This window comes from Pseudonaja textilis, chromosome 1, assembly GCF_049901715.1.
Source record: "Pseudonaja textilis isolate UNSWEBS1 chromosome 1, rPseTex1.2, whole genome shotgun sequence".
In the NCBI taxonomy this organism is placed as follows: Eukaryota; Metazoa; Chordata; class Lepidosauria; order Squamata; family Elapidae; genus Pseudonaja; species Pseudonaja textilis.
Genome location: NC_141990.1, coordinates 69491680 through 69635858, shown reverse-complemented (window position 1 = coordinate 69635858; position 144179 = coordinate 69491680). Strand labels below are relative to the sequence as shown.

The window sequence follows — 144179 nt, the reverse complement described above, 5'->3', positions numbered from 1 at the left end:
ATCTTAAAACTGCATGAGTTAGCGGAAGCAGCTACAAGCTGAGTCACTGACAAAGGTTAATGAAGAAAAGGGCTGCAATAGCAAACACCCATTAGCAGAACAAAGGAGCTGTTGACAGTTAATAGTGCATAGCTAATTCTGATTTAAAAGATGGACCATGCCTTGAAGGGCTTCATCTCAAGAGGGATTCAGGAAGAGCTCCCCCCACCCTCCTTTTCCTGCAAAATAAACTTATATAGAAAGAAAAAATCTTGATTTTAAGAAGAGACTTATATCAATGCAGGGTGAATAGGCTACATACAGGCAGTCCTCAACGTACAACCACAACTGAGTCCAAAATTTATGTTGCTAAGTGAGAAATTTGTGAGTGAGTTTTGCCCCAATTAAGACTTTTCTTGCCACATTTGTTAAAAGCGAATCACTGCAGTTCTTAAATTAGTAACACGGTTCTTAATGAATCTGGATTCCCCATTGACTTTGCTTGTCAAGCATCGAAATGTAAATCCCATGACCATGGGGATGCTACAACGGTCACAAGTATGAAAAATGGTCATGTCAGTTTTTTCCGTGCCTTTGTAACTTTGAACAGTCACTATATGAATCGAGGACTAACTGTATTTGCAGAACACATTGTTTGGTTCACTCCACCCCAACCTTCTTTTATTTGATGAATAGTGATACTTTAGCAATTCTGGATGGGTAGCTTACATCTTAGAACTAGATCAAACTTAAAGCTCCTCCCATTTCCCTCCCCCGCCCTTCATAATCTTTCAGTCAGATATCCAGGTGGATGAACATGAAATACAATATAAATACAATATTATAGTAAAGATAAGACAGTGTAATGATATGTTATAATTGACTATAATGAAATGAATGATATTATGAACTAGGTTTTGTAAAAGTTGAAATTTGCTCCAAAAGGATGATGTGAATTTACAATTAAAGTCCAATAAGGAGTTAATAATAATATAATATAATATAATATGCATAGTTGATTTATACAATATAAATTTTAATAATGTATCTAGATGGGAAAGACTGTTAATATTGTACACAAGAAGATATGTACCAACCGACACACTGAACAATGGAAAGATGGTTTTATGTTTTGTGTTTATGTTTGTATTTGCTTATGTTTGTTGTTAAAAAAATTAAAAATTAAAAAAAGAACATGTGAGAATAGGATAGTTAAACTCAAGCTATGCATGAATCTGTCAACAAATCTAGATTGCAGAGACTGAAGAAAAGGGAATATATATGTGTACTGTATGTTACAAAAGGTTTCTGGCTACCTGCATGCACAACTCAGTTTGTAATTGACAATTGTGTGATTGCTTGAATGGAGGAAAAAGACATCTGGATCAATTGGTCCACAGACATCTTCATCATATCTTCTTTCACTTACCTCAGGGAAAGTGGGCAATCAAGTTTGATGTTGTGGTGACTGGAATGTTTGTGTGAGGCTGATATCAATGGCCCAATGGTTACATCACTGAGAAGAATTGTGTCAGAAGATATATGCCCATTTCATAATGGAGAGTTGGTTATGTCCCCTGCCTTTGCATAGACATTTTACCCACAATCCCATTTTATGCCTTTCTGAGAATACTCAGATCATGCCACAGCTTTATGATAGCGTTGGCTTTTTTTTAGTATTTTCAATTAACTGGTTTTTGTTTACTTATTACATTTATATATCCTGCCTTTTTTCCAGGGACTCAAAACAATTTACATGGGGATCTCCCTTTATTTTATCTCCACAAGCACAGATCGTCCTTGACTTACAACAGTTCATTTAGTGACTGTTTGAAATTACAACAGCATTGAAAAAAGTTACTTACAATATTTTTTCATACTGTTGGAAGAAATACCCTCCTGGGTTCAGTTTCAAGTGGGGAAAAAGACGCTGGAAACATGGAGGCTGTTTGGAAACATGGAGGCAGTTTGGTTTAATGGTGGACAGGGCTACAAGGCTTGGAGCTCCAAAGTGAAAAGGACAATCACATCCTTCATCAAGATGTGGGGTGAAGGAAAAGAAGAAGGCCAAGATGCTGAGAGACCCTTGGTTTTATGCCCTCTGTTTGATTTGAATTTGAGCTTATATTCTGATTGGTTGTCAGACTCCCATGGGGTCATGCAGGGGTAACTCTGTAGGCTGTCCTGAGTCCCAGGCTTGGTTGAGCCTTGCTGGATGATGTAACGAAAGAGCTTTGGGCAATTCCTATTATAGCTCTACCTGGATAGATCTTTGTTATGTAAAATCGACTGGTCTAGGCCAGAATAATGGTCCATTAGCAAAGGTGGGGTGGTGGCACTAAATTTCTGCCTCTCTGAGTTTCTACTTTTCTTTTTAGGGGAAATATTCTGCCTTTTTGGTATATCCTAAAATATTTCATTTTCCTAGGAGAGGGGTGGGTTTAAACTTCCAACAATACTTCCAACATTGCAGCAGCCCCATTATCACATGATTAAAATTCAGATTCTTGGCAATTGACTCATATTTATGACTGCTGCAGTGACCCGGGTCCTCTTGTGACAGGTGAAGTCAATGGGGAAGCCAGAGTCACTTAACCCTGGTACTAATTTAACAATCACAGTATTTCATTTAACAACTGTGGCAAGAAAGGTGGGGCACAATTCAATTCAAGGTTTCATTTAGCAACAGAAATTTCAGGATCAATTGTTCAACACCTTAAATTAGTGATTCTCAACATTCCTGCAGACTTTCTTGCAAGCCAACTTACTATCGCCTTTATCATGCTCACAATTATCCACATATGTGTACCAGTATATGTTTGAGTATATGTACATGGTAGTGACCTATACTCTGGAGGCAATAAATGTTTAAAACAATTGTTTCCGGTGAAATGGAACTGTCCCTTGAGTGGTTTATATTGGAAGATGAGCGAGAACAAACTATGAATGGCCTTTAAATGAAGGAAAAATAACTTGTAATTTATGCAAATAAATCAACAAGTGCTATTAACAGAAGTACTAAGAGAAGAATCATAATAGTTGGGCATGCAGTTCTTAAGTAAAATATTTATATAAGACTGCCTCTGATTCACTGGCACAAAAAGTGTCAAAATTCATGAATTTCATGAAGAAAATAGCAAGTATAAAATGTCAGCTGAGAAAAAAGCATGATTCATGCTGAGGGCCAGCTTAGGCAACTCCGCTGTAGAAATTCAGTGACAATTACATATGAATGCTTCCCTTTTTCAATGAAACCTACTTTGCCTTGAAAAGTGTGATTACAGCCAAAGAAATTTGTTTCACAGAAATACCTTACAGCTCAGATTTCTGGTAGTAGCTTTGAGTCATTTAAGTAGTTGCTGTGAAGTCATCTTATTGTTTCTGAGAATTCTGATATAACACAATAACTGCTGCTGTACCATCAATGCTCAAGGCCTCATAGCTATTTCCTTTTCCTTGTGTCACTATTGACCTGCATTCTACCTTTGCCAAGGTGCCATGTTGATCCCTGCTTTATTACATGTGGGCCAATTGTAATTATGTCCATTGACTACTTCCAGGTCCTACTGGCCATGAGGTCACAGCTGGATTCCTTGGTCCAGCTCCAGAAGTTTCCAACTCCAGTTTTGGTGGCATTCCTTATGATTGTTCTCATTATCACCCATAAAATATTCGTAATTAATTATGTGATTCAAAATTTCATGATTCTGGAACTTCGTTGCAGCCTGTAGCTGTTGGGTGACAACTTATGTTCATCTTGTTACCATGTCTGTATGGGAAGGAATCACCTACAATTCAATACTGGCAAGAAAGAGTTGTTTGGGGGTTTGGTATTCTTCTGGAGTCCAGTGAATTGTCATCTTTAATTCTTGAAAGGGCAGTACTTCCCTGGTGCCAATTTTGGGGTCTTCTTAAATTCTTGGTTTCTGCCCACAGAACAGGTGGAAGCAGTAGGTGTGGGGAGTGTGTTTTTGCACATGCTAATTTTGTGAGCCAGTTGCATCTCTTCTGGACCAGGAGTCTTACTCACAATTACTCATGCTTAGTAATCTCTCGGCAGTGTTACTGCAAGTTGCTATACATGGGGCTTGAAAACCACCCAGAAATTATAACTGGTCCAACTTTCAGGAGTTATGTAGTTTGGGGATGCATTGCCTTCCACTTTTTTTCCAGGTACAATTTGAACAGCTGATTTTCACCTTTAAAGTTCTGAATGGCACTGGCATCCTCAGTCATGAATTTCACCCAGCATAGTTCTCTTTCAGCCCTGGAGTTCATTGACTTGCTCTCTATTGATTGTGCTTTTGGTGCTGCTTCTTTCTTCATACTTAGGCTATAGGCATATCAGCTCACTTTTTTCAGTTAGCTAGACAAGAAGGCCACAAAGTATCAATAGGTGTGCATGTAGGCAAAGACTTAAGCAAGATAACCCATACTATTGGAAATCTCTAATGAAGCGAAGGTAAAGCAGGAGCTGTATTCAACCCAATGGTGGTATTCTACTGGTTTGGCCCGGTTCAGGTGAACCATTAGTAAACAATGTTACTGTTTGAGTGAACTGGTAGTAAAAAAAAAAAAACAGCTACCGGTTTGGCTGAACCAGTATTTCTTTTTTTCCCCTCCCAACGATCAGCTGTTCTGATGATCAGCTGTACTGGGATCCCCCTCGCTGTCTTACTGCTTCGCCCAGGAGGCTTCCCTGAGGCCCAAGAGGCAAAAAAAAGGAGCATGGGGGAGGGGTGCTGCAAAAAATAAGCCATGCCCACCCAGTCACATGGCCACCCACCCACCTAGCCACGCCCACAGAACTGGTAGTAAAAATATTTGCATCCCAGCCCTGATTCAACCACTACCATACGGGCATATTTTATTTCAAAATTACATTAACATGGATCTCATGAATCAGAGACAGAGTTGTGACATCCTGCATTCGTCCATGGCTGCCTGATGGTGGTTCATATCTCCCTGTAGAAACTCAAAACCACTTTCTGTTAGTTTTGCCAATAAGGAGAAGGTGGAAGTACAAGATACTTTCATGTCTCATAGGAATTGTTCCCATAGGAGAGAGATGGAAAGGGTACAGATGCTGGATTGGCATTAGAGGCAGAGTCTTAAATCATCAGAAGAACTCTGGAAAGGACAACTAAGATGGAGGTAGTGGCTGGCAACTAAGATGGATTCTAGTCAGCTCTGGCTGTTGACAATTTATGGTTTTAATAAAGGTCAATGTGACATAGCAAATCCAAATTGGATTGGGCAGTATTTATACTGCTAAAGGCTTGTTTGTTGGAAGTGGCCCAAGACCATGAAGTAGAGGAAGATAGGTCAGGGAAGATGGCTGAAGATGAAGAACAGGCAGCACTGTCTACCCAATGCAGATGGGCCTTATAGTATTAAACATAACAAATGTTTTACCAACTAGAGAAAAGCCAGCATCAATTATCGAGAGAATATCTGTAAGGCATTCCAGATGCCAACATTTAACTCTTACATATCTAAGTAAAAAAAAAAAAGTTGATGTTACATAAAATTCAGTAATACAAAAGAAAAATAAGTCATTCCACATTTTACAATCTCAAATGCTTATTTTCAATTGGGTAAAAGAAAGGATGTGTGATGGAATGCAATATTCTGTATATAAATTATAATTTGCAAAGCTTGGGTGGAAGATTGAAACTAGTTTTGTTTTGTTTTTTTGTTTTAAATAAATGATGAACAATCCTGAAATACGGGTATCGCTGAGTTTCTGTAAAATCCTGAGGATTCCCGGAAAGCCCAATGGCGATGCCAGATGAAAATGGAGATGGTATACAGTATCTAAAATGCAAGCCTGTTATGGCTCTCAGTCTGAAACCAAAAGGTGTTTCAGTGGGTTATTTCAAAAGACCACTAGGTCCATGTCAAGGAATAACCATATTGAAAGATTATGACAAAGAGGAGGGGCAGAGGATGAAGCAAAAGGAAGTTCTCTTAATGCTTCTGCTGCTACCGTACATCTCCTCTACCAGATGAAGTGAGTAGGAGCATCAACAGAAATCCCTCCTGCTTTACTCCACGCCCATCCTCTCACCTATGATCAGCAAGTTGGGCTACCTTTCACTAGAGGTTTAGCATTTTTTTTCCAGAAGTGTGCTAGACCAGGAGTCTCCAACCTTGGCCACTTTAAGACCTGTGGACTCATCAGGCTGAGGAATTCTGGGAGTTGAAGTCCACAGGTCTTAAAGTAGCCAAGGTTGGAGACCCCTGTCCTAGACTCTTATTCAGAAACAGCTGAATCGACATACCTCAAGTATGGAACACCGCATCAATTTATTCAGGCAACTTGATAGATGGCACAACACACCATTCTAAGCACTTCTTCAGCCTTATCACATCCATATTAGGAAGACTGCTAGAGGGGTTCAGTTTATCAGTTTATTTATTGTGAATTAAAACTGGAAGGGCAGTATCATTTCCTGTCTTGTTACTGAGGCAAAATAGGATTCAGCAGCCAGAGCAACACATTTTAAGTCATTTATTATTCTGCAGGCATTTTAATGGAGTGGTCTGTCAATGCCCTATAACAGTATTTTCAATCTTGGCAACTTTAAGATGTGTGGACTTTAACTCCCAGAATTCCCCACCTAGCCATGCTGGCTAGGGAATTCTGGGAGTTGAAGTCCCCACATCTTAAAACTGCCAAGGTTTAGAAACACTGCCCTATAATTCTCCTGACTCTCAATTGGAATAGGTGTCTGTCCATTCACCCTTTTTGTTTAGCCACCTGACTCACAAAATACTTTTTTGAGTCCTTTTAGAATGAAGAACAAGGTATGATATATTTGAAAGAGTGAATGGGTAAGTGAATGAGAGAGTGAGTGAATCAATTACTTAATCTGTAAAAGTTAAAAATCAAGATAACCTGTTTTATTTTTTAATTTTATTTATTAATTTTTGTCGAGCATGTATATTAGATAACAGATATAAGCATAATCACGATTATTAATACATGAAATGGATACAAGTAAAAGGGAACATTAGGACAGGGACGGTAGGCATGTTGGTACACTTACTGCAGGCCCCTTAAAGACCTATTAGGAATGGGGTGAGGTCAACAGTAGACAGTCTAAGGTTAAAGTTTTGGGGGAAGATAAAGTTTTAAAAGGTTGAGAAACACTACCCTATAATTCTCCTAACTCCCAATTGGTATTGGAACAGGTGTCTGTTTTGTTCAACCAAATGTTAGAACTGAAAAAGTTTCATTTTAAGTTGTAGAAGTATATTAAATTAAGAACCGTTTGACATTATAAAAGATTCTTACATTACTAAACTTAAACTTCCAATTTATATATCTTGTTGGAAAATGAACTAAAGTATAAATTAAGACATTTCTAATTGAAAACTTACTTCAGTTATACACTTATTGTATCGGTTTTGTCAAGGCATTGTATCCTCCCAGCCCAAATTATAATGTAAGTACGAGCATAATCATGCCAGCCAATTATTTAGTATTTTTTCAAGATTGTTGAGAGAATTTTTGGTAAAGTTTTGTAGGCTCAGGAAGTACTATATGAAGAATAAGTATTTTATACTAAGGATGGTTGTAAATAAAATATGTCTTCACTGACCACTTTGTTAACTTTATATGTTTTGCATACTGTAGGAATCTGCAAAAGAGTAGAAGATGATGCTGACAAAATTTTACTTGTATTACAATGACTGTGAATTTGTATTGTTGTCCATTACTCATAATCATCCCCACTTCCTGTAATCTCTGCTGCTTGGCTGGAAGCTTCTTATTAGAAGTTAGTCTGGACTACAGGAGGCTATGGCTGTCTGCATGTTTGGTTCCCCAACCTGATTCCATTCAATAATGGCAGAGGAATCGTGATTGTAGACCTGTTGCCTCTGTAGGCATTAGATTAGTGAAGGCAATTTCTGATTTCTGTTTACTAATGTTTCTTTTCAGGTGATTTTGTTGTTCTTTGAACAAAATGACATTTTTTTTAAAAAAAGGAAGAAATATTTCTTATTGTTCCAAAAGTTTGTATTCACCCCTAATATTAGCATTAAAGACATTAGCATTTTTTCTGAGGAAAAAAAAAACTATTCACCAGTGTTCATTCCAAGAGTCAATAAGATTGATAAAAAAAAAGTGTGAACCCATTCCAATCTCTTTGGATTGGCTTGTTCAGTGTGTTTCATTGCTACATAACCACAAAATTCAGAATAGTGTTTGTTTTGAGAAGCATTTCCAGATTCAGGCTCAGTTTCAACCTGACTTCCAAGAGGTTTCTGCCTTGCTTTGGGATGAAGCCAGATCATGCATTCAGATGAAGGGGAGTTGGCAAAGCCTACAGAAGGACAGTCCAGGAAGGTGCCCAAGAAGCACACTGGGAATTAAGAGAATCCCATGCTCTATTTCCAGACTGGCTCTTTTTCTTAATAGAGTTTATTTTTCTTCAGAAACGAGTATATGCGTTCTTCGTAGCTCAGCACTTCCAGGTGTTTAAACAAGGCATGACTATACTACGCATAACGAAGATACAGATTGTAATCAAAAATGAATAGGCAGTCAAAGGCTCTGCTGTTTATGCCTCTGGAAACCCCACTCTTCAAATATGCTCAGAGAGAAAGAATGAGTCTGGAAAAGAAGCCTGCAGAGTGTTATATTGCACGCTGAAAATTCAATCTGGATTTATTTGATTTGGATCAGTGTAAAATCGTCACAACAAAGAGAGGGTGAAAAATAATTTCACATCTTCATTGACAAGTATGAAACGGGTGGGGGGAGACTTTAAAATTTCAATCCAGCTAAAACATGCGGAGAAGCTTAAAGTAACCAAAAGTTTTGCAAAAGAGAGAAAAAAGTATCAGTTGCTTAAAGGTTAATGAAATATTGTATGGCAAAGAAAAGAAATTACTTTGAGGTAAATTGCTGTTTAGGATAATTAGAATATTAATAAGAATTTTTGCAACATTTAACTGTACCTTTAAGGCAATGCAGGTATTTTGTTCAGGGAAGGAGAGCAAACAGTTGGCTCTTGAGTACCAAGTAATAAATTAAAATGTCTTATAAATCAAGAGTTTTACAAAAGCATGAATGGCTGATTGCATGATGTGATTAAAATCATCAAGGGAAAAGCATTCCACTCAACAATATGTCAAAGCAACACACCTGTATCTTTGAAAGCAACTTTCAAGCCATACTTTCCAGAACTTTAAAGGCAGTGGAGTTTGTATTTGGGGGCTTATATATAACTGGGGTGGGGGTAAGCAAATCAAACATCATATAGGAAGGCTAAAGTCAGGCTCTGTTGTACTGGGGTTGGTGTTGGATTGACAATTAAGAGTTGTATATGGTGACGCTGAAAATCAATGAAATGGCACTTGAAAAGAGATGCTTAAAATTCTCCCCAGTTGCATAATTGAAGTCCCACTGCCCCATATTTCTGCAAAGGAAGTTACTGTATTAATATGAAAAGAACCTTAAGGACACTTCCATCCCATGCTCTTTAGTTTCCAATCTTGCCTAAATGAAGTTGAAATCAACCTGTTACCAGCTTTAGTTTGCTGAGCTTGAAATGCAAACAACATTATGAACCCATCAGTATACACCTCCAGCTGAACAATTGGATCTGATCAGCATTCTGTTCCCTGAGTTACCATAGATCCCGGAACAACTTCTCATTCTCCATTTCCTACGAAATATAAATCAATGAATTTCTAACACTTCTTATGCACCCTCCAACATCTATAATTGGCCCATTATATATATAAAAGTGAAAGATGCAGCATCACAAAATCTCCAGAACCATAATGCCTACAAACTTGAAATTTGGCATTTAAGTTCCTCTTGGCTTCTAGGTCCTTGCTAAGAAATGATTTTTTCGAAAAGACCATCAGATCCTTTGTATTTCATAATACAGTAATTAACACACTCTGATGCTAAGGAGTTCTACTGTCCCTCCCCACCTGAAATGGACTCTGTTCCAACTGCCAGTTGCCTCAAATTCCATTACCTCACATTCCGTTACCTTAGCAACTCCACAGCCATTTGCACCACTCAGGTGACCCGAGTTGCCTCAACGACTCTCTAAAAGGATGCAAACTACACTTCCAAACAGGAAGCTACTTTGGCATCAAAGGTTGTAGTATTTCTATTACCCACCATCCAGTCAGAGCTGAAGAAGCTCCTTGGACGAGAAGCAAAACATCTTCAAAGAAAAACCAGAAAATCCAGTTGTCTCCTGAAAAAAAGCACTTTTGGGACAACAGTTGGAGGATTGTATTTTATAACACTTTTGCTAAATAGGTAGGTAGGTAGGTAGGTAGGTAGGTAGATGATGGATAGATGGAAAGGAGGAAAGAAGGAAGGGAAAGGAGGAAAGGAAAGGAGGAAAGGAAAGGAGGAAAGGAGGAAGGGAAAGGAGGAAAGGGAAGGAGGAAGGGAAGGAAAGAAGGAAGGAAAGGAGGAAGGAAGGAAAGGAGGAAAGGAAAGGAGGAAGGGAAGGGAAAGGAAAGGAGGAAAGAAGTAAAGGAAAGGAAGGGAAAGGAAAGGAGGAAAGAAGGAAAGGAAAGGAAGGGAAAGGAGGAAGGGAAGGGAAGGGAGAAAAGGAGAGGAGGAAGGGAAGGGAAGGGAAAGGAAAGGAAAGGAGGAAAGAAGGAAAGGAAGGGAGGAAGGGAAGAGGAAAGAAAGAAAGCCCAGACTCTTGCATAGCCCATCATATAGTTTCATCGCGAAGCATGGGTATCCAGCTAGTTTTATATATTTGTGTCTAATCACTTGCAAGAAGTTCCAGATGGTTGAATTGAGCAAACTGATAAAAGCAGTGCAGGTAGTCCTCGATTTGCAACCATTCGTTTAGTGATCCTTTGAAATTACAGCAGCACTGAAAGGCTGATGACTATTTTTCAAACTTATGACCATTGAAGCATCCCCATGATCATGGGGTCAAAATTTAGATGCTTGGCAACTGTATTTATTACGGTTGTATGTATTTATGATGGTTGCAGTGTCCTAGCATCATGGGGTCACATTTTGCAAGATTGTGACAAGCAAAGTCAATCGGGAAGTCAGATTCACTTAACAACCGTTTTACTAACTTAACAACTGCAGTGATTCATTTAACAACTGTGGCAAGAAAAGTCATAAAATGGGACAAAACTCACTTAACATCTTTCTTGGTTAGCAACAGAAATGTTAGTCTCAGTTGTGGTCTCAGTTGGGGATTACTTGTATTATAAAGTACTGTCAACTGCAAGCTCTGCCCTTTTGGACATAGAAAGAGGACAGGGATTGCAACAGCAGAACACTGCTTTCATTTTGCTAATAAGTCCTTGACAGACAGACTAACACAGTCGGAAGGGACTTTGTAGGTCATCTAGCCCAACCCCCACATCCACCCAAGCAGGAGACCCTACACCAGGGGTGTCAAACTCAGCTTCATTGAGGGCCGTATCAGGGTTATGTTTGACCTCGGGGGCTGGGGTGGGAGTAGCCATGGTGGGTGTGGCCAACTCGACATCACTTGTGTCAGGGCACCTATGGTGGCCAATTGCTAAGGTAAGGCTTCCATCAGATTCTCCCCCCTCTTCCTTTCCTTCCTTCCTTCCTTCCTTCCTTCCTTCCTTCCTTCCTTCCTTCCTTCCTTTCCTCCCTCCCTCCCTCCCTCCCTCTGTCCCTCCCACTTCATTCTCCTTTCTTCTTCCTTCTCCTCTTACCTTCTTTTTCCTTCCTTGCTCTCTTCCTATCTTCCCTTCTTTTTCTTTGTCCTTCCTCTTTCCCTTTTCCTTTCCTGTCCCTTCTTGGATGCTCAAATGCAAAAGGGGAAACATTTCTCCTTTTTTTTTTTTTTTGCTAACCCTCTGCCAGCGAAAATGGAGCAGGGGTGGGTGGGGGCTGCATGGGCCCGATTTTCACTGGCAGAGGCACTTCTTGAAAGCTTCCAGTGATGAAGATGCCACAACTTCTGAAGGCTGTTCCATTGGTTGATTGCTCTCACTGTCCGAATATTTCTCCTTATTTCCAGGTTAAATCTCTCCTTGTTCAGTTTCCATCCATTATTTCTTGTCCGACCTTCAGGTGCTTTGGAAAATAGCTTGACCCCTTCCTCTCTGTGGCATCCCCTCAAATATTGGAAGACTGCTATCATGTCTCCTCTGGTCCTTCTCTTCACTAGACTAGCCATGCCCAGGTCCTGCAACTGTTCATTGTATTAGATTGATTTCCTCTGTAGTTGCTGCTGGTGGTGGCTATGAAGCGAATCTTCCTGGCTTGCAGTGACACTATCCCTCTTTTACTCTGAAAAGCCCCTTGCAGACTACACTGCAGAAAAGATAGCATGTTAATAGTTTTACAACCAGGTATTTCCCCCAAAATATCTAATAATGATGCTATTATGTGGGATAAAATGAAAAGGGGGCATTGATTAGAATATTTGTAGACAAGCCACAGGAACAAGATTGGAAACTCTTGTGGGGAAACAATGGAGTAATGCTTGATAGAACCCAGAAGACACAAGGAAGATAAAGCAAGGATGCTTACCAACAGGAAATTATCTGACCACAAGTTCTACAATGAGCCATAGATGAGCCAAATTATTACAGGCTCTTGGCTTTTTCTAAACTGCATCAGGGCCTTGCTATAGGGGTACCTTAAATTTGCCTCGAGTGCAGTAAACAAATCATCCTGCAGAATGGGAGAATCAACTTCATGCAAGATCTTTTTTTCCTCAATTAATAGATAATACTTGCTTTGCTAATTGCTTGTCCCAACACTTGTACAAAGTCTGTGAAATGTGGGAATCAGAGGTGGTATTCAGCAGGTTCTGACCAGTTCTGGAGGACCGGTAGCGGAAATTTTGAGTAGTTCAGAATAGCACATCTGACTGGCCCCACTCCCAACTATTCTCTGATCGGCTGGGTCTTCTTTTGTTACCCTGCACAGGAGAATGGAGCTGGAAGGCAGGTTAGTGGGGTGGGGAGGGAATGAGATTTTGCAGTATTCTTCCCCTGGAGTGGGATGGGAATAGAGATTTTACAGCATCCTCCCCCTGAAGGACCACCAAGCCACGCCACGCCCACTAAGCCATGCCCACAGAACTGGTAGTAAAAAAATTTGAATCCCACCACTGGTGGGAAGATTTTTGTATACCCACTCCCAGGGCCACTTCTCCAGTCCTTAGAGTGGCCAGGTGTGTTCTAGTTTGGAAAACAAAAGAAAAGCAAAATGCTTTAAATTTTTATCATGGTCTGCTGATCATATGTCTATAAAATTGGATATTCAGAGAACTGCTTTTCCTGTTTAAATACCATAGGCTCCAGTTTATTTGCCTTGCACTGTGTGCTTTCCCATGTACTGTATACCTGTCTTCCCTTGGTAGTCTCATATTTGATATTAAAACCAAATTTTACAACTACATAATACAGATCTAGCATTTCTGTTATTCAGTAACCCAGAATGATAGATAAGTCTCCCCAAACTTGGATCCTTCCATATGTGTTGAGTAATTACTCCCAGAAAGTTTGTAATGCGACACATATGAGACACTATATTGTATGGAGAAAATGGAGTGATATACACATATTATATTCCCAGCTTTACTGCTCCATGGAACCTCTTGCCACCTGAAACTTCTCAGAAGCCTAAAATACAAAATAGAAATGAAGAGATGGGATCTTTATCTGCAGCAGAAAATATAATAATCATGAATACACCCTACTATAACCTGTGTTTTAGGGAAGAATAAATTTACCCCTTTAGCAAAATGCAGTTATTTTTATTTTGAGGATGCTCATTCAATTCTTCCAAACTTCTTATCCTTGTATGACCCGAAAAACCATAATTAGAGTTTCACATCCAGCTAGACTAAAGTTAATTGTAAATAGGAGTCACTGTTCAGATTCTCACCCTACCACACAACAAACTGTTGGCATCTCAACCACCTCTTACACATTAACGATCATTTTGATGTGAGATCATGTACAATAATCCCACATTTATTTTTCTGATCTTTTTGTTATTTTAAAAAGTGTTCTTATTTGTCTAAAATAACAATTCTGTCACTTTTGTAGCGACAGAATGAGCCAGCCATATGTTAATATAACTGTTGCCGCATAGTATACAATATATCAAAATTTAATCATACCTATGAAAGATAAACAAGATGGAATGTGATTAATTGCGAACAATAAAGAGAAATTTGCATAGATAAGCATCACCTACATGCAAGAGAATATAACATCACCATGGAGTTAATGAAGTCTGAGAACACCTGCTGTGTTTGATTGAGAACTGTGACTATCCTCCCTCCGCTGTAATTCCCCCCCCTTGAAATTTACATATTGATTTCATTTTATTGAGCCATTTGTTAAACATTCTGAGGTAGAGAGGAGTCTATGTTGGTTGTCTCAATGCAAATGTGAATAGGAATCAGATATCTGTGATTTGGCCTTGTTACTCTTGTTTCAGCTTTTCCTCACCTGATGCCAACTTAGCTTGGCCAAAGATTATGGGCATCAAAGACCAACTCATCTGAATTGTGTAGAGCTGAAGGCATTTACCTTTCTTTGTTCTGATTCTTGGAGGAACCAGTAATCTTCTAACATGTGTAATCATGACCACCTTTTTTTTTCTTTTTGCAGCAAGAAAGCATGGTAGCATTTTAAGCCATGAGTTATAGATTTCTTATAATAGATTTGAGGTCTGGTTAAGATTATTCCCAAAACTTTGCAGCAATGAGTATTAAGTCTAAAAGAAAAATAGCCAACAGCCTTTATGACTGTGGATTGCTTTTGGTTTGATTCCAAAAAGATCCCGTGAAGTTTGTGATGGATCCCAAAATGTCATGGCAACTGCAAAAGGCTGCTGCAAGGGAAATGGTGTGGCTTCTTTAAAGAGATGATAGGTGCTGCATTCACACTCTCATGTTTTTTTAATTAATTATCTTGTCGAAATTATCTCCAAGGCCATAAGAGCCATGATTCTTTTTCAATGATTCAAGAAGAAGTACATATATGAATGGAGAGAACTCATCTTCATTTTCTCCAGCACAGAAACAGAGGGAAAGAAACAGAGGGAAAGAATGAATTCCAATGCATGGGGGGCTGGGGGCTGGCACAATTTGTGCTGAAATTGGAAGTGAAGAACAGGCAGAGAGTTGAATTCTAGATACCACATATCTTGATTATAAAGAGGAATAGAATTTGCTGGATTCTTAATCCTGAAAATCTGTAGTTAAAATTGCTGTAATGAAAGAAGAAGTTATCAGTTTCTAGTTATAAATTTTTCTATGGATATAATATCCTTCATAAGAGCTTTATTCCTAAAACCTCTCACTACTTGGATACCACTTGTATGAAAGAAACAATAACACAGTTTTAATGCTAACCAAGTATAAATCCTTAATTTGTTACTAACATGAAAGTCATCTAAAATATATATCATCCATAAAACATGATACTATACTATGGTCAGTATAGACATCTGTCTATACTGAATTTGGCATTTTTGTCCACCTACCGAGTCTTTATTATTGTGGTTGGTAACACAGTCAGCCAGATGTTTTAACTGGATTTCACATTTTTATCCGCCTTTTTGAGTCCTTCCCAGGTTTATTATTATTAATCTACTCACAACAATATGAAATTACAGCTGTCAATTCTTTAGCCGGTATTGACCTTCATCCACATCAAGTACTTGCCAAGAACCTAGGACAGGAGCGCCAAACTCAATTTTATTCAGGGCTCCCTCAGGCCCCATCATTTGACCTTGGGGGCTGGGTGGGCATGGCTAGGGTGGAAATGGCCTGCTCAACATCACTCATGTCAGGTGGCGCCTATGGAATCCCAAGCGAAAACAGAGCTTGGGAGGCTGCGACAGCTTCCTGCAACCCTCTGCCAGTGAAAATGGAGCTTGGGAGGGCTGCACACTTTATAGATGAAGAGCAGGGCCTTGAATCACACCTGGAAGTAAATTGGCAACCAGATGGATGAAAAAAGTAAAAGTGTTTGAAATAAATATATTTTATTCTGTATGTTCCTCATCTTGTAATAACTGAGCCACAAAAATTGTACTAGAAAAGACACTTCTGTTTGTTTAATACAGAAACCCAATCTAATGAGATACCTAATAGGTTACCTGCCACATCCAGATATAATATTGTAGTGTTTAATTTGTTCTTCGTATACATGTTTGATTTACCAATGGGTGAATTTGCATGCGTGAAAGAGTTTTCCAGAATCTCTCTTGTACGAAACGCTTCCTTCTAAAGCTCCTTTAAGATGAGTTGAGCTCCTAGAAACTACCCAGACATGTCCAAGATATTTTTTTTACTACATTATTCATTGCCTGCTGAGCTGTTTTTTGAACATCATGGTCTAGCCTACAACCCTAGAATTCCCTGGGCAATCTCTCATCCAAATATTAACTTAGACCCAGACAAAGTCATTGGTGCGCACCATCTGCTGAGGGGCTTCTGCTTACAATGTTGCAAGGTTAAATAGCTGATTAAGAAACACTGGCACAGAATTATGTGCATATTTAGCAACCCTTAGCACACTGGGTATGCCATACTTAAAGCTATAGAAAAAGTTGTATATTAGGAGTGCCAACACATTGAATAAATCATTTACAAATGAAGTCCCAACAGCATGAATGTGATTTGAACGCCATGTCTCTGAGAAGTAGGTGTCATGCACATTTAATAAATTATTATTATTAATATTCTTCTGTCTCCAAAAGGGCAATCTTAATGTAGTTTAAATGGTTATCTATATTTAGGTTTCACGATTTCCTCACAGTTTTATTTCCCACTTAGATGATTTTTTCCCTACATAACTTGTGTATCTATTTTATAAAAGGAAAGGTGCCAGAGAGAGAGGCTAAGAAGACAAGATTAGTTTTTAAAAGAAACCACAGCAATCATTGATATCATTATTGAACAATGATTGTTTACAGTGATTTTGATTGAAAATAATTTTGTGAGTATTTATTAAGGAAGATGAATGTGGGCTTTTATCTAAAAGACCATTAGTGGCTAATATAAGAAATGTATTGGATGTCTATGGAAATTCTCAGTCATCCAGATCATGGTTGTCTCAAAGGTGCTTTTTCAAAGGCAACTGGGCTTTCTTTGTTTTTCCTTGAAGATGCTCATCCAAGAAGCTTCATCAGTTCTGCGGGTCAGAACTAATCCTTTCATCCTTCCAACCATTTCACCATCCAGTCAGAAGGAAAAACAAAGAAAGTTCAGTTGCCTTTTGAAAAAGCTCCTTTGAGAAATGTATTGGGCATTTTCAAATACTTGGAGCAACATAATGGAAAAAAAAACATTGTTTTTTTTTAGATGCCTTTAACAATTTGAACTGGGCCTTCTTGTTTAAAGCTTTGAAAGATACGAATTTTGGAAAGAATTTTATTAAATGAATAAGATTGATTTACAGTTCACAGAAAGCACAAATAGTTATTAATGGAAATCTAACAAAATCCTGTGAGAAACAAAAAGGGACAAGTTAGGGGTGCCTATTGCCCTCTCTCTTTTTTATTTTCATTCTTCAAATATTGACTACAAACCTAAGACAAGATCAGAGAATTGTGGAAGTAAAGATTTTAAAAGAAACATGTAAGTTAAGGGCATCTACTGGTGACTGGGTATTGATTCTGCAGGATCCACTAAAGGGAATAGAAGTAGTAATGGGAAAACTAAAAGAATTTGGTATAGCAGTAGGTTTTAAGTTTAATCAGAAAATAAATAAGTTAATAAAATGTGAAAATAAAGGATTAAACATAATTAAGAAAATGAGATATAAACTTGAGAAAAAAGTAAGATATTTGGGTATCCTTATGACAAATATGAACTGTATGTTATTTCAAAATATGTTAAGATATTGAATGACGCTTAAAAAATGGGACAAGATGGGAAAAATTACAATAGTCATTTTTGGGGAGAATTTCTGTGATTAAAAAAATGCATGGTTTGCAAGAACGATGTTTCTAACACTTTTGGTTTTCACAACTGATACACCACTTAAATAGTGGCAAAACATGTACGGTAAATGAAAAAGAAAGCTTCAAGTTAAATATAAGGTGTTACAAGATGCAAAGGAGAGAGAAAGACTGGGTTTGTCTTATTTGAAATAGTATTTTGCAGCTTGCTGTTTAGTTTGGATGAAAGAATGGGTATTCCTAACTTTATTGTGCTCTACATAAGTTAGGATGAGAATTCTTACTATTCACAAGAAGGGTGCAATGCTGGATATTCTAGGAGTTGGCAACTCATCATATCAGGAGGATGCCAGGTAGAGAAGGCTGCAGTTACTGAGTATGGGAATGATCATAGGTCAGTAGTTGTTCAGAGTTTTCAGAAGAGTCTCTTCCAGTCCTATCTGGAGATGCCAGAGATATGGCCTCAATTTTTTTGCATGCGAAACATGCAATGGACAATAGGCTTTCACATAAATGGAAATGGGCACTGAAAATCCTTCTTAACTAGGACGTATTTGAGTTGCCTATTATAAAAAGTAGGATATCTCAAAGTGAATGCATGACCTGTAAGCTATGGGACATAGTCCAACAACTGTGAGGATTGATTAACAGCACTCATGTTAATTTATTTCTGAATGAATCAGTTTTTCTAAAGCTGTGTTTCCCAACCATTTGTCTTCCAGCTAAACTGGGACTACAATGTCCTATAATTTGTCCATTCTGGCTAGCAATTTTAGGAGCTGTGGGTTCAGTTGTAGGCTGAATCCTGGTAGCAACACCTTTTTCTGGGTGTGGATGTGCTAGAAAAATCTCTGTTCAGATATATCCTGAAAGATATTGAATACTTATTTGTCATATGCTTCCTCAACCCAAGGCATCTCCAATATGCACAAATGCAGGAGCATCACTTTTGAAATCCTCCATACAATTCCAAGAAATAGTTTAAATTCAGCAGATGACATGGTCAAGGCCACCCAGTCAGGTTTGTAACCTAGAAAGAATTCATCTTTATCTCTGCCCATGAATTTCTCGCCATCTGTTAATAGTTTGCATTCAGGGAGAAAGAGACAGAGAGAGAGGTCCCAAGAACAATTTTAATATCATGTCTGTAATCTTGTGGGCTGTGTGAGCCAACCCAAAATTTTCGCTTGATTGATTGCCCAATAGATAAGTTTCTTCCTTCTATTATTACAGCAGACAGCAAAATATGGGTGGTATTTTTCTTAACCTTCTTTGGTCATAATTGCTCCTCAGAGCTGTATCTGCTTAGAGCAGTGTTATTATTTATATCTATTGGTCTATACTCAGCCCATGCTTTCCAAGTGACAGTTTCATCTTATGTACACATTAACTGATACAGTGAGAGCATATAAAATCCCGAATTATTTTGGCTTTCACACTCCTCCCTCCATTTCTATTTGGGCAGGAGCCAATAGAGCAATCTTCTATGTTTGCAGATTTTAATTCAACTTTCCTCAGGCTCCCTGCCTCGAAGATATAAAAATGAAATATGGATTCCTTGGATTAGTGTCAATGTAGGTTAATCATTCATTATTCAACTTACCACTATATTTTTTATCTGAAAGCAGTCATCTGTACAAATACTTGTCTGTTCCAAACATCACTGAAATAAACTTATCAACACAGGTGTCAGGAATAGATTTATGGTGTAATTATGAGAAAATTAACAATGTAATACTCAAGTTTGAAAATAGGGATGGCAAAACAATTCTAAAATAGTTGGTTTTAATTGCTTGAAGGTTTTTTTTTTACCTTGTTCCTTTGTCAAGAAAGGGTCTAATACAAATGTAGCAAATAGTACATTTCCATTGTTCCAAATCAATTATAGATTTATCTTACCAGTAGTATGAGACAAATTCAGACTATATGAATTAATTTTCAATTCCTGAATTGTCTTTCCAACAGCCACTAATCTAGCATAAACATTTTCTGAGCAGTCCAGTTATATGAGTTAAAATGTTCTACCTGTATTAACTTCATTATAAGATCAAAGGAGGCTAATTTGAAACAACTTTCCATTGATTTTTAAGAACAGAACGCTCACATTTATTATTCCAAAGGTCATGTAAATAATTAATATCAGTTTGATCTGACTCCCTCAACTTCTTACAAAAATGGATTGCTGTCAGCCCTGTTGGTTCCCCAAAAACCTCTGAGAAATTTAGAAAAGCAGTGGTATCAGGATTAAACAATAGGTACTTCTTAAGTTGAATAATATTCCAAGAGCTATCAACCAAACCCATTTTTTTATTTTATTGAGTTTTCAAAAATTACTTCATTAAACTAAATTGGGAAGTAATATACTTTGAAAGACACAATTACAGTAATGGATTTATTAGCTTTTTAAAAGCTAGTTGAGGTTAAATCATATTATGAAGTTTTCATGGATAAAGGGCTCAAACTTATATCTGTAGCTCAGGATTTTCTATGTGTATAATTCAACTTTAAGTGCAGTTATTATATCTGATCTCCATCAGATATAGTTTGAAGATGACATCAGATAGGGATTGAATTTTGAAATTCCATATTCCAACTAGTAAGTAGAGTTTCTTTATTTCTCTCTATAGGGGGTTTATATTACTACATCAATCAAAACTGACTCACAATGTTTTACATGGTGATCTTATTAATGCAAATAAAGTTAGGGACTCTATAACGGGGCTGTCAAATTCTCAGCCTGTGGGCCGGATGTATCATGCGCTGGCCACACCCACACCCATTTTAGTGAAGGGGGTAAAAGTCCCAATATGTCATGTGATGCCGGGAGTTTGACACCCCTGCTCATTAAGTTAAAATATACATCTAATAATACACCTGGAAAATTAAATTTCCAGGTGCAGAGAAGAGCAACAAAGATGATTAGGGGACTGGAGGCTAAAATATATAAAGAACGGTTGCTGGAACTGGGTATGTCTAGTCTAATGAAAAGAAGGAGTAGGGGAGACATGATAGCAGTGCTCCAATATCTCAAGGGCTGCCACAAAGAAGAGGGAGTCAAGCTATTTTCCAAAGCACCTGAGAGAGAAGCAACTTAGAACTAAGGAGAAATTTCCTGACAGTTAGAACAATTAATTAGTGGAACAACTTGCCTCCAGAAGTTGTAAATGCTCCAACAGTGGAAGTTTTGAAGAAGAGATTGGATAACCATTTGGCTGAAGTAATGTAGGGTTTCCTGCCTAAGCAGGGAGTTGGACTAGAAGACCTCCAGGGTCCCTTCCAACTCTGTTCTTCTCTCCTCTCCTCTCCTCTTCTCTCCTCTCCTCTCCTCTCCTCTTCTCAATTCTTCTTCCCAACAACTCACTAGAGTTTACACAGGGAAAAACTTAAAGGATGCTTTACCCAAGTTATTTCATTATTTAATATCATGTAAGCCAACTTGAAATAATGTAAAGTAATGTTAAAATATTAAGCAGCTTTGGAGTTAGCTTAATTACATTTAACTTATCTCAAATTCTCAAGGGAATCCTGTTATATCAGTTGAGATCTTTCATTTCTGCTAAAGTAGATGCAAATGTGCTAGTTGAACAAGCTTCCGAGGGATTTTTAAATCAAGATTTAAAAAAGATTCAGAATCCAATTTAAATCCAAAACTTTCAGTTATCAGTCACATCAAATCTGAATTACTCCAAGCATTAAAATAAAGAAATAGAATACCAAACTCAGATATTAGGAAAATGTGATCAGGAAAGAAACTTTCAGGTTTCTGCATATAATATATCAGCTGTAAATAGCAAAGAATTATATTCTGCTTCCCCAAATATCTTATGGTTCAAGCAGGACATTTTGGGGGCAGATTTAAGAAGAAATAACAGAAATAACAGATAATCAGAGTTGGAAGGGACCTTGTAGGTCATCTAGTCCAACCCCTCACCCCAGCAGGAGACCCTATATCATTTCTGACAAATGGCAGTCCAATCTCTTCTTGAAAGTCTCAACTGATGGCGCTCCCACAACTTCCGAGGGCAAGCTGTTCCATTGGTTGACTGTTCTCACTGTCAGAAAGTTTCTCCTTATTTCCAGGTTAAACCTCTCCTTGTTCAGTTGAAAAAACAGGGCATTCTGTTTTGGGACACATAACAGATTTAAGCAGAAAGAAAGCATACCAATAGTAACCACATGTAGTTTTGGAAAGAATAAAACATGTATAATACTTTGGAAATAAAGTAAAATATATCTTAGACTGGGTTTCTTTGTGTATCCCAGTGCTAGGATACAGAATTTTTTTTCTTTGTCCCCCTAACAGTTATCTCAATCAATTGTATTAATAAAGACAGATTATTCATTCCTAAACTGAGAAACGCCCATCTGCATCATGAGACCAAATCGGTGCTTCTCAGTCTCAATCAATCAGATTTCATCTCAGACATGGTGACTGGGCTTGGCTCCTCAATTAGCTACAACCTCTGATATATCTTCCAAACCGGTGCCAAGGAAAGAAATTCTTCTGAAATTTTTCTATTTGGCTGAAGTGATCTTTTGTTTTCAAAATGATTTGATAAGTTTCTATAAAGGGACTACATGCTACATGTTGGCTGCAAACTATAAGATGACCATTGGGTATATATACGATATACTGTCTTTCAATGCCCATTTATTTTTTCCAGAAGGCTGCAGCTTTGATCCCAAGGGATAGCTTCAAGAGGGAACTCTTCCCATTGACTTTCAAATTGGGAAATATGGCAGTCAGAGAAGGCTTAGAGTGATGATATACATCAGTGATCCCCAACCTTTCCACCTTGGTAGCCCGGCCTTGCATGTGGGGACAGAGGCAGGGTATGAGTGGCAGGCATGTTCACGCAGCTCCATTTGTGTGAGTGGTAAGCGTACGCACCCTCTACTCACACAAATGGAACCAGGTGTAAGCCCTCTCTGCTCAAGCGAGTGGAGCTTCACACGCAAGCACAAGCACCATCTTCTTATGCACCCTCCCTAATGCAAGTGGAGCTTCACACACATGCTTGCCTGCCGCTTGCACAAGTGGAGTTTCACAGGAACATATTTGCCCATTGCTCACATGGCCCGGTTTCAAACAGACCACAGCCCGGGAGAGCCCGGTGGTAGTGGGTCACAGCCTGGGGGTGGGAACCTGATGGTAGTGGGTCATGACCTGGGGCTTGGGGACCCCTTGTTATGTTTGGTCGGTAGGTCCCATAGAGAGGCGAGGCACGAGTAATGAACAACAGCTCTTTATTTATCGAACAGATTCTGAAACAGCAACCCTAGCCGCGGCAGAGCTCTTTTTATAGAGCCGGCCACGGCTAGGCAGCCAATGACAGCTTTTTGAGCTTGCCGCGCTTGGTTTTACCCAATCGCGGCAAGCCCTTTACGAACCAATCACGAGTGCTTATTTCGTCCAATCATGGCCCGACTCTTCCGGACCAATAGGAATGCAGGTCTTCAAGCCTGCTGGTATGGAACACCCCTAATATACACAATTGCAATTGTAACCTAACAGTTACAGCATCCTATACTGTACTGTCTACAATAACAAAGTGAGTTCAAAGAAGATTCAAAAGAAATTCTCAAGTACCTGACAACAGATGCTCCTGTGGTAGGGGAAGAAAGCTCATAAAACTGCAAGAGAGATTTTAGCACATTATTAGTTTATTCTGAACTAGGCAAAAGAAGTAGATCTGTTATCTACTCCTACGGGTGATTGAGCTTTTTCTTCTTCTTCTGATTGATTTTCAGAGACTGCCTGGACAAGTTCCTGAAGTTTTCTTGGCAAGGTTTTTCATAAGTGGTTGCCATTGCCTCCTTTCTAGGGCTGAGAGAACATGACTGGCCCAAGGTCACACTGGCTTTGTGCCTAAGGTAGGAGTAGAACTCACAATCTCCCCATTTCTAGCCTGATCCCGTAACCACTACACCAGTTCTCAAATAAGCTATAGCCATGTTGGCGAACCTATGCCACGCGTGCTGGAAGTGGCACACAGAGCCATTTCCCCCAGCACGTGAGAGGTCGCCTGGAAGAGCCCCACTGTACATGTGTGTGCGCCACCGCCCGACAGCTGATTGTCGGGTATCCAGTGCACATGCGCAGGGGATGGAGGGGTGTGGGCGGGAGATGCATGCGCAGGGATGTGCTGCACATGAGGGAATTGTGTGTGCATGCGCAGACGTGCTGCATGTGAGGGGAAAAGGTGTGAGAATGTGCAGACGTGCTGCATGTGAGGGAAAAGGTGAGAATGCGTAGATGTGCTGCGCATGAGGAGGGAGTCGTGTGCGCATGCACAAAGACATACAGCGCACGAGGGATGAATCACACATGCATGTGCAGATATGCAGTGCGCGAGAGGGAATCATGCGTGCATGCGCAGATGCACAGTGTGCAGGGGGTCACGTGCACATGCGCAGGGGTCGTGGGGGGGCCCAACATGCTGGCACACAAGCGCATGCAAGTAAGCGTGTGTGCAATTATCAGCGCGGGAGCTGAAAAAGGTTAGCCACCACTGAGGTATACCATACAATTATATAGTAACCTCAGGATACTATTTCTATTGGTTAAGACTACCAGTTCTGGTCCAGAAAACTGTGAAATAGGGTAGATGAAACTTTGGAAAGGCATTCCTATGCAAATCCCCACTCTACAACCACACATGCAGTTAAGCAAATAATTGAACCATATGTACAAATCTCCAATGCAAATAATATCTACACAGAGTTCTTTGTTAGAAGAAAGCTTAGAATTGTGGTCATATTTTATCTCATATATATAATTTTAGTAAGAAGAAAAATAGAGATTGCTTGGATTGCTATTGCCTTTCATTTTTCATTGTTTTAAAACATGTCAGTGATGCTAGTGTCAGCGTTCCAACCAAACTCTCCATTTCAAATCAGCACTCAGAAACAAAATCCTTCCAAGTAAGAATTTTTTAGAGAGGTCATATTGGCACACCAGGGAAAACCCAAATCTGAATTCCTGCGTTTCCCCCTGCTGTATTAAACCCACATCCAGCCCCCTTTCTGATAACCCACAAGTCACCCTCTCCAATCCACCTCCATTCTGAACTCCCGCCAAGTCCACTCACTCCCTTCCATACTCCAGCGACTTGATCTTGAGCTCTGATGAAAGAATGTTGTTGTGGCCACCCTCCCTTCTCACTTACTCCCATTCCCACGGGGACCCATCATCCCTTGTGGCAGCCCCAAGTCTGATTCAAGATAGATCCGGGGCCGACAGCTAGTTCCTCTTTTTTCCACATTTAACTAAACTTAAAAGATGGACATCAATCAATTGATCTATCACCAATTATTGCATTATAATAATATAATAATACAAATATAAATAAATTATAATTAGCTATATATATGAACATACATAATATGCAGTATGCATATTATTTTTTAATCAGTTGAATAATTAACATTTTCTGGAAATATTACACATTATTAGATCATTAAACATTTCTCAATTTTAAAAAAAATGATGAAAAACACAATTTGGTATTAAAAAATATCTATATACTGTATATAAAAGTCACTATTCCAGCATTGAATAGGCATTGAAAACCAAATTGAATATAAACTATAAAAATATTATCTAAAATTAAACATGATTAAAGTCTATTTTAATATTTCAAGCTGAGACTTTGAAATGGAAAAGATGGTACATTTAGCTTCAGTTTTTTAATAGGGCTGAGCTGTTTTTTTAAATGTTATTTTGATTTTGTTGCTTTGTTTCATCCATCTTTCACAGTCCTGGGAGAGAAAAGTGGAGTGTAAATGCAAAAGGTAAAATAGGGAATAACCCCACTGTGAGGTCCCACTGCTTTACCACTGAATATCACTGGCCCTGTTCAAGAATATTGTGGGAAGCAAGAAAACCATGTTTTGGAGACACGTGCACTTTAATTATAGATGTACAAAAATTAATTATATGTAAAAAATTAGATGAAAATATTGATTTTGGATTTTCCTCTGTGTGTGTGGTGTATGTGTGCATGCGCTCATTCTCTCTCTCTCTCTCTCCCTCTCTCTCTCTCTCTCTCCCCCACCCCCACCCCCTCACACGTGTGTGTGTGTGTGTGTGTGTGTAAGCTTAAACTGGACATGGAATAAAGTTGAGGCCCCATGTTGTTCTTTGCCTCAGCAGAATATCTCAGGCAGATTTTGACAAAAATTAAGCGCTTTACAAATTCCCATGCATAGTTGTCAAGTCTCCAATCCTTTAGCAACATTCATATTCAGTTATGCCAAATACTTTATTAAATCTGAAATTACCAAGAGAGAACAAGGTTCTAATTCATTCTTATGTTCAAAATTGTCAGTTAAGCCCCACAAGCATATATCCTTCAAAAGGATGACTCAAGAAAAACTATAATGGCATGAATCTTTAATGAAATGTTCACACCCCACCTCACCCCAAAAATGATAGTATAGTCTACTACATACATACAGAATAAATAAATAAAAAGCTAAACATGTGTGAAACATGACAAAATGCAAATCACAACAGAAGATTTTATTTCAAAACTGTAGTTGATTCTATAGATTCTGATTTAATATTGTCATGTTGCTTGGAAATGATGGAAACTAAAGTCCAGCACATCTGGAAAAAGCTGCTAGTCTTTAAAAAAAACACCTGTTTTTTCCTTCTTATTGCTTTAGATTATTTTAACCATATCATCATGCAATTATACCATTTAAAGTCCTTTCATTGATTCTTCATTTATCTACAGATTTTCCTGAGATAAATTTATTATAAGTTTAAAGAGACAGATGCAAGTTGACAGCTTCAGCTGTAGAAAACCATAACATGTGCAAATTAGTTTTAGAACAACACTTAAAATGTACTTATGTGAAATTAGATTAAGCAAACGTAGTTCGGTTTAATTAATGATGCCCCATATAATCATCAATGCATTAAAGACGGGACAGAAATTTAAAATGAGAACTTCCAGACTGTAAAAAGATACCCTGCTTGAAATTAAGTATGAAAAAAAATCCCATACATTTTCAGATTTAATGAAAATGGAATTGATAGGAAATTGAGGAATAAATCTGACTAGACCGCTCCCCTCAGAAGTTTTCTGCAATTTATATGTTAAAATTTGCTACTTAGTAGTTTAGTAGCCCTGAAACAGGGCTTGCATCAGCCTCTGATGTCCTTGGAAAATTTCGAAGATCTTGAAACCTCAGTAAGCTGACCTTGGTTGCTCCTCTTGACACCAACAACACTTTTTGGAAGAAAAAAAAAATTCCAACATAGGATTTCAATGAGTATTTCTAGGCAGCACGATCTAATTGGCATTTTAATGTGTCACCATGCTGTAAAGCAGAGGTCGCCAACCTTTTGGACCTCAGGGACCACCAAACCCTTAATTTTAAATCCCGTGGACCACTAATATGAATTTTGACTGACAGTGGCTTTCTGACATTGGTGGGAAAGTCGGTCCCATATTCCAGAGCTATAGTAGTCACAAGACTGACCCTTTGGTCATCCTGGAGCAGCTCCTCCAGCCCATGGCAGGCCAGTGTACTCAGACGGAGGAGCAGCTGCTCTGGGATGACCAAAGAGCCAGTCTTGTGACTACTATAGCTCTGGAATATGGGACCGACTTTGCCACCAACGTCAGCAAGCCACCCCGCCATTGGTCCTACCTTCCAGTTCCAGCTCACATGGCTCTAATCAAAGTAAAGTCTGCGCTCGGCTGAAGGGTGGGGGCCAGTGGATGGGCGGGCCATGTGGGCAGTGCAGCCTTGTGTTCCCACGCAGCCTGGATTAATTGCTTTGGTGGGTGTGCTTTGGTGGGGACATTTCTCTGCGGACCACCAAAATTTTCTCACGGACCACCAGTGGTCCCCGGCCCACCGGTTGGTGTCCACTGCTGTAAAGCACTAGGTAAGGGATCCTATATAGTCAGAGAACATTTTTTTGAGTTTTGGCTGCTGCCTGCAAACTCAGGGAATATTAGAAAAATGGATCAAGAGCTGAAAAGGGAGCTGAAAGTTGGCTTTATTCTCCCCAGTACTATATTCCCTACATACATCAAGGCATCATCTCATCATTCAGAAGTGGAATGGACATGTGTCGCTTGTATATTTTAGTGAGAACAATAGTGGATTGAACTGGAATTATATCTGTTAAGTGGAAAAATAATGATTTTTTTAAAAAAAGTATTGCAGTTGAGAATTTATTTATTTAATATTTCCTATTTCTGAACTACCCATCTCCCTTAAAGAATTTAAATTACAGTACTCCCAGAATAAAAGTTTCATCTTGAAAAGAAGACGTCTGTTTAGGTTTTTGCTGGCAGAAGGCTGCAGGACATTGAGCTGGCCACACCCACCCTGGCCACGCCCACACCCATTGACATCCCCCCTCCCGAGGTCAAACAGAATCCTGATGCAGCCCTTAATGAAATCGACTTTGACACCCCTGGTTTAGCTCACCTAAACAAATAATAATAAAGGACTATTTTGGAGGAAAGGTTGCATTTTTCCATATATCTGTGAACATAACATTACAGTAGGCATATATTGCATCTTCGCTTCTTTCAAACTTTCCCCAAGCTGTAATTTAGAAGTTGATAACCACATATTCTGAATTTTGAATCAATAATGCATGTTTGTTCATATGAGGCTTATGGTTTCTTTCAGCTCTTAGTCCTGGATGTGAAATGTTCCAGTGATAAACCCCATAGATTCAGCAATGCAGTGTTTTTTTTCCTTGCTTAAATGACATGTCAACGGTAAAGATTTAAACAAGAGGAAAATGTATTTCCCAAGTCTGATATGGAACATCATCAATTATGCAAAATGAGTGAATATTTAAAGAGTTTCTGAACTGTCTTTATTTATGGATCTTAAGCTGCCTTCTTTATACTTTATTGATATGTGCACTGTTAGGAAACATTTTATTAACTCCATGAGTAGTTGGAAAACAGAAATTGAGAGAATAAGGTTAGAAGACTAGTGCAGAAAAATGAACTAGTTTTTAAGATGCCAGTATATATCATGATTATTATAGACATAGATTAACTTCCCCAACTCTTTTCTTCCAAATGTCCTGTACTACAATTTCCATCATTCCTAATCATCAGGAATAGTACTAGAACATTGTAAATCAAGACATCTGTGGAACATCTAAATATCATAAGGCACAGGCAGTGCTGCAGCTTATTATTTATTTATTATTTCAACTATGATGATAATATGACAGAAGAGAAGTAAACATATATACGAAGTCCATGTAATTATAAGTAAAACTTCTATGGGGGTACACCAGTGGGCTCATAACTGGATGTCCAGTTCAGCAATCCAAGCAATCCCCTTTGGTGTTACTTCATGCAGATCTTCTAGGGATCCAAAGAATACATGTTGTGGGCAGTCTAGCACAATATGTTTAATAGTTTGCATATCAGCATCACAATTGCAACAAGGGGAATCTTTCCATCTCCACTGATACAGGGCAGAGGCATTTCTTCCAGTATCAACACCCAATTCTGTTCAATTTCACCGCACAAAGCAAGGCAGGATAAAACCAGGTGATTTGGTAGAGGGATCACCAATGGTCAGGTTGCAAAAAGGTACCTTGCTTAGACCAGGGATCTCCAACCTTGGCAACTTGAAGCCTGGTGGACTTTAACTCCCAGAATTCCCCTGGCTAGGGAATTCTGGGAGTTGAAATCCACCAGGCTTCAAGTTGCCAAGGTTGGAGATCCCTGCCTTAGATCATTCCTCTCTCCAGACATTCTTGGGGTTAAGCTGGATAGATGTTAAATGAATAGCTGTTTTCTAAGCTGACCTACAGGATTTTAATCTTGTGATGGGATATGCATGGTAAATAGGGAGGGCCTTGTTTTTCAGCATCCTCGAGCATAGCCAATTGAGAGCTTGTTGTCTTCTAATGTGCTGGTAACCAGTGCACAGGAGTGGGGTGCAATGTGCCAGAGATGATGCTCATTGTCTGGCAGAGTTGGACATCAACCATATGGGTGTGGGCGCTGTTAAGCCATACACTGGCACAATATTCAGCTGTGGAATAAATCAAAGCCAAGGCTATTGTTTGCAGGGTGTTAGCCTCAGTACCCCAGGATTGTTCCAGCCAGTCTGTTCATTAATTGTTGCGGCTTTTCAATTTTGCAGCCATTTTTTTCCAGGTGTTGCTGGAAGATCAGTGATGTTACTTTTGGGTTTGGCGCACTCGGAAGAAGAGGCGGAGGCAATATAAAGCTTTAACAGGCTTTATTGCTAACATGTAACTCAGCTGCAGCTAGCCGCAGCAGCAGCTGAGAGAGAGAGAGAGAGAGCTGATTCCGTTTGACAGTTCCTTTTATACAGAGCTGTCAAACGGTCCAGCCAATCAGGGACTTCTCTGGCTCCCGCTTAAACAGCAGACCGGAGTGAGGACTTGCTGGTCGCAACTCTTCTTCCCCCTGGCTCTGTGCAAGCATAATTGCTCAGATGGGCAGGGCAACGCCTCACTCGTTCTGAGTGCCTTAGTTCTGCTGGCGGCTGCAATGTGGAAGGACCTGCTGCTGCGCTGCGTTCTCCCCTAGGGGTGGTGTCGGCTGTCTTCTCCAGGCATTCTCAGCTGGCTGTGGAAGGTCTTCTTATGTCACTGAAACCTCTCCGAACATCGGCAAGGGGATGAGGTGAATTGGGGCCTGTTATCAGAAACCAGGGTGTCAGGGTACCCATGGGAAGTGAAAATTTTGTCTAAAGCTCTGCTTACAGCATCTGAAGTGGTTGATTGGAGGAGAATCAGTTCTACCCACTTTGAAAACACATCTACCACACTTAGGAAGTTTTTCCCTTGCATGGGACCTGCTAGGTCCATGTGTACTCTAGACCATGGTATTTTGGTATCTTCCCACTCCCCAGAAGAGGCATCTGGTGGGGCAGGCCTGGACATCTGGCAGATGGAGCAATTCTGAACTTTATTGGTGACTGCCTCATCCAGGCCTGGCCACCACACATAGCTCCTGGCCAGAGCCTTCATTCTGTTGATCCCTGGGTGACCCTTCAATAATGCACAGTCTTAATAGTTTGGGAATAATTACTCGGGGACCCCACAGTAAACACCCTTTTAGTGTGCTCAGTTTGGTCTGGCGTGCTTTGAAGGGGCAGAAATCCACTGTGGTGGTTTCCTGGGCCACCCCCTTCGCACCCAGTCCATGACTTTAGACAGTTGTACATCTCTGGCGATGGTGTAGGCGATGTCATCGGCTGTAAGAGGCAAACGCAGATCTTCCAGCAGGAACACAGAGGCTGAAGGGGCAGGATCAGCAACCAGAAGGGGTAAAGGGCACCTGCTTAGGGCATCAGCATGAGCTACATCTCTGCTAGGCCTGTAAGTCAACTTATAGCTGTAAGCGGCTAGGAAGATTGTCCATCAGGTCATTCTTGGGGAGAGGATTTGTGGGCTGGGCTTGTCCCCTGCCAGGATGCCTAGCAAAGGTTGGTGGTCCATGATGAGCTCAAACTGGTGTCCATAGAGGTATTCATGGAATCTTTTGACTGAAGCCACCGCAGTCAATGCCTCTTTATCTATTTGGCTGTAGTTGCGTTCAGCCTTGGAGAGAGTCCTAGAAAAATAAGGTATAGGGGCTTCCTGGCCATTTGGCAATGTATGATCTAGGACTGCCCCAATTCCATAAGGGGAAGCATCACAAACTAGGATAAGGGAGAGAGCATTGCTAAACTGAATGAGGACCTTGGTTGAAGCGAGGAGGGATTTTACTGCAGAGAAGGATGCCTGTTCCTTGGATCCCCAATGCCACTGCATTTTAGAGTCTAATAGTTTGTGCAATGGTTCTGCTACAGTGGCCTTGTGGGGCAGGAAAGAGCTGTAGAAGTTAAGAAGTCATAAAAAGGCTTGTAACTCAGTCTTGTTCTGAGGGACTGGGGCCCATGGATGGCCCGTACTTTGGATTCTACAGGGTGAGTTCCCTTGTGGTCAATATGATATCCAAGGAAATCTATCTGTGAAACTGCGAAGATGCATTTTTTCCTGTTCAATTTTAGCCCAGCCTATTTAAACACTGGAGAACTTTTTGTAATCTATCCCAATGTTCTTGGGGATTGTCAGCAGCAATGAGGATGTCATCGAAATATGGGATGACCCCCTTGATATTGTATAGCAAACGTTCCATAATGGATTGGAATATGCCAGGGGCAACGCTGACACCGAATTGTAAATGCTTACATTTGAAAGCACCCCTATGCATAATGATTGTTTGGGTCTCTGCTGTCTCATTTTCCACTGGGAATTGCTGGTATGCTTGAGTCATATCCAGCTTGGTAAAAATGGAGCTTTTTCCCAGGGAATGGAGCAGGTGCTATATGATAGGGACAGGATAAGCGTTTGGTTGGAGACCCTTATTTATCGTGGACTTGTAGTCAGAACAAATTCTTATGGAACCATCTTTTTTTAAAGGTACTACAATGGGAGTTTCCCATTTAGCAAGGTCAATTGGCTCTAAGACCCCTTGAGAAATCAATTTGTCAAACTGGGCATCCACTTTAGCACATAATGCCAATGGCACTCTGCGAGGTTTGAGGCATATAGGAGCAACATTAGAGTCCAAGTTAAGGGAAATAGGAGTGCCATTGTAGCATCCCAGTTTGTCATTGAAAACTTCTGAATAGTCAGCAGAAAGTTGCTGCAAGTTGTGAGCGGTAACTGCATTTACTCCAGTTACTTGGAGGCTCAGGGAATGGAACCAGTCCAATCCCAGTAAGCTAGGTAAGTTCCCAGTTACGATAACTAGTGGAAGGTGACCCTGAAAATTGTTGTATTGAATATGGAACTTGCCTGTTCTGAGGACTGGAATGGATTGTCCTTGGTAGTCTCTCTGGGTCAGATTGCAGGAGCTGATTCTTGTGGAAATCTGGTAGCAGATTCTGTAGCATCTTCCACGAGTTGAGGGATAGAGATGATCCAGTGTCAACCTCTATCTGACGAGGGCTGCCTTCTAAGAGAAGATCAACATTAATTTTATTAACATTGAAAGAATAAGTTAGTGACTGAGCTCTTGGGAATGCTTTGTTGATGGCATAGCATTCCTCTTTGGATTTGAGGTTTTTTGGTTGATTGAGATGTTGAGATGGTAGGATTGCATTTCTAGGTGCCTGGCAGATTCTAGCTCTGTGGCCTTTCTTCTGGCACTTTAAGCAGACAGCATTTCGGAAACTGCAAGTAGCTCTCAGATGGCTTCCTCCACAGTTGAGGCAAATCAGCTGTGGTGTAAGTTGTTTCCTGTTGGCAGGAAAACTTTTTCTCTGCATCAGCTGGGGTGCTCAGAGGCAATTGACTGCTTCTTCCTCTTCAAAGTCATCATCTTCACCGTAGGTGTCTTCGTAGTGCACCGCAATGCTGGGTTTTACCCCAGGAAGACTGCTTGGTTTTTGTATTTCGGCTGCGGATAAGTTGGATAGTTCAGCAGCTTGAGCTTCTTCAATGGTTTGCTTCAAGGTGAGGTCACCCTTAGCCAGCAGCCATCGTTGAAGTCAAAGGTCTCTCACTCCGCAGACGAGCTGGTCCAGCAGCATATCATCTAGGTGATCTCGGAAACCGCATTGTAGGGCGGCTGAACGAAGAGCCGCCATGTATTAACTTATGGACTCGCCTTCTGCTTGGCTTCTTCTTCTGAATGCATGGCGGCGGGCGATATGTGATGGCTTTGCAGCATAGTGGTTACCAAGTATCTCTTGTAGTTCGTCAGCATCCCATCCTCGTCACCAGTTTTGAGTTTGGTACACTTAGAAGAAGAGGCGGAGGCAATATAAAGCTTTAACAGGCTTTATTGTTAACATGTAACTCAGCTGCGGCTAGCCACGGCTCGCAGCAGCAGCTGAGAGAGAGACAGCTGATTCCATTTGACAGCTCCTTTCACACGGAGCTGTCAAACGGTCCAGCCAATCAGGGACTTCTCCAGTTCCTGCTTAAACAGCGGACTGGAGTGAGGACTTGCTGGTTGCAACAGTTTCCCGCAAGTACTTCAGAGTGTTATTCAGTGTAAAATAGGGTTCTGGAATTTGACTGAAAGTTGGTAATTTGTGCACCTATTGCTGAGGTGGGATGTGTCTACTTCTATTTTTGTTAGGCTTGGTTGGAGGCACCATTTTTTGAAGTAACTTCTGGAGATCTTGAGAAAGGATGACTTCTGCATCGCTAAGTTGGTTCTTTGGACTGTGAGATTGATATCATCAGCATAAATAAATTGCTGAGAAATAGTTTCAGTGCTGCAGTTAGCTGAATATTTTAAAATGAGCTTTCTTATACATATTTATTAAGATTTTCAGATAGAAGTGCACCTTCTGGGACTGTGTTATAACTGGAATTGTTGCCACACTACAACAGCTGCAATCTGATTATTCAACAACACAATTTGTGTATTCTTAGTGAAGAGATTTTATCATAATATCAGAAAGCCTTTCTTTTTCCTTTTTTCTCAATGCTATAAATGCAGTAATAAGTCTTCTCCCACTCATATTTTACATATGGAATAAAAAATTAATCGCTCTCATATCTTTTCAAACTTTTGCCCGCTTATGCCTCATACAATTTCAATGACTGAAAGGAAATGATATTCTTTGAAATAAAAGTTTAGCTTTCCTTCTTCTTCCTTTTGCTTTTCACCAATAACCTTATTTAAAATGATCAGCCAGAGGAAACTTGGAATATAGTTTCCTTTCCAGAATACTCTTAAAGCTTGTGAAACAAAATTGGAATCTGACATTATATTCTAAGAATGCTCATGTACTGATACAGGATTACACCTAATCACCAACTGCATATTGCAATTCTCCATTTAAGGGGAAAAAACATTTTTATAGACTTTCTGCATCATGCACATTACACATAACCCTCTCTTAATTAGAAGCATTGGATTATATAACTTACCTCATTTCATTTAGGACAGCATTGAGTAGGCATAACAGGCATTATATAGGCAGTTTTACATACTTCTATTTTGCTTTGCTAATCACAGGAGAAAGGAAGTAAAGCAAGCACAAGTCTTTAGCTAGTGGAAATTAATTTATCTATGGACTTCTCTTGACATCTCATTTTTCAGACTCTAGTCAGTTGGGATATGACTTAAGAACAGGCTTCAACTTTGTTAGAAAGTTAAGGGAGAAGGACATAACATTATTCCTAAAAACTTTCTGTCCTCGCTCGTGAATTTCCATTTTCCTATTTGCTTTCTCCACTGTTGATTTCCTGATGTAGGTTGGCAGAATACATCTGAAAAAGAGCGGCAAAAGTAGTAACATGAGTGCTTTGACAAAGAAAGAAAGCCAGTCAGAATGGGATCTCACCACTGCAACTCAGCTGCCCACATTCTAACTAGTCAAACCTGGTTCTTCTTAAAAAATAAAAACGAATATCCTCCTTAGGGACAGTATTAAACTTATTAGCATCTAACATGTATTTTTCCCCTTACAGATTTGCAAAATAAACAAAAATAAAACCAAAAAAATAAACATATTCAAAATGTTGATTTATTCAAACATTCCTCTCTCATACTCTCCATTTTGTTGAACCAAGCTCCTGGTAACTACATAGACATGACTGTGTTATTTTCTTGGCAACGAGACATTTGTCACTGCTGTTTTTCAGGATGTTTTTGACTTCCCACTCTAACATATAGCCCTGGGATTTCCTAGTTCTCTCTCATAGAAGTATTAACCAACCCAATATTGTTTACCTATTTAAAGAAAACTCAGGATCCGTGACATTTTTACAGGGACAATGGTGGGATGGGGGTTACAAACATACTGACCCCTTTTTTAGGTGTGTCACAACACGCTGCATATGTATGTCACTGCATATGTATGTCAGCATGACCACAGTTCTAATTTTGCTACTTTAACAAAATATCAGAATTCAATAAATACTTCTGATCTGGTTCAGCTAGAATTTGGTTCTTAGTGTGATCTAAAGCCATTGGGGAGCTTTAAAGCTTCCCCAGTGCCTTTACCTCCTTTGTAATTGGGAAATTCAGCCACAGTTCCCATTCTTTCACTTATGGGGAGTTGAACATGCAGTGTGAATAAGGTCACTACCTTCACTGTGAATGCTTTCACTTATTAACTAGTTTGAAGGCAACTTATAGGTATCTTCACTTCCATCAATCTCAACATTCCATTCCATGTATTTATTTACAACAGTTCTATACCACTTAATTCCAGTATAACTCCCAGTGGTTTACATATACAAGCAAGCAGACCAACAACAAATACATCTAAAGCAAAGTAATAATAAAATCCATGGAGCCACTGGACATCCAATATCAATGATGACATTCACAAACTAAAAACGATGTGGAATAATACTGTTTTACCATTATTCTGAAAGACAGCAACATGGGTGTCCACTGAATCTCATGGGGAGGTTATTCAAAGCTGATCCAGTGCCCATGAAACTAGGGCTGAAGAGCTTTAGCAGCTCATGCCAACTAGGAGATGGAGTGCTGTATTTTCCATCAATAGTAGTTTCTGATTAATTTTCAAAGACAGACCCATGTAAAGTGCCTTGAGGTAAAATAACATCTGGTTCATGAAGTCATGAATTACTGAGACCAAAGCCTCCTGCTTCAGCTGTAACACAATTCTGTTCAAATACTTTTTTTTTTAAAGGAGTTGCTGGAGGACCTTCATCTCGTGTTTGGCTCAAAGTAGCACTAGCATATTGATGGTACCTTCTTTCAAACTCATGGATGAGCTTTCCCACCATTTCCACACAGATGTTAAAAAGCAGCTGGGCCCTGTAGCATCCCACAAGGAAGTAACCGCCTGGTTGACCTTTTCTCGATCACAAACACCAACTGGAACTCACTAAGAGAGATGCAGAACTACTAAAAAAAGATATTCCTGACACTAATAAGGGCATTCCCACCACTGATAGTATCAATTGCATCTAACTGGATCCAAAAGCTGCATTCCTTCTTCCCTCCAAGTTCCTATGGAGGTCAAATGCCAATGATACCGATGCAATTTTCATTCCACGTCTTGGACCTCAGCCCTGACTGAAAAGGATCAAGATAAAAAGGTAATTTAGAAATTGCCGGTGCCCACCCCACTCAGCTTTTCGAATTTGAAACTGGGTACATTTGCCTGGTCCTTTGCAAAAATACATTCAGCAATTACTATGAAGAGACAGTTGCAAATCCACAAGCTCTCACTGATCTGTTGCATTTAAGAGCTTCCTCTTGCTAACTGTTATGGTGAAAGAGTAGAATGCTGGCAGTGTTGTAGTCAGGCACTTTGCCCAATAGCTGTACCCATGGTTGCATATTGCTGAGATAGCTGGAGTGATGGAGAAAGAGAGGTACAATTACTACCGAAAGAAACCAAGAGCAGGATGCCAAAAGAGGGCAATTAAATTCTCTTTACTGCCTTCCATTCCCCACAAAGGGGAAATAAAAAGAAATTGCTAACATCCCCCTTTTCCCAATCCGCAAAGCAGTTGCTCAAACAAACAAAACTAGAAGGAAATAGATGCCCCCTATTGAAGATAGTCAAGACTCTTTTCAGCTTTATATTCACACCCTTGACCTTGGTTGTTAGGCAAGGGAGCATCATTGCAGCGAGTTGCAAAATCAAAATAGTCGAGCTCATTTAAAATGGAACCCATAGAATAGAACACAATTTCTGTTCAAATGTGGAGAGGAAAAAAATAAGCAGAGGGGGTTGCATTAGGAGCTCTCACAAGCTGAATAGATTTCTGAATGCCTTTGTTGGCAGATGATGTATCCCATTTTCAAGGAGACTGGCAGAGTCACCCCCAGTGTGAATTTACATCAGGAAACCAAATTACTGGGAACAATGAAATGAAGCTTTTTGCTCTTCTCACCTATGAAGCAGATAAGAATTCCTGCTTTGATGTCCTGCTGATAACACTTAAATTGGCAAGCCTGTTTCTGAAATTCAGTTTTTTCCCCCTATTGTGTCAAGATTTTCAGATCTCACCCTATTCTTGTACTGCCTTCCTTACATCTTATTTGGGAAATCATTTTTTTTTCTTTACTATCTTCTCTTGCTTGGTTATTGGACATCATGTAGCACTTTACCATTAAAAATACTTTTATACTAAGTTTTGTCAGTGTTTTTGCACTAATTCTCCTAATCTGCCACAGTATATAATTGATCATACTTCTCCCCAACATACTGATACCATCTTAGTATCATCCAAAACACAATATTATGTATTGGTTTCCAAGATTTCAAAGCTGCTGCCAACACAGTTTCAAGTGTCTTTTTACAGCTTTAAGAGTGATATGCATTTGAGGTTTATATATAAGCAGAGTCATTTTACTTGTCCCACTCATGTCATCCCTGTGTGTCCCACAGGAATCAAGTATATCCTCCCCAATCAGAAAAACACTTTTGCCTTTGTGCACAGTAAAAATTCGTTTTGATGAGTATGTGTGTATAAGAGAGAGGGGGAAGGACGATATACCTGAGTGCTGTGTGCCTGGTATTAAATTCCATCTTTATATGATGCAAATTAGAATTGACAACACCCTGCTTTGTGGAAGCTGCTTCCATGCCAATATTTCTCACTTTGTTTTCTTATAGTTATCTAGCTGAGATTAATTATTTAATGAGCGTAATTCTTTGGAAAAGAGCCCTTTAATTATTAACAGACAAATGCTATCTTGGGTAAGTGTCGCATGGCACATCCACTTATATACGTATATCTCAGCCATTTTAAAACAAATACATTTGGGTGTCCTTGTTTAAATAGCCAAGAGCAATTTATAAACTTACAAATCCTTGCCCAACAATCGGCAAGTTCTGAATACCATTAAAAAAAAAAATCTTACTCCCCTTCTGTTATGAAACATAGATTTTGATAGGCAGCCAATTTTTTACATAGTGCTGTGGAAACAGGCATGGCTGCCTTGTGTAAGCCAAGCTTCTTGTTACATAAACCTTTCCTAGCAATTAAAATTGATCATCCCTACCTACATTCATTCATCCATACATCCATACTCTCTCACACCCACAAAGTAAGCACTGGATTTCTCCAGTGACTGGAAACGTTTAAAAAATGCAGCAAAAACAATAATAAATGACTGAATCAGTCCTGTTTTCCAGGAATAACCAATAAAAACAAAGAAGGAAAGCAAAATGCTTCATTTGCATGCAACGTTCAGTACAGGACTATAACCTAGATGCTTTTATGCTCAGAAATAAATTGAGAGAGAGAGAGAGAGAGAGAGAGAGAAGGGAGAGGGAGAGAGAGAGATAGTTTCACTTATTTAAAGAGGCGATTTTAAATGTCCTGAGATTGCAGGGCATTTCTAGCACATAAAAACCGATCCCTTTCTCCTGGCCTCTCCCTCTGCTTCTTGCAGTACACTGATAAAAGGAAATAAACATCACAGCAGGAAATATGCGCCAAAATGAAACAAACATGAAAATGGCAAGGAAAAGAAGATTTATATGCTGCAAAAAAAAAAAAAACCTCCAAAATAAAATGTTACATTCACACATGGACCTGTACACACAAAAATACTTTGTTTTATATATAAGCTGCATTCTATTTATACCTATTAATAGGTGTGATTTTTTTTTCTTTTTGTAGAAGAGGGAGGAATGAATATTTATTGCCAAACGAAAAGGTTCTGGCAGTTGGAGTAGAGACTCATTTTTCTCCTCCCACAGAGACCCACTGTGCCTTGCAGGGAGCGGAAAAAAAATCCTCCTAAATAAAACTGTTTGATCAATAGGCTGCTTAAGGTCAGGCAAGCTTGCAGCAATTCCATTGGTGTTGCCAAATCTCCATGGAGGGGAACTTCAGCCTATGCCATGTTTCCCTCCCCTTCTTTCTTTCTTTCTTTCTTTCTTTCTTTCTTTCTTTCTTTCTTTCTTTCTTTCTTTCTTTCTTTCTTTCTTTCTTTCTTTCTTTCTTTCTTTCTTTTTTTCTTTCTTTCTTTCTTTCTTTCTTTCTTTCTTTCTTTTCTTTTTTGCAGTAACATAAAACATAAAATGAATAAACAAAGTATTCATACCAATACTCTGTCTTCCGAAGGAATACTGTTCTTTCAAACCATGGACATATCTTACTCTGCAAAGAAAATCAATCATAGGATCAGGTTTTATTGACAGTCTTTGTCCACTGCAGATGAGATTCGCATTCCTTCCTTCTCGCTGAATGGAGGGCGGGGGAATGGGATGTCCTATTATGAGCATGACTTGCAAATATATATATATATATTCCCTCAGCTGGCTTACGGCTCTGGCCCCTTGACTAATTTGTGTCACCCTGAAGCTGATGAAATCAAAACCTGGAGCTGGCCATGGGTTTTCCATATTGATTAGGCTCTGGAGAAAGAGGGACCACAAATGAATCAGAAGCAGTTAAGCAGAGAGAGGACAAACACTGGCATGTCTCATTTTCTCTTTTAAATCTACAATGCTGTTGTAACGATACACCCTGAAAGAAAATCGATAGGGAAGAAGATCTGCCTCCTCCTGATAATTTCATTTCAAGCAGACATTGGGACCAGACCTTGAACGTAAAGGGGGGAGGGGAAGGAAAGAAGATTACGTAAAGAAAAGGAGCAATTATCTTCTGGACACCGCAGGAATGGACTATGCTTTCTCTTAGGCTATAAACAGAAGATGCTGAAGTAGGGCACTTAGCCCTGTGGAGAAATAAGGAAAAAGTAGAAATTGATATGTAAACGGAAAGGCAGTATTATGCCATTTAGCACTGCCACTCAATTGCAACATACAGAACAGAATATGTGGGTCAAGGGTCATCTCTGCTTATCACAACTTGGGAAGGCTCTGTGCATTGGTCTTGATAGGTACATTTGCAGTCTTTGCAAGTAGGCTATTTCATATGCAGGTGTACAACACATGGGATGATGCAAGCAAGGATGACTAGTCCCTTAAGCCACACATCTGCTCGCACCTTGCTCGACAAAATGTCCTGACCTTTGGCAGGCCACAATGCAACAAAAGGTTACAAATATCAGGGAAAGATATATTCCAGCCACATATACATCTGAGCATTAGATGCAGTCTTCCCCAACCTGATGAATCCCAGGTAGGTTGGGGAGCTACACAACTAGGGAGTAAAGTCTGTGCAATGTGAATAGCTGCATATTAAACCTCTACAAGGAAAATTCTGCTTTTGGCATATGCATCAGAAGGGGCCATTAGTCCTCTAGACTGCTGGATTGCTTTATTTACCTGACTCATGTCAAACATGCTCATCTTTTCTCAGTTGTGGAATTGCAGATCATCCTCTCTTTTTAATTCTGGTATAATATTTTCCCCGACCGCTCTAGTACATTTAACAGGGTCTTGACCTGCAAAAAATAAACACATGAAGATTTTCAGAAAAGAAATACATTTTTTCTAATAATTACTGCATGGAATCAATGGCAGAGGGAAGTTGAAGACTGTAACCCTTGACATTTGGCTCATGTTGCACCCCTCTGTGCAATCCTCCTGCTTCCTGACATCTCTGCAAACAATGAAATAACAATTGATGGCTTTCTACTGAACGTTAGATCAATGCCATGGCCCTGCTGGCTCCGAAATGCAAAGTGATTCATTAATCTCAAGGCTAGTTTGTGAATCTGAAGGAGGGTAAAAAAAAGAGAAAACGAAGAAGGTAAAAAGATCAGCAGAAAGTGTCCTTCTCTTTCTCAAAAATGCAGGCATTCACTGCATGTTTGTTCCTGACTCATACAAAGAGAAGCCAAGAAAAACTGAGGGAAGAAGGATGCTTTCGTAAAGAATGTGCTTGTCTGAGGTTTAAATTTCCTTTCAGCAACAGGAGCCTTACTCTCCTTTCATCCACACCCCCTCTCAAGAATGTACAAGGAATTGGGACCATATCAGCCTGCAAGCACAACTGTGCTTGTATATGTTGGCCATAAAAAAGGGGCCACGATAAAAGTATGGGTATATTCTCACCTGCACAAAGCCCAAGGGCAGGCTGTTAAAACCTGGCAGAACCCGTTCTCCCTCCTGCCTATCTGCCTGCCTGACTACAAACTTTGCTGCCGTACTTGTATGCAAACATCACCTCACAATGCCCAAGGAGGCAAAGCATCCAGGAGCTATTCTATGACACTACTTCAGGGCAGATGTGCACCCAGAGAGTGCTGGGTGTGCCAATGTGTTTACCTCAGCCCAGAAGTTGGCTCTTTAAATCTGGACCAAAGCCGAGATGGTTTCTTTGTCGAGTTTCACCAGAAAGCATGCGGTGAGGTTGGAAGCTTCTGTTCTTCTGGGACTGATTACAGACTGCTGAGGAAAATGAGTTTCCTGTGTGTGTGTGTGTGTGTGTGTGTGTGTGTGTGTGTGTGTGTGTGTGTAGATGATAGATGAATAGATAGAGATAGATAGAGAGAGATAGATAGAGATAGATAGATAGATAGATAGATGATAGATAGATAGATAGATAGATAGATAGAGATAGATAGATAGGTAGATAGATAGGTAGATAGATAGGTAGATAGATAGATAAAGATAGATGATAGATAGATAGATAGATAGATAGATAGATAGATAGATAGATAGATAGATAGATAGATAGATAGATAGAGTGTGTACACAAATACACCAATCCTTCCTTGTGTGGGTGTAGAAATGCCTCATTCCCATTTGATTCCCCCTTTATTTGGCACCTGGGGGCTTTCTCCAAGTTTTCCATTAGCTGAGAGGAAATAAGCTAAAATACTAAAGGGTTTGGAGGAGGAGGAGGAGGAGGAGATGTCAAAGAGTGTAAAGGGAGCCAGAGTCACTCTGCTGGCAAATCAATGCAGCAGGGATGATGTCATTGGAACAGTTGGTGGAGAAAAGAGAAAAACAAGTCTGTGTGTGCTAATCCTGTTTGCTGCCCTAAAGGGAATGGAAAGCAGCCAAGGCAAGGAGTTCTGGGAAACCATATAAGGGTGCCAAACAAGCTTTGCCGCCAACATTAGGAACTGACATCTTTGTTCTTTGTAACTTGGCTGGTGGCCAGAGGCCTCATTTCAGCTCTGCAGCCTGATTACACTGGATGCCTGCCAGCTGAGCGCTCTGAGTTCCTTTTCTTCTTTGGAAGCTTTTTGCCAAACATGCGGCAGTTACCATGGCACTGGGAAGGAAAGTTTAAAATTATACCTAACATGCACACACACACACACACACACACACACACACATATATATGTACATTTGGGAAGGCAGCCAGAGAGTTTGCTTACGCTGGGGTGGTTTTATACAGATGTGCTCTTTTTCCTTGTCAGCTACACAATTTACAGATTTATCCCCCAAAATGCATTCAGGGCATTTGAGCAGAAAAGGGAGGATAGGAGATATGCAAGTATGTGTGCATGTATGAATGTGTGTGCTTGCGCTCGTACACACACACACACACACACACACATCAAAGGGCCGGAACAAACTGCTTCCTTTTCAGCTAAATTAATTTGAAACAATGGGGTCTCTAGTTAAAAGCTAACATCTAGATTTTCTGAAACAGTTAAGAGGTGAAAAGAGTTATTTTTAAAATTGCCATGGAAAGCTGTTTAGGAAAGGGAACAGAGAGATATGAGTGCGAGAAATAATACTATATGCCTGTGAACTTGCATAAGGCAGCAACACTGATTTATGAGGAGGGGCAGGACTCACACATTCATAAGAAATAGTTTTGATTAACTAGGAAAGGGCTGCCAGAACTTGAATGGCCAATTTTATTTCTCACATAATAGGGAGAGGTGTGGTCCATCTCTGCTTCCTTCCTTTCTTTCACCCAGAAAAAAACATACCATAGTTTTAATTTTTGAATAGGAAAAGTTCTTTGCTCAGGGATTTCAAATTGAGCCTGCAGCTATTTTTAACCAGCTATATTTTTCACCCGTTTAGATCATCTGGGAGGCAGTAGAAATCTCGAAAAACCATTTCTCGAAGTGCATATAATCAGCATGTTTCTGCAGTCAAGGTTATTTGGATCATTTTTGCCTCTTGCAAGATCCGATTTCTTGAAATTCAATACCAGCCCAATGGAATCCCTGCCCTCTTTCTGCCTTGCCTTGCAATATGGGTATTAATTGCATAGCATTATGTCTCCATATACCATATATGCACATCTCAGATATAAAGTATGCAAGGAACTGTTGCTGGGGAAGAGAAGGATGTGGCCCATAATAATAATGGACATGAGGATGCATTTCAAAGCAGACATCTAAAATTACCTTGATTTCAATAGGAAAGTTAAGTGTGTATCTTCTTCAGCAACATTGGTGGGAAGCATGAAGGTGCATTGTAAACAGTGTGATAATGATGTAATAAATTCTTCCCATTCCCAACTGCTCGGGCTGGTCCAGAAAGATACCATGGTCAATGGTATTGAAATCCATGGAGAGATCCACCTCCTTCCAAAGCCCTCCAAAGATTATCAGCAAGCACAATCGATGTAGTCTCACTGCTTAGCCTAGCCTGAACCTGGATGGATACAGGTTGGATAATCCACTTCACTCAGGACCCTTTGCAGCTAAGTACCAACTGCCTTCCCTTTGTGGACAGAAATTATCCAATGTCTCCAGTCCCAAAGATGACCTCATGAGCAAGTGGCACAGCACTGCTCCTTCAAAACGCATGGTACCAGAGGTGGTACTCAACAGGTTCTGACCAGTTCTGGAGAACCGGTAGCGGAAATTTTGAGTAGTTCATAGAACCAGCCAATACCGCCTCTGACTGGCCCCACCCCCAGCTATTCTCTGCCTCCAGAGTCCCAGCTGATGGGGTAGGTCTTCTTTTGTTGCCCTGCACAAGAGAACAGAGCTGGAAAGCAGGTTAGTGGGGTGGGGAGCGAATGGGATTTTGCAGTATCCTTCCCCTGCCACGCCCACCAAGCCATGCTACGCCCACCAAGCCACACCCACAGAACTGGTAGTAAAATAATTTGAATCCCACCCCTGCGTAGTACCATCCCTCCCCACAATGAGGCATTTGTATCACCACTCAGCTCCAACTACACAACATCTCCCGAGGGGCCTTGACTAACCAGGAGAAGCATGGGTCAAGCACACAGGTGGCTGAGTTCACAATCATGAATAATTCTATTCACTTCTTCACGATGAGCCAACACAAACCCTACTGTTCTGACCCAAACCCTTTTCCAATAAGACAAACAATAACTAAAGGGAACAGAAACCTTTTAATGAGTCTTACATATACCCAGTCTGCAAACTAATGCAAACTAATTGATGCAAACTTCTGCAAACTAATTAACTTTGATAAGCACAAACCTTTCCAAAACTGTGCAAGACTGCCAAGAATCACAGATAAGAAATATTTCACAAGAGTCTTCAAATACCAAATGTAATGTCCACAAGGCTGAGTTTCAAAATGTCTTTGCTTCCTGCAAAGAGCATTCACTTCATAGCTGCCTTTTAATCTTCTTGAAGGAGGGGCCATTACCTTGCAGCCTTACTCCCGAGTCGCCCATGCTGTTGCAGCTGCTCTTTCCTGTGAGCAATCCTGAGTGCATGTGCACTTGGCACAGACTCCTCGGGAACCTCCTCATCGCTGCTGCCAGCCCCCACAATCTCTGAAGGCAGCAGTCCACTCCCTAATGGTCCTGGCCCCTCATCTGAGTCCTCACTCTCCTCAGCCGTCCGCACCTGCTGCCAGCTAACCACAACACCTTCCCAGATAATAGGACACAGACAGGTCTCTGAAGAACCACACTCTTTTTTTTTTTACAGTATACAAAATTTTATTAAACAACTGAAACATCACATGGACACTGAGACTATACACAAACACTTCTTCGCACAAGCCCAATGGGATCGGGAGAGGGGGAATCAGGCAGGGAGGGGGCTCTGCCAGGCTAGGCGTAGAGATCTTCCTGGTCTGCTGAGTAGACCTCGCGCTCTTGCAGGAGGGCGAAGCTGAGGAAAAATGAGGACAAAATAACTTTTAACACATACATTTGTAAATCAGTTTTACAGTATCTATTTAGAGATCATGCTGGAGTGGTCTGTAGTGATTCCACCCTCCTTAAAAACAAAATTACAAGAAGAAGGAATAAGTTCTTTTGCAGAGCCTCAGCCCCAAATGAATACTTGGTCCAGAATAGAATTGTGGACTAGTTTCCTGCTGAAAGCTTTACCTGGGCCCCATACTATTGTTCTTCCCTAAAGTGCAGAGGCAATTAATAGAAAACATTTATTCTAACTAAGAGCCAGCCATTTTGAAAAAACCCAGAGCACAACAAGGGTGAAAATACCGGGAAGACTTAGATAGATTCCAATTCTCTTTTCTCTAAAACGCAGTCCTGATCCCATTCACCTACAACAAGTCATTTGACTTCATTTCCAAAGTGATAGGTAGCAAACTGTAACAAATTTTGCACATCTTATGGACAGTGCAAGAATGATGGCAATTGCTTCTTCCTTGGTATAGCTAATAACAAGTTAAGCCTAGACATTTAAGGCAATATTGTGAAAACAAGGTAGAAAATCTATGCTATCAACATGCTATGCTAAAACACAAATAGGGATGTGGCCTTCGAGATGAAGCAGCAGAAATGCTCAAGAGGCATCGATCAAATAAGGTGAAGTGGTAATATTGCCAATAATAATATAATTTCAGTGGTTACCAGATTTCAAACAAACTCCCCGCAATGTGAGATTGAAAAGGGGGTCGGCTTCTCCAAAGCACCTGAGAAGCAACGGGTGGAAATTGATTAAAGAGAAATCCAATCTGGAACTAAGGAGAAATTTCCTGACAGTGAGAATAATTAATCATTGGAACAGATTGCATCTCAGAGTTTTGGGCGCTCCATCACACCATCCAAAATAGACCGGATAACTGTTCAGTATGGAATAAGGTCTCCTGCTTTGGGCAGGGGGGGAGGACTGCAACAGTGGTCCCAGACCTTTCTGGCTTGGTAGCCTGGCATGGAAGTGGGAGGAGGGAGGATAGTTCCATGAGAGCGGCAGGCGCACACATGTGCGTGTGGACAGCTCCATTTGCACAAATGTGATAGAGATGCATGCACAAGGACACTCATCTGCCATTCACACGGCCCGGTGTTGAATGGGCCACAGCCCAGTAGTGGGCCACGGCCTGTGGGTTGGGGACCCCTGGACAAGAAGATCTCTGTGATCCCTATGATCCTATAGTTTTATTTTCTACTGGGTATTATGGGGAGGGGGAGGAGAAAGGATGGAAGAGCATTAAAATGGAATTTCAAAATATGTCTATTTTACACTGAAACTCTGCTGAACAGAAAGTAGGCAGATGCATAGAAAAGTGGTAGTTTGGTGCCCTTAGTGTTTATGCAGAAGAAGCAAACATTGGCAGGTGTTATTTGTCATGTCCTAATATTGCAAGAGTAAGAAAACCTGCACCTGCCATAATCCTCTCTTCTCTCTGGCTGTTAAACATAGGAACCTCTTTTTTTTTTTTTTTTGCACTAGGTCACCATCTTAAATATTCTGGCATAATCACTGAAGGACGTCTGAGCTCCATTTCCTCTTGTGGAAAGAAGGAGAGGTTATGCAATAGGTCCTTGCCCGTAGCAGGAAATGAATGCAGTCTTCCAGATTCTTAGGGCCACATCGTTTCCCTCCTAGGCTGCTCCTGGCCGTTTCTGAAGCTGACTTTAAAAATCCAATTCCATGCTTTGGCAACCGGTTGGGACTCGTTTGGACTATGGCCACCAAAGATTTTGACTGCACGTTCCCCTGCTTCTTGCCCTTCCCATCTGTGCAGGGAACATGAGCCCTGTTGGCTGCCCCCTGTGCTTGCTTTTTCCTTTTAGGGAATGTACCATCCACCCTTGGCCCCAGCTTTTTCCCTTTGATTTCCCAGAAGTGTCTTTCCCACCCTCTTCCTACACTGAAAATAATGCAACCCCCTTTTTTCTCCCCCTTCCTTTTATTGTACCATCCTTGCTTTGATGCTGCAATGATTAAAGCAAAGGGAACAGGTTGCTGCTTTGTTCTTTTGTTCCAGAATGGTCTGTGGACACTTTGTAGTGAGGTTCAAGCTTCTTGGAAGCAAAGAGCCTTTTATTAAAGTTTGTACTTGCATTGCAGTTTAAAGATTTAGTTGCAGTGCATGTTTCAACTTTAAGTTGAGGATAAGAGAGACAAGAGAATCTTTGAATTTCTGGGGGTCAGGAGAGGGGGAATAAGAGGAGCAGGCTTCATCCAGCCTGGGCCAAAACTGAAATAAGGCCTATTAGGGGGATGTGAGGAGCAACATGAGCATGGGAAACGGGCATAGAAAGACAGACGGTGAGGAACAGGGATGCTTGTGAAAGGTTGGGGGAGTCAAAAACAGTAAAGATGTATCTGTCCAGGGATATCTGCAGAAAGCGTGGTGGGAAGAAACAAATCAAGATGGCAGCCAAACCATGCAATTGGAGCCCCACCATTTTTGTAGATGCCTTGCAACAGATGTAAAAAAAATGGGGGGGAGGCTTTGGTTGTGGCTACGGTCTGTACTTTTTTTGATCCACCTCTCCATAGACATTCTTGGCAAGAAAAGTTCATTGACTTAATGGGCCATTGTTGGATCAGGCTCAAAAGAGTAAAAATAATAGCTGCTATCCATCAGAAAACAGGAACCCAGCAGCCCAAGAAGAAGTGGCTGCACAAAATAATGACTATCCAGAGGTGAATATGCCATATTGTAGAAGAGAATTGTAGCCAATGCCACTAAATGAAAGAAGCACTTCAGACCCCTGATCTGGAAGATTTTAACCTGACTCCTAAAAATGTCAGAAAACAGTATAGGTGGTCCTCAACTTATGGACACAAGTGGGACTGGGACTTAGTTGCTAAGTGAAGTGATCGTTAAGTGAGTCACATCCCATGATATGACCTTTTTTGCTGCAGTTGTTAAATGAATCATGCAGTTGTTAAGCAAACCTGTTTCCCACCCACCCTCATTGACTTTGCTTGTTGGAAGCCACTTGGGAAGGTCACAAATTGTGATCACATGACCACAGGATGCTGCAACCACCATAAATACATGCTGGTTGCCAAGGGCCCACATTTTTGATCATGTGACCATGGGGATGTTGCAACAATCGTAAATCGTAAGTGGTTGTAAGCCACCTTGTTTCGGCCTTGGTATAACTTTGAATAGTTGTTAAACAATTGATTGTAAGTAGTTTTGAAGTGGAGCAAAATTTCAAAACATAGGTGGTTGCATTTGCAAGGGACTTGGAGTGGGTGGAAGATAACATCCTTTATTTCTACATTTAAGAATGGAGGGTTATCCATATTGCAATGGACTGAGCAGGAAGTGCAGATCTACCCTTGGTTAAAATCAGAGCTTCCAGCTAATTTTTTAATGCTCTGGTCTCTCTGCCTTTGAAAAGAACTTGATGTTCAGCTGCCATCTAATTTAGATTTTCCTTATTTCTACCATCAGGGAAATCAAGGCAGGGGATTTCCCATTCAGGCATACAGAATCATAAGGATACCTGGATTTCTCAAAAGTGGTTTTATCGGGTTTGTCAGGATGTGCCCTGTTCATGATCGACAATGTGTTAATCACTGACTTTTGCATATAATGTTCTGCACTTTTAAGGGACAGGAAAAAGCCAGGCTGTCACTGTGGTTGTATAACAACAAGTCGGGGAAGGGAGGAAGTGACTGTTACCAAGGCATGAAATCCATAGTGAATAATATTCAAATTAGACTCTTAAGTGCTGACATTTCAGTTTTCTTTCCTGTCCCCTTTTTTGCTTCATTTTCTTGATATAGAGTTTCTGAGAACTGGAAAAGGGATATGTTCCTTTTTGACCTTGAGCTGACCAACAAAGGGATTATTTTAATAAAATGCTATTGGGTTTTTTTTTCTTACATCCATAGTGGCTATTTTTTTTCTTTTTTATAACTGTTGTGTTATGTTGTGTTTTGAAAAACAGATTGTTTCACTTTTTGTGATTCAGTTAAAGATGGCAAAAACTATTTTCCTTTTATTTTTGTAATAAAACCTGAGATCATTAATACAAATTTGCATTATTAATTTTCAAGGATAGACACACTTTAAGCCGGGGAGGGAGAATCTTCTATTAACAAAAAGGTAATTTAATAAGATGCTACCTAACTTAAGACCCCATAGCCCCATTACTACTTGATTACCACCAAAAATGTATCTCATTATAAATCTTGTTATACTACAAAATGGATATAAATAGAACTGTGACGCTACATTGGTGGGCCTCATATTTCTCTTGGTGCTTATTAAATGATCCACTAAATTACAATGTCCTTCTTTATAATCATCTTTTCAGGAGCCAAGCATTTCATATGTTATGAAGGGGCTATTACAGCATGGGAAAATTAGCATGGGTAGTTTATTATGGAATAAGCACTTAGCTGCCCATTACTGTTAAAGGAGAGTGTTACAACAGAGAGAAAGTAGGCAATTTCATTATCCTTTCAATAATCTATCATGGGAACTAGAAAGATCAGCCAGGATTTTATATTGTGCTGATGGAAGAGTTGCAAGAAGAGAAAACAATAACAATGGCCAAGAACAGGAAAGTTGAAGAAAGAGACAGAGGGGCTAATTCTGGCTGCACAAGACAAAAGCCTTAAGAACAAATGCATAATAAAGCCAGAATGGGGAAGATAGCCTTAGATAGCAAGTGCTGACTCTGCAAAGAAGCTGGAGATACAGTGAACTGCCTCTAGTTAATTGCTGCAAGAAGACAGCAGGGACTGGTTACAAACAACAGCATGACAAAGTAGCAACAATGGTGCACTGAAGTAGCTGCAAGAAATGCCATTCGCCTGCAAGCAAGAACTGGTGGGACTACAAAAACAGACAAAAAAAATATAGTAACAGAAAATGAAGACGTGAAAATGCTCTGGCAATTTTAGAATTCAAACAGACAAGCACCTACTACCTAACACTCCAGACTTAATGATTGTGAACAAGAAAGACCAAAAAGTGGCAGTACTTGGAGACAATTGAAGAGAAGAGAAGAGAAGAAATTGGAGTAAATAACAATATACAAAGACCTGCAAGTAGAGTAGAGCAACTGTGACGAAATGAAAGATAGTGCTAATAATAATAGGTTCCTTGTGTGCAATCCCAAAATATCTAGAGCACTAAGGGATCTTAAAGTAAGGCCAAGGTTGTATGAATCAAAAATAATCCGTCAACTAACCTCATCACAAGCCATTTAAGAACTTAAACATTAACATCAGACCTTTAAATGTAAACCAAAAGCTTACTGTTAGCTTATGCATATACAGTAATCTATAACTGTAGCTCTCAGACTTCACCAACCTCTGGTTACTAGACTGGTTGTATCTTTCCAGAGTCCCTTCAAGGAAACTTATCTGCCCTTTCAATTAAAAGGATCAGTTCTTGGGAATAGGAAGTATCCTCTTGCCATGGTCAGTTAAGTCACTTCAACTCAAACGAAACAGCTGAAATCATCTGATTTGATTGTACTTCTGTATGTTATCCACTGCCTCAATCTAAGTGGGGGACTCTAACCAGTTATCATCTGCTATAAGACAATTTTCATATTACAACAATCCTTATCTAAATTTAACATTCAACACCATGTAGCTGTTTTTAAAACTGTGAAAAGAAAGAAAGAAAGAAAGAAAGAAAAGAAAGAAAGAAAGAAAGAAAGAAAGAAAGAAAGAAAGAAAGAAAGAAAGAAAGAAAGAAAGAAAGAAAGAAAGAAAGAAAGAAAGAAAGAAAGAAAGAAAGAAAGACTGTTGGCATAATTTTGCAGAGATAAATTAAACTGAATATTTTATTTTGTTCAATTCTTTAAGATTTTAATTTATAAAGAGAAAATCCGAGGCTGAATGAATGTACCTAACTGGTAGTTCATGGTGCTAACTATATTCTCACTGCTTAGGGCAAACTGAAGTCCTTAAAATGTAAACAGCAGCTTCAGAGAAAAGATTTAGCCCTGACAGTTTCAAGCACTAGAAATGTTTTAACTGTAAAACTGCTTAGGCTTTGCCTTTTTCTTAAAATGATTTTTTAAAATTTAGTTTAGACACGCATAATGATCTTTATTCTTAAAAACAAGAAAAAATAAAAAATACAAATACAAAGAAAAGAAATCTGCATCTACCAATCTACTTATCAATAATTATTGCTTTACTAATGAATTCATTACTCTAATATCAACAGTACAAAGTATTATTGCAAGATATCACAAAATGTCTGCCATAGTAATATCTATGTGCAAGCTGTTGCGTCCTTTGATTAATATAAAATACTGCCTTTGTTTTGAGATCATACCTCTGGAATGTTAGTTTGCAACCAGTTATCTTATATTAACTTCAAACATTATGTTAGCTGTTGCTCTGCTATAAAAGGAGATGGCTAATAGTTGCATTCCTAAAAGAACAGACCTCCACTGAGTATCCTAGGGAGACAGATTTGTTACCGTTATATTTTGTTGCTACTCTCATTTGGTCTTGTAAAAGGATGCCTCTTTAAATGTTCTAGAAGGGCAATCTCCATGCAATTTCTATGAATAATGAACCGGCTTGAATAATCTATGAAAACTAAGGGCTGTCAGGACTGAACTTTCCATGCTTTTGAAAGATGATAGAATTCTTTATTGGCCAAGTGTGATTGGACACAAAAGGAATTTGTCTTTGGTGCATATGGTCTCAGTGTACATAAAAGAAAAGATACATTCATCAAGAGTCAAGAATCATCAGATACAATGCTTAATAATAGTCATAGGGTACAATATGCAATCAAATCACACTAGGAAACAGTCAATAAAAATCATAAGGATACAAGCAACAAAATTACAGTCATACAGTCACAAGTGGGAGGGGATAGGCGATAAGGAGTGATGAGAAGATTAACAGTAATAGTAGTGAAGACTGTAATAGTTGAACAGTGTTGAGGGGATTATTTGTTTAGCAGAGTTATGATGTTCAGGGAAAAAACTGTCCTTGTGTCTAGTTGTTCTGGTGTGCAGTGCTCTATAGCATCGTTTTGAGGGTTGGAGTTGAAACAGTTTATGTCCAGGATGTGAGGGGTCTGCAAATATTATCACAGCCCTCTTTTTGACTCATGCAGTAGACAGGTCCTCGATGGAAGGGAGGTTGGTAGTAATTGTTTTTTCTGCAGTCCTAATTACCCTCTGGAGCCTGTGTCTGTCCTATTGGCTTGCAGAACCAAGACAGACAGTTATAGAGATGCAGATGACAGACTCAATAATGATGTAAAACTGCAGACCAAAGCACCTTAAATAAATGGAAGAAAATTCCTACTATCCAATGCTTGGCATCAGTCTCTTGGCCTAGTAAAATTCTTGAACAAATTAAGGATGTGCAAATTGTGGAGTCCCCAGACTGAGCAGAAAAGGGAGGCGGTGGTGGGGTCAGGCTCTGTAGCTGCCAAAAGCCTACAGCTCATTTTGGCAGTCAGAGGAGGCTGGTTATAAATTTCCTGAGGGTTAATGTACAGAATCTTCTAGCTAGCAAACATGTCCATAAAGAACAAAGATGAACGTCTCAGAGCTGCTGACCAGGAATTGCCTGAAAAGAGCTGCCAGCTGCACGTCTGGAAAACCAACACTCTTATCATGGTGGAATCAGCAGTAGCCGAGTATGAAATGTATAGAAAACTTCTGGCTTTGGCCCCAGTTGTTGAGCCAAAAATCTAATCCTCATGAACAAACCTGTCTGCATGTAATATGATGACGCCCGGCAATCTAGTCATCGGTGCCCAGATACCGCCTTCCCTGAGAGAGAATGTATGTGATGCCTGGCTCTTCAGTCTTGCCTGCTTTTGAGACATCCCCCAGGCTGTAAGGCTTCTCATAACTAATTGTATGCTTCCATTTCCCAGCAGGGACGTTCATCCTGTGCTGCTAAATCAGAAGGTTACCTAGCAACAAACAGAACTCTTGAACGTGCCGAGAGGAAAAAGGCATTAAAGGAATTTAAAAAAAAAATTCTGAGAGAGTCACGGGGAAACAAGGTCATCGTTTGCTTTGACAGAAGCGAGATGTTTCAGCTCTTGCTCTATAATTTCCATCGCTCCCAACAAGCACAAACAGCTGGGATGATGTAATCTTAACACATCTAGAGGGCACCAGGATAGGAGAGGCAGTATTTTTCCTTTTTCAGTGTAATATTGGCTGAACCTGGCAATAATATTTCATGATTTTCATCCCTATCCCCACCCTTGCAGCATTTCTGTAGCAAACATGGAATAGCATTCCCAGGAAGAAGAAGAAGAAGAAGAAGAAGAAGAAGAAGAAGAAGAAGAAGAAGAAGAAGAAGAAGAAGAAGAAGAAGAAGAAGAAGAAGAAGAAGAAGAAGAAGAAGAGGAGGAGGAGGAGGAAGAAGGAGGAGGAAGAAGAAGAAGAAGAAGAAGAAGAAGAAGAAGAAGAAGAAGAAGAAGAAGAAGAAGAAGAAGAAGAAGAAGAAGAAGAAGAAGAAGAAGAAGAAGAAGACCTTTATTGTCATTGTACAAGTACAATGAAACTGTGCAACTATTTGCAATACAATAAAACCAAAGCACTTAAAAATGAAGATAAGAAAAATAGAGTACCCACATCTCCATTTGCATTTTGAGAGTACAATATCTACGAATATATGCAAAATATAACAAGTAGTGTTAGTCATGAAGAAGAAAATGGAAAGAGGTGGCAACATCTAATCCCATGTTAAGATAGGCTATTTCTGGAAGATATGTTCAACATCTGCACCCAAAAAAAGCTGGCTGACTGGTCCAAAGAGCAGAGAAGCATGGGATTTACTGAGTGAGGGTCAGTGATTGGGATTCAAATTTTTTTTTACTACCGGTTATGTGGGCATGGCTTGGTGGACGTGGCAGGGGAAGGATACTGTAAAATCTCCAGTCAGAGGAGGTATTTGCCAGTTCTCCGAACTACTCAAAATTTCTGCTAATGGTTCTCCAGAACTGGTCAGAACCTGCTGAATACCACCTCTGGTGAGGGCGATCAATAACAACCAAGCTCTGCTATTGAAAGGCATTGAAAAGGAATGGCAGAGCTGGCAGGGAATTCAATCCTGATATCATGGCCAGCAGCTTCTAGAAATAGCCTGTGAATTGCATGAAGCTGTAATGGAGCAATTCTCTCTTGCATCTTGCCAAGGAATAATAAAAATCAACAACAGCAGCAAAATGCATGTATGGCCTTGCAAAATTCTCTTTTTACTCAAAGCAGAGGAAAACAAAATCCATGCAATAGTGATTGAACTCTCAACACAGAAGTGGCAGGCTGTAGCTCTCTTCCTCTGTTTAAATCAATTTTCTGTGCTTGAGAGAGCACTAGGCCTGTTTTGTAAATACAAGTCTACCTCTGTTTTCAAAAGGGCACTACATCCGTGTTCATAAAGAGGCGCAGCGTATGTGCTTCAGAAAGCACTAGTCATGCATTACCTGTGTCCAGTCTCTCCTGCAGCCCAAGTCAAAATGGCCAGAGAGTCCCTAGCTAGCAGAAGGAGGATGGCATGCATGCCTGTGGCATTTTTTTTTAAAGGAATTTTTATTAAAGCAAGGATTTTATAATCCACATTATGGTTCTTTGCTCAGCTATCAATTCTTACTGCTAACTACAACAGTGGTGATGATATTCTGAGCTTTTCCACAGTAAATTACAAAATGAAAGAAAGGAATGCTTTAAATTGTTTGTACTGTGCTGAAAATTCTTTTCCCCGGGTTTATAAAACATTATTTTTTTTTAAAGAAACTTTTGCTAGTTTGTGGGGGGGATTTTAAATCAATAGGTAATCTAGGACTAGCAGTTTTGCTAGTGCTGGCATTTGTTGTGTACATAAGCTTCAAAATTTCCTTTCCTTTTTGAATTTATTTTATATTTTGTAATGTTTTTCTCAATATTTAGTAGTTTTTCCATGTTTAGATTTTTTTCTTCGGTGAAGCAATATAATAATACATAGTCCTGGGTCTTATTAGACACTTGGATCTCCTGCTGGATTGTTAACTACTTTTTAATGCATATAAGTAATTTAAATTTTAATAATAATAATAATAATAATAATAATAATAATAATAATAATAATAATAATAATAATTTTTAATGCCTGTGGCATTCTTAATGAGCCAGTAGGAGCAGAGCAGTTACTAATTTTAACTGTGTTAGTAATCCACGTTGTCAGTGAAACGTGCCATCGTGTTCCATCATGAAAATCAGATCAGGGGAGGTGGGGAAGGAAAATGCTACTTTATAACTGGAACAGCTAAAGAGGATTTTAAGCAGCCTTAGCTGTGGGTCAGGGAAGAGATGAAGTTCATGCCACATTTGAGCGGATCATGAGGTGAGCCTTCTGAAGCTGGTTTTGAGCTGGCATGCCGCAGCACTTTGGAGCTGGAGGGGGGAAGTGCAGAGCATTTCTACACGGGAGAATGTTTGCTTCACTTCAGGCTCACACCCAGCCCTTTATATCTTCTGGCACCCTGCTGCTACTGCTAATGCTGTCAGCATCCCCTGTCCACTTCAGCAGCCTGGGCAAAGCAAGACGGGGTGAGACTGAGAAAATCCTGTTGCTTTCATTGTTTCTCGGGATACGGACAGAATGAGAAAACCACCAAACTGCTTGATTTTCTCCCCTCGCCCCACCCCCTTTTCATTTCCTCTTATGTGGAATGCAGGTCAAGTGGGTGCCTGTTACTGTTAAAGCCTGAAGCTCAAGACAGGATTTTAATTTTCATTCCTGGTTTTGGGTGTTTCTGAATTGGAGGAAGTGAAAAACAAAACAAAACAAAAGCATGGACTGTTTTCAAACGGCTTTTGAAGGATTGAAGCTTGAAAACAAGGGTGACGTGGAAGCCCCTTAGACTGGAAAGTCATTGCCAACCAAAGTGACAGTGCTAAACTAGACGGACGTGAACATTACAAAGCAAAGATTCCAATGAGAGCTGGGATGCCTTTTAGCAGGAATCTAATAGACTGTTTCTAAACCAGTAACAGCTTCACTTTGCTTAGCGAGGGTTGGAAAAACAAAAGCCATTGAAATCCAGTGTCCCTTTTTTAATGGCTGAAATTCCACAAGACAGGCCAAGTTCGCAAGATCTCTGCCTTTTCACATAAGATCTTATTATGATACTTGGCCCATGTTTAACTTTCTAATTAAAAAAGAAAGCGAAGGAAGCCGTTACTGCAACATCCTGAAAAATTGCAGTTCCTAACCCCCTGGTATCACAGGTTTCCTGTATCTTACATGAGGAACCCCCCCCCCCAACAAAATTGATTCTGCTGCACAAGGAGAGTGGAAAATACAACCCTGATGAAACTTCACCTGGTATTCGCACACCGTCATGGCAATAATGTAGCATCATTTGCAGACAGAAGCTGCTCCATTCAATGAGATATGCGGTCTCAGAGTTGATAGATATCTTCAAATAGTGCTGGATTGAATGTTCATGATTCTGTTGCCATGGGAATATTCATAGCCTAGCCATAGCTCTGAGGCGTGAAAAGGTCCAGAAAAACCACAAATACACACAGAGTGTACTTTGGTGGCATATTGCTTGAGTGGAGCCATAAACAAGTCAATCTTTGGGGAGGAAAATCCCCCAAAGCTGAGATTTATGGCATTAGTTGTGGCTCTGGGTGTTCCTCTCTCTCTCTCTCTCTCTCTCTCTCTCTCTCTCTCTCTCTCTCCCTCCCTCCCTCCCTCTCTCTTTGCAAGCCTGTCTAGCATTACACCCCAAATTCAACAAAATGATAATATGTTGCTAAAGAGGGATTGAATTTTCCAACAGACATTGTCATAGTTATTTCAGGTGACATATTTGCAATTGTTTTTCTCTGAGATCTAATGGATTATTACATAGGTTAGAGATGAAGGTCTCCATTGTGTTCTGTCTTCTATCTGCAGCATATGTAGAAAGGGTTTTATTGTCCCGATCACTGGAAGTTCAGCATGGCAGTCATGCATTGATGATTATAGAATCTTGCCAAGGACATTTTGCAATGAGATGGTTCTCCTATTTTTGTCTGCAACAATTGCGTTGATAAATTTGTTCCATCTTAGGGTTTATTTGTGACTCTACTCAGCCTCATGAATGCCTCCGGGCAAATCTGAAGAAAGCATCAAGCTGATAGGTAAGTATCAATCACAGAGGAGCTTCTTTTGTGAGAAGGAACAATACGGACATCATGTAGCCATGCTTTTGTGATTTGTGCTATCACAATAAGCTATTTATGGAATCCTACTCATGAGCCCTACGCATAACAGCTTAAGGCACCAGCTACCATGAAAATGGTGACATTTCCCTTTCAGCATTTGGGGAATATGTAAAATAAAGCAGTAAAAACATCCTAAAGTAAAGCCCAGTTTCTGAGGACTAAATGGACCCATCCATGTAATTTTCTTGGCACTGACACCAACATGCTTCAATACTGTCATCTTCTGGGATGGTTTCCTAACTTTTCTATTTAATTTACTAAAGTACTTCACTTCTTCACTTCTTCCAAATACTGAGCAGGTTTGAACTTGCCTAGCTTTTCATAATCAGTCAATTTTAGGCAGGAATGCATCCTTCTAATATGCATTAGCTATGAACAGGTAGCTGTCACCATGATAAACGATATCAAAATTGCAATAAATGAGAGCCAGGAGAACAGTATAAATTGTATTAAACAGTATAAATTGTATTAATATTGGACACCTTAATATAAAGTAGTTGCAAAACCTAGATTCTTTTTCAGGCATATATTACTTAGCATTAAAATGAATCACTTTTTCTATTCTTTTACATGTTTATTTATATTTGCATCAAGATTTACATGAGTAAGAATCTTCTATTTTATATTCAGCTCTATTTATATGCTGGGAAACAAAACGAAATCTGTTTGTGATCCTAGTAAGCTTCTCATAGTTGCCTTAGGAGGTGGGCAACATACAAATTTAATAAATAAATAAGCATTGAGAGTTGATTTACCAACAATTATCAATCTAGTGGTTAGAGCTGCAGTGGCCTAGTGGTTAGAATGTGGTACTGCAGGTTACTTCTGCTGACTTCTGGCAGTTCGGCAGTTCAAATCTCACTGACTCAAGGTTGACTCAGCCTTCCCTCCTTCCAAGGTGGGTAAAATGAGGACCCAGATTGTTGGGGGCAATATGCTGACTCTAAACCACTTAGAGAGGGTTGTAAAGCACTGTGAAAGTGTATATAAGTGTAAGTGCTATTGCTATTGCTAGTGTAATCAAGCTATCTTTCTGATAAAAGAAGTTGAAATTACAGAAGAATTACCATTTGTTCCAGTACATGTGTCAAATTTAATTTCTGATATACCCATCTTAGAGGATGTCAGAATTGAAAAGACTGTTCCTGACATGTAGAAAGTTACTACCAGCATGTAACAAGCAAGCAATACGTCTGCATGACTGTAAGGCAGCTTCTTATGAATATCTTACAATGAAATCTGAAATTATGTCAGTGGTGCTTTAGTGGTTTAAAAAGAAAATCCAGGGTTAGAATTCAGCATATTAAATCTTGATAGATTCTAGACTAAAATCCCCACTCAGCCCTGTAGTTGATGGAACTACAATGGATCAATGATTCCCTTTTGCTAACCTCACAAAGATGTGAAGTTTTTTTCTTTTTTGTGAAAATAAATTAGCACGTCTATCAGACTAGGTTTATGTTCCGCACTTGCAAATTAATGATTCCAATTGACTTTTCAAGAGTTATCAGAGTTTGGATTTCACTGATTTTTCTTCACAAGATGATGTCAGAACTCTTTGTGCACAAATGGTGCAGTCTGAGGTTATTTTGGGGCCAAATACATATTCAGGTAATCCTTGGTTAAGAACTGCTCTGACTGTTTAATGATTTTCAAAATTACAACAGGATTGAAAAAGTAGCTTTATGACCAGTCTTCAGACTTACAGCTGTCATGCTGTGGTGGGATTCAAAAAAATTTACTACCGGTTTTGTGGGTGTGGCTTGGTAGGTGTGGCATGGCTTGGTGGGTATGGCTTGGTGGGCAGGTAAAATCTCCATTCCCTCCCCACCCCACTAACCTGCTTTCTGGCTCCAATCTCCTGTGCAGGGCAACAAAAGAAGACCGAGCTGATCAGCTGGGACTCAGGAGGCAGAGAATAGATGGGGGTGGGGCCAGTCAGAGATGGTATTTGCTGGTTCTCTGAACTCAAAATTTCTGCTACCGGTTCTCCAGAACTGGTCAGAACCTGCTGAAGGCCACCTCTGCTGTCACGTGTCCCTGCAATCATGTGGTTGCCATTTCGACACTTTACAATCAGCTTCCCACAAGCCAAGTCAATGGACAAGCCAGTAGTAAGTCCCAACTCATGGTGATGTGATGTCGCATTGAACGATTGCAATGGAACGGATGCCATAAGCCTGGCATTTAAATATGATATTTCACTTAACAGCCATGTTGCTCAGCAATGAAACTGCCTATCCCAATTGCAGGTTTTAAGTGAAGTGACTATTTGTAACTCTGATTATTTGCATGAAAAGTCAGTATGAAAGGGTATGACAAAGAAACAATAGAACAGGGTACTTAATTATTTCTCTGTGTGTGTCAACTTCCTTCTCCAGACTGCCCTAAGGACTTTGTCTCCATTGCTCTCAAATGATTTCATTGAGATAAAAGCCTTGAAAACAGCAGTTAAGAGCACTGAAATAATGAGCAAGGAAAAAGTTCAGTTCTCCTCCCTATTTTTTTTCTCTGTTCCAAATCATATTCTCCTGAGCCAACTTTTCACGTCAAAAAAGAAAAAAAGAAAAGACAACAACAACTCTAAGTGAGCACTTAAAATACCATGACATAAGGAAGATCCTCAAAGGAAAGTTATTAAAGGCTGCGAAAATATCATCGGCCCATTCGCTTGGGGAGGAATGACTTTGTCTCAAGTCTTTGCAGTTTTCCAGGCTAACTTTTCCTCCATGTGACCAAAATAGATTAAAAGGTAACAGTTCTGTTGAGTTGAGTTTGACTCCTAATTATTACATGACAATGGCAAGTTATTATGTTTCATATGGAAGTGATTTGTCATAGTCTTCTTCTTCCAACCTGTCCTGCTTTGGAAATGCCTAGTGGTTCAACCCCATTTAGCTTAGCTTCTGAAACCCAAGAAAGTTGGTATCATGCTGCCAGGCAGTTAAGCCCTAAAATGTAATTAGGACTGCAATTAAAATAACAATTCCATCAATCCCGCATGCATCCAACCAGTAAGTCTGAAGAACATTGTTGAGATGGCTTCACTTACTTTCACATTTAAGCCAATGGAAAACATATTCTGTCCCTAAAAATTTTGACAGGATGAAGCATTGCTCTGAGGAATTGCAGAACGTGAACTTCAGAGCAACTGGCAAATGCAGATTTCCTCCTCCAAGCCACTCAGTGTTGATCCATCAAAGGAAAACATTCTTCAAGTAACATCTGGATCCTGTAATAATACATGCATTTGTTATTAATTCATAAAAGCAGGAAAATATGGCCTATCCCATTTAAAGATACAACCAGAATCTTGGCTGTGTCTCGAATTCAGCCCACATTCAACCAAGAGCAAACTTTTGGCTTGGAGTTCAAATGTACATGACTTTATTTAACTTGGCTTTGATTTAAGGTTCAATAGTTTTACCTAGAGCCATGCTTACTGCTTTTTAATATATTTGTTTGTTTCCAATTGTCATGTACCTTGGAATATAAGAACAAAAGAAGAAGCAAAAATTACTCAATGCAGAGTAAACAGATCAAAGTGACTTTGCTAGTAAAATCCTCTTCACAGGTTTTGATGTGCAGGTATTCATAGGCTAAATTGTTTCCATTCAAATAAAAATGTGAAAATGTGATGCTTAATCGTTCATTCAGATTTCAGCCCAATTCTATGGAGAGATAACTTCTGCTGAATTGGAGGACCTTTACTCCTAATCTGGGAGCACAGTCATGCATAAGCAACCCTCTTACTGCCTGTTTCTAAGCTTGTTTACTCTCTAGACCAGGGGTGTTAAACTCGATTTCACTGTTCAACAATTTACAGCAAGTCTGCACTGCTGCTGCTGCTACTACTACCATTAATCTTCTCATCACTCCTTATCCCCCATCCCCTCCCACTTGTGACTGTATGACTGTAACTTTGTTGCTTGTATCCTTACGATTTATATTGACTGTTTCCTAGTATGATTTGATTGCTTATTGTACCCTATGACTATCATTAAGTGTCGTACCTTCTGATTCTCGACTCTTGACTAATGCATCTTTTCTTTTATGTATATGAGAGCATTTGCACCAAGACAAATTCCTTGTGTGTCCAATCACACTTGGCCAATAAAGAATTCTATTCTATTCTCTTGAGGGCTGCGTTGTGTTTGACCTGGGGGGTGGGGCATAGCTACAGTAGGCGTGGCCAGCTCAACATCACTCGTGACAGGGGCACCTGTGGTGGCCAAGTGCTAAGGGAGGACTTCCCTCAGACTCTCCCTCATTCTCATTATAATCTCCTTCCTTTTTTCCTTCCTTCCTTCCTTTTCTTCTTTTTCCTTCCTTATTATTTCCTTTCTTCTTCCTTCCCTTCTTTCCTTCCCTGCTCTCTTCCAATCTTTCCTTCTTTTTCTTTGTCTTTCCTCTTTCCCTTTCTCCTTTCCTGTCCCTTCTTGCATGTTCAATTTCTCCCTTTGTTTTGTTTTTAGCTTGTTTTGCTAGCCCTCTGCCAGCAAAAATGGAGCTTGGGAGGGCTATGCACGCCCCCACCCCCGAGCTCCATTTTTGCTGGCAGAGGGCTGCATGAGGCCACCATGGCCAAAATGAAGACCTGGAAGGCCACACTGGCAGAGGCAAAGTGGACCAGTCCTTTGCTGTTTCCAGGGTGTCCCCTTGGGGGATGTAAGCACCCTGCAGGCTGGATCTGGCCTGCAGTCCTTGAGTTTGACATCCCTGCTCTAGACAATGTCCTACAAAAATCAGTAAGATTTATAATGAGAAAAGGTGTATTTAGAACTTCAGTTTTTTGTGTTAAATGGTTTCTTAGTTGTAGCATCATAATTATTGTCCACGTTACAAGACAAGAATTTACTTTATTGAAAATTGGAAAAGGAGAGCTGTAAAAAACCATTTTTCCAAATCTTTCCAAATAGCTTACAGTCACCATGGTAGACTTTGAAGGCAAGACTTTCTAATGAAATCAACATGTCTTCAACTTTGTCATGCCCCTGTTAGAATCTGACTCTGAGGGAGAGGAAAAACAGCTGACAGGGAGTGGGAGTGTGGCTCCAAAGGTTGTGGAGGAAACTGGGGAAAGCACAGGCCAGCTGGACATTCAGAGGAAGACACAGGCCCATCCCCTCTTCATCCTAGTGCACGCAGTGAGGAGAGGATAAGGGAGAAACATGAATGGTGTGGTCTACGGGGAAGGAAAGGGCCTTGATCCCCTTCAAGGGCTGCAGCTGTGAGGACTGTTTAAAAGGACAAACTGCGCATGGGTCAGTGCTGGAAGCTAAGCATGAAAATATTTCTAGTTTCTTATGTGAGTTCTGGTGTCCTTCCCAGTGTGTGTATTTCGATATCTGTAGACGTTATCCTACCTTGTCTCATTAATTGCTTCAGTGTGGTTTGTGTTGGTTTCTTCTATTTATAATTTATATGTATTTTGAGTTTGAATGGAAGTTCTTCCTTTTCGCAACTGTTTGTGGGGGAATTTTTTCTCCAGTCAATGATCATTGGACCTTTGAAGCCAAGTTGAAGGAATTAAAGGGACGTCACCTGTTTTTGTGACTTTGTTGCTTTTGTATCCCGCCCTGGGTCATCACAAACTTGTTTGCAAGCTTACCACTCATACTGTAGTACAGCAGGAGAAGGCTTTTTAGGGATCCAACCAGCTGGATTGTATTCCACTTCGGGAAGGAGAAAGAGATAGATGAGAGGTACTACCTTAATGGCTTGCTCTAGGACAAGTTAAGGTACATACTTCCTCAGGGGATCTTGGCATTACTGATACTCTCTTCTCACCAGCAAACTGAGAAACTCCTGGAATGCCCACCATCACCAATTGGGCACAGACGTCTTCCTTTTGTTTCGCTTTCTCTCTCTGACCAAGTTAAGGTACAACAATCAATGAATTGAAAAATTCACCCAGATTCCCTCAATAGTGAGATGAACAGCATATAAATTTAATAAATAAAAAATAAATAAAATAAAACCTACTCTCATTCCTGTTATTTTGACACAATGTTAGTGAGCATACATAACATGCTATGAATCATTAGTCAGGAAATAAGCTGTAGTGCAGTTGAAAGCCACAATGCTAACTGTGCATCATAAATTTGAGGAGGTTGTAAATACTTTATAAATAAAGAAACTTATAAATACTATGAAACAACCCCATAGCTAACCCTTTTTTATTTTCTTAGGCCAGTGTTTGGCATAACTGTAAAATGAAATACAACTTCTACTTAATAAAAAATGTATGTGTGTGTGTGTGTGTGTGTACAGTAGATGGATAGAGATGAGATAGAGATGAAGATATCTGGCTTTGTACATACGTAACTCTAATTGGGGACACATGTTTAATTTGACTATGTAAAATTGTATTGCTAGACATTCAATGCATATACAGACATACATATTTTATGGAGGGCAGAAGGTCAGCACAGCTACTTCCACAGCAGAAAAATCTGAAACCCACAACCAGCAGCTAGTGAAATCAACTTATTGTGCATGAGATGCTAAAACAGCTGGTCAGTTTTGATGTGCATTCTAATTGAACTGCACAGTGTTAATAACAAGACCAACAACAGCCAAGGCTAAGGGTTAACTTTCGTGCCAGATGACAGAAGAATATGAATTACAGCAAGATGCTGATTCTTATCTGTTCCTCAAAGTATTCCTCTGATCTTCTTAAGAACAACCTGTCTGATGCAACCTTCTAGTCCTTCTTGCCAAGCCAGCAAAACTACAAGAGCTGGATATGTGTCTATTTTCTTTCCCTTAAGCATGTTCGTTTTCAACCTAATTTTACTGCCCTAAGGATGAAACATGCAAATGTTTTGCCTTTATGTTTGAAAATGGAAATACTGCTGGCCTAGCCCTACTTTTGACATACAGTACTTTTGTGGGGGAGAAATATTCTTCATCAAAAAATGCTGTCATGTCTCAAATTCCATGAATGTGTAATGATGATACCAATTTAGATATAGGGTTCACTCAAACAGTGGAAAAGTGAAGTGCTTAAAAATGGATGGTGGGGAAATGATCCCTAAAATAGTAAATGGAATGTCTGGTCAGGTGATCAACAAATGACTCCTCAAATCCTAAATTCACATCTAGGCTGATAGGATTTAAGTCTAGCCCCCAAAATGGCTTTTGGAGAGAAATATAGGAAGAGCTTAGCTTTAACTTGCTGTAATTTTGATTGCATTTAAAGTTTTGCCTTTGACCACGGCAAGAAGAATTTTTACTCCAAGATATGAGTAATTTTAACAACAGTCATCATAAGTGAGCATTCAAACAGAGTAAGATCTTAGAATTTTAGTTTAGTCTGGAAGAGCCATTTCATTCCAATTCCAAAAGAATTACACAGGTTACCTACTCCATTCTTCACTCTAAGTCAGAGAGGTCTCCAAACTTGGCGACTTTAACACTTGTGAACTTCAATTCTCAGAATTCCCCAGACAGCAAGTCTTAAAGTTGCCACTTTTGGAGACCCTGCTCCAGGTGATATAAACTTCAACTCCTCAGAATTTCCAGCTATAGTAATTTTGGCTTCAGCTGTAATCAAGTTATGGTAACATGATGAATTAAACTACATTTACTGAATCATTCCAAGAACTTCCTGCAAGTAAGCTGTAGTCTGTTTACTGTCTTGAATTCCTACTCTAATTCCTGCCCCTCTTTCAGAGTCCAAAGAGAATGGCCTGGCTTAATTGAAATCTGGCATGGATCCTGGGAATCCGGCACATTACACCACCCAGCATTTTCTTTAGCCATGTGACTGTCATTTATAGCAGCTGAATTTCAACATGACTGGCGGGGGGGCTCCAAGTTGGGGAAGACACTATCTATAAGTCTAATTTAGAGTACTGGTAGTTTAAAAGTCCTGTGCAGCTGAGAGGCAATTCCTTATCTTGAAATAAGGTCATTGTCCAAATCCTTTTGGCAAGGTATGTATCGGAGGTGGTATTCAGCAGGTTCTGACCAGTTCTTGAGAACTGGTAGTGAAAATTTCAAGTAGTTCGGAGAACTGGCAAATACCTCCTCTGACTGGAGATTTTACAGTATCCTTCCCCTGTCACGTCCACCAAGCCACGCCCACAGAACTGGTAGTAAAAAAAGTTGAATCCCATCACTGGTATGTATGTATGTATGTATGTATGTATGTATGGTATGGTATGTCTCTATCTGGAAAAAAATTCTCATGGAATTCCAACTTTGAAATATCCCTCCTCCCAGTTTAATTGGGCCAACAGTCTTTATCAAGACAGAACATGATAGGCTCAGGGATTTAAAATTGCGGAGTTACCCCCTTTTCTGTTACACTTTTTTGACTTTCAGTTTCTGTAGTGCTGCTGTTTCTTTAAATGGAATTGTATTTGTTGTTATAATTATTTCTTTCTTTTTGCAGTGCCATGGAAGAGCACTTTCAAAATCATATAAATAAATTAAATAAAATAAACACCCTCTGTATGAAGAGATAATTATGTATGTTATTACAGATTATATTAGGAGGGATTATATTATGTTAGACCCTTAGCATTTTTGTCTACATACTAGTTAAGCCATCCCTAAGAACAAGAATGATTTAGAGGGGTTTCCTAGACTTAGTGCATCAACAACTTGGCATTTTGGCAAATAAACAATGAAAACATAACCCAGTATCTCAACGTAATATGGCGAAATCGTGAATAAAGATAATATTCAATTAGGAAATTTGTCCTCTCACCCACTTTCCCTATTAAAGTATTTTGAAATTGTTGTTGTATGGCCTTGCTATAGATAACCTGTCAGAAGATTTTTTTAAAAATACGTGAAGTGTATGCATCAGTGGTAGGATTCAATTTTTTTTTTACTACTGGTTCTGTGGGCGTGGCTTGGTGGGCGTGGCAGGGGAAGGATACTGTAAAATCTCCAGTCAGAGGTGGGATTTGCCAGTTCTCCGAACTACTCAAAATTTCCGCTATCGGTTCTCCAGAACTGGTCAGAACCTGCTGAATACCACCTCTGGTTTGCATGTGTGTCTGCACACCAATTTCCTATTTTCTGTTAATCTTGTGTTTTCCAAATTAATATTTCTCTTTGCATTGGCACTCTTGACTCACTTAGAATAGGATCCATCAGGGTGCAGCTTTTTGTTTTTTTTACCCCTAAATCTCATTAAAAAGAGTCAGTCTCTGTAACATTTTCCAGTAGTACTTACTGTTGAGCAATTTCCTTTTGGAATCTTCCCTGTTTAATGAGTTAGTAAAATAACAGAGGCCCAGTGAAAGTCTCACATGTCTCTGTAAATCTGTAAAAATATGGTATGTTTAGAGAATTATATATTGGATCCAGGCCTTCTTTCGCACGACTAATTCCCTCAGGAATGTATTTCAGGATGGAGAAAGTGAATTCCTTAGAACATTTTCATTAATTTAGATGATTTATAATAATGTATAAAAAGCCACACTGGTTCATATAATTCTCTATCCAAAGCAATCTTCTGCCCTGAACTGTGACTGGCCTCAGTTAAGTCCATTAGATTTAATAGAATTCATGTACTTAAACAAAAAAGTTGTAGTATATAATTTAATAATGTGTGCAAGTCTGGACCAATTCCATACTGTCCTCTTAGGGTTACTCTACCAGCCCCCCAAATGCACACATAAAAGCACATCCATTGTTTCAAACTGGATATGTTGCTACCTAATCTAGCGGCAATTCATGGAGACCAAAGATTGGGTTAAAAATCCACAGAGTTTAGCTCTTTTCCTGGATCTCTGCCTCACCCCATTGATCAAATGGCCCCATTCTTTTTGGATGCCAAATGCAATTTTCTTCTGGCTTGGCTGCATTTCAGCTCAGCTCAAATCATGAAACTTCCTTTCTATTATTTGAGATGCTGGAATTTGATACAGCTTGGGAAGAGATCAAATCTACATTAATGAGAGCTTGCATCCATACCAGCCTTTACTTCCCAATGTGGTGCACCAGTAGTAGATTAAGGCTTACTGGTGCCCTAAGCACTGACAAATCTTGGTGCCCCCCCCCCACCCTTTGTACATACTGTACAAATGAAGCCAAGCTTAGGCTACATAAAGGTTTTTGTGGTTCCCCCTTTGGGCCTGATGCTCTAAACATGTGCTTAGTCTGCTCAATGGTTAACATACACCACGTGATGCATCTTCCCTGTCCTCACAGCTTTAGTTATCTCCAAAGTTCCACAGAGCGACCAAGTCTATGTTTAGTTTTTTCATGCAGTAAAAAAATATAAGATGTTTTTATTGGAGCTTTCTTTCTCTCCCATGTGTATTTATCATTCCTATATCCTCCCATGGTAAAAATTCAGATCTGTAAACTCTAATTAGGTGTTGATTACCACTCTTGGGTTATGACTAATTAGTCCAAGGTTATGCCAACACTTCTGGCCTTTTGGTTCTACCCTTGAGTGTCCTTTTCTATTCAACAGATCACTTGAGTGCCCTCTGCTGTTTTGTAGGAACACCTGAGTAAGAGTTTTGAAAGATAAGGTACAGTTGATGTGCTGATGTGCAGGTGTTTAAACAAGTTAAAGGGGGGAAAAACTTTAATTTCAGCTGTCGGGGTTTTTTTTCTTCTTCTTCAAAACACCCTGGGGAATGGAAAGTCAATGGGAAGACACAAATCAGTAGGAAAATAAATGCTATTTTCAGCTTTTTGAAATGGAACATCTAACAAAAAACAGAAACTGTGGCCATAGAATGGTTCTTAATGGAGCCCTTTTGAGACGAGATAACAGTGTTTTCTCTCTTGCTGTTGTGTGCATTTTTCACTCTGTCTTTGTCCAGCTGGGTTTAGTGATTGAGGTCTGGGTGTGCAATTGTGTATTTGTTCCACCAGATACTGAAGGCGGTTTGCTTTAAACAATGCAACATTGTTCTCTCTCTCTCTTTTTTTTTCTCCTTTCTTTCTTTTCAAGATTGGAAGAAGCATTGCAATCCCTGGGAAAAGGGAGGGGGAATGGACTCAACCATATTAGGAAAGTATCAAAAATAAAAGCTGATTTCTATCAGTACATTGCAATAATATAGAATGATTAAAAACACATCTGGTTTTCTTAATCTCATCTGCCAACATGGCTTTAAGAAAAGTCGGTTTATTAATATAAGGCATGATATGTGAGACTACATGAATTTCCTTTATTTCCTTTCATTGTTTCATATCTGACTAGGCAAATATGTTCTCCTGGGACCCAATCCAACAGGAACAAATTTAGAGTGATATCTAGGACACATAAGCCCCAAAGAACAGCCATTGGAATTTCAGTGAATCTTACTCATTTTTCCCAGTATCTTGAGTGGTTAATTACTAGATTTCCAGCTGCCACTATTATCAAAAAAGCAAATAATCTGGCTGCTTCCAGCCAGCCGATTAAGGTGTCATTGTTATCCAGCTGCTAGGACTAGCAGAAAACCAACTGTCTGTATGAGGGGCATAAGAAGTATGTGATTATGTTTGTGTATATGCAGTACATATAAAGGATGCCACATGATAAAAGAAAGCAATTCAACAGCTGGAAAAGTTGTCCTGCTGAACTACCTCTGCTTTGATACAGCTATTAGAAGAAGGGGGAATATAACAACAGGAGAAAAAATGAGTATCTATGCAATGTCCTTCTGTTTTGCTTGCATTCATGTTTTGGAATGCTTTTTGGTTCATTAAGAAAATGACCTCAGTATTTGTCTATCCGTACATGTAGTTAGGTATGTGATATTTGATAAGAAAACTCCAGCATCCCCCTCAACCAGGACTGATCCATTAATCAATCACTGTGGAAGATGCAGATCCAGGTTTGCCTTCTTTTGTGTGGGCTAACTTTCCCCTTTATAGCTATAAATGAGATGCCTGGAAATACTTTGTATCTAGGAGCTCTGTTAATGAGGGAGAAGTCTGTGAAATGAGCAAGTTTGTTGCTGAAATTCTTCTAGACTGTAACCACCAACTTAAATATTCAGAGAGAAGCTAAACATGCTTCTAGAATGAGGGCATAACCACGAATTAAAAATTCCAGAGGGGTGGTGAAGGGAAAGTTTCAAAGAGCTTCCTTTCAAAGGTCACTGGACGATGGTATCACTTTCTAATAGTTCACAAAGTTCACTCGGTGCCTGTCCCACTGCATTTTTACTCTGCCAAAAGATGTTTTGCCTAATCTGGCCTCCACTTTCTAGGGCTTGCAGGTGGTGTTATCTGTGTTGCTTTGCAAAAAAATCTGTGGGCCTGTTTTGTCCTTCAGAGAGGCAGGAGTCTGAAAGAGCAGCGTATAATTACTGAAGGACACCGTTTGGCCTGATGCCCAGACCCTGAGGCCTATTGAATCCTCTCAGAATGATAACTTTCTGGCAAGATGAAAAAAAATATTTCAAGGTAACATTGACAATCCTCACTCCCAAGGTTTCAGCTGTCCAAAAACAATAACTCTAGGGCTCTCCGAAGGGTTTTCAGTGTTCTGATAAGCAGAAGATGCATTTATCTGGGATTTGCACCTAACAAAAAAAATATTTTAGAGCTCTAAACAGGTTCTGAGCAGGTGGAGAGAAGAATCACTTAATATTATTCATCCCTGAGAGAAAGAGTTTGCTACAGGCAAACAAGAAAATAATACGCACCAAGTAATAAGGTTGAAATAAGGGCAGTTTTTTCTTTATTAATCAGAAACTGCCACTGACTTTAAATAACAGCACAGAAGTCTACATGGTAAAGGTTGCATTAAAAAAAACCTGTTGACAAGCAGAATCCTATGAAACAGCCTGATTTAGATCAGAGTTTGTCCTATGATCTGCTAGAAGGTTCTAATTATGTGAGACTATACTGTATATATGCTGTTGAATTAATTCCTACCGCTTTTTTTCAGGTTGCTCAGATTCTTTTTAAAAGTTTCAAAAGATTTTTATTTCTTCGTGACTGAAACAGAAAATAACTTAAATGAGAAACAAAATAAAGAAGTAGATGAAATTTAGCAGAACAGTCCAATAATTCTAGTGATATATCTCTGCAAGTGTGATGAGAAAGGAATGAAATGAAAATTATTTTTGTTAGGATATCAACAGATCTATTACACATATTTGCACCTATGGGCTGGGAGGGGAGAGAATTAGTTCAAACAGCCATTACTGTCATCCCAATATGATGTCCAGTATAGTGTACTGGTTAAGATAAAGGATAGGCAAATTCAAGTCCATCCTCAGCTACAAATGTTCATTGGTCATTCTCTCTCAGCCCAATCAGCCTCATAAAGATCTCTTGATATCCTGACAAGAATAATTTTGTGAGCAGGCAGTGCTATCTTTGCAAACTTGAGATTTGTAAGAAAAGAAACTCAATAAACAAACAAAGAAATAATGGAGGTTGCAGGACCTAAATGTATCTGCCCATCCCACCAGATTGAATAGAGTAGACATCTTCCAGATACGTTTCCTGTAATAATAACTGGAATAATAATGCTAGTACATTGCTAAGTAGCACTGATCTTAACATCTATACCTGGGTATGATGCTTACATGTCTCTATTGTGTCCCATTTTAATAGTTTGCAGTAGTGTTAGAGTTCAATTGCTTTTAAATGACTATCTTTAATTATTAGCTATATTGGAAACTTTTCAAGGTTTAAGAACATAAATATATGTCTAAGCTAACACTCTGCAACTAGTTCTTTAGTTGTGCTATAGTACATTCATCTATATCCTGGAATCTATCAGAGCTTGTTCCTCCTTGCTATCTTCCCCAAGATGAGGCCACAGCTTCTGTAAGATAAGATAAGCAGTGCTTTTGCTTAGCCTCTCTAGCCAGTCCCAAAAATTCTCACTGTAAAGAAATGTCATGCTCTGATTTCCCTCAGGACTGATTTCCCAGAATTCTGTGGTTTTCTTGAACTAAGCCTGCCTTACCAGATGCTGCACTAATTCTGTCTCAGAAGTCCTGTTTTGCATTGGTTCTTTCTGCCTGAACTTTAGATCCTGTCCACATAGGATGTAAATATTGCTGAAATCAGAAGGTAGACTTTCTATTTTAAAATAATGATTAGCAGGAAATGTATATACATTATATAAAAAAGCACATGCAAAACATAAGAAATGGATGGCAATGCCAAACAGTATCCGTTAATGGTATGGAATGTTTCTTGAGGACATCTATGAAAATCAGTAAGTCTTTGGTTTAACTCATACAAACATACTACATAACCAAAGGTATCTGGAAGCAAGGTATACAAATACACAGTGATTCGCTTTGTCATTATTTTTCTTCCATTCAATTGTGTCAAAATCTTGGAGACAGCCTGGACAATAGCCTGCAGTTCTCTTGGCACAGTTTTTCAGAAGTGGTTTGCCTTTGCCTTCTTCCTAAGGGTGAAAGAAAGTGACTGGATCAAGATCACCCAGCTGGCTTTGTGCCCAAGGTAGGACTAGAACTCACAGTCACCCAGTTGCTAGGCTGATGCCTTAACCACTACACTAAAGTGGCTATTATATTATGGGCCTGTGTTTATTTCCATTCATTGAAGATTCAAAGTCCTTAGAGGGCATAATTTCTTTACAATTCTTTAAATTTCTTTAAAATTGTTTTATAACTGACTGAACAACTTTAGCTGTCCCAAAGAATTCTAGGAATTATAGTATGATTACAATGCTAAGAACTATGATGCAGTTCAGAAATACTTAGAACTTCAGGGACCCTTGAGAAGAAAGAATACTATTTACCAATGCAAATCTGCTCTTAGTCACCTCTGTAAGAGACATTACTGTTGATCTGAGATCAATTTATCTTCCAGACCCCATATCAAGCAAAAAGAATAGGAAGAGTAGTTACAAGAGATTTTAAAAAGATCTTGGTAACCAAGTACTTAAGCACTAATGGTTGAAATATAGCCCGAGGATGTTGGGTGTGCTAGCAGCTTTCTGTTTTGTTTGAGGGACATTCAGTATTCCTTATTTTCTCCTCAGACTCTGTGTCATCTAGCACGTAGAAGAGCTTTTCTGTACCATGTGTGGAAACAGGTTTTCCTCATATTCTGTAACATTACCTTGATCCTGATCGGTTTGATCCTATCCTTCTGTTCATTAGAAATGGCCAGTCAGGTTACTGCTGATATATGAGACTCTACCCCAGTAGAGCATGTGTCTGAACTATGTCATTCTCTTTAACAGATCTTTTTGTTAACAGTTTGTGTCACCTCTTTTCTCATTACATTAAGAATTATGAAGGTACCATCTGGGCTGCTGATAAATCTGACAGACCCACTCAGTGTGGCCTTTTCTCCAAATCTCATTATTCTCTTAAGAAACTATCTGGTTTGGCATATAATAGAACTGAATACCATTCGGTTTAAGCTTGATGCTGAATACTGTAGTATGAAAGTCCTTTTGTTAAGAAAAAAAGTATTATTTGACATGTTAAAATTATCTGGGAATTCACTGGGAAGGCATTAGCTTGACTGACTCATTGAAATCCATGGACCCTAAATATATTCAATGTTGTTTGAAGCACAACTTTATTTACTGAACTGTGTGCGTATGCATGCATATATATACACACATAGCTAGGAGAGGGGGTGTGAGGGACCGAGAGAGAGAATATAAAATCAAGAAAATAATTAAACCATTCAGCAAACATCATTTATTATATATCCCTAAATAAGTATTATTAATAACTGAGGTTTATATTCCAACATGTGACTCTATGTCGCATCGGATCACCTCAATAGTTTTGCATGTGCTTAAGCAATATAGCAACTTGTTAATTGGGTTGGGTTGGGTTCGGTTGGTTGGTTGGTTGGTTTTCTATGCACACTGGTGTCAGATTGGTAACTGTCCATAGGCAGAATTGCAGTACAAATTAAAACACAAGTGGGCACTCACATTCACTTGGATATTTTTGATACATCTCAAGGATCAGCAGGTATAATCAGAAACAGTGACAATGCATTTGACAATGGGCCTTTCAGAGGAGCCAACCGTCAGCCATTATTCTGTGATACCAACTGCAGTCACAGTCTTGGATTGTCTGTCTGAATATTTGTCTCAAGTTAGAATACTTAATATGAAAGCAGCCCTTCCCAATTTGAGACTTTCTTTGGCCATGCTCAGTGTGGATGATGGGATTTGTAATCCAATATATCTAGAAGACTATTGAAAGTTGATTTAAAACATCTGGACATAAACCTAAACATGCTTTTTCTTCATTAAGAAAGGATAGCTTTTAGAGTTACACACAGCAATTTTTCCAGTGAAGGTCATTATTATGAAAAGTGACTATGTCAATGAGAAATCATGCTCTGGACTTGACCAAAATATATCAAACAGTGGCCTCCAGACTGATGCCTTTACCTATTTTGAACAGTTAGTGACAATTTTTATACTTTGCTGGCAAGGTATTTTCTCTTTCTTTACAATTTCTTCTTCTAATTCTACTTCTAATAAATAATTATAAAATTTTGTTATATTTTTTTTGCCTGATCCTAATAAAATTTTATCTAATTGCTGGAGTTTATTGTTAATTCCAAATTCTTTCTTGTCCTGTTTATATCTACTTTGAATTTGAAGATATGCCCACTGATCAATTTTTAGTCCCCGCTCTTGAAGTTCTTGCCACGATTTCAAATTTCCTTGTGTATCCAATAGATCCTTATATTTAATCATTTTAGTGATATCCAGATTATTTTGGTGAATCATCACCTCCATTGTTGAAATCCAAATTGGTATTTTTAAATAGTGTTTTTTCCGTATTTTCTTCCAATTAGTTAATACTGAGTCTCTGATTAGGTATCTGTGAAAATATTTCTGGCTAGTTTTCTCTACATCCCATAAAAAAGCATGCCACCCCCTTTGCAAGTCATGGCCTTCTAAGAATAATATTCTCTTATTGGTGAAATTTATCCATTCCTTCAACCATACTAAAGAGGCTGCACTAAAATGCAACTCCCAATTTGGAACTGCCAGCCCTCCCCTGCTCTTCATATCCTACATTGCCTTTAAATTTATTCTAGGTTTTTTCCCTTGCCAGATAAATGTTACAGTTATTTTATTAAGTTCTTCAAAAAAAATATTGTGTACTTTGATTGGGATCGTCTGAAATATATATAGGAATTTTGGAAGAATATTCATTTTAATAGCAGCAATCCTGCCTAATAATGAAAGTTGCAGCTTGCCCCATGTTTCTAAATCCTACTTTACCTGTTGCATCAATTTATCATAATTATTTTCCTTAAGTGTCTTACAATGTGCTGTCAACCATATTCCTAAGTATTTAACTTTCTTTAGCACTTGTATTCCTATAATTTCTTCTAGTTCTATTTTCTGTTTTTCTGTTAAATTTTTAGTCATTAATTTTGTTTTCTTCCTATTACTTTTAAGTCCTGCCACTGCTCCAAATTGTTCTAATTCATTCATCAATTTTTGTCCTCTTTCTATTGGTTCCTCAATGAAAAAAATCATATCATCCGCAAACGCTTGCAACTTATATTCTTCTTTCTTAACCTTTAATCCTTTTATGTCTGGGTTCTGTCTAATTCGCATTAGTAATGCTTATAATGATAATATGAAGAGCAGGGGTGAAAGTGGGCAGCCCTGTCTGACTCCTTTTTCTATTTTTATTGGGCGGGTATATTCCCCGTTTATTATAATATTAGCCTGTTGTGTATCATAAATGGTTGTTATAATATTTTCAAATTTGGTGCCTAAATTCATATTATAAATCTTTTGGATTAAAAATTGCCAATTTAAATTATCTAAAGCCTTCTCTGCATCTAAATATATAAGTGCAATTTGTTTTTCGGGGTGGGCTTCGTAAAATTCTAAGACATCTAGTACTATTCTTAAGTTGTTCCTGATTTGTCTGGTCGGGAGAAATCCATTTTGATCTTCATATATATGCTCATTTAACATTCTTTTTAGTCTACTTGCTATAATAGAAGTGAATATTTTGTAATCAGTATTTAACAGTGAAATCAGCCTATAATTATGTATATATCGGGGATCCGAATCCTCCTTCGGGATCAGCGAAATCAATGCCCCCCTCCATGACTCCGGCATCCTGGCTGCCAATAAGACATCATTAAAAACTTCCACCATAAGTGGTCCTATTTGTTCTGCTATTGCATTATACAGCTCCCCTGGAATCCCATCTGGTCCCGGGGATTTATTGTTTTTCTGGTTCTCTATTGCTGATTTCAATTCAAACCAAGTAATGTCTTTGTTTAATAATTTTTCCATTTCTTCCCCAATTGCTTTATCCTTCACTTCATCTAAATAGTTTCTTATTCTATCTTCGTTAACTTCTTCCTTTTTATATAACTCTTCAGAATACTTATGGGCAATTTCTTTTTTCTGTTCTATCTCCTGTTGTATATCCCCCTTTCCATCTATTAGCTGGTATATCAATCTCGTTTCTTTCCTTTTTTAAGTCTATATGATAGCCATCTCCCTGGCTTATTAGCATGTTCAAAATAAGTTTGTCTAGTTGTATTCAAATTTATAATCATTATCTCTTGTTCAATTAAATTCAGTTTATGTTTAGTTATTATTATATAATTTTGCAATTTTGAATCCTTTGGGGTACTCTGTAATTGAGTTTCTAATTCCTTAATTTTTTGTTGTAATTTGTTTTGCTGGGCATATTTTTCCTTATTCCTCTTGGCGTTATAAGAGATTGCTGCCTTCATTGTATCCCAAATGTTTTGTTTCATAGTTGTTCCATCATCATTTTCCTTTAAGAAATAATTTAATTCCTCCTTGAGTTTGTTGGTGTATTCTTTTTCTCTTATTAACTGACTATTTAACGTCCATCTTTTCTTGGGTTTTTCCCTACCCTTCCATATTGTCTGAATTGGATTGTGATCTGCCCATTCATTAGGTAAAATTCCAATCCCTTTTATCTCATTTGCTATTTCCCCATTCATCCATGCCATATCAATTCGTGTCCATATTTGATGAGGATTTGAATAGAATGTACATTGTTTTTTCTTGGGATGTGATCTTCTCCATATATCAATCAAATTTAACTCCTTCATCATTTCCATACATATCTTGGGAAGCTCTCATTTCCCCCCTTTGTTCTTCCCCCCATTACTGTGGTCTTTTTGATAATCAGCAATAGAATTAAAGTCTCCTATGATACAAATATTTCTTTTTTCCAATCCTACTATTTTTCCATAAAGATGCTTAAAAAACTCTTTTTGATCTCCGTTTGGGGCATAGATTGCCACTAAGAGAATTGGGGTGGCATTAATCCAGATCTGCAAAACCAGAGTTCTTCCCTCAGAATCCGACCATATTAAATCTGCTTTCAAATCCTTCAAATCCTCTTTAACATATATAAGTATAAGTACTTATATATAAAAATATTATCACTGCATTATTTTAAATCCAAATTCTAAATCACATATACAATTTTGTAAGGTCTATGCTCAGCCTCTATACATAACTTCATGTAAATATCTATCTATCTATCTATCTATCTATCTATCTATCTATCTATCTATCTATCTATCTATCTATCTCTTTGGTTGTTCGGGTTTTCTCCCGCGTAAGATTCGAAGTATCTAGGCAACGTTTCGATGAAGTCTCATTCATCATCTTCAGGCTTCTGTCTCCGGCTCTGTGATTCTCAGAGTGATGTGAGATTGCAGCTGCTTCTTCCTTTTAACTGCTAGTGGGGTGGGACTTGATTGGGTGGGGGCTTGGCTGTGTTCTGATTGGGTGGGGTGTGTTCTCATTGGTAGGGGTTTGGCTGTGTTCTGATTGGTTGGGGGTTGGCCGTGTTCTGATTGGTTGGAGGCGTGTTCTGTTCAGGTGGGGGCTTGGTTGTGCTCAGGTTAGTCTTAGTTGCTGGGGGATTTGAGTTGGTGAGCTGTGATCTTGCTGTTTGGCTTCGAGTTCGTGGTCATGCTGCATCTTCATAGTGGGTGTCGGTTTGCTTCATGTATGGCTCGGAGGGGTTTGAAGTGGGTAGTGATGCAGCTGCAGTGCAGCTTCTGGTCCATGGTCGTGTCTCATCTTCTGAGTGGGTGTGAGTCTGTTTTCTACATGGAAGTGTGGTGGTGGCATCTTGTGTGGCTCTCATGGGTGTGGGTCTGGTGTCCTTCTTCATGTTAGGTACTCGTCTGTTCATCAGGGCGGGTTTCCAAATGGCTGGAAGGCGGGAAGTGTCATCTTGTTTGTTCATGCTGTGTGGGCGTTTTTCTATCTCTATGGCTTCTCTGATTATTCTGCTGTTGAAGTGTTTGGTTTTGGCGATAGTTCTGGTATTTTTAAAATCAATTTCATGTCCTGTGGCTTTGAGGTGTTGGACCAGGGAAGAGGTCGTTTCTTCTTTTTTGATTGAGTTCTTATGTTCTTCAATGCGTGCACTTATTCTTCTGTTAGTTTGTCCAATGTATGTGGTAGGGCAGGCAGTGCAGGGGATTTCGTATACTCCTTGGTTTTCTAATTCGATTTTGTCTTTGGGGTTTCTTAGGATGGTGGATATTTTTCTGTTTGTGCAGAATGCTGTTTTGATGTTGTGTTTTTGGAGGATCTTGCTGATTTTGTCTGTAGTGCCTTTTATATATGGGAGGAGGGCTTTGCTGTTTTCTTGTTCTCTGTCTTGGATTTTGGTTGGGGTTTCTTTTTGGATTAGGTGGGTAATCTTCTTTCTTTGGAATCCATTGGCTGTAAGTACGTTGGTGAGAGTGTGTAGTTCGGTTTTTTGGTGTTGTTCATCGGCTAAGCATTTTGTTCTGGAGATGAGTGTCTTGGCTACGGAATTGATCTGTGCTGGGTGGTGGTGTGAGAGTGCATGTAGATAGCGGTTTGTATGTGTTTTCTTCTGGTAGATGGTGTGTCCTAGGGAGCCATTGGATCTTTTGTATACCAAGACATCTAGGAAGGGAAGTTGATTGTTGGCTTCTGTTTCCATAGGGTGGAACTAACAGAAGAATAAGTGCATGCATTGAAGAACATAAGAACTCAATCAAAAAAGAAGAAACGACCTCTTCCCTGGTCCAACACCTCAAAGCCACAGGACATGAAATTGATTTTAAAAATACCAGAACCATCGCCAAAACTGAACACTTCAACAGCAGAATAATCAGAGAAGCCATAGAGATAGAAAAACGCCCACACAGCATGAACAAACGAGATGACACTTCCCGCCTTCCAGCCATTTGGAAACCCGCCCTGATGAATAGATGAGTACCTAACATGAAGAAGGACACCAGACCCACACCCATGAGAGCCACACAAGATGCCACCACCACACTTCCATGTAGAAAACAGACTCACACCCACTCAGAAGATGAGACACGACCATGGACCAGAAGCTGCACTGCAGCTGCATCACTACCCACTTCAAACCCCTCCGAGCCATACATGAAGCAAACCGACACCCACTATGAAGATGCAGCACGACCACGAACTCGAAGCCAAACAGCAAGATCACAGCTCACCAACTCAAATCCCCAGCAACTAAGACTAACCTGAGCACAACCAAGCCCCCACCTGAACAGAACACGCTCCAACCAATCAGAACACGACCAACCCCCAACCAATCAGAACACAGCCAAACCCCTACCAATGAGAACACACCCCACCCAATCAGAACACAGCCAAGCCCCCACCCAATCAAGTCCCACCCCACTAGCAGTTAAAAGGAAGAAGCAGCTGCAATCTCACATCACTCTGAGAAGCACAGAGCCGGAGACAGAAGCCTGAAGATGATGAATGAGACTTCATCAAAACGTTGCCTAGATACTTCGAATCTTACGCGGGAGAAAACCCGAACAACCAAAGATCCACATACAAATACCCGCGAGAACCTCAGAAAACATATATATGTGTGTGTGTGTGTGTGTGTGTGTGTGTGTCTGTGTGTGTGTGTGTGTGTGTGTGTGTGTGTGTGTGTGTGTGTGTTTTCTTAAGTTTTCGCGGGTACTTACATGTATGGCATTCAGCTTTGTTCGGGTATTTTCCCACATCATTGTAGTTGTGCTTTTAAAGTTGTAGCGACGTTTCAGCAGAATCTCATCTCCCTGATGACGTGGGAAAATACCCGAACAAAGCTGAATGCTATATATATATATATATATATACACATACACACACAAACACACACATACATACATACACATACATACATATACATATAACATATACATATACATATACATATATATATATAATATCCAAATCCAACTATATTTAAATATTATAAATAAATATGTGTATTTATCTAACCTTATTTTAAATATTCTTAGACACAAACAGTATTACATTTGTTCCCAAGTGGATTAATTGTGATCACACAATAAATTATAATATTAATACATAAATCCTATACTTATTAATTAAATAATACTTAATGTTCTTACTATTTTCCCTATATATCTAATCAAAGTATAACTATCACTATTATTAATAAATCAATTAAATCAATTAATTCAATTATTTAACAATCAGTTACAACAATCAATTTTCCTTTCCCCAGTATGCATATTTATAATCATTATAAAGAGAGAGTAAAGAAGGAGAGATAGTTCATCATAGCGCCAGATGATGAGGAAAAAAGAAGAAGAAAAATTGAGCAAATGTATACATAAAAAAGGGAGTAAAAAGTGGGGGGGAAGGAATTTTGAAGTAAGTTTTTAGCTTTCCATCTCTAAGTTTGAGAGCTTTCACTCCAAATGCACCGGAAGTGGGGAGGTAAAACACGCTAAGTAGTGACTGCAATTACACGGTATCTCCACACATTCGGAAGCTTCCACTTTTAATTTTTGTCTTAGCGTTCCTAAGTTCAATTTTCCTGATTTTCTTCAGATGGAACCACCTTCTCAATTAGATCAGTACGCTCCCTAAAGGGCTGTTAAGTGGTTTATATCAGTTATATTGTTACGGTGGCTTCAGGGTTTCTAAATATCGCCTGTGGCGCCACACTGTCTCTGTTCCATCAGCTCCGATCTTCTTCCCGTCTCCGCTTTAATAAAGTCTTTCAGAATAAGAATCAAAGAGATAGTCCAAATCCTCCACAACTTCCAGCTACTCGTCTCCCAACCTTGTAAACTTCCTTTTTACTTGTTATTGTCCTCTCTCTTCTCTTCTGTCTGCCAAGCCCTTTCACTTGCCTCGCATCTGCCTTTTGGCCACTTTCTTTTAGGGCTCCGGACAGACACTTGTAACAGCCTTATAAAAGTCTATGGCATTCCAATTCTCCTCTCCGCTGCTAATTTTCTCTGCCACACTCTTCCCCAATGATCTCACAAACTGTCACTCACTCGCTTCTTTACATCAGTGGCAGTCCGGACTTTGGAGCTGCCATTGATAGGAGGCTGTTTCTTGCTCGTTGGGCTCTGGAGGGCTCCTCTTCACTGCAGGGGGGTTGCCTTCCCCACACTGCAACCTGAGTCTCCCCCAAGCCAGCACGAATCTCTCCGGGACTCGTGCACCCTCAAAGGATCGCACCAACCACAAAAAGAGATTAACTGAAACCACAGACCGGCTTCTGCACCTCTGTTCGTCCTTGCCTTGCCACCACAGGTATTTTCTAATATATCAACTCCACAAATGATTTTGGGACAGGAATCCATATCACTGATGACACAAGCATAAGCCTAGAAGAGTTCAAAGAAGCTGGAGGCAGATTTGGTGAAAAGATATCCTTTGAGTCCAGAGGTGGGATTCTACCAGTTTGGACCGGTTCAGGTGAACCCCTTGCTCCAAAGATCAGCAGGCAGTGAACCAGTACATTGTGACGAGCATGTGGGCCCTCCTGCCCCCGCCTCTTTCCTGTGCTTTATTCCCTTTTGTGAGAGCACAGCTGATTCGCGTGGCAGAGCAATTTGCAGCACCTCAGCTGTTTTAGTCACAGGGACTGCAAAAGAAGGCAAGTATAACACTTTTTTGAAATGCGGAGCACGCGTTTGGTGTGACCCCATGCTATCAATGGACCGGTTGTTATATCGGTGGAATCCCACCCCTGTTTGAGTCACAAAGATTGGGAAGTGACTGAATGCCTGAACAAAAATAGAATATAGCAAAGAATATCTCTGCTTCAGATTATAAATATATTTTATATCCAATAATGTGACTTTCTGCTCTAATATTTGGCTCTTCTGTGTTTTACTGTTTTCTTTGTTCCATCTTATATTGTTTTGTTTTTATTTAAATTTAAAATCTTTTTAAAAAGAGAGAGAGAGATTGCCTTTAGCTTTGTTAGCATCCTGCTAGCCTGCTTCTGACAGTTTTCCCCTCAAGAAGTAGACGAGACCTAAAATATGGGCCTTTTTTATTTCATTTTGTACAGGTTCAATGTATCCCTTTTGCTTCTCTAGACTCCTGAACTCCCCATCCAAACAGAACATTGGTCATTTCAACTTTTGGAATGCTAACATTAATATTCCATGCAAAGTTTGATGCAGTCCACAAAACCAAGGAAATTACTCAGCCCTGCTTTATACAGCTGCTGAAGCTTGATCAGGGGCCTGGGTTGTCCATCAGCTAGGATTTATCCATTTGCTAAGCCAAGTAGAGCTTTGCACCTAGATTCCCCATCCCCACCCAAACCAAATATTGTCTATATCACATTGGCTTTTCCGTGGGAAAGTGGCGATGTGATACTTATATTATGCTACCTTGGATTATATCACAAAGGGTTACTTCAGAAGGAACTGGCTCTTTGGCACTTTGCTACTTCAGCAAAGGAGCAGTCCAACACGGCTGGAGTGAAAAAAATCGTGGCACAGTGGGCCTCTCTACTCTGTTCCCCCATCTTTTGTTTGAAGTAATTAAATCCCTATGAACAAACTGTTCAGATTTATTTTCTTAACTTTTTATTTGTGCACTCCCACCCCTCCACCCTCTACTTCCCCGCCCCCCTTACGCACACAGGCAAAAAGAAGAAAAACACTATCGCATTGTTCTGTGCCACTTTAGAACTCCAGGGCGCTCTCTGAGTGTGTAATAATATCCCCCATGGATAGTCTAAAAATAGGTGGGTGAACAGAGTGCTTGTCAATGGATGGGGTATAAAGCCTTATTAGGACAGAAGTTTCTCAGCTATTCAGTGAGGAAGTGTAGCCCAAGCAAGCCATCACCAACCTGAACTGCGAGTTTCTATGTAGCTTCCTGCCTCTGTGCCTACAAGAGAACTTCCACATCTTGCAATGAGTTTATCATTCATGTTCATTCAATTCTTGGCAGCTCACTCAATTAAAGCTGTCTGGAGGTGTGCTGATCAGGTGGTTGGGTGATGTGTTCTTGCTTTTTAAATTTGTGGTGTGGAAGCAGTTGCATAACAAAGCAACTCAGTGACGGGCCTAAGTAAATAGCACACAAGGTGTTTGTTTTTTTCCTTCAGAGGAAGTGAGCCTGACATTAATCATAATCTTCTGAGAAGAGTTTCAGAGTTCTGCACTGCTAGCAACATGTGGGTGGGGACTGAACTTTTTTCATCATCGAAGCTCCAAGTTCCTGTTTACTAAGGTGGCTTGCTTTTTATACTCAGAAGTAAGCGAAGCACTAGAATAGCATGAAGGGTGGTTCCCAAAGTCACTTCTCACACTGAAAAAAAGGAAGAAATGCTTCACTTTCACTGCCTGTGCAAATGAATAACTATTCTTTATTTTTTAATTCAGAGCAAGGGGTGAAACATGCCCAAGCACATGGAGAGATACTTTCAGGTTGAGAGAAATAAAACAACTCAGTTCTTCAAATAGTTACCAAGCTTCCTGTCAATGTTCAGAAGAGGCCTCAGGCAATTTTTACATGACAGCTTGCTATCTTTTCTCTTTTCTTTTATTAATATTTGTGCATGCACATGGTAATCAAAAAGCACTATAATGGACTCCTTTCATACAGAATGGAAAGTCTAGAACAGGGGTGTCAAACTCAAGGCCCAGGGGCCAGATCTGGCCCATGGGGTGTTTAGATCTGACCCGCCAAGCTGCCCTGAAAACAGCGAAGGACCCATCCCATGGTGCCTCTGCCAGCGAAAAGGAGCTCAGGAGCCTGTTTTCGCTGACAGATGGTTGCAGGAGGCCATCGCAGCCAAAAACTGAGCTCGGGAGCCCTTTTTCACTAGCAGAATGCTTGGCCACCACAGGCGCCTTCCTGACACAAGTGACATCAACCTGGCCACGCCCACTCTGGCCATGCCTCCAGCCCACCCAAGGTCAAACACAACCCTGATGTGGCCCTCAATGAAATCGAGTTTGACAGCCCTAGCCTAGAATAATGTCATCATTGTAGTGGGAGAGAAAGGGAGTAGATGCAGAGGTGGTATTCAGCAGGTTCTGACCAGTTCTGGAGAGCCGGTAGCGGAAATTTTGAGTAGTTCAGAGAACCGGCAAAGACCACCTCTGACTGGAGATTTTACAGTCTCCTTCCCCTGCCACACCCACCAAGCCACGCCCACAGAACCGGTAGTAAACAAATTTGAATCCCACCCCTGAGTAGATGCCACAGGCACATATCCAATGCAGAGAACCCTCTTCAAACTGCCACAAAATCTATTTTCTGAGACTTGAGAACAATTTAGCAGTAAGTGTGAGATGCTACATTTCTGTATACTTCCCCACCACACACCAAATGTAAAACAATATTTCAGTAATAATTGGAATGAATACAGATAGTCCTCGATTAACAACCACAATTGAGCCCAAAATTTCTGTTGCTAAGACAGTTGTTAAGTGAGCTTTCCCCCATTTTACAAGCTTTCTTGCTACAGTTGTTAAATGAATCACTGCCGTTCTTAAGACAGCAACAGTGTTGCTAAATGAGTCTGGCTTCTCCATTGACTTTGCTGATCAGAAGGTCACCAACAGGTGATCGATCCTATGACCTCCTGGACACTGCAACCATCACAAATACTGGTCAATTGTCAAGTCTCTGAATTCTGATTGCATGACTGTGGGGATGCTCCAGTGGTCGCCAGTGTGAAAAACGGTCATAAGTCACTTTTTTAAGTGGTCTTGTAACTTTGAATGATCAGTAAATGGATGGTTGTAAGTGGAAAACTACCTGTATTAATTTCAGATAGTTTAAAAAAAACCCATTTTTATTCCAATATTTTCCCCCATAGAATATATTCCAATCTGGGTTGGTCACCAGGACCAGAGAGTTTGTCTTCCAATTTTTCAGACTTGTGCTGGAGCCAGAGGCTAGAGAGAAGTTCCCTGAAGATGGGCTCCAGTACAAGTCCAAAAGCTTGGAAGACAAAACTTGTGGTCCCGGTGACCGACCCAGATTGGACACTGCAACATTATCCTGGGACACATATATTCGCCTTTTTTCATGAGAATATATTCTGTTCCTGAATAGAAGGATGGTCTAAATAAATCCTACATAGAGAAGAAAGCAGCTCTGGAGAAGGAAAGCATAAGATCTTAACTTGCAAGTCTGTAGGGAGAATCTCTTTTACTTGCAATCCAATCCTTGTGTGTCCTTGAGACAACTCCTTTTGAAATTGACCAGGCAATCTCCTTTGGTGCCACTAGATTCTCTGCCCCACCTGATTTGTCAGTGTTTTGTTTTGATTTTAAGATTTTAATTTTTTAAAAAAAGAACTGGAAATCCTGTCAAGCAAACCACAGATGGTGATAAGAGGTAGAAGTACAATTTTAAACACCGAGGCAGTAAATAAATCAGGGTGATGACCACATTCTGTTGAAGCTGAGTCACATGTATCGTGTGCCATTCTCCTTACTCCCTGTTGCATGGGTAGGGGACCTAGAGAGATGCTGTATTGTCAAATTATATGCATTCTGAATGCTTTGGGAAAATGTCCAGAAACTAGCGGATGATCTTGTCCAGGCGCTTTTTGACCTAGGGAATGGAAAAACAGGAAAAAAAATTAAAATAACAATATGTGTGCCATTCAAACTGCCTACCTTTCTAACATCATTTTTAGAACTTTCCACTTTGGTCAATCAAAAACTAGATTTCAGAAACAATTTTGAAGGCATTCTGGAAACAATACTCAAGACTTTGGGGAGCTGTGTTTGCTTTAATTTGCAAAAGTCTTTGTGGGGCCTACCTAATCCTACACGCATTATTAGAAAATTGAAATGTGTGATGAGTAGCCTCGTATGATGTTTTGAAGTGTGACCACTTACCCATCAAAAAGACAGAACCATTTTTGGAAGTTGGTGGGGCTGCTAAGTGGCCTATTGGTAAATGGTTGCTGTGTGACTTGTCATGACCATCACAGCATTACTTTATGAAGAGGCAAGCCTCTCTCACGGCAGCCATGTTGTAGCACATTTATTGCACCCTCTCAAAATTCCAAATGTTCCAGTGTTAGCACAAGCTGATCTGGGACCAAAGCATTTTCAGAGGTTAGAGGACATGCTGTGGAATAACCTCACCATTGACTTTTGGAAAATAAATGCTTTGGATAAGTTTTGCCCATCATGGAACATTTTTGCGAATGAACAAGCTTCCCTCGTGGTTGCCATTTTGTAAAAGTATTTACAACATGCACACACCCTGCCGATTCCAAAGTGTATGTTATCTTGGCTTGTGCTCCACAGGATTTTTACAATATTGATATTGTAACTATCCAGTGTAACTATATTCACATTTTGTTATATTTAGAATACACTAAATTATGATTCACAGCAGATCATTAGAACTAAGTTGCAACCGGGTTGTTGGTCCTTAAAAGCAACAAGGTAGCAAAGCAGCTTCTAAAATGAAAACAGAAATCTAAGAGGAGTTAGAAAGGTTTCATTTCAATTTAAAGTGGCCCTAGGGGAGGTGAAGAACACATGTTTAGTTGCTCAAACGAAACTGGATGGAAATTCGCTAGAGCATACTGTAAAATATGATAACCAGAGAGAGAGGTCAAAGGTGGAATACACACACCAGAAACATTTAGAGTACAGCACTCTGTATGTGAAAAACTTTGAAAAGTAGACTCTGATTGATGAAGAATGGGGTCAGAAAAGGAGGCATGGAAGCCTATTTAGTCTGTCTGTCATGATTCAATTGAAGTTCACAAAACCTCATGGCATCCATCATTCTGTGATACAACTTCCCCTGTTTTGTGCGCTGCACCAAGTAATTATTCTGATTAGATTTTTTCTGCTTTCTTATTAGAAAACAAGAGTTGATATGCATATAATGTTTTGTTTTTGAAAGCTGAATAACTGTTTTACTCTGCCTCTCTGCAATAAATAATTGAGTTATTGTATGATGCCATGAAAGCTTGTCCAGACAAGGGGCATTTTTGAGCTAACCAGCATTGAGGGCTGTTTACATAAGTTTATCTTAAATCAGAGTGGAGGAAGAGGAGGGTTACTAAGGCAGCCCAGCTGTTTTTTCTCCAGTGGTTCCCATCACTCAAAGGTCAATTTCCTATTTTTAAAACACCCTCTTTTCATACTGTTAATTTTTTTTTTTAACTCCTTCGACTCCCTGCTGGAATCCAGATTTCTTATCTCTTATCACAATGTTTATGGTAATTTTCCAGAATCATTCTTCTTCTATACATGCTCAGACATTAGAATTTCTTGAAACCAGAGTTAAGCAGACTGAGACCCAGACTTACATCTGCCTCCTAAAAGCAGTGTTTTTCAATCTGGCCAAATGTGTGGACTTCAACTCCCAGAATTCCCCAGCCAGCAAAACTGATTAGGGAATTCTGGGAGTTGAAATCCATATATCTTAAAATAGCCAAGGCTGAGAACCCTAAAGGGCTTTTATAGCCCTCAGAGCCTTTCCAAAATTTGTTACTGAATGGTACGGTAGTTGTTGAACATGATGGAAGGAGAAAATTAATTTGATAGGAAGTCATCATAGGAACTGTATTTAATTCACTTTTAATGTTTTTCACAGAACCAGTAGTAAAAAAAAATTGAATCCCACCACTGGATTGGCCCAAGGTCACCTACCTGGCTTTCATGCCTTTGAGAATTGAATTTCAATGTATGTGTTTCAATAAAAACCAAAAGAAAATGACTTATGAAATATAAAGTTCGATATCGGGCAAGATAAAGAAGGTAACAGATAGATTTCATCAATCACTCTCTTTGATAAGAGGTTCCAGCTTAAATCCAATGTGTCCATTCAAGTCTGAAGGTCTTAATCTGACAGCCTCCCATCAACATGAATGGGAACTATGTGGCAGACCTTTTCTGTATGGCTCCCATGTCCCTCCCCAGTTATACCCAAGTTATATTTAATCCTTTCCCACATTTCATTTTCTAAGGCAGAAAAAAACAGTCTAAATTATTGTATTGGAGGGCAAAATTGATTATGGGTGCTCATCGTGGCTATACTTGATTTGTTCATTGCTGTGCTTTCTTTTAGATTCAGTCTTATTTTGTTGTGGTTTAGTCTTACTGACTGCAGTGATTTACCAATGTTGCAAGTAATACATAAACAAATGTGTTAGGCTGGGACCATAGAAGTGTAGGTGGTACTTTGAATGAAAATTTGAATCACCTGTTTGGTTACCCTAACTAAACAGGGAACAACACAGCGGGAAATGAAGAGCATCAAGGGTGTTGCCTCCCACGTCATCTCGCCTCTGTCCTCCAAGCTGTGATGTATAAGACCAACAGGCACTGGGGAGGAGCATGGGGTGAAGTGGGAAGGAACAACCGATAGTAAGCTAGCTTTGTTGTGGATTTGTGCTGTTGCAAGGGAACAATGATGCCAGTAGCACTCAGATGGGCCCTACAGAGTAGGCAAAAGTATATAGAAGTAAGCAAGATAGCATATACCCCTTTATCATCATCATCATAGTATCTCCACAAGAAAGTACTAAAAATATGGCTACTGGCGGCAGCAGAGGAAAACCTGCAATGTCTGACAGGATAGCAGGGTTCCAATATCTAAGGGGTTGCCACAAAGAAAAAGAGGTCAACTTTTTCTCCAAAGCACCTGAAGGCAGGACAAGAAGCAATGGATGTAAACTAATGGAGAAGAAAAATAACCAACCAACTACGGAAAGATTTCCTGACAATTAGAATAATTAATCAGTGAAATGATTTGCCTCCAGAAGTTGGAGGTTTTTAGGATGAGATTAGACAACCATTTGTCTGAAATGGTGTAGGGATTCCTACTTAAGCAGGGGGTTGGACTAGAAGACCTCCAAGGTCCCTTCCAACTCTGTTATTCTATATTCATTGGTGTTGCCATTATCAACTAACAGTCAGTAGAACTAGCTGAGGAGATGAAGTTCTCTGAGGAGTCTGTTCTTTAATGCAGGTCTAATGCTATATCAAAACATCATTAAACTGCATGTATAAAGAGGAAGAGAAAAACACTAATTGGGCATTATATAGGTAGATGTCACAATGCTTTCTTCTCCTGCACTACAGGACAAAAAGGGGAGCGGAAGACACTGCTGAGTGAATGGAGTTTGCCTCACAGTAGTCTTAAAGTAGACCCTGGGAGGTAGACTGATCCCAGACTCCGACCATATTGTTGAAGGTCCAGGAACATGCTGGTGACAAAAGAAAAAGAATCTGGAGAAAAAGGAAAATGCTAACTTGAAACTGCAACAGCTAAAGGTGACTCTTGTGAGCTGGAGATAATAAACTGAGAAGATGTCATAAAATAACCGTTTCCAAGGCAGGACATGTTCAATTTATGTGAAACTATAGCCTTTCATGATAGAAACAGGAGACCAAAAACAGATCATTTCAAGGCTACTATCTTGTACCTTCCTCCTACTTAACTCACGAGATGGGCACCTCTATAAATGAGATAAAGAACTAAAAATAAAATAAACAAACTGAAGTGCAGTTTATAGAGGTGCCCATCTCACAAGCAAATGACTCTGGGTGGCATACAGGAAAGCAATACATATCTAAAATCATTATCATTAACAAATATATCAAACATATTTATTATTCGACCTTCCTTGAAAGTATTTAGGGTGACTGGATGCCCCACAAAAAGGATTTAATGGTAAAACAATCCACCGGCTACCCTCCTGACTGCACAAGAAGCAATCCTGCCCCAACCACCCCTCTCTTCCCAGAGCTGCCATTCATTTCCTGGGTCATGATCAGGGAGCACATCAAGTGCTGATATTTATGACTGTGGCCTATCCAGAGACTGGCAGTGGGCAGAACAAAGGCAGCTTTCGGCTCTCTGCCTTTCATCACCGTTTGATCAAGGCAGCTATAAAACCTCGTGGTTCTTTGACTCCTTTTGATTATTGGAAGCAAGAGTACACAAGGATGTAACAGATCTGGCTAATCCCAGAAGCAGGTGAGAGAGAGAGAGAGAGAAAGAGAGAGAGCATTGTGCAATCATCGTTGCTGCTCAAGGAAAATAAGGAGGTGCCCTTTGTCCCTTGCTCTGCTGAAGCATGTTTGCTTTCCTGTGGTTAAGCCCATTGTGGGCCAGGAGCGTTAGAATTTCAAAGGCAAGAAGCTGGCCTTCTAAAGTGTAAATGAGATGGCCCGAGACTGAGCTTCTCTCTCTCTGTTTCTCTCTCTCTCTCTCTCTCTCTCTCTCTCTGTCTCTTTCTCCCTCTGGATGTGAAATGTTCACAGGGTTAGCCTCATCTGGTATGCCACACATGCTCTGTGACACTGCCGAGCAGCGGGAATCCTCAGGAGGTGCCTGTCTACTGCAGAGAAAAAGATGGATCAACATTTTATGGAGCTCCCTGGCTCCTGATGACAAATGCCAGGTTATCTTATAGCCTGTACATTTGGAAAAGAAGCTTGTGAAAACAATAAATATCTCTTAGCAGACTCCAAAGTTATTTTGGTAAACACACACACACGCAATAATCCTACAAATCTATTGTGGCACTTTAACTTTCAGTGGCCAGACTAATTCATGTCAGTGCTTTTGCTCTTGAGAAAACTTTTTCCACCCCAATGGCATAGCTACTCAGAAATAAGTGCCAGGGAGTTCAGTCAAGACTTACTGCAGGTAAATGTGCACATAATTGCTGACAACCTTTTTAATCTAACTCAAAACTTTCTGCTCCAACTCAGAAAGCTCAAAACTGCCCAAGGAGCTGCTGATCCAATTCTACAGAGGAATTATTGAGTCTGTCATCTGCACCTCTATAACTTTGGTTTGGTTTGGTTCTGCACCCCAACAGGACAGACACAGACTTTAGAGAGTAATTAGGACTGCAGAAAAAACAATTACTACCAACCTGCCTTCCATCGAAGATCTGTATACTGCACAAGTCAAAAAGAGGGCTGTGAAAATATTTACAGACCCCTCACATCCCGGACATAAACTGTTTCAACTCCTTCCCTCAAAATGTCAGTATAGAGCACTGCACACCAAAACAACTAGACACAAGGACAGTTTTTCCCCCCAAATGCCATCACTCTGCTAAACAAATTCCCTCAACCCTGTCCAACTATTTACAAAGTCTGCATTACTATTACTATTAATCTTCTCATCACTCCTTATCTCCTATCCCCTCCCACTTGTGACTGTATGACTGTAACCTTGTTGCTTGTATCCTAATTATCTTTATTGACTGTTTCCTAGTATGATTTCATTGCTTCTTGTACCCTATGACTATTATTAAGTGTGATTCTTGACTCTTGATGAATGTATCTTTTCTCTTATGAGTACTGACAGCATTTGCACCACGACAAATTCCTTCTGCGTCCAATGACACTTGGCCAATAAAGAATTCTATTCTATTCTGACTGCTTCACTATGACCAACATTTTTTTTTTCATTTTTATATTTTAGAGCCTCTTAGGTCAAATTTGGGGGCTGCATTTTTAAAAACACATTTTTAAAAAAAAGAAAGAAAAGCAAGGTCTGATTCTTTTTAAAGCTTGCATCAATATCGTGTGACAAATTAGTTTAACAAGTGATTGATATAAATACTATGATGCCAGAAAAATAAGACAAACTATCCCCCCGCACCCAATTTCTAGTGAATCACTTGAGTCAATTTTTTTACACTTCAGTGCTTTCTGGACTGCAAGGCTGAGAATAATGATGTCATAATGGCAGTATTACTAAAGGCAAGCTGCTAAGCTGGAGCCATCTGTGCTGTAATTAATGCCACCATGCATTAGATTTCTCCAGACATTTTTTTGAAGTTCTGCAGAACTGTTTCTTCACCACTAGAACTAGACAGCATCCAGCCATTTCTCTGATGGGTGTCAGTGGCCTTGCTTTAGAAGCCATTCTTCACATCTACATACGTACTTGTGGAGATTTGCAACATGTCGTAAGGAATCCTGATTGAGCAGAACATCCCCTATGGGTAGGAGCTGTGTAATTCACAAAACTCCTCCAAAACATTAGTGGATATTGTTCAGAGGAAGAAGGGCGGCAGGGATGTGGGATACTCATTGAACATCTAGAGGGATTTTGCTGTTTATTCACTCACCCCATCTGCAGCTGGGAGGACTCAAAGTGTGACCATGAAACATGGCTGTAGAGGTAGTCCTTTACTTACAATAGTTCATTTAGTGACCATTCAAAATTACAACAGCACTGAAAAAAGTGACTCATGACCATTTTCACATGATTATTGTCGCCTCCTCATGGTCAAACTTCAGGCGCTTGGCTGACTCATATTTATAATGATTGCAGTTGTCCTGGGGATCACGTTTTGTGACCTGCTGACAAGGAAAGTCAATGAGGAATGCAGATTCACATAACAACCCCTTGTTACTAACTTAACAACTGCAGTGATTCATTTGACAACTGCAGTGATTTCATTTGACAAGAAAGGTCATGAAATGGGGCCAAACTCATTTAACAATTGTCTAGCTTAACAACAGAAATTTTGAGCTCAGTTGTGCTCGTAAGTTGAGGACTACCAATATTCCTGGTATCAAGTCATCATTTAGCCAGCTAAATTCACAAAGATATCTATTGGCTAATCTTGGAAGGAAGAAATTGCCCAATCTTGAAGGGTTCTTATTATATGCCTTCTTGCCACACAGGTACTTAGTTCTGTAACTTCAGAATATGGTTTGTTAATCACTGATATTATAGACATCTAAAATGAAAATGTTAGACTCAGTTGTAGCCATAAGTCGAGGAACACCGTACTGTACTAACTGCAGTGGTTCCCAGTTGGACACCAACTGCACTACTGCATTGCACCATCTGCAAAGGATTCCCAGTTTTCAGATGCAATTCCAGGTGCTGGTTATTGTTGTGAGTGGCATGTCAATCCCACCAGATCTGGCAGGATGGTGATGCTCCAGATCTCTTTAGTGTTTTCTGATGGTTCCTGTTCTGTCTCACCTTTCTTCTTTCCCAAAATATGAAAGAGTACAAACTCACACAAACACAGGCAGGCAAGCTGACTCGGACTTCACAGAGTTAATTCTTTGGAACTGATAATGTCCTTGGCATTCCGACATGCTCCGCCTGCCAAGTCCGAATTGATAACAAGTAAAAAGCTACTTACAGAAAATTACAAGGCAGACCACAGAAATCATTCACAAAGAAAACCTGAAGTAAGATTAAACTTTGTCCCGTACAAAGTTCTAGCTGACAACACACCCACTTTTATCCCCTGTGGGGTGTGGCTCAATGACTCAGCTCGCTCTCTGACCCTCCGACGCCTCCTACGTTGCTGCTCACGTTTCTCTCTACGACGCTGCTTAGGATCAAGCCAACATTCTTCCTCTTGACTCCCTGTCAGGGGCTGCTCCGATATGCCTTCCTCCTGATTAATCTCAGGCTGTTCTTCTCGGTTGTGTGATGAAACCAGAGGCATTATTAGGGAGGAAGGCATTGCCAGAGAGGAAGGTCCTGGGGAGGAAGGCATCCCCAGTTCCTCCCCCTCATCTTCTGAATCCTCTTCCTCTAACAGCACAGGCTCGGGAATCAGAGCCACAACAGGTTCCTAGGAAACTTGGCTTCTCTATCACAACATCTGCCTTATGGAACAAACAACCCGCCCCCTGAGATTTAGATATTTCCAATTCTACAAGGATGGTTGTAGACTCTGGCAAGATCCACCCAACATTCACAAACACACTCACACTCAGGCACACTTTCCCTTGCTCTCGCCCCCACACAATCTTTCGTGTCAAGCCATTTAATCAAATCCTCTCAATCAAATGTCAAATGTCTCTTCTGAAAGCAGAGTGTGTACAAAGACAAAGAGAGTGGTTCCTCTCAATGGACATCGCCTCATATTCTGATTCAGAAAGTCAAAAGCAGAGGGAAAGAAAGGCTAGCAGTCCTAATTATATAAGAGGGATTGTCCCGTATCATCCTTAGTTTGTAGAATTTGTTGGACATCATGATTTCATCTTTCTTTTGTCATTCCCATTTCAACTGATGACAGATGAAAAAAGCAGAGGAATGAGGAAGAAAGGTAGAAGCAAAAGAATAAATTTGTTTTGTAATGGTTTTGGCTTCAGGCCTGGCCACCTGGAATTATCTCTCTAAAGCATTACTTATTTCTCTTTAGTTGGATTCCACACCACCCCTTTCCCCCACTGTGCAAAAGCTATTCATTACAATGAATGAATAGCAGGTTTAAATATTCTCATACTGGTAGGTTGTCCAGGAAGTATAATATAATACAGAGATCTGATCTAGTGAGGCTTTTAGCTGATAGAAATGCTAAATACTAATAAAGGAAAGTATTTACTAGGTAATACAAACTTTGGAGCAGTTTATCAATATTCATGCAGTTCAGTTGTGATACTTTAATGGAAAAGAGTTAAAGAGAATATATTGCAACCTGAATAATAAATGTGTGTGTGTGTGTATGTAAACAAAACAAATTTATATTTTGAAGTTAGTTATTAACACTGCAATCCTATTCAGAAGTAGTCAAAATAAGTTCAAAGGTCCTTGTGCCAAAATAAGTATAAAAATGAAAGCTAATAAAAAAAGAAAAGCAAAAACATAGAAGCCATACTTTATAACCCTATGGGAGATGTAATAATTTTGTAATGAAAGCTAGCTTGGAGTGCCTGATAGATTACTTCCAAACTAGCAACACTTCCCTTGTACATGTTTGGACTGGCCTTGGGTGTGATTAAGGCCTACTTTTGGTAAACAGTGTTTCTCCAAAGTGAATCATAAGTGTTGCAAAACAGTCATTTTACTTTTGTTTAGGGAATTTTTTTTTGTAAGCACATGAGTCTTACAGTGTGGGTCAGGATGAGCCACCCCTAGGGTATAAAAACGACTGTGTGGGTGGGCTGTCAACATTTTAGCCAAGTCTTTGCTGAGATGAGCTGTAGCTTGAGCAATACAGCTTGAAAGTCTTTGTTGAGGTTTGATCTTTTGCAGGAATGTTGTGTTAATTTTATGTTTGATGTTATGAAGTATGGCATTCTTTCAGAAAAGGAGAACACTTGAATTCCATAATTTGGTGAATTCTTCTTCCATTCCCCACCCCCACCCCACTTTTAGGCTAATTCCACACCCCGTAAAATAAAAGCTTGTGTATATCCAAATGCATTGAAATAACACATCTTGCATACAGACCATGTTCACACAACATGCGTAAGTGGATTAAGGGGGTGTTAGTGTATCATTCAAATGCCCTAGTCATAACTGACTTTGAAAGGATTACAGTACTTTTAACCTCAAGCAGACGAAGATTGTTCACTGACAAAAATATCCCAACACAGACAAGTCTCTTCCCACTGGTGCTGGCATAAAAATGTACGTTAAGACTGACCCTGCAGAAATGGCTCCTCTAGGGAGGTCACTCCGATTATTTTTATTTTAGCTCTTCCCCACTCTGTGGCTAAAGAAGGAGATGTAAGGTTGCTGAAAGCAGTGAGGAGGTTCAGTTCTGACTCCAATCAGACTCCATTAGTTTCTTTCCCTTTCTTTTTCAGGCAATACCCAGGGAAGGGCAAACCAATTGTCCATGTGCCAAACTCTCTTTCTTCCCATGAAGGGCTTCCCAATCCATGCCCTATTTGGATCCATTACTGGAGAAACATCTTCAGGGTGAGATCATAGTTTGGTAATTGAGTGTATGCTTTGCATACAAAAGGCTCTGAGATTAATCCTTGGCATCTCCAGATAGGCCTACAAAATATCCCTGTCTGAAAACCTGGAGAAGCCCTGAGGTGAGGTGGGTAATCTGATTTTGTGGAGCCGAAGTCCTAAACTACACAGGCTTAAACTGTTAATAGTCTGTTAACATGGTTTATTGTTTATAAGACTGGCCCTATAGTATATAAAAATAACATAAAATAATAAACCAATTTATATAAAAATAGACTGAGGTGATCCAGAGTATGACTTTCATGAACCTGTAGCTGGTCTTCCTGTCTTTTCGGATCCAGTGGAGCATTTTCACTGGTAAGATTAAGGAAGGAATTGACCTTCCGGAGGCTCTCTTCCTCTGCTTCCATGGTTCCCGGTCTGTTTCAGAATCAACCCCAGCTTCCAGCCTTCTCTTTTAATGCTGTGGGAAAAACAGTCATATCCTGTATGCTGCACATTTTGTTGTTGTTCTTTTTAGTCCTACCACACCATAAGATAAAGAAGTTATACTTGCAGAAGTTCCTATATAGGTTTCCACCCACTCAAATGACAAAGCATCATTTTCTGGAAAATCTTGGTACTATACTAAGAGCTCCAAAGGAGAGGATTTGGAAAATATATATTGCTGGGCAAACTGGCAGAAGGGCACAGAAATTCAAAATATTAATGAACAATATCACCAAGACAGTACAGTTTTATAAAACTATTAGAATCAGCAACCTAGCATACAAACAAACATTCACAGAAAAGAAATAAAAATGAAGAATTCCTGGAAAGATTGAAAGAGTTCACTAGGCACTAATAGGATGTCAAACTCGGTATAAAGTAAACTCTGATGGATGAGTCCATGACTCTATTATAGCTTGATGTGTTGATGTGTTGGGTTGCTGTTGAGCAGATTACAACATTCCAACACTGTGGGGAAAGAGCTGTGTTAGTTTATACCAGTCAAAAATCAGAATGACTCATTTAAAACAATAAACAATAAGTAACAAACACTATTAAGAATCTTAATTCATTGCCTTTAAAGTATGTAGATAGTTGTTAACTTACAACCATTTGTTTACCAAATGTCCGAAGATATGACTGCTGAAAAAAGTGACTTGCAATCTGTCCTCCACTTATGACCATTGCAATGTCCTTGCAGTCATGTGATCAAAATTTGGGTGCTTGGCAACTGGCCTGTATTTATGACAGTTGCAGCACAAGTGTGATCATCATTTGTGACCTTCTCATGAAGCTTCCAAAAAGCAAAGTCAAGGGAAGAAGCCCTATTCACTTAATGGCTGCATGATTTGTTTATTCATTGTGCGAGTTGTTTAACAAGTGTGTGAATTACTTAACAATCGCAGCAAAAAAAAAAATTGGGCACAGCTCATTTAATTACTACATTGCTTAGTAATAGTAGTTCTGGGCCCAGATGTGTTTGAAAGTCAAGGAGTATCTATGTAACAAAAGCATATAAAAGCCAATGTAATCATACATAAGTGTTATGTCCTGAGGACTCAAGGAGTTCTCACTCAGGTCCACTCACTTTGTGTGGGCGTTATTCCCCCATTCCCATTGGTCAGTTCTCCCCAGCAGCCAGCTATAAAAGCAGGCTGCGGGGTCCAACTGGCTGCTGATTGCTGCGAGCCAGTTCCAGGCTTGGCAAGCACGGTCAGCCCTTTATTTGTAAAATAAAGTACTGTTGCACTTATGCTCTGGTTCAGCCTCTCATTGCTCAAACTTAACACTGGCGACGAGGGTGGGATGGCTACCAGAAGCACCTTGCAACCGCTGAGTCACTAGCCACCGATCTACAGCCCAGAGAGAGCGATCGGCTGGCAACAAGGGAAACGCTGATCCGCAGCCAGAGAGAGCGGTCAGCTAGCGAAACGAGCGATCAAAAAGAGCAAACGCAGATCCGCAGCCAGAGAAAGCGGTCTGAGTCAAATAGTTAGAAGCGTCTGTAGCCGCTTGTTAGCCTCGCTACGGGGAAAGTGAAGCGCTGCGAGCCGCAGCCGCTCTGCATTTGGCGTGAAATTCAAACGGGTGTCATTTGAATTTCGAGCCAGTAGGAATCACAGCACAGCGCTGTAGAGAGTCACTAACGCCCACTTTTTTGGCGCGAATCAAGACACCTCCAACGGCTAGCAGCCAACGTGGTAACCCAGAGAGAGAGAAAGAGAGGTAGCAAAAACCTCTCCAGAGCTGATATCACTAGTAACTCACGAGCGTTCGTAGTCCCAGAGAGATTTCTCCCGCAGGTAGCCCAGCCGTTCCAGCACCATGAGTTCCAATCCAGTATTCCCGGCGTTTAAACCAGACGAAGAGAAGTGGGAATCGTATAAGAACCGTTTCAATCATTACATCGATGTGGTCGGCCTGTTGGATGCGGGAGAGCATCGGAAAAAATCCTATTTCCTAATTTACTGTGGAGCCACCGTTTACGATACCGCTGCAGCACTCGTGGCGCCGAGAGAATTAAAAACGCGTTCCGTGGTCCGAGTTGCTTGAGATCCTCACAAACCACTACGCTCCCAGGCCTTCACAAATCGCCAGGAGGTTCACGTTCCGAATGAGGAAGCAATCAAGTAAGGAGACCATCAACCAATATATGGCCGCCCTCAGAACAGCATCCCTGCACTGCGGGTTTGGAACATACCTGGAGGACATGCTCCTCGATCAGTTGGTTTGTGGGGTCAAGGATCTCAACCTACAGAGGCGACTGCTAGCTAAAAAGACCTCAACCTCGCGCAAGCGTAGAGGAGGCCCTAGCAGCCGAGCTAGCAACGAACTCAGCCACCGAAATTCAGGGCCCAAGCACCAAGCTAGCAGCGTTCCCAGTCCATTCCGAAGAGGTGGAAGCGGAGGAAGGCCACAACGATGAGAACGATGTCCATCGCCTCACCAATGACAGACGGTCGCAGGTAGGGGCCAAACAAGAATACACGGTCCACCCAAGCACATCACCCTGTGCCTAGCCTGTGGGGATCACATCAAAGGGCCACCTGCAAGTTTAAAGGAGCCGTTTGCAACAACTGCCATAAGAGAGGGCACATTGCGAGAGTCTGCCAAGCCCCCAAAGCGCTGCACAAAGACCCCGTCCTCGCACTCGGGACCACAGAGGCAAGTATTAAACTGTCGCACGCACCGCCTTGCCAGGCGTACTTGCCACTCTGTTAGTAAAATTTCTCTCTCCGTTTCCCTAGAAGGTAAACCGTGCCACATGGAGGTTGACACAGGGTCAGCGCTCTCAATAATCTCGTGGAACACCCTCAAGAGACTCCACCCCAGCCTATCTACTACCCGGCTTCAGAGATGCCAGTTCGGTCTGAAGGACTACCAGGGAAGGCCATTCCCGTGATCGGCAGAGGCAAGTTCTTTGTCAGTTTTAGAGCTTTTAAGGCCACCTACCTCTAGTGGTAGTTAACGGCAATCTACCCACCTTATTGGGGCTCGATTGGTTTCCCCACCTCGGCCTAGGGTTAACAGGAGTCCATGCTGTCTCAGCCTCAGACACTGACTCCTTATTCGCTGACTACGCAGATGTGTTCAGCGAGGAGCTGGGGTGTTATAATGGAACCCCCATCTCGTTCACCGTTGACCCCCAGGCAGTCCCAATCAGATTAAAACCACGTAGAGTTCCATTTGCTATTCGACCAAAACTAGACGCTGAATTGGATAAACTACTAAAACAAGGGGTCATTGAGCCAACAGATTTCGCCAAGTGGGAGACGCCCATTGTCACACCCCTCAAAAAAGATGGTAGCCTGAGAATTTGCTCGGACTACAAGACAACAATCAATAAATATTTACAAGTTAGCGCCTACCCCGTGCCCGTCATTCAGCACTTATTGCACACATTCGAACCGGGCAGTATTTTTGCTAAATTGGACATGTCTCAAGCATATCAACAGTTCCCTGTTGATAACCAAACAGCGAACTTCAGACCATCGTCACTCACAGGGGTGCCTTCCGATGCAAGCGTCTCCAATTTGGCGTAAGTGTTGCCCGGGTATTTTTCAATCCCTCATGGAGCGGATTTTACAGGGCCTCCCTGGTGTAGTACCCTACTTGACGACATCTTGGTCTCGGCCAGGGACAGACCCCAACTCTTCCAGAGAGTGCGAGCAGTGTTAGAGAGGTTCAGACAGCATGGCCTCAAGTTAAAAAAAGAAAAATGCGCCATTGCCACTAGACAGGTGGACTTTCTGGGTTATAAAATTGACGCCTCTGGCATTCACCCCTGGAGTCCAAGGTCAGGGCGATCCACAAGCTCCCACACCGACCTCCAAAACGGAGCTACAAGCTTTCTTGGGGCTCCTAAACTTTATGCATCCTTTTTGCCCCATAAAGCCTCAGTAGCCGAACCCTACACAGATTACTAGACAAAAAGTCACCGTGGCACTGGGGCACAAAGAAGACCAGGCGTTTAACGCCGTCAAATCACTACTTACGCCAGAGGCAGTGCTCATCCAATTCGACTCAACCTCCCTTTAGTACTGGCAGCAGACGCATCCCCTTTTGGAATTGGGGCGGTCCTTAGTCACCGACTCGCCAATGGCGCCGAGGCCCCCATCGCCTTTTTCTCCAGGACGCTCTCGGCCACGGAGCGAAATTACAGCCAAATAGACAAGGAAGCCCTAGCAGCTGTTGCAGCCGTGAAAAAGTTTCACGAATTCCTTTTTGGCCACTTCTTGAACTGGTCACCGACCATAAGCCCCTCCTGGGCCTACTGGCCGGCGACAAACAGACACCTCAAGTCCTCTCCCTCGGATGACAAGGTGGACGCTTTTCCTAGCGGCCTACTCATACAAACTTATCCACCGCCCGGGCAAAACTCTATCCCACGCTGACGCACTCAGTCGCTGCCCTTACCCGCTCCGGCTGAAGACCCAGCTCCTGTCAATGCCATTTTTGAAATCACCCAGTTGGACCTGCCCATCACCGCCCTTGACATCGCCGCCAAAACCAAGGCAGACCAAACGCTCGCCCAGGTGCTCGACTGGGTGAGGAGGGGTGGCCGGGAGGCAATGTTGATAACAAATTCGCACCCTTTAAGACTCGCATGCAGGAGCTGTCCAGTTTGCAGGGTTGTCTACTGTGGGGCACTCAGTGGTCATCCCGACCTCGCTGCGTGCCGAGTCCTGGAAGCGTGCACGAGGGACACCCCGGCATTGTGAGAATGAAGGCGTTGGCACGCAGCTACGTGTGGTGGCCGGGTCTAGACGAGGACATTGTCAATTGGGTAAGTTCCTGCAGCATTTGCCAGGAATCCCGTCCTGCTCCCCCCATCGCCACCCCTACCAGATGGGAGAGCGCCAGCGCCCTTGGTCTAGAATCCATATCGATCTGGCCGGCCCGTGCATGGAAAGATGTTCCTAGTGGTCGTGGACGCTTATTCCAAGTGGATAGACGTGGCGCAGCTATCCACGACCACCACACTAGCAATCACCAACGTGTTAACGCGCCTGTTCGTTACCCATGGACTACCCGACTCCTTGGTCTCCGATAATGGCCCACAGTTCGCATCAGTAGAATTCAGCCGTTTTGCAGCCAACCTAGGCATTCGCCACATTTTCACAGCCCCATTTCACCCTGCGAGTAATGGGTTGGCTGAAAGGGCCGTCAGGACCACCAAAGAGGCCCTCGCTAGGTTTGGCAGAGATGACTGGCACCACAAACTCTCACGGTTCCTGATGAGCCAGCACTCAACCCCCTGTGCAGTCACCAATAAGTCCCCAGCGGAACTTCTGATGGGCCGGCGCCTGAGGACTGTATTAGATAGACTGCACCCACAATACTGCCTGACTCTCCCCTACCTTCCACTTCGGGGTTAGACATTTTATGTTACAGGAGCCGATATTCGCAAGGAATTTCGCTGGGGACCCACTTTGGATTCGGGCGAGGTCATCGCCGTCACCGGGCCGAGATCATATAGAGTCAGGCTGGAGGATGGTCGCGTCTGGAGGAGACACATAGACCAACTCAGAAGGCGCCTCAGCAACCTCGCAAACAAGAATCCAGAGTCTCCAGTCGAGGGGAACCGTCCCATCCGCCACCCAGCCACACCGCACCCAGTGACCAGTCTGCGCCAGCGGTCGCCCGGTCAGCCCAAACTCGGACAACAGCGCCCAGAGAGTTGATCAACCGGATCCAACCCACGAGAGTTTGACTCCAGAAACCAACCCGGTGGTTTCCGAGGATGCCCAGTCCAGAGAGAGTGTTGGCGACACTATGCCAGCTCAACCGTCACAGACTGATACCGAACAGTCAGACAATGTTCCCGAGTTGCGCCGCTCCGGCGCCAACACAAACCCCCATCTACCTCAAGGACTATGCGTGTTCGCATCTGGGGGAAGGGGTGTTATGTCCTGAGGACTCAAGGAGTTCTCACTCAGGTCCACTCACTTTGTGTGGGCGTTATTCCCCCATTCCCATTGGTCAGTTCTCCCCAGCAGCCAGCTATAAAAGCAGGCTGCGGGGTCCAACTGGCTGCTGATTGCTGCGAGCCAGTTCCAGGCTTGGCAAGCACGGTCAGCCCTTTATTTGTAAAATAAAGTACTGTTGCACTCATGCTCTGGTTCAGCCTCTCATTGCTCAAACTTAACAATAAGGAATGCCAATGTAATCTGTGTGCTGAAAATCCCAGTCTAATGCCAACCATGCCTGGGATGAGCGCAGGGACAACCATAGAGTTTAGATGGCAGCCACAAGCATCTGAACTCTTTTACACAGCCATCACTGTAACTTTTTTGACCCTAGAGGGAAGGTCTTCTCATGGCAGAATGCCATTTCCTTCTCATCTGTAATTCCTGCCAGCTTCTCCAACAGCCTTCCCAGCAGTCATTCTCAGAAAAGTCACCACAGGAAGAGTTTCCCCATAGAAGGGCATGTAGGAAAGCTGGTAATTATTAATCAATCTGCCAGAGAGGAGCAGGCAAACCTGAAGTGTCATTTTCTCTCCCACAAAACATGGATGTTTTGGCAACAGAACTTCTGTTAGGGGATTTTGAAAGAAAAGCCACTATATTTAAACAATTGCAAAATACTGCTTTGTAAATATACCCTTTGGTCTTAGGCAGAAGAATCAAAGAAACAATACCTTTTTTTCATGGAGTGAAATCTCTTGCTCCCACAGCAAAACAGTGCTACCTTTATTATTTTTATAAATAAGACAGTGAACATACCTAATATTCCTTCATCCTCCTATTTCCCTCAAAACAAGAACCCTATGAGGTGGTGTTGGGCTGAAAGTGACTGGCCCAAAGTCACCCAGCCAGCTTTCATGGCTAAGCTAGCACTAGAACTCACAGGCTCCTGGTTTCTAGCCTGGTGCCTTAACCACTACACTAAACTGGCTCTAAAACAATTATAGATCAGAAATAATGTTTGGAAAGCACCTGCTGCTGTTTTTAACTCTCTAGTAATCAAGCAATCCCACTCTTTCCTAGGTAAATAATATATGAAGCTGCTCACAGGTATAATCTTTGGAAATATGGTCACAATAGAATGGATATTATAAAAGTGACCTTCTTCAACAGAAGTTATTTGCACATGAAATCCAGATTATTGGCTCACATAGATCATTGTTCCTTCCAATCAATGACTCAAAGCTTGATGTAGTTATAAAAGGCACTCACATTGTACATGTGTTTATGCAGGATACATTAATAGCAATAGCACTTAGACTTATATGCCACTTCACAGTGCTTTACAGCCCTCTCTAAGCAGTTTACAGAGTCAGTTTATTGCCCCAACAATCTGGGTCCTCATTTTACTGACCTTGGAAGGATAGAAGGCTGAATCAACCTGGAATTGAGTAGGATTGAACTGCTGACAGTTGGCAGAGTTAGCTTGCAATACTGCATTCTAACCACTGCATCACCAAGACTCTGTGGTGTAACATTGTCTGTGTAACATTCTCTGATGACCAAGACATATGTGGGGTTGTGGCTCTCTGTGTTTGTGTGTTTTACTACCATCTTTTTATTTTGGGAGACCTTTTGAAAATGTATGTGATATCATAGGTTTTAATTATGAACATGATCCAGTCTATTGTTCCATCTTCTCTGATTGCATAAAACCCTAATTTGTATCATCAGAAAAATCTGCCAGTCTTAGTTCAGTTCTGGAGACTCTTGATGTTATATATTTCAGTATAAATCAACTGGATTCTGCATCATACTTTTCTACCATCTTCTTGTAACTCCACAGTAATCAACGTTAACATCATAGATATTATTGCCACCCCTTCCGAAAAATTTCCAGATGTCTCCCATCTTGTTGATGTTCAAGGAGTTATTAAAGATTTGGCTCTTCTTCCAGGGTTTTGGGCAGGGTGAAGCTTGCATCTCTGTTGGATGGACATTTTTTTTAGATATCAATCTTTGAATTGCTTATGAAGTATTATTTCCTTTTTGTTTTTGTTTTTGTTTCTCTATTTTTTGGCACTTTTTCCTAAACTGTAAGTTATTGGGTTACTGGGAATCAGGTGACTTCAAAACCACACAAATAAATGAGATATTTGCTGTTTATTTCATGTATTATGTTTTACCTTCTTTTTCATAGGCCGGTCTACTAATTATAGTGCAATCTGTATCATGTTCATGTTACTCTAGGGTTACTGAGGCTTACTCACTAGTAAGTTTATTTTCAGAGTGGTTTTTTGATTAAGTTCTTCTGTGAGGTAATTCTGCTACATTTTTCTCACTTAATGTTAATGTTTTTATCTTTTTAGAACCTTATTATTTTGGAAAAATATGAGAACATATTGGGGATTAGAATATTGGTTAAAACAGGCTGAACTATGTTTCACTCAAACATTCTATTTCTCATTATTATAGGTAATGCTTTGTAATGCAGATAATAATTGGAACTGAGTTCTATAGAAGCAAATCTTCTTTCAGTGTAAGCTCAACTCTTGGTGATTTCAAGGATGCATCCATGTAGTTTTCATGTCAGTAATATGAAGGTGTTTTTGTCATTGCTTTGATGACTTTCAGGAGAAGGAGGCAACTTTGGGTTTTCCAGATATCTTTTTAATACAACTAATTTTTAATGAAGAAATTTTAATGAGGTCTTTCCAGATATCTTTACTTATAACCCAACATGATTATGGAATATAAAAGTAGTTTAGTGAGATTAAATAGTACCAAAGTACCTTCTTTTTCTGAGATGTACTAAGTTGTACGTTTATATGATTTACCATGATGCTTTGTTATACCTTACATTACAAGAAAAATTGGAAATTGTAGATATTTCTCATACCTGGAGATAGCTAAGTGATTCCAAATAGTTCAGTTGTGGTCATATCATGTAGCTTTTATTTGGAGATAGAAATATATATATATATATATATATATATATATATATATATATATATATATATATATATATATATATATATATATATATATATATATATAAAGGTTGAATAAGCATGCACAAATGACAGGCTAAAAATAGGTGGTTCGACTATACTGTCAGTGCTTGCCTATATGCAGATATTCTGATTCTGGAAATCCCCTTTATCTCCAGTCATCAGTCTGAAAATGTGAAGAGACAAAGGAACTTGTGAAGACAAGGGAACTTCCACAGCCCAACGTTCTGTCTTTTTAAAAAAATATTGTTATTAAACATATTTCATCATTTTATATCACTTTTACAATCTTTGCAGTGCTCCAGCATCAATAATACTCATATATATATATCAATTACATTCCTTTCTCTTTCTTTAACTATATACATTTCGGTTAAATTTAATATATCTCTATAATTAAACTTTACTTCTATTTTCTAACTATTTATACCATGTGTCCCAGACCAAATAATATTCCCTTTCCCCTCTTTCTTTTAATTCTAATGTTAGCCTGTCCATCTCCGCACAATCTTACACCGTTTTTATCACCATTCCCTCAGAGGGCAGGCTCTCCTGTTTCCAGCATTGCACATATGCAATTCTGACTGTGATCGTTATGTGCAATATAATATATTGAATTTTCTTACTGTAGTTTCCCCTTATTATGCCTAGTAGAAATTTTATATGACGTTTGTCTTGCTTTGCACTGGAATGAAAGCCTCTATGATGATTCCATGACATGTCCCAGGCTCTGAGTGCTAAGTGAGAAAACATCCCACTTTTTCAAACATTTTATAATTTCAAGTTTGTTGTGACAATGTATGTACTGAAATTCAGCTTTCCAGATGGCCTACAAGTAGCGTAACATTTGGAAGGGTATTTTTGGTGACTGCTATATCTAATGAACATAATTTCCAAACTTCATAGTCAGAAACTGCTGAATCATTCATGTTAAGTGGCATAATTTGAAGTAGAAAGACAAAAATGTCATTATTTGGATTTTTGTTAATTGTAGTCATTGGGGTTGTTTTATATGTGTTGAGTTCTGGATTTAGTTTACTAACATAAACTTCACTGGTCTATGACCTGAACACAGATTTAATTTGATTTCATTTGAAACTTCACAATTTCTTCATCACCTTAATGAGTAGTCAAAATTAAGAACAGTAGAAAATGAAGATATACAACAGATTCACACCTTTCGAGAGTCAGACCTTTGTGGCCAAGCTAGGCTGCTGCTGACTCTGTAAAATAAATTTTATATGTATTTTCTGTTTCTGTTTAACATAATCCCATGAGGATCAGAAACCGTATATATGTCATGATCACTGACATATACATGCCAATTTAGTTTACTGCTAAGTCCAGCCTATATTTCCTCCAAAATTTCTTTCACATGTTACATTTACCGGAGTATCTTCCCAAACTCCCCAAAAGAAAGAATCTAGAAAGAGTGCAGAGAAGAGCAACAAAGAGGATTAGGAGTCTGGAGGCTAAAACGTATAAAGAACAGTTTCTGGAATTGGGTATGCCTAGTTTAATGAAAATAAAGACTAAGAGTGACATGATAACAGTGTTCCAATATCTCAGGGGTAGCCACAAAGAAGAGGGAGTCAAGCTATTTTCCAAAGCATCTGAAGGCAGGACAAAAAGCAATGGATGGAAACTAATCAAGGAAAAAAGCAACCTAGAATTAAGGAGAAATTTCCTGACAGTTAGAGCAATCTGGTGGCGAACCTATGGCACATGTGCCAGAACTGGCACACAGAGCCATTACTGCCGGCACGCGAACACTCGCCCAGAAAAGGTCTACTGCGCATGCGCCCATGCCACCCTCCTGACAGCTGATTGTCGGGTATCTGGTGCACATATGCGGTGGCACGGTGGTGCACAGGAGACACTCGCGCATGCGCACAAGCACTTGGTGAGCGTGGGGGGGGGGTCACACAGATATATGCAATAGCACACAGCGTGGGTTGCACGAGTCACATGAGTTGTGTGCACATGCGCAGAAGCACACAGTGTGGGTCACACGAGTTACGCATGCATGCGCAGGAGGCATCGGGGGCCGTGTGCTTTGCCTTCTGGGTGATGGCACATTAGCACGAGCAGGCAAGCGTGCGCACAATTATCGGTATGGGAGCCCAAAAAGATTAGCCACCACTGAATTAGTGGAACAACTTGCCTCCAGAAGTTGTGAATTCTCTAATACTGGAAGTTTTTAAGAGGAGATGAGACAACCATTTGTCTGAAATGTTATTAGGTTTCCTGCTTGATCAGGGGAATTGGACTAGAAAACTTCCAAGGTCCTTTCCAACTCTGGTATTCTATATTTTTTATAACTAGAGTGGTTATTGGAGTATTATTAGAAAAGAGAGAGCGATCACCCAGATGTATAAAACATGTACATGTGCCCACACATATACACACTTAGTAATAATTCTTGTAACTTAAATGAATGCATGACATCTTATCCATCCCGGAAAAAACCATGTATATCAGTGATCTGTGGGCTATAAACCAATTGTTTATCAACTTGATCTGTTAACCTAGCTCTCTTCAGACATGACTTCATCAAAGAACAGATTGTTCTCTACAGTATAAAGGATAAATACTATTTAATATGTAATGTGTGGGCCCAACTGTATATTTATAATGAATGTATGTTATTTAACCATACTTTTCAACAACAAAAAAATCACAGTATCTACAGCTGTAGTCAGATGTTAAAAAACAAATGCTCCCTTAGACTAAGGCTCAACTCACAGATACATCCAGGAGCATCTTCTTCCTTGCCCTATTCTTCTTTTTCTTTGTAATTGTGGGCAACCATACAAAAATGGCATTGTTATTCTTGCCTTTCTCGGACACTGTTTTCTTCTGAGACAGTTTTTCATCTTCCCAGCCAAATCTACAGACCCATTTTTCTAGGGGGTCTCTCATTTAAGGGCAAACAAGGACTGACCCTGCTTAGATTCTGAGGCCAGCTAAGGCCAACTAGATGCTGTACTTTAAAAATAGAATTAAACCCACAATGCAAAAAAGTGATAAAAAGCCCCTCCAAGGCATTGCACACATGCCATTGACTGTTGCAATGAGGAGACCTTCACATGTACAACTGAATATGCCATGGCTTCCTGTCAAGGCCATGGCTTCCTGTCAAGTCCATATCCTATTCATGAAGGTTCCTGTAATAAATGGGGGAGGGGTGTTGATGTGTTAATTGTCATCATTTTTGTAACAGGTTTTTCCATTGCATAATACTTGGATAGCATTTGTCTTACAAAACAGCTATTTGTAGGTGGGTGCATTCTCTTGGTTCTATGGAACACACTATGATCATCCATGCATTAAAATTGGGAACACCTGTTCCTGCTAGTGACAACTCTGGATTGATCTCCCTGTAATGCTTGAAGTGGCCCTAATTAGACTAAGTTCTCAAGCAGACATTCCCTGTTACCGTACCACCATCTGAGATATGTTTTAAAGGAAGCAGACTGAGTAAGGGACCTTATGTATCACACACAGGAATTTTCCATAATAAACAGCTCTTCTAACTACTGCTGTGTGGACTACGAAAGAATGACAACAGAGCTGTACTCTTCCAGACTTCGACCTCTCCAATTACTAATAAATTTTAGCAATGCAATCATTCTCTTGTCCCCATCTTTTTTTCTGTTCAGCAGCTTCAGTTCAAAAATGTGAACATAAAATTTGTTTTGTTTGCCTTTTCAGCTGTAAAATCCATCTTGGTTCTCTTTGTTCAAAGCTGTAGTTTCGTTTCCAATCTCAATTACAGACTTCCATATAAGAAAGGTAATGCATTTTCAAAAGAAATGGTTGGCTACTATGTTTTGACAGTTTGGCTTCAGTTAAAGTATAATTAAATGTTTCAGAGAACAAAGGTTTGGAAATTCAATCACGCCACTTGTACTTGGGAAAGAGGCTGTTTTGTTTTTACTTTGAGAAGAAGAATTAATTTGTCCTTCACTTTCCATTCTAAAAGCAAACAGTTGGATTGAGCATTCCACGATTATAAGCAGTGAGTAGCTAACACTGGGGAGAAAAGAAAAATAACATCTGAAACAGAGTAAGCTTTGATCCTGGCTATGTCTGATCGACAGGTTTTTTTTAAAAAAAGAAGAAGAAGAAAGGAGGGGGGACCTCTCTGGTTAGTGACTTGAATTCTGTGCATGCCCCCTCCCACCCCACAACAGCAGGAAGTGTGGGCATGTGTTGCATATAAAAAACCCAGAGGCCAAAAGTTTTCAAGTATGTTCAAATGGCACTCCCCTCCTTCCACCCACCACCCAACCCACATACCACATCCCATTCTAATTATGGCCTATAACACATCTGTGAGTCCTGAATTACGTGCCTAAGAACTATTTGTCTGGTTTGCAGCAAAAATATCTTTTGTTTTTCCTAGTAACTTAGGATTTCCTTGAATACAAAGAAGTGTGCTGCTTAAAAATATACAGAGGGAGCAAACCCAGTGCAGTCAAAGGAAAAGGCAAGAGACTGTTGTCAAGGTGTTAATGGAAGACAGGGTAGAAGTTGCCACCTCTAGGGGAGGGAGGTCACGATACTGGAAACTTTCTCTTTTAGAGACAATTATTGGCCAACAGTTGCTTAGAAAGGAGAAGAGCTTTTTGTTGACACGGGAAAGGAGGGCTCTGAAACTCCAGAGTTTACAACTCAGAAAAAGAAAGTGGGGTGGGGAGTGAAACAAGCCAGATATCTGCAACAAAGGATTTTATAAATACTCCAAACCTTGTTTGGCTATAATCTACAGCAGGAATGTTCCATTGTAGCCACCGCGTCTGAACTTTATGCCAAGCAAAAGAACGGGAGTGGAAATCTCTCCTTGTAAACTAAAAGTACAACACTATACAAGAGTAATGAAGAACAAAATGGAAGTCTTGGCCCAGATCACCTTCCCTGCAATCTTAGACTAGTCATAGCAAGTACATAGCTGTGTTAGCAGAACAACGTATCTGACTTCTAATGCTGCCCCATTAATATAAACATGTTATCCCTTCCCTTTATTAAAAAAAGAAATTCCAATTACTGTGTTTTTCTTGTTTTGCTTTCCATCCTCCTTTTTTCATATAATTGTTCTGCTTTATTTGGTTCTTGTTTTTGTTTTGAAGCTCCTTAGAGACAAGCCGTCAGTTGCTTCAACTTTAAACTTTAATGAGCAAGCAAAATGGTAAAGGACAATCTCAAACCTTTTGCTTTTGACATAAAAGTGGGTCTGTGTTGCAAGGAAAAAAAATTCCAATGAAACCAAAATAGCTACCAACATAAGAACATTTATTTGGAATTCACGTGAGTGCTGAATATCCATCTTACAAATATAAAAGTTTCGGGGGGTGGAAACATGTTGTGTACCATATCCTGCAACACCAACTTCTCAACGGGAGGTTGACTTATTGTCCCAGTAGTCGAGAAGATAAATTGTAGCATGTATTAATATTAAACAGAATTATGATTCCACTTTGTGACAACTTCTCTTATTCTTCATGCATCTACATATCAAGAGTTATGTCTGTGATACTGTAACAATCTCTACATCTGGTCTTTCAGCAGACTTCAAAAGGAAGCATTTGATATGCAATTACACTACAGCATGGTAGATATTATTGGAGAGAAACTCAGACACGCTGGCTCTCAGCTGATGTGAAATTGTGCTTTGTATTTCTATTGACATTGCCTTGCTACCTTGGCTCAATAAGCCATTTTATTCTAGAAGAGGCAGCATAGTCAGATTTTTTTAAATACTGCCAGTAATAAAAAGAATACTTAGGCTGGACATTGCATAACAACCCATACATTTATTCCATTGATTAAATGAAAGAGGAGTTAATTAAATGGTAAATATGGTCCTGTCCACTTCTAATATGGAGAAATATTCAAACCAGACCGTAGTTGTCTTCACAACAGCCAACCTTTAAATACAGCAGACATCACATGAGACCATCACTATATTCTCCAGCTGAATAAAAGGAATACACAAAGAAACAAAGAGCATTTAACCAGTGCCGTCCCTTCCCTCATGGTCTGTTTCATAAACTCATAGTCAGAAGGTATTTCAGAGGTCAGGCACAGTTTGAAAATCTCCAGTGAAGAAGAATGTGCCTCTTCATAAGGCAACTTTTTCCACTGGTCAACAGCTCTTGGCATCAGGAAATACTTCGTAGTGTCTGGCCCAAAATCTACTTCCTTCTACTTTCAGCCCATTTGTTCTGGTTCTGCCCTTTTGAGCAACAAAGAACAATATTTCCTGCTACAAATGAAGCTATGTTCTGTAGACATCATGTCTTTAGACTGTAGATCCCGTGTAACTGCATTATAGATTTGTGTTCACTTTTTGCATTTCAACCCAATCACAGGTTACAAGAGCCCCATCTCTTTCACACACCAAAATGGGTGGATAAACAGCAGGAAAGGAGACAGGAACTATCAAGCCATTATTCCAAAGAGCTAGGGTATAGGTAGATTAGAAATTTGTTGGGAGAGAAGCGACCTGGAATAAACAACTAACAATGTGAACAACTAACCAGTGGGACAGCTTGCCTTCAGAAATTGTGGGTTTTTCATCACTGGAGGTTTTCAAGACAAGACTGGACAGCCACTTGTCTGAAATGGGATAGGGTCTCCTGCTTGAGCAGGGGGTTGGACTAGAGGACCTCCAAGGTCCCTTCCAGCTCTATTCTGATTGATTGGAGATTAGGAACTTCTAGCCTTCCACAGCCTTTTCTGCCCACAACTGCTGGGCTGATCTCTAGGGAGAAGACAGATAATTTAGGAGACAGGAAGTTCCATCACTTCTACTAGAAAACTAAATTCAGGTTGTTACCTGCGAAAAACCAGAAATAAATCCTCTGAAATATTGAGATAGATAATTTTATGGGGTGACATAACATACGTGACATCATGGGATCACTGTGGAGCTGTTCTGGACACCAGCACTCCCATATGAAAGCACTATATGTACAGATATACAGGTAGTCCTCAACTTACAACAGTTCACTTAAGTGACCATTTGAAGGTACAATGGCACTGGAAAAAAAGTGACAAGATCATTTTTCACACTTATACCTGCTGCATCATCCCCCTAGTCATTTGCTTGGGTACTGATTCATATTTATGACACTTGCAATGTCCCACGATCATGTGATCAGCTTTTGTGACCTTCTGATAAGCAAAGTCAATGGGGAATCCAGATTCACATAACAACCCCTTGTTACTTACTTAACAACTGCAGTGATTCACTTAACAACGGTGCCAAGAAAGGTTGTAAAATGGGGCAAAACTCACTTAACACTTATCTCGCTTAACAACAGAAATTTTGGGCTCAGTTGTGGTTATAAGTTGAGGACTACCAGTATTCCTGGTATCAAGTCATCATTTAGCCAGCTAAATTCACAAAGATATCTATTGGCTAATCTTGGAAGGAAGAAATTGCCCAATCTTGAAGCGTTCCTATTATATGCCTTCTTGCCACACAGGTACTTAGCTCTGTAACTTCAGAATATGGTTTGTTAATCACTGATATTATAGACATCTAAAAAGAAAATACTTCTAGGAACGGGATAAGTTATTAATCTGGTAACATAAAGATACTATATTTTATAAAGATAACACAAACAAAAATCTAAGATGCAAGTTAGCAATTCTGGACTATCCACATTTCAACATTTTGGGGTACGAGCTCATTTCCTGTTGGTGTCCAAGCAAATCTAAGAGAATAACTAAACAACTTGCTTTTTTTAATGTATGCTCGAAAGAATTTACCAGCTGCAGCTTTAAATCTTCTCCTTTGCTATCCTGGGCATATAATAAAATCTGAATTCTGATGGTCATATGCTGCAATTTTGAAATGTTGGAGCCATTTTTCAAGAGAGATTGCTGAGTACTGACAGGTCCTTTGTGGATTTTTCCAGGGGTTACTGCCATTGGCATCGACCTCACAAGCTGGCAAATAGTTATTGTCTTTGAGCCTAGCCAAATGATTCAGAAAGTTTCTACCGGTAGCAGACTTAAAGATATTTAAAGAGAAATAGAATCATACATTATCACAGATAGATGGAGCAAATGCAAACAAGCCATGACTATAATTTTTAAAAAAGGTGACGATGAATCTTTGTTGACAAAATGCAATTATTTTATTAACTTCAGGCTCTGCGTTTTGAAAGAAAAAAGAGGATAAGTTAAAATAAGGTCCCATGCAAAAGCAAAACCACAAAGGGCCTCCTTCCCAATAAAATACAGTATCTTTTCATAGTTTTCTTACATTACAGCAAGAATCTAGGTTAGAAGACCACGTTCTCATCTAAAAGCTACCTGTAGAAATTCACAAAAAGGTCAAGTCTTGAATCTCTTCCAAATGCCAGAAAAAGATACCTTCTTTTTTCAGGTGGTTTTGGGATCTTTAAAGTTTTAACTGGGAGTCAGTTTCAATGCAGCATTTATACTTTATTATAAGCTTTTGCAACACAACTTGCATTGAGTGAAGAAATAACAAAGACCGTGTTCATCAGGAAATTGCTCAGCGAGAATCATTAAGAGGGTGAACATTTTCTCATGGATTAAATCAAGAGTAAGGATAACTGTTATCATACCACCTATTTTAATCAGGTCACCAATGAAAGACACTGTCATATTATATCATTGTTTTGTGAATGGCACCGTTCAACAAGTATTGCTTCTGCATCTCTTGCATTTTGTTTCTCTCTGCTGTGTTTCTAAAGCTTTACAGCACAACCAGGAGTGAATAAGTGTGCACATTTGCAGGCACACAGACACACAAACAGAAAATCCATCCATTATAATATTATAACATCTTCCAAAAGCTTTCCCCAAAATCAATTGTTAAGGTTTTGAGATATGACAAGATTTCATTATTTATCCTCAATGAACCATTGCTGATCAGCTTAAATATTGACAAGATACATAGTTCTAGATTTGAAGCATCATGGTGAAAAGTTAGCATGCTGTACAAGGAAAAGTCTGTCTCCGATTAATTCTGCATCTTTTGCTGTCAAATGACAGCTCTGGTATTGGTGTTGTGCAATGCATGCAGTTCATTACTGAAGTTCATTATCTCCTTTAGGCTTACAGTGTCTTGGAGGCTACCTTAATAAGGAGATTAAGAGAATGAGCTATGCATCGCGGGCAGAATATTGTAGATAGAAGGGATTCTACTGAGAACAAAACATGGCCATTTTTGGCAAATTGGCTGTACTGTATATATGCATTATATTACAGCCCAAATAGTAGAGTAGTATTGATTAGAAGACACTTCATAAGCAAATATGATTTATGTGGAAAAAGCACAGAGAAATGTATTGGAGATTAACGTTGAAGGGAAGCAGAAAAATCCAAACTCAAAGAGATGGTGTTACCAAAGGTTTCTCTGAGGTTTAATTATTTGCAAACTAGTATACCACAAAGAAAAACACTGCTTCCTGGAATGACCCATTTACTTTTGTGCCTGTTCCTTTCTTGCTTAGTGGACCATAATTTGTTTTTGCCAAACAGAGTCAATGTCACTACTGTAAATCCAGGTTTTTCTCCCCATGTTTCTTGGAAAGCACCACTCAGTCCCATGTCAAGAAAAACAAACAGAGAGGGTTTACTTGGGTTCTATTTAAGGCAAATCACCAGTGGCAGTTCCAATAACAACCCCAAAACCAATAGTGATACTTGTTGCAAGACTGAGACTACTGTGCAGAAAGGCTCACACAGTTGTTTCACCCAGTGCAGCTTTTTTCCCCTTATTTTTTTGCCCCTCCATCCAGAAGCTTTAGCTGTAGAAATATGGGAAAAATCACTCTTAAATGTTAGTTCAGTTGGCATGTAGACATGCTACAGATGATTAACTCCCTAGGCTAATTAAGGCACCATACTGTGAGCCTTGCCATACAACTCTTGGGTGACACAAACTACAGCAGCCAAAAGGAATCTAGTCCAGGGGTCGCCAAACTTTTGGACCTGAGGGACCACCAAACTCATAATTTTAAATTCCACTAACCAGAGATCCTGGGAAAATCCCCCCAAAAGTCTGCAGGAAAATTCCCCACCCTATTTTCCTACCGATTGACCATTCTTTATTTGGGATCGCAGGATACTGTCTCCAGCTCCATTCTCGGGGGGAGGTGGGGAGAGACTTTTGGCTTCATGCAAGGAAAGCAGCAGAAGCAGCAGAAGTCTTTCTTTCTCTGACTCAAACTCCACCAGAAATGAGTCTTAGTGAGACTTGTCACACCAGTGCAGCCTCTTGGAGCAGGATGCCTTCCAGGGTCCCAAAGATTCATTTCTGGTGGAGTTTTGGGGAGAGAAAGAAAGACATTTGCTGCTTTCCTTGCATGCAGCCAAAAGCAGAAGAAGAAAGAAGTGGAAAGAAGCAGCCTGGTAGCCAGGCGAGTTCCCTCCCTCCACCCTTTCCCCCATCCCCTCACTAGCTCATGTTGTTTGCAATGCAAGCCTTGCATTCCCATGGGCCATGTGGGCGGTGCAGTCTTGTGTTCCCACACAGCCTGGATTAATTGCTTTGGGGAGGGGTTGCTTGGGGATGACATTTCTCTGTGGACCACTAAAATTTTCTCACAGACCACCAGTGGTCCCCGGCCCACTGGTTGGCAACCAGTGATCTAGTCCACTGATGCCCTAGGGTTGCAAATTGTATTAGAAGAGTCAGCCACTCAGTAGAAAAATAAAAGGTCAGAATGTGGGTTTCTCCCAAAGCAAAGAGGAAAACCCCATTTTCAGAGAAACTGGAGTTGCAGTTTGCTTATAACAAGCCAGTAGCACAATGGCATTGTCAATGGGTGACTTTAGCAGCAGGGTGTTCTTGTGTGATAGACCTTTGAAAATGGTCCTATGGTTTTATTGACAAGGAGAACTAACTGTGTGTCCAGCAGCAGCCAGTGAATTAAAATGTTCAGGAAAAGAAGCACTTTTTACCTCAGAAATTTTATTCCATCTGTCAGATCCGGGATCGGGTCACAAAAGAGGCGAGACGCAAGTGAACATTCAGCTCTTTTTATTCAGCTCTAGTTATGGACAAAGTAACTGTGTAAACCCGCTTGGCTTTATACTGCCGGCCGGCGGCTCGGCGGCCAATGGCAGCGCTTCGAATTTCCCGCGATCGGCTCGGCCAATCGCGGGAGATTCGTGGCGCTCCAATCACGGCCCGGCAGTCAGCCAATCGGGCTTCAGTTCAGGCGGGCCAATCGGGTGCGGGTTTCTCTGCGAATGCTAATACAGAACACCCCTCCCCTCATGGTTTCGTCTGACGCTGTGTTGTGACGTAGTCGCGCAGGTAGGCGGGGCTACGGGTTTGCCTAGTTGACTTGCGCGGTTCAGTCTGTGTGAGGTCGCTGGCCGGTTCGGACGGGCTCCGCGTCGCTCTCCACTCCGCTGATGGAACCGCCTGGTGAGGTGGGCCAGGCCTGACGCCGCAACTCCCGTCCGGGTCTCCTGGGTCGGTCGAGTTGTGGCCCTGGCTGCTCTCGCTCGGTCTTTCCGGGTTGGTGGAGCTGGCCTGGCTGTACCTCTCAGGTGAAGAACCCGTCTGCGACGCGTCGAGGTCTGTAGGTAAGTCTAGTTGGTTTGTTTGGTCGTTGCTGTCATTAGGTGGGTGGTGTCCAGCTTGCGCTGGGGTGTGTGTCCCGGTTGGTTCTGGTCTATTGTTGGCTTCTAGGTTGGTGGTTGAGGCTTCCCTTCCCTCTCTCCTCTCTTGGGCAGTCGTTGTCGCTGGGTCGCTGGGGGTGTTGTAGGCTAGTCTGGACCGTAGCTGGTCGATGTGCCGCTTCCAGCTTCTTCCGTCTGTAGTTTGTAGCCTGTATGATCGGGGTCCCGTTACCTGCGTTATTTGTGCGGGCACCCAGAGAGGGTCTCCCGTGAAGTTTTTTGCGTAGACGGCATCCCCGATGTTGAATGACCGGTACCGGCTGGAAGAGTCCGGGGGTCTTTCTGGGTTGTAGGTGGGGTGTAGGCGGTCTAATGGGGATCGTAGTTTCCTCCCCATCAGTAGTTCTGCCGGGCTCTTGTTCGTTGTTGTGCTCGGCGTGATGTGTTGAATGAACAGTAGTTTGTTTATTTTTTCTTGGATGTCGCCGGTTTCGATTTTCTGAATGGCCTTTTTTGTGTATTGGACCATTCGTTCCGCCCTACCATTCGCCGCCGGATGAGCCGTCGAGGTTAGGGCGTGTCTGATGCCCCGCTCGGCCAGGTACTTCTCAAACGGTATTGCCGTGAACTGGGGCCCGTTGTCCGACACTATGACGTCCGGTAACCCGTGCGTTGCGAAGAGTTTGTTGAGTTTGTCGATGACCGCCTCCGTTGTTGTTGTTCTCATGGTGCTTACTTCCAACCAGTTGGAGTAAGCGTCTACGGTGATGAGGAATGTATACCCCTTGGTTGGTCCGGCGAAGTCTATGTGCAACCGCGACCATGGTCCTCTCGGGGTTTCCCACTCCCGGATTGGAGCGGCGGGGGGGTTGGCTCTTGACTCTTGGCACTTTCTGCACCCGGCGACCCAAGTTTCTATTTGTTTGTCCATCCCTGGCCACCAAGCGTAGCTCCTGGCCAGGGCTTTCATCTTGACGATCCCCGGGTGTCCCTCGTGCAGCAATGTCAACACTCTGTCTCGCAGTGCTTCCGGTATGACTACCCGGTCACCCCAGAGAATGCAGCCCTTTTGTGAGAACAGCTCAGTTTGGCGGTTTCTGAAGGGTTTAAAATATTCGTTGCCTTCATCTTCTGGCCATCCCCGCTCTACCCAGCTCAGTATCCGCGCCAGCCGTTTGTCTTTATTTGTTTCATGGGCAATGTCTGGCGCGGTTAAGAGCGGGCATGGCATGGTCTCGATCTGCAGAGTCGTCGTTGTGGGTGCTGGGTCGTCATCTACGTCCGGTAGTGGTGCCCGGCTTAGTGCGTCCGCGTGTAGGATTGCCTTACCGGGTCGGTGTGAGAGTTCGTAGGAGTATGCTGCAAGGAATTCGGACCACCTTGTCATCCGGGGCGATAGGATGTTTGGGGTGGCCTTGTTCCCTGCGAGTATTCCGAGCAGGGGCTTGTGGTCCGTTATGATTGAGAAGTTCCTGCCGTAAAGGTATTCGTGGAATCTTTTAATTCCAGCGACGATGGCGAGGGCCTCTTTGTCTAGCTGACTGTAGTTTCTTTCCGGTTTTGCTAGTGTCCGGGAGAAGAAAGCGATGGGTGCTTCCGTCCCGTCAGGTAGGGTGTGGCTGAGGACTGCTCCTATACCGAAGGGTGAGGCGTCGCATGTCACTGAAAGCGGGAGGGTTTCGCTGTATTGAATTAAAACCGCGTCTGATGTTAGTAAGTCCTTGGTTCGCTGGAACGCAGTCTCTTCCCGCTTTCCCCAGGTCCAGGTGGCCGCCTTATCGAGTAGCCGGTGTAGGGGTTCCGCCACGGTCGCCTTCTGGGGTAGGAAAACATTGTAAAAGTTAAGTAACCCCAGAAATGCTTGAAGCTCCGCCTTGTTGGTTGGTGTGGGGGCTTCCTTGATGGCCCTGAGTTTCTTCCCGGTCGGGTGTATTCCGTGTCGGTCCAGAAGGTAGCCCAGGAATTCGACCCTCTCGGTGTGTAGTTGGCATTTGTCCCTTTTGACTTTAAGGCCGGCGTTTTTGAATTTGTTAAGTACCGCCCTTAAACGGATCTCCAATTGTTCTCTGTCGGCGGCTGCGATCAGCACGTCGTCAAAGTATGGAACCACCCCTTTGATGCCCTGGAGGAGCCTCTCCATGAGGCTTTGGAAGATCCCCGGGGCGACGCTGACTCCGAACTGGAGTCGGTTGCAGCGAAAAGCCCCCCGGTGTGTGACAATCGTTTGCGCTTCTGCGGTCTCCGCGTCGACCGGCAGTTGCTGGTAGGCTTGTGCCAAGTCGAGTTTTGCGAAGACCCGGCCTCCCCCCAGTGAATGCAGGAGGTGCTGCACCACTGGGACGGGGTAGGCGCTTTGTTGTAGCGCGTGATTAAGGGTGGCCTTATAGTCCCCGCATATTCTAATAGAGCCGTCGGGCTTGATGGGGGTGACTATGGGCGTCTCCCAACGGGCATGGTCGATGGGTTCAAGCACCCCCTGCGCGACGAGCTTGTCTAGTTGCTCGTCAATTTTTGGTTTGAGCGCAAAAGGCACTCGCCGGGGCTTAAGGCGGATGGGCGCGACGTTGGGGTTAAGGTTGAACGATATAGGGGGCCCACGGTACTTGCCTAGCGAGTTGTCGAAGACTTCCTGGAAGTCCCTCACGAGGGTCGCTTCCCAGTCGGTCGTGTCCGTGCGGTGGATGCCGGTTACTTCGATGCCGAGCGGGGCAAACCATTGTAGGCCGAGCAGGCTGGGGCGGTCCCGGTCCACTATCGTGAGCGGCAGGATGTCAGTGTGGTTCTTGAATGTTACCTTGAAGTGCCCGATGCCAACTACAGGGATGCGATTTCCCTGATAGTCTTTCAGGATTAGCTTCTGGTCGTCCAGCTCGTTGCGGCGGATGGTCGGGACCAGGCGCTTGATTGTGCGCCATGATACCATTGAGAGGAAGGACCCGGAGTCCACCTCCATCTCGCAGGGCCTGTCCTCGATGCTCAGGGCCACGTGCACCTTCCGGGCGTCGGTGGTTGATGAGTGGCCGATGACGATCGTCTGATGGGTTTCTTCGCGCCGCTGTGCCTCGCTGAGTCGTCGGCTCCGGTTGTCGCGGCTCCACCGGCTCTCCGCGGGTCGGTCTCGGTGCCTGGGTGGGGTGCCGTCTCGTCGACGTGGGCTGTCGCCTCGGCGGCGCGGGCTATAGCTCTTCTTGTTCCGGCACACCTTGGCGATGTGTCCCCGCTTCTCGCAATGCCTGCAAATGGCGTCGAGAAACGGCATTCGGAGCGGGGTGATCGCCGCCGCACCGCGCACCGGAACCCCGACTTACGACTCCGGTGGTCTCGGCGATCACGTTCGGTCTGCAACCGATGGATCTCTTCGTCCTCATCCTCGGTGTCTGGCGGGGATTCGAGGTCGCCATGGTGTGCGGTCGTTTCCCGCTGGCTGGTGTCTCGGGGCTTCGCGGCGGCTGGGGATGCCTCATCGGTGGATGGCCGTTCCGGCGCGTTGGTTTGTCTCATCCGGGCTGCGGACTGGCGGGTGGCCTCGGCTGCGGTGGCCTCGGCGAGGGCATCGGCGAGGGAGATGTTGCCCTTGGCCATCAGTCGGCTCTGCAGCGCGGGATCTCGGAGTCCGAGGACGAGTCGGTCCCGGATCGCTTGGTCCAGTTCGGGGAACTCACACGGTCCGCCCATGTTCCGCAGCTGGGCCACAAAATCGCTGATGGACTCGCCTTCGCGTTGGTCCCGGCGGTAGAAGTCATACCTGCGGATGAGGATCGGCACGGTGGGGGCGTAATGGCGGCGCAGGATGGGCTCGAGATCAGCCCAATCCATCTCCTTAACGTCTGTGGGCCTCGCGAGTGCCTTGGCCATTTTAAACACTGCGGCCCCGCAGTGCGTTAGGAATACTGCCCGCTTCCTCTGGCCGTTGGCGTCCTTGAGATTGCTGCATTCCAGAAACATCTGGAATCGATCAATATAGGATTCCCAGTCTTCGGTCGCTGGGTCGAAAGGAGCGGGTGGTACGGTACTGGCCATCTTGTAGATGCGGGTCACCGGTGCCACGTGCTAGTTGGTCCTCGCCTCACGATCCCACCTTCGTCGCCAGTGTTAGATCCGGGATCGGGTCACAAAAGAGGCGAGACGCAAGTGAACATTCAGCTCTTTTTATTCAGCTCTAGTTATGGACAAAGTAACTGTGTAAACCCGCTTGGCTTTATACTGCCGGCCGGCGGCTCGGCGGCCAATGGCAGCGCTTCGAATTTCCCGCGATCGGCTCGGCCAATCGCGGGAGATTCGTGGCGCTCCAATCACGGCCCGGCAGTCAGCCAATCGGGCTTCAGTTCAGGCGGGCCAATCGGGTGCGGGTTTCTCTGCGAATGCTAATACAGAACACCATCCACTTACCAGCGCCAGCAGGCTTCATCTGAAAAATAAATGTTTTTTTACTTGGATAGCCAAGGACTTTATTATTTCCAAAATTCTTCTCATCTTCAAAGTGCTTTTAGAAATTGGCTGTGTAACAAGACAGCTGATCCCAACTGGAATCTGCCAACTAGCAAAATCAGGCCACTGCATTTAGCTTTGCTTTTCTGCAACAACAGCAGCACACAAAAAAAGCAGTTAGGAAAATCAGCTGGTTGGAGAGCTTATGCAAATAAAGCAATATATAATTCCCTGGACTAGGCTTCATTGGTCCCCATATTTTCATGCTGGTATTGCTGCTGAGAACTGAATTTCCAAATCAAGAATGGGTCTGGACCACACTTTCTGCTTTTCTAGGGGAAAAGTGTTTTCCTGGAGGACACAATAGCTGTTCTGTTCAGAAGCAAGAGTTATTCATGCTTCCAGAGCTGAGTTACATATGGCTCAATTTCTTTATATATGCAAATTGAGTTTCCAGTTTCCAGATGTTGACTGGAATTATGATAATTAGTTCATAGAGGAAGTCTGAAAAGATCTAATGTCTTTATTTATTTATTAAATTTGTTCACCATCCATCTCTCTGCAAGGCAACTCTTAATTGTCTTGGAATCAGGGGTGGGATTCTACCGGTTCGGACCGATTCGAGCAAACCAGATGTTAAAATTACAGCTGGTTCACCTAACCGGTATTTCAAATGACCATCTGGCCCCACCCCTCCCGCCCCTCCCAGGAGTCTCCATGCAGCCCATTTTTGATGGAAGGTCCGCGTGGAAGCTCTGGGAGGAGGGAAAACGGCCCTTCTGGAAGTCTGGAAATGAGCCTGTTTCCAGTTTCCGGGGGGCCTCCAGAGGCCGGGGAGGCTGTTTTTGCCCTCCCAGAGGCCTGGGGAAGGCCTCTGGACTCTTGGGAGGGTGAAAATGGCCTCTCCCAGCTCCTGAAGGCCCAACGGAAGCTGAAAACAGGATGTTCCAGTAGGCCCTGCCCACCATATCCATGCCTACCCAGGAATCATGCAGCAAACCAGTTGCTGGGATTTTTGAATCCTACCCCTGCTTGGAACCTATTTCAGTGACTGATCCATTGGAAGAAGTCTTGGCTAGCTACTTTATTACCAAAGGGTGACATTGAATTGTGCTAACTGGTTGTCCATGTAATAAATTTCAGTCCAGTTTTCATATATACCTTTATTGATGTTAGCCAAAGTATGGGTGATAGATAGGTTGGGCAGCTTTTACTTTCAGCAATAAACTATATCCATATAGCCCAGGTTCATGTCAAATCTACCTCAACAATTTAATCTAGAATTCCATATGCATATTTTCCCCCTTGCCCCCCCTCCCCAAATCTTCCGACATCAATGACAGACTTTTTTTGCTACAGTTTGTAAAAGAATGCTGAATGGAGACATGTTTGTATTCAGAACTCCGTGAAGTTATATTTGGTTTCTAACAGTTACAAGGATTGTTTATTATAACATAGATCCTGAAACTATTAACTCAACATTTGACAGTGGCCAGATTTTTCCAAGAAGCATCTCCTGGGGCTATGCCAAGATTCAGCAATACTTAATTTAGTTTGAGTTTCAATCCCAATGCATATTTACTTGAGAGTACCTCCTGTTGGAATCAATGGGTTTATTTCTTTTTAAAAAATGAAGAACTTTGTAGCCTCAAATTATATGTGTTTACTTGCACTCATGTTACATATTCAGACAGCAAAATCCTTCAGATATACATGCAAGTTTTTTGTTATGCATGTATATGAAACAGAAGTCTACCCAGCATATCTATTTTCGTCCTTAGGCAACAATGGATTTTATTCTGCGTTGTGCTTCTTATTCAGTATGAAATGGTGTTAGCATTGCTAATGAGAGAGCAGTAATTGGTTGGTAATCTTTCTAATGAAATCAGTATGCAGGCCATTGCTTTAAACCAAGAGGCAACTCAAGCCTATAGTTCAGAATGTGCATGCATTTACAATTGCTGGAGGCAAGTTGTTCCACCGACTAATTGTTCTAACTGTCAGGAAATTTTTCCTTAGTTCTAATGTTGTTTCTCTCCTTGATTAGTTTCCACCCATTGCTTCTTGTCCTACCCTTGGGTGCTTTGGAGAATAGCTTGGCTCCCTCTTCCTTGTGGCAGCCCCTGAGATATTGGAACACTCCTTAGTCCTTCTTTTCATCAGACTAGACATACCCAGTTCCAGCAACCATTTTTTATATGTTTTAGTCCTCTAATCATCTTTGTTGCTTTTCTCTGCGCTCTTTCTAGACATCTTTTTTACATTGTGGCAACCAAAACTGGATGCAGTATTCCAAGTGCAGCCTTACCAAGGCATTATAAAGTGGTATTCTCCTGTGACTCTACAACTAAAGGAACTTTGGAATCACTCATGTGCTCCAGTCCTGCATTATTCTGCCTTTGAAACACAACTACTCCTTCCTGACCAGTGGGATTGCAAAAGTTCTTCATTTTATGACAGTTTATTCATAATTAGAGGTTCATTCTCCTAAACAGTGGAAGGCTAGATCATAATAGGCATCAGTTTTATTCAGAACACATTTCCACTAGCTACTGAAGGCAGCTGTGCTGCTACAACGTGTTTTTCAGTAACACAGAACACACCACAGATTAGCTTCAGTGTGCAAAGCTTTCAGAGCAAGGGAGGAACATGCTTATAAGTCATGTTGTTTTTTTAAAGATCCTGAGCCATATCTTAATTGGAAAGGGAGCTGGGTGTTGAAAAACATCAAGCCTCTAAAACATAACTTGTTCACATTGTTTCTGACCTTGGACAGCAGATAAACCAATGTGATATTATTTCAAGTCAGGTGTTTTGCAAGCTTCAGGTACCAGGTGTTACTGAAGGTCACTGTTATGGACTCTCCCACATCTAGGAGAAAAGGACTAAGAGTAGTTTTTATGCAAGATTACCTGTTGATAATTAACTGCTTTTAACCAAGAAGTTAATAGTTATTCAAAGCATTCGGTAAAAGAGTGGAGGTGGAGAGACATACTTATTAAGCACTGGGAATGATGTGCAAAATAAAACCAAATGGATATGACAAGATGTGATGACTAATGTTCCTTAAGAAATAGGGCTGGGGGATTGAACGAGATCATAAGTTTACTAAGAGCAGAGAGGTTATTTTTGAAGAATCAAGTTAGCTGCACGCTTCTTTAAATTTTATTACTGTGGATTTGTTTGTTTTTTTAAAGAACAAGCTGGATCTCTGCAGTTTGAATCCTTTTTAAAGTCCTGTTGTAGGATGTTTTTCAACAGAAAGTTGGGTAGCCATCTCCTCTACATGGGGCTTCCTCGTGCTTTAAGCACATAAAGAGTTTTGGTGAATCAAAGTAAAGGCCCATTCAGGTTCAGCATTTTGATTCCCCTATGGCCAGCTGAATGCTTGGAAGGCCAAAAGCGGGACCTGGAAGCTAAACCAGCCTCTTAATCAGTTTGCTCATCAGCTGGTTTTTAGACAAATGGACTATGAAGCCCATAGCATAGTAGCTATGGTGACACACTGCTCAACAGTAAAGAACACTCCACTGAGCTACACTGACCCTACAATATGTTGATATTGAGGAGGAAAATGCTGTATTTCACTCTTGGCTTTGTTCTTTTGAAAAATAATGGACTTGCCTTCTGAAATAGTGCCAAGATAACCAAGAGACACTCCTGTTTGTGAACAGAATTATTCTTCCTTCTGTTTCCCTTGCTTTTTTAATACTTTAGTTTAGATTTTTTGTTCATCAGTTGAAAAGAGGATCATTTACCTAGCAAATATTACTTCATTACATCCATGAAGAAAAGCAAAGGGAAAACAAAAGCCACATGGAACTGGATTTAAATAGCCATAACATTATGCGTCACAACTTCTCTTAATTAGAAGTACAAAAATAGGAACTAATAATTCTGCAATCTATTGCTCAGAAAAGTCCAACTGCTGCTAGGAAAAAATGGAATAGTAATGTGGACAATCTGAGTCATCCTACCACTGCCGCCAGATAGTATAGGGTCATGCCCATAACAGGAAGGTAGCCAGATGACAGCTCTCAGATCCAAAGTCCTTTAGGGATATGTTCCTAGTCAAACAGTGACCAGATAACCCTGTTTGACTCTTGAATATCATTCCATCTGACAACTGCATCAACTGGGACAGTACAAAACAATAGATCAATAAATTGTAACAGCATGTAGCAATGCTAAAGTACAACGAAGAATAATCATTTGGCTACTATTTTGTAATGGGGAATAGGGAAGTCCATTCCTAGACAAGTAAATAGAATTCGTTTAAGGATCTAGTATGCAATGTCTAATGGTGATCTTCAGCAAGGCAAAGAACATTAAAGACAGAGAGCATGCAAGAAATGGAAAGGTATTATTAATCACCCTTATCCAGGGGTGGAAATCTACTGGTTCGGACCAGTTCTATAGAACCGGTTGTTATGATTCGGTGCAGTTTGGAGAACTGGCAAATTGTGCCCCTGGCTGGTCCCTCCCCTCTTCTCCTGCCCCTCCCCACCCAGTCAGTCCTTATCACACACATGCAACATTGCACACATGACTGTGTTCTTCCCCGCCCAGTCACTCCTTAAGGAATTCCTTTTTCTTCCCCCTCCCGACAACTCAGCTGTGCCGGGATTCCCCTCGCTTACTTACTGATTCACCCAGGAGGCTTCCCTGAGGCCCAGGAAGGCCAAAAAAAAAAAATAGAGGGGATCACTCCCCCCAGGAGGCTCCCCTGAGGCACAGGAGGCCCCAAAATAGAGTGCAGGGGGTTGCTGCATGACCCATGCTCAGGAAGGTTTTTTTTCTTTCCTGAGCCACAGGGAAGCTTCCTGGGAGCAAAAATGCCCCCCAGGAGGCTCCTCTGAGGCCCAGAAGGCCCCCAAAATGGGGGGGGGTTGCAAAAAAGAAGAAGCCACACCCACCCAGTCACATGGCCATGCCCACCTAGCCATGCCCACAGAACCGGTTATTACAAAATTTGAATCCCACCCCTGCCCTTATCTTGATACGTTTTTTAGCTAAGGATGCATCCACCAAGAAAATTTCCCCTAGTCAATCCAGATTTGCCTTGCCTCATTAGTTGGTCTACAAAGAGCCAGTGGCCCTTAGAAGAGAAGCCATCGAGCACAGATAAAAGCCAAAATAATCCAGAAGTCACCATCTTTATGTCCTTCTTGTCAACCTTCATCTATGCCCAGTACCGTACAGAAATTCCTCCCCACAAAAGCAGGGTGCTCAGATAACAGATACAACATTTAAGATAGCCTGATTTTGTGCAGTGGAGCCTTGCAGTAAGAAGTCATTTCAAAACAGCTAGAAATAAATTGCAATAAGCCTATCAGATTGGGGGCGGGTGGGTATTTTTGTGCTTATTTGGCAATAATGATATTAAACAACCTTGACAACTTTAGTTTGGCACACAACCCTCTGTTGCAGAAAGATAAAGTTTACTTAGTCTACAAGATGCCTGTCATGGAACAAATGATTATTCTTACTATGTGTTATAATTGTATCCCTTTTATAATGTTATTGTTGTTTTAATTGTGCATTGCCTTGAGTCATATGTAAAGAAGGCAATTATATAAGTTGTCTAAATAAAGAAACAAAGCCATACCGCAAATGAACAAATGCTGAAGCAGTTGGCTTACTTGACCCTGGATTGAGATGTGAGAAGTAAATCTGGGTAAATCAGTCCAAAAGACTTAAGTAGCTTTTGCCTACAAATCAACACACAGAATCAGCTCTACCCTGGCGGCAAGTTGAATATAAATAGCTACAACAGTTCCAGAGGTGGTACTCAGCCAGTTCTGACTGGTTGTGGAGAACCGGTAGCGGAAATTTTGAGTAGTTTGGAGAACCGGCAAATCCCACCTCTGAGTGGCCCCACCCCCATCTATTCTCTGGCTCCCATTGAGTCCCAGCTGATTGGCTGGGTCTTCTTTGGTTGCCCTGCACAGGAGAATGGAGCTGGAAAACAGGTTAGTGGGGATTTTGCAGTAACCTTCCCCCAGGAGTGGGGTGGGAATGAAGATTTTACAATATCCTTCCTCTGCCATGCCCACCAAGCCATGCCCACAGAACCGGTAGTAAAAAGTTTTGAATCCCAACACTAAACAGTTTTATAGTCAAATATGGGCAAATGCAGGATGATCCTGAGAGATGCATTCAGGAGTTGCTATCACTTCAAGGAAAATATAAGCAAAACTCCACATTAAATTATGATGAGTTTTACACATGTCTTACATGGATAATGAAACTTGGTGAGTTTGTTTCCTTGGATTAGGTCGTCCTGGCTATCCTGAACTATTATAAGTATTGCTTCTTATTTTCTTTTCCTTTGTTATTTTGCCCCTCTCTTCCTCTGTCAACCTTGCGAGGTAGTCTACCTCTATCTTTATTGTAAAGTGATATTAACAGAATCTTGCACATCTAAAAGAACCCTCCTGTCCCGCACCTTTGTTCTCCCCAAAACTAGGGAGGTCCCTTCTGAGACGCTTTTGCCATCCCTCCTCCTTCGGACTCAGATTTTGTTTATCAGGAAATTGTCTAGGGTGTGGCTCTTCCTCCTTTCTCCCAAGGTCATTCCCACATACCATTACACCTCCTGTGCTTGGTGAAATGGAATTGCCATCTGTATGCTAATACAGAATGGGGAAAGAGTATACATTTGTGCTTCTCTAGCAGTTGTGTTTTTTCTTCAAAATTAAGAATGCAAATGTATGTACATAATTGAAATTGGAAATGGTTCTTTAATAAGTACCACAGCAGGAGGCCAAGAGAGGAGTTCTGGGTTTTCATGGAAGGATCTGGATTAAAGAGCAAGCAGGAATACATTTGTAAACAGAGCCATAATTGCACATCAGTGGCATGTCTTTTCTCAAAGAACACCATCGCTATCCTTCACCTTTACCAAACTTTGTTTTTTAGAACTCTTGTGCTACAACTCAGTCTAGTTAAAGTTACCGTTTAGGGCAGGGACTAAATATTTTTGACTGAAAAAGAAGAGGAAAGGACCAACTTGGTACTTGGATGGAGGCACAACCAGGAAAAGTGAGAAGGACTAAAATGGCCTGGGCATATCTGTGTAGTCAAACTTGACTTATGGGTGATTTTACTCTTTGCAATGTAATCACTCCATTTATTTGCTGGGTTCTGTATTCCTGCTGGAATCAATTCATGTTTACTGCCAAAGTTTATAACACGTAAATTGAATGTATTCCATTTTTGCAATCCTTAGTTGATGTGTGGTCACTAACAAGATGAAAGAAATAGTGGGGAAATATGGAAACATATTTGGAGATGGAAGATGATACTTCTGGGTCCTGCAAAAATTTATAATGAGTCAGGACAAATACTGCATAATAATGCTCTCTGGAAAAACTCATTAAGAAAGCTCAGACAATGACATTTTGTCCATGAAGATTGAAATGACCCAGTGTACTGAAAAACCATGAGTATATATGATCTTCCCTGTTTCTTGGTAATGCTCTCAACATAACCATAAAAGGTTTGAACTCAATAAGATTCCATTCAATAATGCAGAATTTACGGAGTGAAAGTAATGAGTAATAACAGCCTGTGAAATCTTGTTATGCATGCAGACACACACACAAAAATGGTCTTATTGGAGAACCAGCAAATAAGACACCATTAGAGATCATCTACCAATCCAGGTCCATAAGAAGGCACAAGTTTTTGTCTATGCAGGAAAAGTACAGTGGTAAATGCGAAACATAACAAACCAAAGCAATTGTTTCTGTCTCATTTTTCATTCTTACCCTTCCTGCTAATGCTATACTTTAGATTGCAGGTTTCTTAAGACATATGCCATTTTCTTGTGTTGTAAAACTCCAGACAGTTACATTGACATGTCATAGTCATTATCATAGGCATATGCCACAATAATATTTGCAACTATAAAAACCAGCAGGATTTTTAAATGTTGTCTGAAGACTTAAAATGGAGCATTATGTAAATTCTATACAAATACAAGTTTAGAGTATATTTGCCATTTTTCTGCAAAATGCATTTTACGGATATTCATAAAATGAAACCCTTAGGCAGTTCAAGGGATTTTTTTTTAATCCAAAACTTTCCTATAACAACAGATGGAAAACTCATCTCATTTAGGTTGTTTCTCATAAGTTAACGGAGATATTTAATGAGGAACCACAAATGTCTCCCATGGATTTCTGATAGTAGGTTCCTCTTCTATTTAATTGACAAATATGTAACTAGATGAAGTGGAAAGGAGCCAAAGCACAGGCATACAACGTGATGTGGGATGTCTAGTAATTAGCAGTCCAAGTAATAGCTTGTCTAGGGACAGGATGATTTTTTTTTACCCATACTCACAATCATTCTAAGGGATTTGTTGTTCAGCAACACTGGTCTTCACGTTCCACTGAAGGAGAAATTCTGCTGTTATCCTGCTGCAGTTTCAGGAACTATCTCATTTCTTCTGCCCCTTAACTAGATTGGAAGATTAATGTCCAACAAGCTGGAACATTCTGGGCACCAGAAAACTACTTCAGTTTAAAACCAAAAACAAAGCACTAGCAGGTATCCAGCATTAGGGGTTGTTGTTTTTTAATGGAGATGAATAGCATACTATAAACTTTGACATTCAATGATAAAAAGATAAATAAGTGGGTAAAAAGTATATTTTCATGGTGGGACACTGTTCACATTTCATGAGGAAGCTGCAGAAACATTATTTACTTATTACATTTTTATCTTACCCAAAGGGCTTCATGCTGCATATTTAGTCTTTCCTCTTCTCTCTTTTATCTTATCAGTCCATGATGGCATCCTGGGCACTTTTCATTGTTCCATGTTCTGACGCTCCTGTTTATACAAATCCCTGCTATTGCAGCAGGATGATGCTGGGAAAGTAGCATATAATTGTTACATAGGATACCAAAAACATGGTGAGGATCCTAGAAAGAGCACAGAAAAGAGCAACAAAGACGATAAAGGACCTGGAACCTAAACCTTACAATGAACAAATTCCCTTCTAGCCCTATGATTCTAAGACCCCAGCAGCACCATCAATTAATCAAAAGGAATTCAGTCATATCAGATAGTACCTATAGAAGGTAGGGATGTTCTGGGTTTGTCTCTTTTAATTTATCATTACAGATAAGCCCAAAGGATACAGAGGAAGAATAATTCATTCCAGGTCCCGACAAAGCAAACTTACTTTTTCTCAGCTATTCAGGAACCATGGGATCCTCCCCAAGACCTCCATGTCCCGCATACAAGTATTATTATTTCTTGTAGATTTCAGCTCTAAGATCCAACTCCACTTTCATACTGACCTACACAACTCTTGGGGGGCAGTGGGGGTGGCGGGTGGGCAGGGAGGTAGATTCTGATACTAAACATTCACTGTTCATACATATTATATATGCTGTCAGATGCCAGAATAGCAGATTGAAGCACTCTTAATTCATCAATAAAGAACTAAGAAATAATACAGGCAAACACTTGATTCCTAATCTAAGTTAAAGAAGATCACAGATGGGAGGCCTCCTGTCCATCTCATCATCCCTGCAACATATGGTCCCAGTTGAAAAGCCTCTTTGTGATGGGGTGAGGTGGAAGGGAAAAAAAGGTTAGGAATACTAAATCTTGGTTGAAATATAATCTCCAGATTACCACTAGAAAACAGCAAAGGTTCAGTTTTTTTTTTCTATTTCCGTGTTGTCATCTAACAATGATCCAAACTAACAATGATGCAGTCTAGATGCAGTAGGCTAATAAAGGATTCAGGAAATTATTTATTTTAGCAGCTCTTCACATTTTGTCTCACATCACTCAGGAGGATCACAGTGCTTTGGGCTGTAAAACGGAAGAGGGTACTGAAATGTTCTTTTTATTCAACTACCTTAGAAACCAGAGGTGGTCTTCAGCGGGTTCTGACCAATTCTGGAGAACCGGTAGAGGAAATTTTGAGTAGTTCAGAGAACCAGCAAATACCACCTCTGACTGCAGATTTTACAGTATCCTACCCCTGCCACGCCCACCAAGCCACGCCCACAGAACCGATAGTAAAAAAAAATTGAATCACACCACTGTTAGAACCCCATCCTTTTTATAGCATCTACTTCCTTACCTACAGATTAATGATTGCAGAGCTAGCTAAATGCATATTAATGTAAAGGGGGAGAAGAATCTACCAAATTCCAGGAGCCAAGAGCTAACTCCCAGGGTCCCTACTAATAATATTCAGTCTAAATAGAATTAAAGGTGTTTCATAATTTTCAGAAGAAAAAATCCCCCAGAATTTTTGGCAGAAATAAACAGGTTGTCAACAAAGTAAGATGGCCACTACAAGGCACTCATTCTTCAGTAATTAGAGGATATTCACAAGGATTTCAGCTGCTCCCAAAAAAGAGGCCGCTTGGAGAGGAACATAATGTTATTTTCTTAATCTGTTCACAACAGCTATATTAAATAGAATTTACCACTGGGTAGTTCTACAGACATTTCCACCAGGCAAAATGCCGAAAGCATTTCTCATCTCCGCCACTGCTACAACAATTAAGATAATAGATAGTTATTAACAAAAAAGTCCTCTGCTCTTTTGGGTGGGGCTGATAGAGAGTGGTCCAAACTCACCCAGATTGCAGTTCTCTGAGCTCAACTCATCTGACAGGCTTGTGGTTGTTGTGGGGGAGGGGGAAGGAAATGGGAATATTATTTATTAACAAAATGTAAGTGAAGCTTTTAGTTTCATAACACATCTCAGTCCCTGACCCCTCAGCACTGACAATGAAAGCCAAGAAGAGGTAAGGAAATTGTGCATTCAACACTAAGTGATCTGGATTTTCAATTCATAGACCCTCCATACAGGACACAACGAATAGTGAGAGATTGAAAAGGCCTTGGGGAAACCAGTCCAAATTATGTGATAAAAAGCTTTGTTGAATTCTAACTTTCTTAAGTTGTCAGAAAACCTGCTTTATCTCCTTAATGTCTGAAATACGATGTAGAAAGTTTCAGATGGTGGCAGGGAGGAATTAATAAAAATGGCCTCTGTTAACTGAGTGAGAAATAATCTACAGTGTCTAACAATGGCTGGATTCTTATTCAGATTTTATGCTGATAGGGTGAAGTACAGTGAAGTGTAGCCCATATGCTTTTGTGGGTGTTAAGTCTAACTTAACAGCTGGTTAATTGCTGGGCTCTAAAATGTCTGGGTTGGCAGAAAAAACATTTGCCTGTCATAAAACCATGAGAATCAATATATGACTTGTTCTGCTGAGCAATCACTGCCAAACATTTGAAGTCTGATCAAACATACAAGGCAGTTATTGCTGGCTCTTGGTGCTGTATATAGTTTGCTGAATTCCAACACGGTTTGAGAAATCACGAGACAAACAGCTGGACTGAAATGAGCAGCTAGAAGAAAACAGACTTTGCCTCTAACTTTAGGGTCATTTTAGCCTGCAAAATAAATTTCTTCTGGTAGAGGGGCTCCCCCTATTTTTCAGGGGATCAAAGTTGCCAAGTCTGAGAAACAATATTCTAGATGTAAAGTAGTCCTTGCTTAGCAACCATAATAGAAATCAGCAACTCTATTGCTCAGTTCTACGGTCACTTAGATTAAAAAAAACATGTGGCCATGATTGGCTTATGACTTTACCTGCTCTTCAGTCATTAAGTGAATTGCTGTGCAAAACATTAAGCAAAACATATGACTGCAACTTACAGTTTTATTTCCACCTTCTCTATTAACGCTGCCATAAACCAACTGCTAAACACACACGTGAGGATCATGTGGCTATGGGACGCAGCAATGAATGCAAATGCCTGCCAGTTGCAAAAGGTCCAAATAATAATCACGAACAATTATAAATTGATTGCAAGTCTATTTTGTTTCACCATAACTTTGAATGATTGTTGGACAAGGTATTTTATTTAAGGAATGTGCCTTATCCAGCACACGCACACATACACAATTTCAACACACCAAATTACAAAAAAACTTGCTTTTGTTTCTGTTTTCCCAGACAGAGCCCTCCCCTTTTGGACAACTAGAGTGGGGTTGATCTTGAATCATGTTTGAATGGAAATTAAGTTTCTTCCCTGCTATCTGCTAATGACTAATGGATGTGCAAAGTTCTCATGGCAAACTTTAACTTCAGAGTTCAGCAGGAAAGAATAAGATAGTAGGTCAGACATAAATCACGCCACTCTCTCGGTCCACTGAAGGAAAGGGAAGAATGCCAGATTATTTTGGGAACCAGTTTTATTATTAAGCTGTTAAGGTAATTGCAGAGATCATTAATATTTTGTAAACGCTCTGAAGCACATCTAGGGAAAAAATTTAATCTGCTTTTGATCAGGGTTGTTAACTCTTGGTTTAAGCCCAAAGCAAGTAGATGCTGCAACGCATTGTTGGCATCAGCCATTGAGTCATGTCTGACCCTTGGCCACTCTATGGATCAGCAGTCTCCATGCCTCTCGGTCCAGTGGTGGGATTCAAAATTTTTTACTACCAGTTCTGTGGCCATGGCTTGGTGGGCATGGCATGGTTTGGTGGGCATGGCTTGGTGGGCGTGGCAGGGGAAGGATACTATAAAATCTCCATTCCCTCCCCACTCCTGGGGGAAGGTTAGTGCAAAATCCCATTCCCTTTCACCCCACTAATCTACTTTCCAGCTCTGTTCTCCTGTGCAGGGCAACAAAAGAAGACCCAGCCGGTCAGCTGGGACTCTGGAGGCAGAGAATAGATGGGGGTGGGGCCAGTCAGAGGTGGGATTTGCCTGTTCTCTGAACTTCTCAAAATTTTCACTACCAGTTCTCCAGAACTGGTCAGAACCTGCTGAATACCATCTCTGCCTTTGTCCCTCACTGCCTCCTTCAGATCTAAGACAATGAATTCAATTATAAACTAGAAGAATAAAGTTACACAGATCAATTTAAACAATGCCCACCTCATTTTACTTATCATTTGGGCTCAAGAACAGTGGACTGAGATTGAAATCTCTTTTGAAGACAATATAAGGAAAAATTCATATTTCTGAAGCTGCATATGCTCTTTAATTTTTTATAGATAGCCTTCTTACTATTTCTGACATTCTTTTTTATTCTGGGTTGTTTTTCTTGTTCTTCTTCTGTTGCCTGTTTTTAATTAATCGATGTACTCCACTGGATCTTGAGTAAGTGGCATATAAATGATAAAGATAGATAGATAGATAGATAGATAGATAGATAGATAGATAGATAGATAGATAGATAGATAGATAGATGATAGACAGACAGATAATTTCCCTTAGGATTATAAAGGCTACTTAATAGCCTATTTTAATTTTCCTCACATGTAGGTAATCCTTGAAAGTTACAATGGCTCTGACAAAAGTGAATTTTGACCAGTTTTTACATTTACTACCATTGCACCATTCCCATGATCACATGATCAAAATTTGGGCACTTGGCAACTGTGATGCATTTATGATCACCATTTATAACTTTCCCAGCCAGCTTCCAACAAGCAAAGTCAACAGAGGAAGCCAGATTCATTTAATGAAAGCATGTTAATAACTCTGGCAAAATGGGTTATAAAATGGGGAAAATTTACTTAAAAACAGAAATTTTGGGCTCAATTGTGGTCATAAGTCAAGGACTACCTGAACTCAATTTTTAAAAAGCCATGAGAAAGAAATTCCTCTATCAAATGCTGATGGTAAAATTTGGGCACAGAAAAAAATCAACCCTACCCAGCTTTCACATATTGACTAGCTTTCTTTGCTGTATACAAACACACATATTTTACCTCTTAGATGTTTTTTTTAATTGAAAGATCCACTGGTATACTAGTTTATATTTACTCAAAGCCTGGAAAATGCCCTGCTGTTATTCAGCATATACACTTCTCCCTCCTGAACTCAGCAAATACCTCAGACATTCTTTTCTTAGATATTTTTTGTGTATGTAATCAATTGTCGTCAATCCGTTCAGATCAGTGATCATAGATGATCATTGGTCACCAAACATCAGCACCCCTAAATTCTGACAAACCAGAAGAAAGATGTCTTGAGGGCTAGCTCAGGTATATCGTTTTCAATAACCAAATTATGTTTCCATTTTAGTTCCATGAACTGAAATTCACCAGATGGGAAATCAAGTATGACTTCAGAGCTGGCAACCAGACAAGGTTCTTTACAGCACCTGTGGATAGTGGCTTGTTTAGGGAGGGAACACTCTCTACACTCAGCTGCCTTCCAATGCTTCCTTGTTGCCAGGCATATATTTGCTACCAAGTCAAACAAACATTGCAAACTTGTGGTGGTGCCGCCAGTGAACATTACCTGAACTAAGCAACGCGATGAAAATGCAGCTTCTGTTGGATAATGTGGGTGACTTGATTGCTTCTCTTCCTATTTACTCTGCCAGTGATGCAGTGGGAGAAAAGGATGGGGGCGTGCATAAGCTCACCAACATGCCCACCGCCCCTGTCCTATTGTTTCTTTTATTTTTCTTATATGTATCCATGTATTCATAACTATGTTTTTACTTATACCTATAATCTTGTAAGCAATTGACAAACCAAATAAAATAAAAAATAAAATGAATTGATGCATCTGTATCTAGGCTGCAAAACATCTAGTCAGTCACTACATGGCAGCATGTTTTCAGTAACACTTTGCTGTCATCTAATGGCAGTCCAGTGTTTTGGAGCCCAGAGACGGTGCCTAAAAGAATCAGCAGATTCAAGCCTAAAATATAGCGGGTTTAGAGGTATTTCTCGAGAAGAGTACTCTGCTCCTCTACTCACAATAGAATTCCCTCCAGGCTTGAAATTTTGGGCTTGGACAATCTGGAACTGTGCGCCTGCAGTCTGATCTAAGCATAGTACACAAAACTGTCTGCTACAATGTCTTGCCTGTCAATGACTTCTTCAGCTTCAGCCACAATAATTTACGGGCAAACAATCGATACAAACTCAAGGTAAACCACTTCAAACTCGACTGCAGAAAATATGACTTCAGCAACAGAGTGGTCAATGCCTGGAATGCTCTACCCGATTCCATTGTTACAGCCTCAAACCCTCACGGGTTCAATCTCAAACTGTCTACTGTGGATTTCACCCCATTCTTAACAGGTCCTTAAAGGGAGTGTGGATAAGTGCACCAGCGTGCCTACCGTCCCTGTCTTACTGTCCCCGTTTATCTGTATTTACTTCCTTTGTTCGTGTTTATACTTGTTATCTTGTATATGTTTGATAAACAAATAAATTAAAATAAATAAATAAATAATATACCAGTGAACCATAGCTACAGGAAAAACAAGGTTGCTTGGCAGCCATTTTCCTCAGGTTCAGGCATTAGGATTCCAATTTGTAGCTTGTATAGGATTATGTACCAGGGACAATTCAGAGGCTCCATCAGTCATGTGTTTTGAATTTCTCATTAGCTAATAATTGTAGAATGGTGATATTGTTGTCTTCCAATATGTCTTATCCATAATGTTTTCAAATAACACAGATAATTAATGCACTAGTATGGGAACCAAAGCCAGCATCCAAGTTTAAGTCAGTGAGCTTCATGTAGTCACACACCAGATGTGTAACGTTATAGATTAAGTTATTCCCCAGGAGGACTGTGGAATAGAAAGGATGTGAGCACATTGTACAACCTATTCCACAGGGGGTGACATAATACATTGAAATGCAGATAGTACTGATGTTTTGATCCAGTGCTCTGTCGAGCAACACGATGCCAAAATCATCAGTTAATTTTCAACAGCAATACTGAGATATGATCTCAGAGAATGAATCTTGTAAACTGAGCAGGTTTGCATTCCCCAAATCTGCTATTGATTGAACTGAAAATATGGGAGTGACATCATTAAAAGGGGCTGGGGAGAAAGCATAGGACTTCGTAGAGGACTTTCTCAAAAGTAAGTTTTACAGAAATTCTCCTCATTGCAAAGAAGGGAGAATACCAGTGCATTACCTAACTTGCTCTCTGCCTTCCACTGGTTTCAGAAAGAGGTTGCTTCTCATTTGTGTGATGCTCTCCTCATCTTGGTGGAGAAACTAAAAAAGACCAAATTTGCTGGGATTGCATTCTTTACATTCCATTCAGGCCCCACTGCACTGCCAGCAGCTGCCAGACCACAATTATGCTGACATAAGTTATATGCACTCTAGTCTACAACTCTAAACCCCTCTAAAACAAAGAGTGGTATGAGCCTCAGAGACATTACAGTATCGCCCACTCTGCAAGCATTCCTGTGCAACAGACATAAGGTCCATTTATATGAATTTTTGTTGTTAGCTGTATTTATTTCTCCAAATAAGAATAATTTCAAATGATTTCTTCTTTTCTGTGAAACTGCTTTTCAGCAGCGTCTCTATCAATATGGCTTCATATTACACAGCTTGACAGGAGGCTTGCAAAACTCCCAGTGAGCTGCTGGGGAGATTGTGATTGGCTGGAGAATTAACCCTAGTCTGCCATTTCTCCTTCCTTGGTTGTTCAGTTTAGTGTTTCTCAACCTTGGCCACTTCAACTCCCAGAATTCCCCAGCCAGCTTTTGAAGTCCACAGTTCTTAAAGTGACCAAGATTGATAAACTTTGTTGCTTGTATCCTTACAATTTATATTAACTGTTTCCTAGTATGATTTGATTGTTTATTGTACCCTATGACTATCATTAAGTGTTGTACCTTATGATTCTTGACTCTTGACGAATGTTTTTCTTTTATGTACACTGAGAGTATTTGCACCAAGACAAATTCCTTGTGTGTCCAATCACACTTGGCTAATAAAGAATTATATTCTATTCTACTCTATTCTAAATAGTGTTTCAGCTGTTTTGAGACACACTCCTTCCAATATGCCACCAACCTTGCTTTAGAATTACCTCAGACAGTTCCTCCTGAACAAACAGCCTATCTTATCCTCAAGTGCAACCTCAAAAATAATATTTGGTGAGCTTTAATACTGGCAGCCCTTCATATTTATCGCTAGTAAGATCATGAGCATCACTACCTCTGATTGCTTGAGAATTCTGGGAATTGAAGTCCACAAGTCTTAAAGTTGCCAAGTTTGGGGACCCCTGTTGTATTACAAAGGGCAAAGGAAATACAGTCACATGAGGTTTGAAGCATTTTTTTTAAATTATTCATTCAGTGTTTTCAACTGTACAAAATTGTTTGTTATATTTATTTGCATTCAGCCTTTTGTTACTTTTACAAATAATTCAAAGCAACAAACATGTCCAACACACTTTATTCCTCCTCCTTTCTCCACAGCAACCCTGTGAGATGGAATGGATAGAGAGAGAGTGGTTGGACTAAGGTCTCCAAACTGACTTTCATGGTTAAGGCAGGACTAAAATTTACTGTTTCCTTCTTTTTAGCCTGGTGTCTTAACCAATAATGCTGAAAACACCAACATTCCTGTATGTGCATTCATTGACTTTCCTTCCTTCCTTCCAACATAGAAGCAGACATGAAATTTGTTCCCACTCTTTTCCCCCCTCAGATTCTGTTTCTTATGTATGGTTTAATTTAACTTTTTTTTCCTTCATCTCCATATGGAGCAAAGTGAAATTTAGAAAAACACACACTTAAAAGAAAAAAGGCTTGGAAAAAACTTGTGTTTTCCAAGGCTCTGGTACAGCTGTTAATTTGTGGCCAACCTCAGTGGAAAGTAAGCAAGATGGCAGCAACATTTGACATGAGAATTCGGAAATAGCCTCATTCCAGAACTTGGCTGGCTTCAGAATTGAGCTGCATTGCCAACACTTCAAGTTGTGTCATGTCATTTTATTTTTTTTACAGAAAATGTTGATGCAGCTGGAGAGGACTTTGCTATTCTTTCAGACTGAAGTTTCATGGAATAGTGATGGTTGTCTTTGCTCAATAGATGATAATGAAGGGGTTTGAGAAAAACTGAAAATAAGGGCTATTGTGGTTCTTTGTGGAAAATAGTCCTATCCAAACCATAAAAGTCATGAACTTTAACAGAGTTTTAAGCTGAATTTGAACTTTGTGGCTTGGGGTCAGTTTTCAGCACCAATCAAGCATATTTTCCTGCATCCAGTATGCCACTGGTCCTGATTTTCAGAGACTAAGGAAATTTTTCAGAGATATTTTCAACCAAATAGAATAATAATTTATCTGAAGATAAATTGAAAACATCTTTATTAAATTATTTTAATTAATTAATTTTATTTATATGGCTTCCCATTGCATATACTTGACCTTGGGTGGCTCACAAAATAGAATACAAACAGAAAAAAAAAACAAATCAAATTTGAACAAGAAAAAAATAACATAAAAGCTTAGCAGCTGAGAACATTTTTGACATCACATCTTCAATATAATGATGACAAAGAAATGGGCTCATCCATATATAACAATAGCACTTAGACTTATATACCACTAAGCGGTTTACAGAGTCAGCATATTGCCCCAAACAATCTGGGTCCTTGTTTTACCTACCTCGGAAGGAGGGAAGGCTGAGCCAACCTTGAGCCTGGTGAGATCTGAATTGCCAAATTGCAGGCAGCTGTCAAGCAGCAGAAGTAGCCTATAGTACTGCACTCTAATCACTGAACCAATCATAATGGTAAAACCCGGATTTTAATACTTTGAGAAAGGCCAGCAGAATCAAGGCAAATCTGTTTTCTGGGAGAAGGATGTTCCAGAAGGGAGGCACCAATAGCAGAAAAGGTGTTCTTCCTGGAGCCATCAGATGGCGCTCTTTTGCGGGCAGGACCCTCTTCTGCCAGATCTCACAGGACAGACAAGCTCCACTGGGAAAAGATAGTCCTGTAGCCCCCAATCTTTTGGGCACCAGGGACTGGTTCCGTGCAGGGAGTTTTTTCCACAGGCCAGAGGGGATGTAGTTTTGCATGCTGCCTGCATCCCATGGATGGGGCTTCATTTGTTTGCACGGCCTGGTTTCTGGCATGCCGCGGATGGACTGGGGGTTGGGGACTTCTGTTGTAGCTAATACTACCTCAAGCCACGAAAGGCCTTAAAGGTAAACATCAGCACCCTGAAATGCACCCTTAGCCAATGCAGCTCACAGAGTGGTGGTGTCACATGCTCCAAGTAACTGGCATCCATAACTGCTCATGCATTCCAAATACTCTTCAAGTAGAGTAATTAACATATTACACTCACCTTTAAAAACTTGCCAGTGGATTGTAGTGGGTAAGGTGTTGAACTGGCATAGTGGAGACCCAGGTTTAAGTCCTTGTCTTGCATGGAAGCTCACTGGGTAACTTTGGGCCATTTCCTCTCTTGCAGGCAAACCTATTGGGCCAGGAAGAGGGATTGTTATGTCTGTCACCTTGGGGCTTCTGACAGAGATTTGGGAAAGAAACTTAAATCAATCAATAAATGAACATGCATACAGCAAATGAAGAATGCTTTTTTCACATTGTTTGTATCTAAAGATTCATAAATTTAATTGACCAATTGATTAAACTCAGTTGCCCACCTTGTGTAATGTAGGAGTCACACTGGCCGAGGCATTAAGTAAGGAATCTTTTGTAATTATCATACTTATTGCAGAAGGCAGTGCATCATACCTGGCTAGGACAAATGATCTGCAAGATGTATAATTTGTTTGGCAATATGTCATGCTACTGAAGATAAGCCTGGAATATATAGACTGCTTTGGTGCCCTACTGTGTCTACAATTCTTTCCTTCAGAACTTTTTTTTAAAAGTTTGGTCGTAGAGTAGAGCAGAACATAAAATATACTTTTCCTTTTATTTTATTTTTAAAGCACAGAATAATTTCCAGTATTCAAGATGCAGTAAACCAGAAGTTTAATGGTTATACATTATGGACATAATTATGAGGTCATGATCAGAAAGAGGAAAGAAGTTTAATTGCTTTCAAATCACTTCTTACTGAGTCACCCAGGTTATTTTTTAAGCCTCACAGCACTTGCCAGGATTTTTTTCTTTTATGTCATTAATTATTTCCTTATTGTGATAACTGAATATATATTAGGAGGAATATTGGTGGATATACGAGTGATTTGGTTAAAACATCTGACGTGGTTGAAATAAGGGCTGGTTTTTATTTTTGTTTGTTTGTTTGTATCCCACCTGTACTGTTTTTACAAATAACTCAAGGCAACGAACATATCAAACACACTTTTCTTCTCCTATTTTTCCCACAACAACAACCCTGTGAAGTGGGCCCTCAAATATAAATTTTTGAATAAACTGTAATTCAATGGTATAAACATCATACATTCATAATGGGAATATGACTTTCTGTATTAGAACACCTAGCACACTCACATGACTATCTAAACGAATACGATGACAAATGGCTGTTTATTGATTATTACATACAATTGTTTGTTTCTTTTAAACAGAACTCTCAGAAGTCTACAAAAACCTCGTCAATTCCCAAATTTGAGGACACGCTAGTTAAAATGATGTCACTGGAAAACAAAACAAGTCAACCCCTCCCCTCAAAAGGGAAAGCCATGATTTGAACAGCCTTTAAAAAAATTCAAAAGGCAAGGATTAAAGTCAAATACTGTGTTGAATAGGAGGCTAGGTCAAGAGAATTTTCTGGCCACTCTAATTAGTTCTGACCCTTTGTAGAAAATAATTTGTTGGTAGCTTCCACAACTTGATATAAACAAGTAAGTTAGCAGGTCAGTGCCTCTCACTGACTTATCTAATAAAGGAGAATATTTGTAGCTCAGGGTTGAAATGAGGGGTCCTTGGTGTTCTCTTGGGTTTGGTTGTTTTCTTGCAGACATTTCATTATCCAAACTAGATAACATCATCAGCACTGATGATACTAATGATCTAACGTAGGTAATGATCTCACCCACTCACTTGGGAGCTAATGATCCACTCACTTGGGAGCTAACCAAGGTTGGATTCAGTTGGTACCTGAATGGGATTTTATGTGCCAAAATCTGATAAATAGATGATGAGAGAGGGGGGTGAGGGAGGGAGGGAGGAAGGGAGGGAGGGAAAGGGAGAGGGGGAGAGTTCTGTGAAGAGCAATGAGGAAATTCTCTCCTGTCTCCTCACTAGATGTACCTTTGAGAAGAACCAGGAAAATAATTCAGTCAAGAGACATGGACAAACTCATCTGGCAGAATTCAGTTTTCAGACTGCCTGGCCCAACAGCATATGGAGCAATAGAAATATGGTTTTAACAAGGAAACCCCATGATCCCTGTAATCAACTTTGGCCAATGATCTGGCCTTCAAAATACAGCATCCTAGGGGCCCTTGTCGCAATAAAAGTGTGTGGCTAAAGAGTAAACAGTGTGTTCCATTAAAAATGTGTAGCTAATGGATAACCACTGTGTCCCTTTAAAAGTGTGTAGCTAGTACTTTCCCAGATGCCCTTCCCTGATATTTTAAAGCTTGCAAAGTCATTCTAGAAATAGGTTCCTCTCGCAACTGATATATGTTAACATATGCAAAGAAAAGCCCGACACACAGCTGATATAGCTGGCAGATGAAGAAAGACAAATCTGTCAACAACTAGCAAATGCACCGACAAGCTCAGTCAAGAGCCCAAAAGGTCAAGTGGCCGTCCTCTTATTTTACATGTATCTTCACAGAGCTAGATAAGGTCTTGCAAAATGCCACAACTGCTGCTATCATGAAAGCCAGCTTAGAGCTTAACAGAAATCCACTATTAGCACAAGCAGTCTGGTGGGTTTTTTGTTTTAATGTGTAAATACATTTAATATCTTAAAATAGAAGAAACTGTGATTTTCCTCTCCAGGCTTCTCTGGATAAAAGAATTTTGCTTACCAAATGTTGTTGTTTTTTTAAAAGAACCAATTAAAAAAAAATCAATCACAACCTTAACGTATAAATGCACAGGATTATTTCAGCCATAACTGCTTTTTTAATGCATGTTTCAGAATCCAGTTTCACTAGGAAAGATAAAGTGTCAAAACTGTTCACAAAATCCAACATGGCTATTTCCGGCATCTGGTTGTCATAAAGTGATACTTATTTTGTCAACCAATCTTGAGCAAAATTGCTGCTCTGCCACTTATGAGGCCTGTCAGCGGGATATGGACAATTTATTTAATGTTTTTGAAAGGCAATCTCTGGAGTCTGGAGCTGACCCTGTTCTAGCACATTACACACAAGCAAGTGTCCTTCCTGCCCATTTGGAAATTTGTGACAAGATGATGAAATTCTCAGACATGAGCAATTTAATGACAGACTGAAGTTATTTTTAGGAAATAACAAGTTTTATATCTTTACTAAGAGCAGTCAGGTTTTCCCTATCAGATATGTTTTACTTTCTCTCTTTCTTTTTCTTTTTTTTTCTTCTTTTTTTTCTTTCTTTCTTTTTTCAATTCGTATAGTTGTCCTTCTCAAATATATGAATGTTTACTCCAAAACGAGCCCCACTAGGTTCAATAGAATTTATTCCTACATGGATGTAGAACAATGGAATAAAATTAAAGAACATTTTAAAAAATCAGTACTGATAAATGAAAACAATGATTCATTCTTAAATGATAAATAAATAAGATTAGCTGAAAATAAATAACTTTTTAAGTCATTTTCTTTGTTCTGAATTTTGAACGGTTGGTTGTCAAGCACATAGTATTTTTTAATTATTCTTATTAAATTGCTACTTTACTTGTCTACTAACTATAGAAAACAAACCCGAATGGGAACAAGGAAAAGGGGAAAAAAGGGCCTGGATCAAGAGCCTGAGTCTTCAGATACCTTTGAAATACCAGGATGAGGGCCATCTGAACCCCAGGAAGAACCTCATTCCAGAGGCCAGGCACTGCTACAG

At 40.6% G+C, this 144179-nt stretch overlaps 3 long non-coding RNA genes across 4 annotated transcripts; 1 reads left to right on the top strand and 2 right to left on the bottom strand.

Moving 5' to 3' along the window:
- Nucleotides 1–30140: 30140 nt before the first annotated feature.
- Nucleotides 30141–42637, bottom strand: LOC148127661 (uncharacterized). 2 transcript variants are annotated; one of them, XR_015744325.1, is made up of 6 exons: nucleotides 42068–42356; nucleotides 41123–41241; nucleotides 39934–39989; nucleotides 34818–35159; nucleotides 32727–32886; nucleotides 30147–30576 (listed from the first exon to the last, which is right to left on the bottom strand). It is a non-coding gene; the product is annotated as an uncharacterized LOC148127661 (long non-coding RNA). The 2 variants fall into 2 exon arrangements; XR_015744324.1 differs by lacking the exon at nucleotides 39934–39989 and having other exon boundaries at nucleotides 30141–30576; nucleotides 42068–42637.
- Nucleotides 42638–72440: 29803 nt separating this feature from the next.
- LOC148127660 (uncharacterized) lies at nucleotides 72441–83769 on the top strand. The gene is made up of 3 exons (XR_015744320.1): nucleotides 72441–72481; nucleotides 83407–83555; nucleotides 83684–83769. It is a non-coding gene; the product is annotated as an uncharacterized LOC148127660 (long non-coding RNA).
- LOC148127659 (uncharacterized) lies at nucleotides 83578–142557 on the bottom strand. Its single transcript, XR_015744317.1, has 4 exons — nucleotides 142440–142557; nucleotides 140542–140673; nucleotides 130134–130331; nucleotides 83578–85871 (listed from the first exon to the last, which is right to left on the bottom strand). It is a non-coding gene; the product is annotated as an uncharacterized LOC148127659 (long non-coding RNA).
- Nucleotides 142558–144179: the final 1622 nt, after the last annotated feature.